The sequence below is a fragment of the Solanum stenotomum genome, chromosome 12 (genome assembly GCF_019186545.1).
Source record: "Solanum stenotomum isolate F172 chromosome 12, ASM1918654v1, whole genome shotgun sequence".
Taxonomy (NCBI): domain Eukaryota; kingdom Viridiplantae; phylum Streptophyta; class Magnoliopsida; order Solanales; family Solanaceae; genus Solanum; species Solanum stenotomum.
The window spans coordinates 28,905,764-29,022,845 of record NC_064293.1 but is presented as its reverse complement, the minus strand read 5'-3'; the positions used below and the strand labels follow the sequence as shown (position 1 = coordinate 29,022,845).

Below are 117,082 nucleotides of genomic sequence, written 5' to 3'. Positions count from 1 at the left end.
AAAATTTAACTTTTGAATTTTTATTTACACCTAATGAAATGATTTACTGGCACATAAATATTTATGACTTATTTTATACCATTTTTCTTAAACTTCATGTCAACTTAAACTACATCATATAAATTGGAACGACGATTAAATTTTTACTAAATATAAAAATGTGTCATTCTTTTAGGATTTGACTAAAAAAATGAGTCATATAAATTAGATGAAGTAGTATTTTTATGGCATTTAACATATTGGAAGTAAATAGTTCTAAAAAAGGAAAATTGTATGAAATAACAAACATTTAATTAATATTAAATGTTATAGTCATAGTTTCCTTTATTTGTAATTGGATAAGGGTCTGAAAAATACCCCAACTTTGGTCGAATTTGTTGTTGCGATACTAAACTTTCATGAGAATTCAGGCCACTTGTAGTTCGATATGCTTGATTTGACGCACGATTTTGAAAGAATTCAAAAGTTATTCCGATATCGAATTATGAAAAGACCGAAACACTTGGTAATAAGATTTAAGGGAGAATGTTGGAACACAACTGAGTTTTCAACAATGATCCCGCCTACATATCCTCAACTCAGGCAATCAGGCTGCTCGTAGTTCGACTCTATCGATTGAAAAGGAAATCTATTACGCAAGATATTCTCTGGTTCTGGGGGAGTGACAAGTAAGTCGAGTATGAAAAAGAGGCTTGCAACCTCTTAGCCATGAATGTGGTGCACTTCACACCCATAATTAAAAACTTATACGAACATAATTCCTAAAGCTTTTGGTGCATTGTCACTCGGATTGGAAAGCCGCTTCCGGTAGAGACCAAAAATTTCCGTAAGCGAAACTGAAACCGACAACCCTAAGAAAAACTCAGATGCCTTCTGATAGGGGTGTGGTTTGATTGTGGTGGAAGTCGCTCCTTTGCTCGCGTCATAAGAGTTTGACACTCCTCTTTGGACTATGTCCCAGTTCACTGCTAAGAAAAAATTTCACGTTGTGCTGCATCCTTTTTGATGTCGTCCGCACATGTGGTTTGTTTTGGAGAATTCACCCTTTCGGATGCTCTCGACAAGGACTGAGATAAAACTCATTAGCATGAAAATGTAATTCAAATGGGAGACAATGTCTTTTACCGTGTGACACTTAATTGTTCTTCTTGAACATTTGACGTCAACTCTATCGGGTTTTGACGTGAAGCAAATAAAGCTTGTGTCTCATATTTGCAATATAATCATCAATGTACTCTTCCTTTTATGTCAAAGCAATAAGATAAGCTGATGTAATATGTTGACAGTTCTCTTGATCTCGTTATTTTTTTGCAAAGAAAATGATGCAGTTGATGTCAATTTTCTTTTGATAGGCGAATCTTAGTGAATCTTTTTCCCGCGATGTATGAATCTCTTTTCGCGATGCATGAATATTCTCTTGCAATGCATGAATCTTCTCTTGCTATGCATGGCTTCTCCGCGTTGCATGACTTTTCCGCGATGCATGACTTTTTTCTCTTGCTATGCGTGACTTCCCCGAGATGCATGACTTTTTTCTCTTGCAATGTATAATTTCTTTCTCTTGTAATATATGAATCTTTTTTCTTCTCTTGTAATACATGAATTTCTTTCCCGCGATGCATGACTTCTTTTTCTTGCAATGCATGAATCTCTTTTCTCGCGATGCATGAATCTCTTTTCTCGCGATGCATGAATCTTTTTCCTATTGCAATGCATGAATATTTGTCCTCTTGCAATGCATGAATATTTTTCTCGTGATACGTGAATATTTTTCCGCGATGCATGAATCTTTTTTCCTCTTGCAATGCATGAATCTTTTTCCTCTTGCAATGCATGAATCTTTTTCCTCTTACAATGCATGAATTTCTTTTCTCGCAATGTATGAATCTTTTTCCTTGATGCCTCCCTGGTACCGAATGAAGATAATGCTCCACCGAGCAATATAGGTGATCGTCTGGGTATCTTCTGGGACGACAATATCATCTCAATCGACAATATAAATAAAAATGACCCTCGGATTGGTAGTATCATCTTATTTAACAATATGAAATAAATGACTCTCCGGATAGTGATATCGTCTCAATTGACAATATAAATAAAAATGACCCTCGGAGTAGTAGTATCATCTCATTTAACAATATGAAATAAATGACTCTCCGGGTAGTGATATCGTCTCAATTGACAATATAAATAAAAATGACCCTCGAAGCAGCGGTATCATCTCATTTGATAATACGATATAAATGACTTTTCGAGTAGTGGTATCGTCTCCATCGACAATATAAATAAAAATGACCCTCGGAGTAGTAGTATCATCTCATTTGACAATACGATATAAATGACTCTCCGGGTAATGGTAGCATCATGTCTGATAATGTGATGCAGAAAAATTATTCCAAGTATCTTTAGTTACTGGAAAATAAAAATATGGCTCTCTTTGTGGTTTTCGTTTGTTCCATCTCTGAACATAATTACATGTTCATTGTGAACCTTGCCTTGCTGAGAATTTGAATAAAGTAATTCTACTCATATTCCCAATTCGTGGTATAAGAAGCATAAAATATTTTCCTGCATCCACAGAAAAGTTGTCAATTTGGGGAGCTTTTCGCCCCGTTGACTTCTCTGTATTCATTGAATAGAAGAATATGCCGATCTTGAGGAAAACCTATAGACCTGCATCCACAGAAAAATTGTTAATTTTTTACAAAATGAACTGATCTGTGTCGATCTCTTCGGTTGTCTACTCATTGTCTTGCTATCTCCGGTTGATTTCTCCGATCTCCCGCTTCTTGGTAGATAAGACAAAGTATTTTTTATGCAAAAATAATTAAAACACGAAGGAAGAGATTATAAGGAAAATAGATTTTCAAAAGTAATGTTTTGAAAAAGTCACTGCCAAGTGTCATGTCACGTCAAGTTTAATGAACGTCATTCGGAGTTGGTGTTTTGAGATCTGTCTGATTACTTGTTGGGAAGTATTCAAAGTTATTCTAAACTTCCGATGAACCTTGTTGAAATTTTGAGGCCATCCTCAAAATTTCTGTCCCAGTTAACTATCTGGGCTTATCTTTAACCATCGGTGAGCAAATCATGGAATTTTTGAGATCTTCTCAAAAATTCTATCCTAGTTGCAAATCTCAAAGTAACTTCAGTCTCAACTTTGTTGGAGAGTTTTGCTCTTGAGAATTTTTGAGTCCCACTCAAAAATTCTGTCCCAATTTCTATTGTAAAGAGAAATAGAAATCCTATGGGAAATATGACTGAGCCCTTATGGCGCCTACGTATCCCGTTGAGGCAGAAATCATGTCAAATGTAGTTCCCCTCTTGAGGATTAACAAAAATAAGAATTTTACAAAGAAAGCGACCAAGGCCGACATAGGCCGCCTACGTATCTCATTCTTGAGAATTCAGGTCGAACGTAGTTCAAATACAAAGAAATATTAAAAAGGGATAAAGGAGTGACCGAGGCCGACATAGGCCGCCTATGTATCTCATTCTTGAGAATTCAGGTCAGACGTAGTTCATTACAAGAGGGATAAAATTCTAAACATAGGCGATTACAAGCAAATATAACGATTACAAGGAAATGACAGAAATACAAACTGAAACTTCACACGTAGTATATCTTGACAGCATCTGAGTTGATCGATTTCGGCCATTCGGTGCCATCCATCTCCGACAGGACCAAGGCACCTCCAGATAATACTTTGCGAACCATGTAGGGTCCCTGCCAATTCGGTGCAAATTTCCCTTTGTACTCATCCTGATGAGGGAAAATGTGTTTGAGAACTAACTGACCAACTTCAAACATCTTGGATCTTACTTTCTTGTGGAAAGCACGAATCATTCTTTGTTGATACAACTGACCATGACAAACGGCAACCATTCTTTTCTCATCAATTAATGTTAACTGATCGATTCGCTTGCGGACCCACTCAGCGTCACTCAATTCAGCTTCTTGAATGATTCTCAATGAAAGTATCTCAACTTCGGCAGGTATAACTGCTTATGTTCCATATACAAGCAAATATGGAGGAGCTCCAATTGATGTTCTGACAGTCGTTCGGTAACCCAACAAAGCATATGGCAACATCTCGTGCCAACCTCTGCGATTATCAATCATTTTCCTCAAAATATTCTTTATGTTCTTGTTGGTAGCTTTTACGGCTCCATTCATTTGGGGACGATAAGCGGTTGAGTTCCGGTGAGTAATCTTGAATTGTTCACATATCTCTCTCATCAAGTGACTGTTGAGATTAGCTCCATTATCAGTAATGATGGATTCAGGCACTCCAAACCTACATATCAGGTTGTTGCGAACAAAATCAGGTACGACTTTCTTGGTCACCGACTTATACGAAGCTGCTTCCACCCACTTGGTGAAGTAGTCGATGGCAACCAAGATGAATCTGTGTCCATTAGAGGCGACTGGCTCTATTGGGCCAATGACTTCCATGCCCCAAGCTACAAATGGCCAAGGTGAACTCATAGCATTGAGTTCATGAGGCGGGACACGAATCAAATCACCATGCACCTGACATTTATGACACTTCTGCACAAACTTGCAACAGTCATGCTCCAAAGTCATCCAAAAATAGCCGGCTCGAAGGACTTTCCTCAACAAAGCAGCTTCATTAGCATCAACGCATCTGAGAAGACCTAAATCTGGAGTCCTCCTATAAAGGATTTCCCCACTTGCAAAGAAATTAAGGGTCATACGGCGTATCGACTTTTTCTGGTTAAACGTTGCATTCTCAGGATAAGTCCCGTCCTTTAAATACTTCTTGATGTCAAAATACCAAGGCAAACCATTTGGTTCTGCTTCGACGTGTGAACAATGAATAAGCTGTTCTTTTACCTCTATATCCACTGGATCGATATAGCTTGTATCCGGATGCTTAATCATTGACGCGATGGTGGCAAGAGCATCGGCCAACTCATTTTGTGTCCTGGGAGTGTGTTTGAACTCAATCTTGCGAAATCTCTTGCACAACTTATGTATATACCACACATATGCTTTGGGTTTTTCACGGCCCATTCTCCTTGAACCTGATGAATCAGCAAATCTGAATCTCTAATAACCAGCAACTCGTGAACATTCATATCAATTGCCATCTTCAGGCTGAGGATGCAAGCTTCATACTCAGTCATGTTGTTCGTGCATTCAAATCGAAGTTTAGCCGCCATAGGATAGTGCTGACCAGATTTTGACACTAAGACCGCTCCGATACCTTTTCCTTGATGATTCGCCGCTCTATCGAAGAATACTCTCCATCCGGGGTACACTTCAGAAATATCTTTACCCACGAATGAAACTTCCTCGTCAGGAAACTAAGTCTTGAGCGGTTTATACTCCTCATCAACTGGATTCTCTGCAAGATGATCGGCTAAGGCTTGTGCCTTTATCGCCTTTTGTGTTACGTACACAATGTCAAACTCACTCAAAAGCATTTGCCATTTAGCCAACTTCCCGGTCGGCATTGCTTTCTAGTAAAAATATACTTCAACGGGTCCATCCTAGACATAAGGTATGTGGTATAAAAAGACAAATAATGTCTCAACTTTTGAGCGATCCAAGTCAAAGCACAACATGTTTTCTCCAAAAGAGTGTAACGAGCCTCATATGGAGTGAACTTTTTGCTCAAGTAATAAATGGCTCGCTCTTTCTTCCCAATTTCGTTATGTTGACAAAGCACGCATCCCAATGCGTTATCCGAGACCGACAGATATAGTAATAACGGACTCCCTTCTCGCGGAGGGACCAACACCGGCGGATTAGACAAATAGTTCTTGATGGCATCAAAAGCAGTTTGACATTCTCCGATCCACTTGGTCGAGGCATCTTTTTTCAATAACTTAAAGATGGGCTCACACACCACGGTGGAATGAGCTATGAACCGGCTAATGTAGTTCATCCTTCCTAAAAAACTCATCACCTCTTTCTTGGTTTTCGGAGTAGGTAATTCCTTGATCGCCTTGATCTTGGAAGGGTCAAGCTCAATGCCCCTCCTGCTGACTATAAATCCCAACAACTTGCCAGCTGGCACCCCAAAAGCACATTTGGCGGGATTTAACTTCAAATTGTATCGGCGTAGACGGTCAAAGAATTTTCTCAAGTGAGTCAAGTGGTCCGAACTCTCGCGGGACTTGATTATGACATCATCTACATATACCTCGATCTCTTTATGAATCATATCATGAAAGATGGTTGTCATGGCCCTCATATAACTAGCACCGGCATTTTTGAGACCAAAACGCATCACCCGATAATGATATCCACCCCAAGGCGTAATGAAAGCTGTCTTTTCTGCATCTTCTTCATCCATCAGGATCTGGTAATAACCCGCATAACAATCCACAAACGACTGCATCTCATGTTTAGCACAATTATCAATGAGAATGTGAATGTTTGGCAATGGAAAATTATCTTTCGGACTAGCTTTGTTGAGATCTCTATAGTCAACACAAATTCTAATCTTTCCATCTTTCTTGCCAACAGGAACAACGTTGGCTAACCAACTCGGATACTGCGTCACTTCCACTACTTGGGACTCAATCTACTTTGTAATCTCCTCTTTGATTTTCAAACTCAACTCAGGCTTGAACTTTCGAGTCTTTTGTTTTACTGGACTAAAATCTGGATTGATCGGCAACTTGTAGGACACCATACTCGTGCTCAGCCCTGGCATATCTTTATAAGACCAGGCAAATACATCAATGTACTCCCCAAGCAAACGAATCAGGTCTCTTCTTTGAGCTTTCGTCAGATGGACACTGATTCTTACTTCTTTAACACATTCCTCAACTTCGAGATTCACAGTTTCGGTTTCTTCCAAATTTGGCTTATGTTGATTTTTGAATTGTCGAAACTCTTCAGCAACATGTTCGGGAACCTCATTTTCTTCTTCATATTCCTCACACTCGTCATCACCTGCCTCATTTTGTTCACTCGGTTCATGGCACGACATGACATTGGCAAGTTTTAAATTAGTATTACTGAAATCATAAACAAACAAAGTTAGGAAAATAAAATATAAACAGATAAGTAACAAATTTTTTATAAAAAAGGCATTCATTTAAATTGAAAAAACAAGCACAAACATTAGCCATGGCCGAGGGCCATTGCTTTTTTAAACATCACCAGGGAATTTAAAAACTTCAAACAAATAAAACTGCAAAAATGGTGAGTCTTGGGCCTCTTCCGAACTACCACCGATTTTAAAATAAACAAAGACACATGTCTTTCTACCCAGATGAGTGGGAAATTATGAGTGGTGTAGAGGTCCAGTTCTACAATTGCTCCTCAGGTTTTGCATCACGGATGCCTGATGTCCCAGCTTTTTCTCCGATAACCGCATCAATCTCCTCAAAAAGGCCCCAGATTCCTTCCCCGAGACCATCATCATTGACATATCCTCGCACCGAGAATGACTGGTACAGGTGAGGAATTGGCCTGGCCAATGCTTGATCAACATTCTTGTTCTTCATCCATGCTTCGTCGTCTGTTGGGACATGTCACAAACCAAACTTTGCTCCTTTGACGGGAATTCAGTTAGGCTCACGATTCCTTGGAAATGCTTCCCCAATCCAAAACCTGGTTCGAAACCATTCTAGAGCATAACAGTAGCAATCATCTTGTACACGACAGGCATATGAGGCTGTGGAGCCCAAGTCATCACCGGTGGCATTTACCAGCTCCACCGTGTAGAAATCACAACCTCGATTGACATCATCAACGATCGGTGCATACCCATTGGAATGACTCCCTTCACCATAAAAGACCAATTCCTTCTCTTTCCAAACAAACTTCATTAGTTGGTGAAGGGTAGAAGACACAGCCCCGGCCATGTGAATAAACGGTCTTCCCAGAAGCAAGTTGTAGTTGGTGTTGATATCCAACACCTGGAACTCCACATTAAAATTCGCAGGACCCACCTGAATATCCAAGTTTACTGCACCCAATGTGTCTCTTTGTACTCCATCAAAGGCCCTCACATTAACTTGGTTTTGGTGAAGCTTTCCCAAGTCAAATTTCAACTGCCTCAGAGTCGAAAGTGGGCAAATATTAAGACCGAATCCGTCATCGACCAAGACGTGATTAATTATCTTGTCTCAACACATACAGGTGACATGCAGAGCTTTGTTGTGCATCCTCCCCTCAAAGGGTAGCTCTTCGTCACAAAAATTGATTCGGTGTCCTCGGATGACCTGGTTTGTCATGGCTGCTAAATTACCACTGTTAGTACCCACAGGCACATAAGTATCATCCAAAGCCCTCATCAGAGCCTGCCTATGTAACTGCGAACTTATCAACAAAGCCGATACAGAAATCTGAGCTGGCATCTTCTCCAAGTGCTTCACAATCGAATAATCTTTCGACTGCATTTTTCTCTAGAACTCCTCGGCCTCGGCTTCACTGATCGGCCTTTTTGCTTGGTCCTTCTTCTGCCCCCTTGAGCCAATTCTTCCACTGTGTAGCACCTGCCAGATCTGGTCATGCCTTGAGTAACAGCCATTTCAATAACAAATTTTGGTTGGGTAAGAGTTTCTCGTGGCACCAAGGCAACAGCCTTCTCGGGTGTCAGAATCATAAACTCTTTCTTTTCTCTAATGCTCAACGAAGCTACAACCTTTTCTAGTTCATCAGGAGCAATTGGAACTATTAACTTTGTCACGCACCAGTCATCATCTGTCTCTATCATATTGATAGCGGCGCCTCCATGATTTGGTAAAGGATTACTGTTGACATTGGGCGCAACTGTCTGAAGAGAGACCACATTCTGGTCAATCAGGTCTTGAATCTTATGCTTCAGGTTCATACAGTCTTCAGTATCATGTCCAACACTGTTTGAGTGATACGCACACCTCTGATCAGGTCTGTAAAACTTTGAGCTAGTGTCAACCGGCTTGGGACCCACTGGATGAATATATCTTGCCGCAGTTAATCGCTCGAACAACTTTGTTCGGCTTTCAATAAGCGGAGTAATAATTCTAGCAGGCTTCTTCTCAAATCTAGGACGGGGGGGATCGTAATTGCCTTGTTGAGGAAGAGGCATTTAATGATAATTTGGAGCGTTTGGACGGGGGGCTTGATATCTGGGATATGAGTTGGTTTGGTAGTTTGGTTGTGGAGATTGGTAGTTCGATGGGGTATTTTGGTAAAGTGGAGTTGGGGTTTGGTACATTGGGGGAGGCGTTTGGTAATTTGTTTGAACGTTGGCACAGTTGGGGGCGGCATTTCGATAGTGATGAGATGGAGTCTGGTAAACTTGAGGGGGAGTTTGGTAGATGGTAGGGGGAGTTTGGTAGTTATGAGGGAGAGTATTTTGATAGCTGGGAAGAGGGGTGTTTTGGTAACTGGTGGGAGGGGTACTTTGGTAATCAACCTATTCATAACATGCCGGGTACAAACTCTGTGAAGGTCGAGAACGACCCTGGTATGATGATGATTTCCTTGGGGTCTTCTTCCCCTCATAAAAGATAGAGGACACATCCTCTCTTTTCTCCTTCAACAAGCCCAAGGATCCGGCCGAGGCAGCAACACGGGCAATATTCCCGGTTCTCAATCCATCTTCGATAGTCTCACCTACTTTGACTATCTCAGCAAATTTTGTTCCAACGAGCAACATAATTTAGTCATAATATTCAGGCTCCTGTACCCGCACAAACACTTCAACAATTTTTTTTTCTGACATAGGAGGTCTAACTCTAGCTGCCTCATTTCGCCATCTATATGCAAATTCTCTGTAACTCTCGGTCGGCTTCTGCTTCTGCTTCATTTTCTCCAAGGAGTAACGATCAGGAACGATCTCTACATTGTAGGCGAATCGTTCGATGAAGTCCTTAGCCAGAGCATTCCAGCTAGACCACTGTTTCGTTTCATGAGATGTAAACTATTCTAGAGCCTCTCCGCTCAAACTTCGGCTAAAGAGCCGCATTAACAAAGCTTCGTCTCTCCCAACTCCGACGAGTTGGTCACAGTAGGCCCTCAGGTGCGCTAAGGGGTTCCCTGTTCCTCCAAAGATGTCGAATTTTGGCACCTTGAACCCTTCCGGGAGGACCAAATTCGAATGAATGCATAGGTCTTCGTAACTCAACCCGGCAACCTCAAGAATGCAGTTCAACTCCTTCATGGCTTTCCTAATTTTCTCCTTCATATCTATCTTGGCGGTCTCTTCCTTTGACCTCCATTCTCTCTCCCTCTCATTATAGTGGTCGAGCTCCGAACCATGGGCATCATGCTAGTTTGGAACTGGTATTTGGAAAACGGGTTTTTGCGGTAGTGGTGGAGCGATAGAGGGACTCTGGCCATTTAAAGAAGCGTGATAGTTTTGGGGATAAGTCTGGGGGTTGGTGTACAGGTTTTGGTGAGGGAGAGAAGTGCGTGGGTTATTGGCGTTTTGGCCGTGGGAGGGCAGACTAGTTTGGTGGTTTGCATTAGGGGGAAGGAGTGGTGCTTGGAGGTTGGTATTTTGAGGAGGGGGTGGTGTTTGATAAGAAGTTGAGGCGTAATGGGGGTTTTGAGTGGTAAGGTCGATGACAGAGGGATTATGAGCAGGGCTTGAAGACGAGTTTTGAGCCTGTTCCACGTTAGGAGGGAGAATTTGAGCTGGAGGTCTTCCGTCTGGTTGACTGTTGACAGCAAAAATAGGAGAAGGCAAATCTTGTCTTTTCTGCATCTCGACCCTCATCTCAGCAATTTGTTGCATCAACTGCAGGATCAGTTCATTCTGATCAGCAAGGGCGGGCTGAGCCACCACGACATCAGTAAGGCTAGGTTCTTCGTTGTTATCACTCATTGTTGTTTTTCCGTTTTGTGAACTTTGACTAAGAAAAGGAATCTGTAGGCCCTTTTGATTGGGTAAAATAGGGGTGTTCAGCCAATGTATCAACACAGATCAGTTCTAACAACCTGTAGAGAAAAACAACTCAAAGGCAAATCTGTCAGTATTAGTTCTGGATGAATAATGCAAGATATCACATAAAAGCAGGTAAACACATAAAAGTTGCTTCGTTTGAGGACACGTTAACCCACGAGTAACGGGGACTGATCTTTTGAACAAGCAAGAATTTGCCCGTTTTACTTTGTGTTGAGGCTGGTGACCCAGAAAGGTTAAATTGCGTTGAGCTAAGGTCTTCTTGCTGCATCTTCTGACATTTGTTGATCTGAACTCAACGTTTCCTTGTAGAATGAAAGGGAAAAGAAAATTTAAAAAAGATAGGGGCCGGGCCTCGAAAGGCTGCCTACGTATCTCCCAAGGAGAATTCAGGCCCTACGTAGTTCGAATACAAAGGAAATTTCATTTTCATTCATTCATTCATTTATGGTGATTACAAGGAAAGTTAAAAAACAGATAATAAAGCGTCCTAAAAGATAGATGGTGCATTCACCGAAGCTTCTTTCTCTGACTGCCATATTAGCCACGGGGGACAAACTCAACTTGAATCTTTCCGATGTTGACGAGGGATTCCACGTCATAGCGAAACTTGAGGCACCTCCCAATGTTATGATCGATGGCATCATGATAAGGGCAGGGCTTCCAGATCTCAATTCCAACGGGATCGATTGCTTCGTCATCCTTTCTGATAGAGGCCAAGACTCATTATTGAACTAACAGACTGTAGATGTCCAGCAAAGTTTTCTTGAAAGGCGTAAAGTAGTGACAATAAAACAAAGAGTGCTCAGTGACCGGCATATTAAGCTCCTGTTGGTCACAGGTAAGGACGGTGTTTCTACCCCACATATATGGGATCTCCCCAATGTTGATCAGGTTGCGAATCGCTGCCTTAAGCTCCACACATTCCTCTATAGTGTGTCCTCTTTGGTTCGGGTGGTAGGCACATGTCTTTTGAGAGCTTTCATGCCCAAACCCAAAAGTGGTTCCTTCGAGAGGCTTCAGCATACCTGACGTCTTAAGGTGCTCGAAAATGAGAGCACACGACATGACTTTTGCCCCGACGCTATGTGTCCGCTCATAAGCTGGGAGAGTGATCTTTTGGTCTCCTCCTTTCAGACGTCCCAGGAAGGGATGCATATAGATGATTTCCTCATTGGCATCTTCTTCAGTAGCTCCAGGGTGAGTGTCTTCGGGACCACTATTTGCTTCTTGATTGAAGAAAGAGTGTTTCTCGCGTATCTTCTGAAGTCTCATAGTTATGTCTTTCTTGAAGAAGTCATGTTCCTTCCGTACAGCAATTGTCATTTCACTTATAACATCGCATTTTGTCCTCTTTGCTGCCAATTCCGCGTCTAGTGCCGCATTTGCTGCTTGGGCGACTGCGGTGGCAAACTCCACTTCTATTCTCCTTTCTCTGGTTTCTTGGATCTCTCGCCTGAGCCGCTGCAATTCCATCCTCAAATCCTCCTCAGTTAGCTCTATATCGATACCCTTGCCTTTTTCCATCTTAGCAGCAATTTCACCTTATCTGAGATGATAGAGTAATATTTTAGGATTTGGTAGTAGGATTTTATTTCTTGCTGAGAAACTTAAGACTCATGGAAATTTGGTCAGACATTTGGTAGTGACTTGTATTTGGTATTGTAGAGATTTTCAAAAAATTTTAAAAGGAGTAGGCTAAAATGTCTTCATTCAAAGCAACAATATCACGTAAACAGTTAAACACATAAGCATATATCGCTCGTCCTAAACAAGTATGGGGCCTTTTTATGCCAAGGGTAGGCCTAGCGTATTTGAAAGATGTATGTGTAGAATTGAACCATTTTGTTACCCCAAAGCAAATTTCGCATATAAAATGATGTTCAAAAAAGCGAAAATAAGCGGGGGGAAGTAGGAAACACAAAAGAAAAGGCCCACGCAGGGGTCATTTGAAAAGAGTACCAAAATACAAAAAAGGCAAGCCCACGCAGGGGCAAACAACAATAAGTACATATAGAAAAACCCACGCAGGGGCGAAATCTGCTAAGATGTTCCCGTCGGCCCCGCCTCTGATCTGCTCCTCCTGTTTTGTGCCATGAGATGCTGAAGCCTGTATTTAATCATTAGCAAGTATCTTTCGCTCCGGCGACCTTTCTCTTCCTAGTCTTCGAGACACATTCCGTTTTTCTTATCTCCAATCCATAAGTTAAGCTCTCCCAAATCGCTTCTTAAGTTTTCTAATTCTTGAGTTACGCTTTCGAGGGCGTACTTATCCTCCTCTTGCTTTTGAAGATATTCCTTGTACATTTCCTGGGCTTCTCTTCTTACATCTCTTAGTTCTATCAAAGTTTTTGACTCTTTGTCCTCTACACTGCAGTAAATGTTCAGAACTGAGAAGGAGATACCCTGTATATTGCGCTTTAACCAAGCTTTGTAAGTTTCATCGTACCCCGCATTAAAATCGGTCCCCGGCAATGGTGTCGTCTTTCATTCGCACTGCTCTTTTCCATTCTCTCAGCATCTCTGAAGCCTCAGGAACTCTATCATCCCCCATGTCGAACACATAGATACGGTAGTATGCTTCTGGAGGTGTAGTTTGTCTTCTTCCGAACTGCCTGAGGACCCGGATGGTGCATATGGGCGAATACCTCGAATACCTGGTAGAGGAAGCACAAGTTGTCTGTCGCCCCGTACTATGACACCTTTCGAGATGAAAGGGTCGAATATCCACTGGATATTTTCTTCTCTCAAATCAGAAAAAATTTGAGCCCATCTTTCTCTAGTTCTTCTTTTTTCTAAGTCTGCCCAGAACAACATGTCATTCAAACTCTTAAGAGCGTTATGCTCATCGAGGGTATGGAGTTCTTGAGTTCCGTGTCTCTTCACCAAGTGACTCATTATCCACCATTGAAGAAGAAGGTTGCAACCCTGAAAGTAACGATGCCCTTCCTTGCATTTCCCCAAAGCACGGTACATGTCGGAAAGGATGACAGGTGCGATAGAATAATACTTACTTGCCCTTGGTTCAGATGCCCGTAGAACAGAGTGTGCGCAAGCATTATCACTCGGGTGTTGATACTGAGGCTCGGGCCATGTGGGAAAACCATGGTGCCTAATAGTGCGATGGTAAATGCCAAATGTCTGATCTCATTCCATTCTCTGAAAGTGACCCTGAACTCTTGGTTGTAATTCATATAAAAGCTCGCATCCCCGAATCTAACGTAGAGATCCATGAAAGAAACGCTCAAACCTTCGGCCCAGTAAGCACAATCATTTCTTAATCCGAGCCAGTTTACAATATCCTCGTGGGTAGGCTTGTTAGGGATTAATATGTTTTCCCGTTTTCTCACTCTTCCTTCAAGCCCTGTACCGACCGTGTCTATTCCATCCCGAATTTCCTCAATTGTCGAGGTTATTTCCGTGGTTCCAAATCGAAACATCATTTTCTCGTTGTCCCAATAACCTGTTAGGACTTTAATCAGTTCGGGCCACCCAACCATATTGATGATTTCTATTAGGGCTCCTATATATTTGTTGAGGGCCCTTTTGTGAACCACAGTGAGGTCGTTGTACCACATCTTGAGTAGAACTGGGGCTTCTACTACCATGTCAAATTTGGGGAATCGATCCATACCTACAAAACAAAGCACAATTAAGATTCCCTCCCCTAAATAGGCAACAATCAGGTTTCCACACATATATCTTTCAAATGTCAAACAATATGATATGTCGTTAGGTCGTGGACCTTGGACATGATTTTGGCGATTTCACTAATGGACTTAATACGCCTTGGATATTAAACCGTCTTAGGCTAATGCTTAGATTTGGATTTGGTTTCGCTATACTCTAGGTTGACTAGAATTGGGTTAGAAGAGACGGTTACCCAAGTCGGACAAACAACGGGGTGAAGTCTAATAAACGACGTTGGATGACCACAAGCCAACTATTCGTTTATCACTTCCAAATGATTTAACTTGTGTTTTTTCTGAAGGACAGTCGTGGTAAGCCACGTAACTGCCTTTTTCCTAATGCAATCTATTTGTCGTTTGGCGAAATCGGATGCCATGAATGCCACATTTCAATATAAGCGATAAAAAAAACAAGTAGACAGTTAAAACACATAGCCAAATAAATTAATCTTGAGGTTAGAATTATTCAAATCCCCAGCAGAGTCGTCATTCTGTTTTATTTGGAAATATATTTAGACTAGTTTAGAGTCGCCACTTAATTTTTAGGGAAAATTAAGAAAACTATTCATTTTTCAAATAGATCAAAACAGTATATCTATTGAAATATTTAAAGGGTTCGAGGTTCATATTAGCATTTTGGGAAGGGTTTGAAAGCACCCGAAATGCCCGCTAACACGCGGTTATCCGGTAATTAACTATTTGGCTAATTGATTTTAAAATAAAGCATGCATACTTAAATTAATTAAGAGGTAAATAGTTTAATACTTAAAAAGATCTTAAAGGAGAAAGTGGATATTAAAAATATTATTTAAGTACAACATTTTGCAAATTTTCTTGAAAAAGTCTAGTAGAAAAATGTTTGCTTAATTTTAAATAGTTAATTCAAAATGGTTATCTTTTGGCGAGTTTAATTTTTAGAATCTTAAGATTAATTTAGCAAATAAAACATATAATAGCAATTGAATAGATAAGGAAAGAAAGTTTGGGCCCGAATCTGGATCTGTCCGCCTGGGCCAGTACCTGGGCCCATTTTCATTTTTGGGCCTTTGGCCCGTTTGAGTCACCTGCACTTGTCATAGTCTAACATATAATAGCTAACTTTCTTTTGCCCCAATTCCTCCACCTATCCTAAAAACTAACAAGTAATAGCAAATAAGTGGGCTTAGGCCCGAAATAACAAAATACAAATTTTTTGAATTAAGAATGGGCATTTGGCCCAAATTTTTCAATTTTCTCGATTTATTGCTCCTTTCGACTTCTGGACCTGTTCATCGACTTTTATGGGGGCCCACTCGATAAACACATAAATTCAAGTCTTTATGGCTCTCTCAAAAATGCAAGGGAAAGGAACGAGTTCGTGGCGAACTCCGACGAATTTCACATGCACAAGAAAAGTAAAGACAAGGGATTAGCTCATTCACGACGAAAAGGGAGAGCCTTTATCTATACTACTGAGCAAACAAATTATTCTAAATATTGATCATGTCTATTGTTAACTCAAACTCGCCAAGTTATAACAAAATGGAGATTCAAGCATAATGTTATGAAATAAATTCATAGGGAGAGGGAATAATATGATATGGCTTAAGCTAAGGCAAACATAACCACATTCTTGCATATTTAGAGCTAAAAGAGAACATGCAATATTCAAATTAAGGAGAAAAAAAAAAAGACATTTGCAACAAAATGGGTTGAAAATGAACGTCATGTGTCAAAGAAAATTATTACATGCTTGTTCTCTAACAATGAACAGACAAATGGCTAGTGAGATTAAAACAAATGCAAAAATTCTCAACAATATTTAAGGAATCAAACTAAACTATACCGACTTGTACCCATGTGCAATCGTTCTTTATGTATACCCAATAACTAAATTAACACCATTATTAAATCTAAAATCTAAATAGCATCATGAATCTATTAATAATAAGCCAACACATTCCAACCAACAACTAAGCATTTCAACTTGGTAAAATGGATAAGTGATCATAGATTTGCAAGGACTGAAATAACTACAATCAATGGACTACAATTTATTACACATATTTTAACAAGCCAAGCACGTGAATACCAACACTCGGAAAATATCGGCATCCTCACCCACAAAAGTGCCAGTATATAGCAAACATATTTCATATCATAGAGTATCTTGCCTCAAGTCATATAAGAGTCATGCTTTTTGATGCAAAATAAAAGAAATGACTAAGAGATGGAGTTAACATTTATTTATTTTTTCCATAAACATAATAGTAATGATACAGACGTCAAAATGAACAACAGAGACTATTTCAAAATCAAGAATAGGAGAAAATAATTAAGCCTATATTTACACATACTAAAATCCCAACAAGGAAAAATTTCAAAACTAAATAAGGATCGCAAAACAGACCCAAATATATACGCGAACTCTAAAACGGAATAAGGAGGAGTGAGGGGTGTTACCTTTTTCCGGGCAGCGATTGGGACGAAACGAGCTGACTTCCACCACCGTAATGCAGGTTCCGACAATTTTCGGCAGCCCCGACGAACAAAACAGAGAGAGGACACGAATGAGGATTAAACAAGTGTCTAGATCCTAGTTCCGCAACCCTCCCTTAGCTATCCTAAACGCTTGTATCTAGTCGTAAGATTAGAAATATCTAAAATATATGTTCGTCCCAAAATTCTTCTCAACCCTCCTCTCTTCTCTCCAAATATATATATATATATATATATATATATACCCCAAATTCCAGTGACTTCCTCTTAATATTTCCTCACTTTTCTCTAATGATTCTCTAACACAAAAATATTTTTTTTACTCAAAAAAAAAAATGATCCCCCCTCATACTGAAACTGTAAAGCATTATATATCAGGGAGCTAGGGTTCGATTTCGAGGGGAAAGGGTTGACATAAAATCGGGTTCAAGGCCCATTCCATATTCAAAAATCAAAAAATTGAAAATCTTTCACAAATTTAGGGAAACACCTTTTTTTTGAAGCTTCGTCCCTATTTCGAAAGAGGAAACGGGGACAGACGCGTGCTGTTTTTCTCTGCTCAAAATGTACGACGGAGAGGGATATGAAGAAGAAGACAAGGAATCGTATTGTACGCGTTCCTCACTGTTGCTCTCTGTGTAAACTCCGTGTATTGCTCCGTCAANCACAGCAAAAGTTTCATGTTTTTTGCCATCTAGCGGGACCCACTCAGAAGATATATTTGTATATACGAATTCCCTTTATACAATTATGTGTTGTATAAAAATTAATTGTATATGTATGTATATAATTTGTTGTTTGTATATGTGTTATAGGTATACATAACAAGACATGTCTGTATAATCTCTTTATGTATATATGTAGTAATTTTGTTTATATACAATCACTAAGTTTTAGTTTGTTTATACAGATTCTATAAATTTTGCACGAACGACACGTTATATACAAGTAGCAGTAGATATTAGCATTTGTTTGTATATAATTTGTTGTTTGTATATTTTCCATAGTTTTACACAGAGTTTTAAAAGGCGGAGGCGTGAGGCGGGGAGTTTTACTTAGTATAGGGCGAGACGTAAGCCTCGAGACGTGGGGCGTAATCCCTATGGATCTTTAATTTTTTAATTTACAATATAGTATAATAATCTAATAACACAAAATTATAAAAATACATCAATAGTTTGAAATAATTACAAACATGATTAAGGAAACTCATAGAAAATAAAACTTCAAACATGACTATACAAGTATAAATAATCTAATATCTTAACTTCCTAGTAATAAAAGAATCATTGTTTCTACAATTTTTTTTATCATACTATACAATTTACTCCCCTAAAAGAAAATAATCAATGAACTCACTAGTATTATAGTAAAAACATCACTCCTTCATGAATAAAAATAAAATTACTTTCAAATAGCTAAATAAAATATGATAATTTTGAGACATATGACAAAACCATGAATATCAATGATAAGTGAAAAAGTAAAATGTCGCTACGTATTTTTAAAAGAATTGTTACGTAATATATAATTACTTTTACAGTGTTACCAAATAGTAAAGATGTGATACTACACTTGTTGTTTGAGTTGCTCTCAATCTTCTTATCTTATAGATTAAAAATTATTACGTATCATTTATTTATTCAAGAATTATGAGGGTCAACAATGTTAATTAAAAATTTTAATGCATAATTTGTGTAAGATCTGTTAGGCGAGTCCCGAGCGTTGGGCGTTGGTCGTGCTTAGGGCGTACAGTCGGGCACTTAGGGCGTAAGTCTTGCAGAGCTAAGTCTCACACTTGAGTCTCGGGGCGTTTTGTTAGAGCCCCGCCCCAGGGTGATCCCCGAGGCGAGTCCCAGAAGAGTTTTTTAAAACACTACTTTTACATAACAAGACATGTCAGTATAGTCTCTTTATCTATACATATGTAGTAATTTTGTTTATACAGATTCTATAAATTTTGCACAAAAGACATTTTATATACAAGTAGTAGTAGATATTAGCATTTATTTGTATATAATTTGTTGTTTGTATAAATTTCATAGTTATACATAACAATACATGTCTGTATAATCTCTTTATGTATATATGTAGTAATTTTGTTTATATGCAATTACTATGTTTTAGTTTGTTTATACATATAATGGAGTCCCAATTGATGAACAAGTCGTAGAAGGAAAGAAATCCTATTAAAATATAATGTGCATGAATTTAGCAACGATTTTTTTGTAACAGAAATTAGCTCCTTTTTATTTAATTTTTAAAACAATCAAATTGTATATAAATTGGCAGGATTACCGAAATATACAGATCAGTAGCTTCATAGCAAACATAAAATTTGCTATGGAGCGCAATTATGCAAACTATAGTTATAACATACAAATATGATTTTTATCTTTGCTATACTTAAAATTACTCTTTTTTAAATACAAAGAAATCGAAAGAGTAACTAAAAAAGTTTTTTATTTTCGAAAAGAAAAATAAAATTGAATTGAGGTGAATTTGCCCGCAAAACTGAACCATTTGTCATTCTTAGAGGGACGCGATAGTAATTAGTATGAGTAATGTGTCCTCTTTGGCTTTTAGAAAAAAATATGTTCTATCTGCAATCGATATGCTATAAGACCAAACTGGTAAATTACTTGAAGAGACGAAACCTGAGCCAAGTTGCATAATGCTTAATGCTTGGACAGTTGAGTTAATAATAATTAAGTTAAGATAATATTATTAAAATAAAATAAAATAAAATAAGAGAGGTAAATATAATATTATAACCTACTACAAGGAAAGTAAGTATTAAGAAACTAACTTTAAAGGGTGATTTGTGCAATTATCACTTTTATCATTTGGTTATAATAATTTTATAGAACAATTAGTTTAACTTGAGTGACTTTATAAAAGAAAATCCATAAATTGAGTGACTTTATTGAAACAAAACTAAGTTGAGTGACTTTCTTAAATAATGATCTTTTGAGATATTTTGTTTCCAGAGTAAAACTGAATATGAACCTCTCAATAAGCAAATTGAAACATAGTTTGTTTCAAGAGTAACAATGAGTATGAACCTCTCAATAAGCAAACTGAAACATAGTTCATTTCCAGAAGCAAACTGAAACATAGTTCATTTTCAGAGTAACACCAGTAACACCGACTATTAACCTTTCACTACGCAAACTGTCATCAAATACTATAGGAAAACATAACTTTTTCCTTAAACAACATTACTAGAATAATTCTGTTCCATCAAAGAGGAAAACATATTTTTGAATATAATACTAAATTGGTAATCTATAACTTTAGCATTACTAGAAAAATTATTTTTCCATCAAAGAGGAAAACATATTTTTTGAACGTAATACTAAATTGGTAATCTATAACTTTGCAGAGTAAGTCATGTAATGACTTGACATTATCACCAAAGACTATGGGCTTCTCGGCCTTCAAACCTTCTGAAGTATCATTCTGAACTATGAATCACTCAGTCCTCACCAAAACCTTGAATAAATCTTCTGAACAAATTACTTTGTTGGAGATAAAGACCGAGCAAACTTTCATTGTTGTGAGATAAGAGCATAGAGGCCACTAGTTGTTGGGTTCTGAAAGTGATTAGGGCATATGCGGAAGCTTACAATTGCAAATAATATGATTGATAAATTAGATGACAAAAACNCTTGACAATATCACCAGAGACTATGGGCTTCTCGGCCCTCAAACCTTCTGAAGTATCATTCTGAACTATGAATCACTCAGTCCTCACCAAAACCTTGAATAAACCTTCTGAATAGATTACTTTGTTGGAGATAAAGACGGAGCAAACTTTCATTGTTGTGAGATAAGAGCATAGAGGCCACTAGTAACATGAATTGACGAATCACTCAGTGCTCACCAGAACCTTGAATAAACTTTTTGAATAGATTACTTTGTTGGAGATAAAAGATCGAGCAAACTTTTATTGTTGTGAGATAAGAGCATAGAGGCCACTAGTAACATGAATTGACGAGATGTTTGGATTACATCAAATGTCTTACTTACATTGTTACACATGGTTATAAAAATATTTTTTTATGTTGTTGATTATTTTTACAATTACAAAATAATAGATACTATTACATATTTTTTTCTCTTTCAATCAGTTGAAGACCACTTTCAATTCCCTTATAATTATATTTCCATTGCCACATTTAATTTGAAATTCACGAAAAATTATTACATGACCACATTTAATGATCGTATAATTTTAAATTATTTTAATTTGATTAAGGCTAACTTATAAGGTTTGATATAATCATTTTAATTAAGAAAAACGGTCATCAAACACACGTTCAATAATAATGTCAGTTTTCTATTTGATCTAACTTTATCAGTATCATGTGTTAACATCAAGCCAATAAATATAGGATAAGTGTTGAAATATATATATACACACGACTTAAACTACAATTGCATAATATATATTTTACTCCATCAAATCATTTAATTAAAATAAGTTACATTCCTTGAGTGTATACACCCGATACCAAGAAATATTTACCTTGTATTTTACACCATCTAATTCTAACATGAATGTGGTCCCCAAATTCGTGTTTCTTTCCTATGATTGTTCTCTATATTGAGATTTGAGAGTATCACAAATACTTTACTATCAACTTATTCTATTCATTATGCAAAATTGACAAATCTATTATTCTCCTAAAGTTACCTGTACACCAGTCAAATTGATAAGTACCAGGGGAAATCTCTCTTAAAGCATATTTGCACATAAATTTGGTGCAATCTTTCTCAAGAAAAGGCGAAAGAGTATATATATAGTACTGATTGGGAAGGTATTCATTCATATTCCTATGATAGACCTGATACTAATGATATTGTGTATAAAAAAAGTCAATATATTGTAAATGCTAACAGATCACAATTAATTTTTTTTGATAAATATGTATATATAATTAAAAGACAGTAAAAACACTAAGATATATTATTTCTAATGAGATTATTTTTAAAACGAAAATTTAGTCAAAAAGAATATAATAGTATACGAAAAGATGACATTGCTTGCTAAAAATTTCATATATAAGAAAGAGATGTAATAAATTGATTAACTGCAACAAACAAAACACACTAAGTAGAGCAAGCAAAAAATTAATAAGATAGATTATTAAACTCGATAACTATGATTAAAACTGCTCGACACGAATCATCTTCCGTCTCTCCCAAGATAGCTCCGCTCTCTCTTCTTCTTGTCTTTCTCCTCAAGTTCCTCCCCTAATTCATTCTTCTTTCCCTCCAATTTTCCATTATTTTCGTTATTTTGAGAGAATACTTTTTCATTTCCAAAATATCATCAAGCCGCCTTGTTGTTGGTGCCATGATTATGTACATGAGCTATGTAGTGGACAAAGAAGAGGTAAGAGACTTAGATTGAAAATATGTAATAAGGCATCTCCTATTTATAATATACTAACAAACCCAAATTAAATTACAACTAACAAATCCTAATTAAACACAATTAACTAAATAACAAATCCAAAACTAATTAGAGATTCTATAATTAAATTACCATAACTAATAAATCCTAAACTATTAAGGAATCATATTCTTGGGTAATTTCCTAGAAGAAGAAATGTAATTCGGTAATTTCTATTTGGGATTCAGAAATATTATTCCTTTTTTTTATTATTCGCACCATATTTTGTACAAGAAACCTAATCCTAAAAAGAGAAGAATTATAATTCATTAATTTCTGGGTATCCGAAAATATATCTCTCTCTTTTCTTTTTTTTTAATTCGCACCATATTATTTTCCTTTTTATTGATTTTTCTATTATATTATTAACTACAAAACAACTAAAAGCAAAACAGGAATATTGCAAATAAGCGTAATCTCATGTGTTACATGCCTTTATTAATTATTTCCTCGTTCATTTTTACTTGTTCAATATATTAAAAATAAATAAATATAAGTAAAATAATATATTATTTTGTGTCAATTTTACTTTTGCTATTAAATACGGTGCATTTTGAATATTTAGATGACTTATAATTAATATGAGTGATATAATAAAATAACCGCTCTATTTCTTGTCTCTTAAGAGGTGTGCTAAGTTAAAGATGGACGAAGTGAGTATAATAGTTTAGAGTATAAGTAGCATTATTTATACAATTTTTTTAAATCTAAATGAAATATTTGGAATATGTCAAATGTCTTATTTAATTCAGTGTCTTCTTTATAAGAGCAATATTGTCTGGATGAGATGTTTGGATTACATCAAATGTCTTACTTACAGATGGTTATAAAAATATATTTTTATGTCGTTGATTATTTTTTTTAATTATAAAACAGTAAATAATATTACACATTTTTTCCTCTTTCAATGAGTTGAAGACCACTTTCAATTCCCTAATTGTGTTTTCATTTCCACATTGAATTTGAAATTCATAAAAAATGAATACATGATCACATATTTTCAAATTATTTTAATTTGATTAAGGCTAACTCATAAGGTTTGATATAATCATCTTAGACAAGAAAAACATTCATCAAACACACATCCAATAATAATGTCAGGCTTCTATTTGATCTAACTTTATCGATATCATGTGTCAGTTGACAGGGGCCTTGTTGATCGAAGACTTAGTTTTAAGCCGAGATATACTTGTTTGTTTTCTTGATTGTGTGTGGCTGTCATGCGCTAGTAGCAAATGGTTCAGCAGGGTCGACTTGAGCCTGAGTTTTGACATTAGGGGCCAGTTGCGCCCCTCAAGTTTGGGGCGTGACAAAAACCTTACACGGCGTTGAATATACAAAAATAGTGATGAATCTGATGGTTCAGTCGTCTGAGGAAACAAGTTGGTATGGTCTTTCTATCGTTGTAGAACTCTTTTTTGGAAATTATTTGAATGTTTAGCTTGAATCACTGTTACCGTATTTAGCGCTCATGTTTCCATTCATTTTTTTTAAAAAAAATTATTGTATAAATTTAAAACAAAAAAAACATTTTATACAAAATTAAAGCCTCATAACAAACTAAACTATATCCATGAAATGTAATTATGTAAACTATACCTATAGAGCATAATTTCATTAAATTTGTTTGCCATATATGACATTTTTCCTTCTAAAAAGTCATGTTCGGAGAGATAATCAAGACTTCTCATAATTTGGGTATGCATTTAATAAAATATGTCAATTTTAAGAGCGCTTTTAAGTGCTATAATTAAAAAAAGAGAGAGCAAATTTTAGGTATAGCAAACATAAAAATCATAGTAGCGCTTTATAACTACATTTTTGCTATTTGCGCTCAATAGCATCTGATTTGTATAAACCGCAGGCATCTGATTCGCAGGCATCTTGTTTGTATAAAATCGCAGCAATTGTATATGTATATCAGTTAGATAATTGTATATATGTAACTACTATGTATATGTATCAATGATTGTGTTTGTATATCTACATAAAATTTGAATTTGTATACAATTGAATCAAATTAAAATATTTGTATATCAAATCTCTCTCTCTCTCGCACGCGTTATTCAAACACAAATTATACATTGTAATTTGTATATTTGTGTTTGTATAAAGCGAAAAAGACAAAAGAGAACTGAACAGAGGAAGATCTGTATTTGTGTAATTATAAGTGTATAAGACGAAAAAATATGTATTTGTATTTGTATATATAGTTCTCTCTTGCTTTACACAATTTATACATTTGTGTTTGTATAAAGTGAGAGAGGCGAGCGAGATTCAGGGGAGAGAGACGAATGACAGTATATTTGCTACGAATTAGAATTAAATAAAACTGTAACTATAATATTTATTTTGAATTAATAATTTGCTATAATGGACAATTTATTTTTTTTAATTTTAAAAATGTAGTGTGGCCAAGTTGTGTCAGGAAAACTGAAGAAAGCAACACATCCAGCCAATAATAATGGGAATGGGAAAGCCCAACCTTTCCATGACTACAAGTCTACAACCTTCCACAAAACTGACATGAATAATAGCACATAATGGCCAATTTGCAGTGCTAGTCAAGGCCATTTATTGACTGGAAGGTACCTTTGACCAGTCCTTTTGTCATGCCCTACACATGTAGCTTACAATTTCTTTACTCAGTCTTGCCCATTACTCTTTTATTTTCTTGAAACTGAAATATGTAGTAGAAAACAACACAGCATGTGTGCAGAATCAGTAAACACAATAGTTCATCTTGACTGCTGCTTTGTCATGTTTTGCCTTCAATCAGCCAATTATTTTTCTGATTCAGTATGAATATGATATTTGTTACCTCCCACCAACATATATACGAAGATACTATATGCACTAATAAGACTTATGATGAGAAGATATCTTTATCTCTGTTGCAATTTGAACTATAATCTTTTTATGATTTTCATACCACTTGTGTATGTACAAAACTCAATAAACACAGTGGCTTTTGGGACAGTTCATCTTCACTGCCTTTGTAAATATTAGCTATCTCACTGACTCCTGTAATTTTCGTACCACTTTATTGATAGCTAAGTCACATTCTTGCGGGCTTAGATCAGAGAGCTAAATTTAAACGATACATTTCAAACAAAAAAAGTACATTGTGTTGTGAAAAGTTGGATCAATGTGAGAATTCCAAAGGAAAGAGAGTAGAAAGGAAATGACTTAAATTGCATTCATCAATGAATCAATAATGTTACAATCAGCTCATCAACTTAGTATTATATAAGAAGATATAGTATGAAACAACAACATAATCATACTATTCAAGATTGACAAAGACACATGATGAGTAGCTAGCTATTTAGGATCAGTTGATTGGGTCTTGTTACCAGCCAAAGCAAGGATGGAATTAGCAAGTTTATTGATAGAATCAACAAGTCCATTAATGCCTTCTTTATTGATCTCAGCCTTTGACTCCTCAATTTGTAGCCTTCTCTGATGCAAGCTTAAGAGTTCTTTGTGCCTTCTATCTCCTCTTTCTTCACAAGACTGAATTGCTTCTGCTATAATAGCAGCACTCTTGGAGATAGCAGAGCCAACTTCTTGTGATGAATTGTTAATGTTACATTTTGATGTGCCACTAGTTCCTTCACCTCCTCCTCTCATTCTTCTTTTCTTTGCCGGTGAATCTGAATGCTCACTGCTATGATCAGGATCTGAGCTATCACACATCTCCAAAACATAAACAGATGGAGTATATCATAAAGGAATTTTCATTAATACTAAATGCTCATAAAATATCACTAGCTGTAACGAAATTGAGTGAATGAAACAGTTTAAACTGTCCAATGTCAATGTCTTTCTAGATTGATGTGTTAGATTGAAATAAATGCAAATAAGCTTCATTTTGAACCATATAATAATCTCGGGATAAAATCTAGGATTAACTTTGTCTCATGTTTGATTTGAGTTATAAGCTAATCCCACAATTTGTACAAAAATGGTGAGATTATTATCCCATAGAATGTGGGATAGAATTATCTCATAGGATATCTCAACGACTCATGGTATATCCTTGCTTATCTAAACCCGCATACACACCCCTATTTATCCTCCCCCATTCGTAGCTACCAAAAGGAAAACATAAAAAGGAGTCATTCACTTTTTTCTGGATTTTTTTCTACTTTATTTGAAAATCAGTGTTTGACATGAAATTCCGGTTTCAAAATCAACCCAAATCTGATTCACTTTCAAACAATCAAATATTTTATGCAAAAACTATAATCAAACACAACTCATCTTCAACTCCAACTTCAAAAATTCCAAATAAAGTGAAAAAATATTTGATTTCTATGGCCAAATGCCTACTACACACTTAAAGTTGATCACTTGATTAATAAGTATTTCTTTCAGATGAATAAGTATATTATTTCAAGAAACAGAATTAAAAGCTTGCCTTTGAAAAATATTAAGAGTGCAGCATGAAAATATATGTTACCAAATTAGAAAGAAATAATAGAAAGATTCAAACAATCATGGGAAAACCTAGAAATTTATCAAGCAAATTAAATCAAGAATATTCAATATGCAACACATAAACAAAACAGGACAAAATAACTCTCTCAACCAATTATGTCATGCATTAAGCTTTTCCAAAGTAGACTTTATATCCAAGTGGAGGTTCTCACTAAAAGCAAATGAGAGTGGACTTTAAAATAGTACTAGCTACTAGTTAAATAGTGATCATTCACAATGTTAAATTTTTTTAAAAAGTAGGAGATAAGAGTACCTACTGTGGTAAAAGGAACATTAGTAGTATAATCTGTTTGTGTTACTGTTGTTGTAATTGGTGGAAGTGGCAAAGGAGTAGATTGTTGTTGCAATGTGGGAGGTAAAGAAGGCAACAACATTCTTTGGCTTTTTTTGTCCATAACTTCAACTAATGCCTCATAAATCTCAGGCAACATATTAGTAGGCAAATTCTTTTCTTTCCTTTCATTCTTCTCAATCTTCCAATAAGATCTTATAATTTCTTCTCCACTTGCTTCAACAACTTTTCTTTCATATTCCCTTACTTTCTTGAAATCCCTCATGAGATTATCCCATTTGTCATTACATTGATTTTGGCTCCTCAAACAACCATTTCTCCAACAATAATCCTCTACCCATTTCCATCTTAACTCTGTTGGTTTTCCCTCTTGCCTTCTCATTCTCCTTTCATCATCCATTTTTTTTGCTTCTAATAGAACCATTGTTTCTTTTACAGTCCAATTCCCTTTTCTATAGTCCCTAAACATGTTACTACTACTCCCTCCTTGATCACTCACCAACCTATCCATGCAAAAACAAGAAAAAGGGTGTTCTTTTCTTGGCTTGTTTTGCAAAGGCAAGGCAAAAATAGCAAGAAAAAAAAACACCTATAGTATGGACTTTTGGGGTTTATTTGTGGTTTTGAACTTCGAAAATGGAAATTATGAGAAACATGAAGTCTTTCCCTCAAAATCTTAAAAAACAAATCTTGAAAAGCTTAAAGTTGAAATCAAAGACTATTCATCCACTATATATCCAAAAAGTTGGACAAAACTGGAGAGGGGTTTAAGTTAAGGCCAGAGGAAGAAATAGAGAGGAGTAGAACAGACTACTACTAAGCAATGAAGAAATTAATAGTTCCACTATAAGAAAAGGCCAAATAGAAATTCATTCAAACTGACATATCCCCTGCACCAAAAAAAAAAAAAAAAAAACACGCAGCGAGAGAGTGGTGTACTGTAGACTGTAGAGTGGGGTATTAAGGGGTTTGGTGTGGTTTGCTTGGAGGGGCAGAGGGAAAGAGGATTAGATGGGGGTCGTTTTACGGAGTATATTAGTAAAAATAATGTATTACACTATTTCTATAAGATTGATTCGAATCATCTGCATCTTCAAACCATCGAGCATACTTTGCACCTTCTTGATCATTTGTACAATTGTACTGGGTGTACTACTTATTTTATTCCATTTTATACAACACCACACTAAATAGAACGAACCAAAAATTACAGATATTTTTATTTTGAGAAAATACATAAACTTCTGATTATCCTTTTACCCAAACAAGTAGTTTTGTTTTTTCTTTTAGAGTAAATACTTCTTTTGGATCAACCAACTGGGTCATGGCAGAGGTGGCGGCCCAAAAGGTCCTGGAGGCCCATATATATCCATTGGGCCCCTAAAACAGTCTTGTAATAGCCAACAACAGCAGAAGAAGCTCAGGCTGAACAATAACAATAAGTTAAGAAGTTTAAGCATCAACATTAGAAAATCAATAATATTTTGACTAGATATGAAAATGATAATATATCTCTAATAATCCAACAAAAAAAATGTTGAAAAATAACTTACGTACCAAGAACATATAACATCACATAAACTATCAAAAAAACCGCCAGGTCTAGGCATCGGAGGTCCTCCAGGACCTGGAGGAAGACCACATCCCAACCACGGTCCTCGTGATCTCATATAGATTCAGTTAAGGTAAAATTAACCAACCACCAGAATTTTTGAATAGATAACTTTTATTTACTTTCAATTTTGAGTTGGAGCTATATATAGAAATTGAGTTACTACTAAATAAATACTACCTACTACTTATTACACTGCTCTAATCTACCATTCTTCATTCTACTAGTCAAAAAATAAATCCTAACCTAATCTTCATTCTTCTAATTACTATATACGCTTATTCAGTGCAAGCAAATATCTGAACTTTAATGAGATTTTTTAATTTGTTTTTATAGATTATGTAAATAAAACGAAACAAGCAAGTACAATTGACATATATACATATACTAACAATTGAGCTAAAATAAAAATATTTAGAGATTATTTTGTATGCGAGATATCTCATTATATAGGCGTGAGATAAAATTTAGGGATAATACATGTATTGGACCTTAAATTTGGCTTCAAATTTTAACTTTGACCTCCAACTTTTATAGTGCACAAACAGACACTTTAACTATCAAACCTTTTAATAAATAAACATGCGTGTCTTACATGGCAAAACGCGTGATGTGCACGTATTTTGCACGAGTAGGAGTAATTTTTGAGGCCTACAACAGTAAAAAAAATGCTGAAATGACAACTCTACCCTTAATTAATTTTATTTTATTTTTAGTTCTAAAATGGACGTGTAAAATATTTAATTAGTTGGCAGCCATTGAGTGGCTCACTAATACATGTGGCAGCGTTTACATTTCACGCTCTTGGCTCCACAAATCTCATGTTTATTTATTAAAAGGTTGGATAGTTAAAGTGCTTGTTTGTGCACTATAAAAATTGGAGGTCAAAGTTAAAATTTAAAGTCAAATTTAAGGTCCAATATATGTATTATGCCTAAAATTTATATGCCCATTCAAATAGTTATATCGTCTAAATAAGTTATCCGACGCAATGTTTGACAAAATCTGGAATTAGAAACCCAGTTAAGTCTTCGTCAACTTAGGTCCGAAGCTTGCTCTCCAATGGTGTCCTTGTAAGCAATCAACCCTATTACGTCTCAGTTTATCGTCTTCACTCAATGAATTTTAATGGTTAGATCATCATCTTCTTCTTCTTTTTTAAAGGTACAACACTGGACTGGAATTGGCAAATTTATTGTTAGGATCAGATCTATTGAATCAGTCATGGGAAGCAATTTCAAAGCTTCAAAAACAGAATCTCACTCTTTTGGAAGACCCATCACTTCCTTTCTCTGTTAAATACCAAATTTATGAAAACCCATCAAAGGGTTCTGTTATCGCTTTTGTATCTTCACCCAATTGTGCTGTCAATCATTTGCAACAAGAGTTTAGAGAGCTGGTTTCTTCAGATCAAATTACGTCCTTCGACTTTCTTCGCACCAGAAGTAATTCTAGCTCCATCTCCATTCATAAAGCTGCTTTTACCCTTTTTGCTTCTCTTGAGAATGAGCTCTCTCTTCTCAAACAACAGGTACAGTGCCTTCAATTGTTGAATTTTGCCCCTTTTTTGATATGGACATTGAGCGTTAGCATATTTGTGTTGTTGTAATTTCATAAATGTATTACTTATGTGTTCCCGAAATGACAAAATTGTTAATTAATTGGTGTCAAAGATCCTTAATTTTGAGATGTAATCTTGAGTTGATCATTCAAAATGTATGATTTTGTTTGAGGAAGTTAGGAGGAGATAGTTTCATGAGATCAGAAGTGGATGATTAAGTCGGTTTGGTATCCCGATGATTGGGATGTCCCACCATATATATGAGATAACTTATCCCATCACAATGGTTATAAATGGTGGGATACATAATCTTGGGACTAACTTATACCTCTAACCAACCGCAAAATAAAATAATCCTGCATTTTATCTCAGGATTACCTTATCCTTCGTACCAAATGATTCCCGAGTATTGTGAATTAGATAGGAAATGACAAAACGTTAGCTCAGTGTTTACTATAGTTAGGATCACTTTTTGAGTCAAGAATTATGCCCATATTCTTTAATTTGTTGGAATACAATATGAGTAATGACAACTCAACAGAAAAGAAATGACAGTTGGGGATGACCAGGGCAGGATGCAAGGAGACTGGACAAGGTCGCAATAATCTATAAGCATGGGGCCTCTGCTTGCAGAGGGATTGCTAATATCTACATTAGACAACTAAACTAAAGTTTAATTGTCCCTTCTTTATTAGGGAGGATGATTAATAGTAGTAACCAAACACCAGATTAATGGAAGAAAGATACTAATGATTGCTCTCCAGTTTATAATGTGCAAATGAAGTGTAAACTGTCGGCTGGATTATCTCTTATATGTGTAACTGATTTTGGCATTGTGGCTTTGTCTGCTCGATGCAGTTCACCAGCAGCCAACCTCTAATTGTAACTGGACATTCTCTGGGAGGATCAGTTGCATCTCTCTTCACCTTGTGGCTGCTTGAGAGCCTTCCCAGGTATGGTGCGCAGCAAATCCTCTGCATTACTTTTGGGTCACCACTTCTTGGTAACAATGGCTTTCAAAAAGCCATGTCAGGGCATCCGGCGTGGAGCTCTTGCTTCTTGCATGTGGTCTCGGATAAAGATCCAGTTCCAGGATTTCTGATCTCAGACCATAATGCCTCTGCTGCTACCTTGACTACTCCGACCTGGTACATGCCATTCGGTACCTATCTCTTCGGCTCAGAATCAGGTTTCTCTTGCTTCGAGGAACCACAGTCGATTCTGGAGTTGATGATAATGAGCTCAAGATGTGCTGAAAGTGAAAATCTTCATAACCGCTCTCAGGTTATTGATTACGGACATATCTTGGAACAGTTGAAGAACAAAGCCATTTGCAGGGGAATCTCAGAGCTGCCTGACTCAATACGTGATCCATTTCAAGCAGGTACCTATCTACTGCTAGAAGCAACTGGAGTTGGAAAGTTACAGGTAAATACACTTCCTTGCTACTTGATCAAATTGTGATGTTCCCACTTTGATGGCTCATCTACTGAAACACAAGGTAATTTTGATGAAAGATAAAACTTGAGTCATTCAGGTGCATATACAAGTTGTAAAGTAAGAATTTTATGTTGAAGCATTGAAGAACGCACAAGGCTATGTTTGCTGGTGGGGTAGGAAGGCGTAGAACATGAAATTAACTTGAGGCAAAAAATTCTTGGTTAAATGGACTATAACACACAAATACAGCAGAATACTTCTTTCTTTTTCTCTTAATGTTTATTTTTGTCAGCAAATTTCAGATATTTGTTTCTTAACTGCAACAGGAAAATGTTAACTTGAGCTATCTTGCAATGAATATTGCAAAAAGGGCAGAGGTTCAGGCCAAACACAAGCAGAACGTTTTTGATCCCTTCAAAATAAGTGTAACTAAAAAGTCCTTGACTTACCTTGAATGGTACATCAAAAACTCTTTGGAAGAGGCAGGGTATTATGACAAATATAAAACCAGACGTTCCAGAAGCAGAGACGAGATTGAAAGCACAGAAAACCTAATCAAGCATCACAGAACTTTGAAGTTCTTCTGGAAAAGAACAGTAACTGAAGTGGAAAATTTGCCCTGGAAGGAGGGGAAAATTCGCCGAAAGCGTTTGCTTTATGCTGCAACAAACTACCGAAGGATGGTTGAACCACTCGACATAGCTGAGTATTATGGTAGGGGAAAGAAAGATTATGTACTTCACGGAAGATCTGAACATTATAAACTACTGGAGAAATGGTTAGCTGGTGAAAATACTCAAACATACCAGAGAAGCCAAGCCTCTAGTCTAACAGTTGATTCTTGCTTCTGGGCTTATGTTGAGGAAGCTGTGATCTCTTGTCAAGGGTTGAAAGGTAGCCCACAAGACCAAGAATCAGCTAGAGAAATCCTGATCAAATTTGAGCAGTATGTAATGGACATGATTAGTAACTTCTTGGTGTCTCGTGAGATTTTCTTGCCTCAAAGCAGCTTCATGCTGTGGTGGAATGAATATTCCAAAGTTGTAGGAAATTCATATACCTCACCCTTGACTAATTTTATGAACGGTGGATTTCGTAGTTATGCTTAGCAAATTATATCTGTATAAGGGAATGTAATTTATAACTTATATGCCCGACTTAAAACTACTTTACCATTAGTTCTCTGTAATGTAACCTGTAACTTAATAATTTGAGTTGCCAAGCATGATTAACTGCGCAATACAGTAAAATTATAGGGGGATTTGGTTTTCTTCCTTCTGTTTATTGACAAAGCTTTCTTATAGCTATTGATTGATTTGAGCTAACAAATCCGAATTAGACAAATCTCTTTATACAGATCAAAATTAGCAGTTTTTACCTTTAATGCTACGTTTCTTACATGATTTACCTATTCGTTTTTTTTTTTTCAGTACTTCACAAGCATTTTGGGGGCTCATCTATGAATTCCTATTTCACTGAGGAACAAAGAAATAAGCTTGAAATTAAAGTCTACGTACTTAATGGTTAATATTAACACGTCTTAAAGAAATTCTCATTCAAATACACAGCTGCCAGCATAAGTAATTGGAGTGGTGGTAAGTACTCTATTCTTATCAGGAGGTTTCAAGTTCAAGCTCAGAATTGATTCGCATTTTACTTCCAAGTTGGACTTTCCAAAGTGAATCAAGATTTAGTTAAACCACAAAGTAGGTAAGGTACTAGACACCGGATGGGAAACCCAGAAAGAAAAAAAGGGCAGCAGAATGTTCAAAATTTTTACAAAGAGATGAAATGAAGCCCAAAATTGAGACGTAATTCCATAAATGGTCGATGTCTCTAAGATGGTACTGCATTTTAACTTATGCCTACATATTTCATAGTAAATAATTTTACAGAAGCGCAATTACACTCGCTTTTAAGTTTGGAAATTTTACAGGATTTGGCTTTTGAATGGAACATCACGATCCCTGTATTTGCCGCAGCCTAGAAATTGTTAGATCTGCACCACCAAATCCATCCATTATTGCTTTAGCTCCGGGAAACTCAGCTCTGGCCGTTGAACTTTCACACACAAAAAAAATATATTATTATTCAGAAAAGATGTCCAGCAATGTTTAACTAATAAGTAAAGAAAATTATCAGAAAGTAAAACTAGCTAACACTAATTTAGTAGGATGGATGTGGTACTAGTCTTATTGTGGAATGAAGTGACTCATATTCTCACCCACATATAACATAGGATTTATATAGCCCATTCAACTAATTTAGGATAGAGTATAGCTAATTGATTGATATATGCCTATTGTTAAAGACAAAAAGTATTTATATTGCATTCAAGAATTTGGTATTTAAGCTTGGCTTTGAAAAACCAACCTGCTCCGGACCACAACGCAAGGCATGCCAATTCGCTCTGCTCCAGCAACACCAGATAGACTTCCGGAAACAAGCACACAATTGTGCACAGGTACATCGGCATATTCTGCCCCAGCCCTCAGAGCAGCCACAACATTCTGCAATCTATATTAGAAGAAAATAAAGTATTAGACCACATTTAGATAGTTGAGCAGCAGACCTACGGTGTGCCAAATTGCACTATGCACTCAATACATTTATGCATGAATTTCAGATAGCCCCAAATGCTTCTGAATATTTTGTCTTCAACTACAAATCAAAGCTCCAAAAGTGAGCAATATGATCCAGTATGTAGCATGGACTCTTACTGCTCCTTTGACATACAGCTGTCCAGCATGTACGATATTGGTATATGACTATTTCACAACATACTCTTCAGTATACACTGAACGTTCAAAGTCACTGTATGAATCCACAATAATATCTAGTATTTGCATCCAATTCCGTGAGCACCAATGACATTGATTCAGCAGTTTTTCCTAAGATTCAAAGATCTCTGTAACAAATAGAAAAATCACCTACTAGTTTGATCAATATGAATTCAAGTAACAAGGAATTCATTCAAACATGGCCATGCCAAATAAGTGTAATGACTGAAGGATTTTGCATGGATCCTTCAAAATACACGGAAAAAACTTGCATAAAATTGATCTTACTTCTACCAGATAAAAACCTTCAGCCAATATTTTATATACCTTTGTGCATGTAACATGGTCTGAAATAGCACAAATGAGATCAATAAGTAATCTGTTTGCTATGATCCACCAGAAATGGGAAGCAGTTTATTTTTGGACCAGAGTTCCTCTACTCCCCCCCCCCCTTTTTCTTTGACAAGTCTCATTGGACGACAATTAATTCACAGCAAATAATTTTTCTTTTTTCCTTGGGCATATCTCAAAGTACTACTAGATGCATGAAATCTCCAGCTTCAAAGCATGTGGGAAACAACATGTTATTGTGGACCATTTGACGAATACTGCAAGCATCAAGGCATTAGACACCAGAAGACTCCTCCGAAAACTCCTCAGCTAAATGGTTTGGCTGAGAGGATGAACATGACCTTAATGGAAAGAGTTAGATGTTCGCTTTCTGAAGCAAAATTGCCGAGCTCATTTTGGGGTGAGGCTTTATTGACCGCTGCACATGTTATTAATCTATCTCCTGCTGTTGCTTTGCAAAGTGATGTACCAAATAGTGTTTGGTATGGAAAGGATGTTCCCTATGACCATTTGAGAGTATTTGGTTGCAAAGCTTTTGTACATGTGCCGAAAGATGAGAGGTCAAAGTTAGATGCCAAGACAAGGCAGCGCATCTTTTTTGGATATGGTCTTGATGAATTTGGTTACAGGCTATATGATCCAATTGAGAAGAAACTTGTGAGAAGCCGTGATATTATTTTTATGGAGAATCAAACAATTAAAGATATTGACAAAGTGGAGAAGCTAGAATCTTCAAGTTTTGATGCTATAATTCATCTAGAAGAAGTTCCTCACACAAGTATGCATGATGTTGTTGGGTTTGATGATCACGGTGACGCCCATAATCATGTATCGAATCAACATGCTGATGTTGATAATAACAATGATATTGTTATTGATGATCCTCCTGCTCATGAAGTTGTGGACGAATCAAATATTCCACTCAAGAGGTCCACAAGGCAGCGGGTTCCTTCCTCTCGTTATTCACCCAATGAGTATGTATTACTCACTGATGGGGGAAAACCTGAATGTTATGAGGAGGCCATAGAAGATGAGCACAAGGATCAATGGATTGAAGCCATGCAAGATGAGATGAAGTCTCTGCATGAGAACCACACTTATGAGTTAGTAAAATTGCCCAAGGGCATGAGAGCTTTGAAGAATAAGTGGATGTTCAAAGTTAAAGTTGAAGAACACAACTTCAAGCCAAGGTACAAAGCTAGATTGGGTGTTAAGGGATTTGGTCAAAGGAAGAGTATTGACTTTGACAAAATATTTTCTCCTGTTGTGAAAATGTCCTCGATTCGTACAGTTTTGGGTTTGGCTGCTAGTCTTAATTTAGAGATTGAGCAGATGGATGTGAAGACGGCTTTCCTTCGCGGTGACCTAGAAGAAGAAATTTATATGGAACAACCTGAGGGCTTCAAAGTAGAAGGTAAAGAAAATTTTGTGTGCAAACTCAGAAAGAGTCTTTATGGCCTAAAGCAAGCTCCTAGACAGTGGTACAAGAAATTTGAATCTGTTATGGTGGAGCAAGGCTATAAGAAGACTTCTTCAGATCATTGTGTATTTGTACAAAAATTTTCAGACAATGATTTTATCATCTTCTTGTTGTATGTGGATGATATGTTAATTGTGGGCAAGAATACTTCCAAGATTGACGAGTTGAAGAAAGAGTTGCGTAAGTCTTTTGCTATGAAAGACTTGGGTCATGCCAAGCAAATTTTGGGCATGAGAATTACTCGTCTCAGAGATGAAAGGAGGATTTATTTGTCACAAAAGAAGTACATTGAACGTGTACTAGAGCGCTTCAATATGAAGAATGCTAAGCCTGTTAGTACACCTCTTGCTGGTCATATGAAGTTGAGCAAGAAGATGTGTCCTACAGTTAGGGAGGAAAAAGAGAGAATGGCCAAAGTTCCATATTCCTCTGTTGTCGGAAGTCTAATGTATGCAGTGGTATGCACTAGACCTGATATTGCTCACGCAGTTGGTGTTGTCAGCAGATTCCTCGACAATTCGAGAAAAGAGCATTGGGAAGCTGTGAAGTGGATACTCAGGTATCTTAGAGGAAGCTCAGATGAATGCTTGTGTTTTGGAGCAGCAGATCCAATCTTGAAGGGCTATACAGATGCTGATATGGCAGGTGACCTTGACAACAGAAAATCCACTATTGGATATTTGTTTACTTTTTCAGGGGGAGCTATATCATGGCAGTCAAAGTTACAGAAGTGTGTTGCACTATCTACAACTGAAGCTGAGTATATTGCGGCTACTGAAGCCGGCAAGGAGATGATATGGCTAAAGCGATTTCTTCAAGAACTTGAATTGCAACAGATGGAGTATGTTGTCTATTGTGACAGTCAGAGAGAAATAGACTTGAGCAAGAACTCCATGTACCATGCAAGAACAAAACACATCGACGTCAGATATCATTGGATTCGTGAGGAAGTGGAGAGTGAATCATTTCACGTCAAAAAGATCCATACAAGTGAAAATCCTGTAGATATGCTGACCAAGACGATACTGAAAGACAAGTTCGAGTTATGCAAAGAACTTGTGGGTATGTGCTCCCTCTAAAGAATATGAAGATACCTCCTTCCAGTGAATGGGACTGGAGGGGGAGATTTGTGGGGTCCAGTCCCACTATTCTATTTTTGACTTCAACAATTGTTGCATGCAATTGTCAATTGTTGGCAAATTGCAATAGCAGCAAATGTTGAAAAACACAGCAAATGTTGAAAAATTATAAACTTTCGGTGGCACAACTTTGACATATAGTGTATGGTGTTCAAATTTGCTGCTGCAAATTTCTTCTATAAAAGGAGCTTATTGGCTCATTTGACACACCAATTCATAGAGAAAGATAAATATAGATAGCTGTGAGGTTTCCATAGACTATACAAGAAAAATAGTCTGTGAAGAAAAATAGAGTGTGAGCGATATTTAAGTAAGGTGGAAATCAAAAGAGTGTTATTCCTTTTGAGTGTGTAGTAGTCACTTTGAGTATTGTATTCGTGGCTACACGATGTAAAATTCTTTACTATAGTGATATCAGTTGCTCCTCTTAGCCCGTGGTTTTTCCCTTATTTAGAAAGGTTTCCACGTAAAATTCTTGGTGTCATTATTTTCCCATTTTATTTCCATTATTTTGACCATATATATTTTTGTGTTTATCCGTGTTTTCCTAACAAACATCTCATTTTGCAAGGCTTCAATCCATTGATCCTTGTGCACATCTTCTATGGCCTCCTCATAACATTCAGGTTCTCCCCCATCAGTGAGTAATACATACTCATTGGGTGAATAACGAGAGGAAGGAACCCGTTGCCTTGTGGACCTCTTGAGTGGAATATTTGATTCGTCCACAACTTCATGAGCAGGAGGATCATCAATAACAATATCATTGTTATTATCAACATCAACATGTTGATTCGATACATGATTATGGGCGTCACCGTGATCATCAAACCCAACAACATCATGCATACTTGTGTGAGGAACTTCTTTTAGATGAATTATAGCATCAAAACTTGAAGATTCTAGCTTCTCCGCTTTGTCAATATCTTTAATTGTTTGATTCTCCATAAAAATATTATCACAGCTTCTCACAAGTTTCTTCTCAATTGGATCATATAGCCTGTAACCAAATTCATCAAGACCATATCCAACAAAGATGCACTGCCTTGTCTTGGCATCTAACTTTGACCTCTCATCTTTCGGCACATGTACAAAAGCTTTGCAACCAAATACTCTCAAATGGTCATAGGAAACATCCTTTCCATACCAAACACTATTTGGTACATCACTTTGCAAAGTAACAACAGGAGATAGATTAATAACATGTGCAGCGGTCAATAAAGCCTCACCCCAAAATGAGCTCGGCAATTTTGCTTCAGAAAGCAAACATCTAACTCTTTCCATTAAGGTCCTGTTCATCCTCTCAGCCAAACCATTTAGCTGATGAGTCTTCTGGTGTCTAATGCCTTGATGCTTGCAGTATTCATCAAATGGTCCACAATATTCACCACCATTATCAGTACAAATACATTTTAATTTCTTTCTAGTTTCTCTTTTAACTGAAGCCTGAAACTGCTTGAAGACACCTAACACTTGGTCTTTAGTCTTCAAGACATGGACCCAAAGTTTTCTCGAGCATTCGTCAATAAAAGTGACAAAGTAGAGTGCACCACCCAATGTCCTTGTCTTCATTGGACCACATAAATCAGAGTGCACCAATTCAAGCAACTCTGTCTTTCTTGAAGGAGGGTAAGACTTAAAGGAAACTCTATTTTGTTTACCAGCCAAGCAGTGCTCACACTTTTCTAATTTAGCACTTTTGAAATTTGACAATTATTTCTTCTTGGCAAGAACATTAAGTCCTTTCTCGCTGATGTGGCTAACCCTTTTGTGCCATAACGTTGAAGAGCTATCGCTTTCAACCACATTTACCATATCAACACAAGCAGAGGCCGTAGTCCAGTATAAACCACGACGTTTGTTACCACGAGCCACAACCAAGGAACCCTTAATGAGTGTCCATTTTCCATCACCGTTGGTACTAACATATCCTTCATCATCCAAAACACCAACAGAAATCAGGTGCAAACGAACATCAGGAGCATGTTTCACATTGTTCAAAACTAGTTTAGTTCCAACACTAGTTTTCAGACAAATTGTACCAATACCAACCACCTTAGAAATAGTCTCATTACCCATACTTAAGGTTCCAAAATCACCAGGAGTATAGGAAGAGAAAAAATTCTTCCTTGATGTCACGTGAGATGCGGCACCAGTGTCCACAACCCAGCTTGACTCATCACAAGCAATATTTATCATATCCGCATCAAGGACAGTAATAAGATCTTCGGTGGTGATGGTGGCTAGGCAATTTTCATTGCCATCTTCTTTAGTTTCCTCTCTGTTTTTGTTCTCCCTCTTCAACTTCCTGCAGAACTTTTTTGTTTGCCCTTTCATGCCACAATGATAGCACTCAATATCCTTAAGTCTGCCTCTGGATTTGCTCCTATTTTGAGAACCACGAGTTTTGTTTCTCCCCCTGGAGCCAGTTATCAGGACATCCGACGAAGAAGAACCTTGAGATTTTTTTCTCATCTCTTCGTTCAAGACACTACTCTTGGCAGAATCCATTGAGATCACACCATCCGGAGCAGAATTTGACAATGAAGTTCTAAATGTTTCCCAAGAGTCTGGTAGGGAACCAAGTAGAAGCAAGCCTTGAATTTCTTCATCAAATTTAATGCCCATAGCAGATAACTCGTTCATGATCCCCTGAAAATTATTCAGATGGTCTGTCATCGGAGAACCATCATGATACTTTAAACTCAACATCTGCTTTATTAAGAACATTTTATTGTTGCCAGTTTTCCGAGCATACAAACTTTCAAGATGCTCCCATAGGGTTCGAGCATGTGTCTCCCCAGAAATATGGTTCAACACATTATCATCAACCCATTGCCTAATGAATCCACAAACCTGTCTATGCAACAAATTTCACTCTTCATCTGTTTTATTATCAGGCTTTACAGTGGTAAAGACTGGTTGATAAAAATTCTTGACATAAAGCAGATCTTCCATTTTTCCCTTCCAAATGACATAATTAACACCATTTAAAGTAACCATTCTACTTGTGTTGGCTTCCATTGTTTATCCCCAAAAAATATAGATATTGCAAACCAAAGTAAATCTTTTCTGATGTGGAAGTTCAGACTGTGCTGCAACCACAGAGCATACTCAGATAAAACCTTGACTCTGATACCAGTTTGTTAGGAAAACACGGATAAACACAAAAATATATATGGTCAAAATAATGGAAATAAATTGGGAAAATAATGACACCGAGAATTTTACGTGAAAACCTTTCTAAATAAGGAAAAAACCACGGGCTAAGAGGAGCAACTGATATCACTATAGTAAGGAATTTTACACCGTGTAGCCACGAATACAATACTCAAAGTGACTACTACACACTCAAAAGGAATAACACTCTTTTGATTTCCACCTTACTAAAATATCGCTTACACTCTATTTTTCTTCACAGACTATTTTTCTTGTATAGTCTATGGAAACCTCACAGCTATCTATATTTATCTTTCTCTGTGAATTGGTGTGTCAAATGAGCTAATAAGCTCCTTTTATAGAAGAAATTTGCAGCAGCAAATTTCAACACCATACACTATATGTCAAAGTTGTGCCACCGAAAGTTTATAATTTCTCAACATTTGCTGCTATTGCAATTTGCCAACAATTGACAATTGCATGCAACAATTGTTGAAGTCAAAAATGGAATAGTGGGACTGGACCCCACACATGTTAGCACCGTCCATCAAGCATCTCAATTCTAGTTAATTGTTGATAAGATCCCCAACCATGTCGGGATTGAAGTGCAGTTGATTATTGATTTTGACAAGTTTAATCAAGCATCTTCATACAGGTAATATAATGTCATGGTGTAAAACTGAAAGTAAACCATTAAAACAACAAACAAAATAATTAAAAATACAACAACGAAGAGAATGATAGAACTAACCCTTCACTTGAAGTAGTATCAATGTCGACAGTCAACTTTAGTATGGAAGCAACCTCCTTAGCAATTCTTTGCTCCTCAGCGGAAACTGGGTCAAAATAATATAGAGGAGGTGTGCAGTTTCTTATGTTGAAATATGGTACAAAGAGAGGCAACCAGCTTATGCCATGATATTTTAGCAGATTGTGCAATGAAATTGAACCAGATTGTCCGAGGAAATTTACCTGCTTTTCTTGCTTCTTTAGCCAGTTGCTCACCTAGGTCAGATGCCACCCCTTCGCCTAATACAAGTTGGCCATAGGAACTTCGTTTTACCTCCTCAATTCCAATTATTTTTATCTTTGCCATTTTATCCTTTCCAAGCTTCTCAATGATAGATCTGTAGTGAATCAAAGAACTGGTTACTTTTCCAATGATTGGCAGAGAGTATGCAGACTCTTTCACATCAAGACAACCCAATTTCTTATGGGTGGAAACCAAAACGAGTTTTTTGACAGGGCAAGTGTAGAAGTATCATTAATGTTGGATAAAACGGGAATTACTGCACATGCCAACTAACAGTCCTTTCGATAACTATACTCTTAAGAGATTTTAATTATTTCCTGATATGAATCAACCTGCAGAATCATTTAGTTTATATGATGACGTTCTAGCAACAAAGACCATAAAAAAGCCGCTAAGCATATAATCTAGATCCAAGAAACGGATTGTCTTTTTAATAATAATGGTGTTTGGGCCATTTTACGCACTCCTTGACTATTCTACTGGCTGCCTACTACCCTCTCAGAATAGGTACAAGGTAGCTTTGTCCATCAAGGCATAGGCAGATGGAAAAATCACCTAGTGTGTTTGTCTCTCATCATTTTCACTCACTTCATTAACCACTATGACACACCCTTGGGTGCTTTAAAAAACGGCAATTTAACACTGGCAGATTCCCAAATTCAGCAGTTTCAAGTGTTTGGCATCAGCAATTTAGACTAACGTATTCAGTTTCATTCAACCCTACCTCACCCTAAAGCTATATAAAGAATGTTTGAGAAAAAAAACTTATAAATTCATATTTGAAATGCAAAGAGTTGAAATTAGCAGTGAACCTGACTTGTTTCTCCCCACTTTTACAGTAGGCTGTCAGCATCACTACTGGTACACCTTCTTCACATGCTTCATCAATAAATCTGCAAATTTCATAGTAGAATTTATTACGAGAAATATGACAAAACTAAGGAAGATCAACCAACTAAATTAATAAATACAAAGACCACGGAATCAAACCAACTGTACACCGGTAATCGAGATGCTAAAGAGTTAGCCTGACATGCTAAATATTCTAACCTGTAACCTCTTTCTTAGGAAAATTATCGTTGAAAAGTGAACGTTAAGGCATTTGAAATTGTTGGAACTAAATCTATGGATCAGCGATGTGATAAATTGCTCAACACGTCAAAACTTAGATGCTTAAACCAATGAACTTAGCAATGTTGCCGCTAAAATCCAAAACATCCACAAGGTGAGTGTTGTAGAGATGCGAATGCTAGATGGATATGTGGTCATACAAGACTAAATAAGATTAGAAATGATTGCAGAGACAGGCTGAATCGTGGGAGGTAAGCTGGGCTTGGAAGATGTTGTGGAAGACTAAAGCTCCTCCAAAGTTGGCTTGTTTTGGCTGAGTAGCAGCTAGAATGCCTGCCTCACTCAAGATATGCTTCAGAGAAGGGGATTCGCCCTATGTAGTAGGTGCTTCTTTTGTGAGAACAATCAGGAATCTGCAACTCATTTATTCCTCCATTGTAAACAAGCTGGAAAATTTTTGGGTCTCTTTTAAACATATGTTAAGTGCAATGAGCCATGCCTTACAGTATAAGAGCTCTAGTAGAAAGCTGGCAAAGTCAGAAGTCGGCAAAAGAAAGAAGAAAATCTGGAAAACCCTTCTTTGCATCATGAACACCATTTGGTTGGAAAAAAATAGCAGATGCTTTTGAGAATCATGATGTCTCAAGTTCAAATCCTAACGGAGACAAAAAAATTACTAGGTGATTCTTCTCATATGTCCTAGCCTTGGTGGACAGAGTTACCTAGTACTTGTTGTTGATGATAGGTAACATGTATCCCGTGGAATGAGCCGAGGTGCGTAAAGTTGGCCCAGACAGGCAAACACCATGGTCATCAAACAAAGAAATAGCAGATGCTTTAGAGGCAAAAGTTCTCATATTTCTGTTGTGAAGAATAGATGTCTGCAGAATTTACGTTTTTGGTGTAACAGCTATCCCATATGTCTTAGCTTGTACTTTTCTGTACCACTGTTATGAATGGGCCAAAACCAGTTATAGCAAAGCAGCCCTATACCACATTAATCTGCTCAATCAATTTCCTAACACAGTTGGCTTCAATTTCCAATGTTGATAGTTTTAACTTCTCTCTCTCTCCAACGGCTTTCTCTCCGGCGACGCCGGCGAAACTGACAGACACCAGCGCTGCTCCGACCAGGCGGCAGCTCCGACGGGATTGCTCCGCTCCCCTCTTTCTCTTTCTTCTTCTCCTTCTCTCTCTCTCTTCTTCTCCGTCTCCACCAGCAATCACCGGACAGCAGCAACAGCCGGCGACAACCCACGACGGCAACAGATCCGGTCGACAGAAACCAGCGAGAGCCAGCTCTGACTCCGGTGAGCTACCGGCCAAACAACAGTGCACCAGCAGTGCTACTGTTTGTCGCCGGAGACCAACCAGATCTGGCCGGAAAAGTCACCGACCAGGTTCTATCTATCCTGTCTCTCTTTCTTTCTTGATCTGAATCTATTTTCTCAGCCCTCTCTTGCAGATTTTGTGTACTGTCTTCTGTTTGGAAACCTTCTGATTACCTGTTTTATTCCTGATTGGCTTTGTAGTTCAGATTAGGGCTCCATCTTCTTTATTTTGGATCAGTGCTTCCTTGTTTTATATTATAGTCTGGATCAGTGTTGCATCCGTTAGTCTAGTTGTTGCTATCTTGTCATTTAGATTATACACTTGTTGCAGTATTATTGAGTATATTCCTGTGTAGATTTTACATTAGTTTCAGTTTCTTCTTCGTGGATTTGGTATCTGATGGTGGTAGTGAGTCATGTCTTCGGTTGAGGCCAAGGGCGAGGGAAAATAGTGGTAAGAGGGTTACGGGTTCCCATAATTTGAGGGTAGGATCATGGAACATAGGTTCGTTGACGGGGAAGTCCATAGAGCTAGTGAAAATCCTCAAGAAGAGAAAGATAAATATAGCTTGTGTCCAAGAGACTAGATGGGTAGGTTCCAAGGCTCAGGTTTTCAACAGGTTTAAGTTGTGGTACTCAGGAGGCTCAAGGGATAGAAATGGAGTGGGTATTTTAGTAGACGGGGATTTGAGGGAGCAAGTGGTGGAGGTTAGGAGGATCAATGATAGGTTGATGATGATTAAGCTAGTCATTGGAGGATGTACTTTGAGTGTTATTAGTGCTTATGCACCTCAAGTGGGCTTGGACGAGGAGGCCAAAAAGCTCTGTTATGAGGATTTGGATGAGGTAGTTAGAGGTATACCAAACAATGAGAGAATTGTCATTGGTGGAGATTTTAATGGTCATATTGGGGCAACTTCTAGTGGCTTTGATGATGTTCATGGAGGCTTTGGTTTTGGGGAGAGAAATGGAGGTGGAACTTCGCTTCTGGATTTCGCTAAAGCCTTTGAGTTGGTGATTGCTAACTCATGCTTCCCGAAAAAGGAGAACCACTTGGTTACCTTTCGTAGCTCGATAGCTAAGACTCAGATAGATTACTTACTCCTTAGGAAGGGTGATAGAGGTCGTTGTAAGGATTGCAAGGTTATCCCAAGTGAAAATCTTACTACCCAACACAAGCTTTTAGTGATGGACTTGGAAATTAAGAGGGATAGGAGGAAGAAGAGGGTTTTCGATCGACCGAGGATTAAATGGGGTGGCTTGACCCCTGCCCTTTCTCGGGAGATGGGCAAGAAGTTGACTGGGATGGGAGCTTGGAGTGGTAGTGAGGATGCGGACACCATGTGGAATAAAGCAGCTAGTTGCATTAGGGAAGTTGCTTCTAAGGTGTTGGGGGTTTCAAGGGGTAATTTTGGAGGCCATAAAGGAGATTGGTGGTGGAATGGGGAAGTCCAAGGCAAAGTGGAAGCAAAGAAGGCGGCTTACACAAAGTTGGTGGAGTGCGAAGACGAGGAAGAGAAGCGGACGCTTAAGAAGGTTTATAAGACGACAAAGACTGAAGCTAAGTTAGCAGTTACGAAGGCTAAGACGGCAGCTTTCGAACGCTTGTATGTCGAGCTGGGGGACAAAGGTGGGGATAAGAAATTGTATAGGCTTGCAAAAGCAAGAGAGAGGAAGGCTCGTGACTTGGACCAAGTGAAGTGTATCAAGGATGAGGAAGGCAAAGTATTGGTGGAAGAGACCTCCATCAAGCAAAGATGGCAAAGATACTTTCATAAACTTTTAAATGAAGAAGGGGACAGAGACATTGTGTTAGGTGAGTTGGCGCACTCTGAGAGACTTCGGAACTTTGGGTACTGTAGGTGTTTTAGGATCGAGGAGGTTATGAGTGCAATTAGTAGGATGAGCAGGGGTAGAGCGACCGGACCCGATGAGATTCCGGTGGAATTTTGGAAGAGCACGGACAAGGCAGGTATAGAGTGGTTAACTAGGCTGTTTAATGTTATTTTTAAGACAGCAAAGATGCCTGATGAATGGAGGTGGAGTACAATGGTTCCGTTGTATAAAAACAAGGGTGATATCCAAAACTGTAACAACTACAGGGGTATCAAACTGCTAAGCCATTCTATGAAGATTTGGGAAAGAGTGGTGGAGATGAGGGTGAGAAGAGGGGTGTCCATCTCTGAAAATCAGTTTGGATTCATGCCGGGACGATCGACTACCGAAGCCATTCATCTTATGCGAAGACTGGTAGAAAAATATAGAGAAAGGAAGAGAGACCTACACATGGTATTCATTGACCTCGAAAAGGCCTATGACAAAGTACCGAGGAAGGTCCTCTGGAGGTGCTTGGAGGCTAAAGGTGTCCCGATGATTTATATTAGGGCGATAAAGGACATGTATAGTGGAGCCAAGACTCGGGTTAGGACGGTTGGAGGAGACTCGGAACACTTTCCAGTTGAGATGGGGTTGCATCAGGGATCAGTCCTTAGCCCTTTTCTATTTGATGTGGTGATGGATGAGTTGACGCGGTCTATTCAGGAGAAGGTACCATGGTGTATGTTATTTGCGGATGACATAGTACTGATTGATGAGACGCGGGACAGAGTTAATGCGAGGCTGGAGGTGTGGAGACAAACGCTGGAGTCCAAAGGGTTCAGGTTGAGTAGGACCAAAACTGAATATTTGGGATGCAAATTCAGTGATGCGGTGGATGAGGCAGATGGGGAAGTGAGACTGGACACACAGATTATTCCCAAGAAAGAAAGTTTTAAGTATCTTGGGGCTGTAATCCAAAGAAGTGGTGACATAGACGGTGATGTCACACATCGCATTGGGGCGGCTTGGTTGAAATGGAGGCTTGCCTCTGGAGTCTTGTGTGATAAGAAAGTTCCACCGAAACTTAAAGGTAAGTTCTACAGAGTGGTAGTTAGACCGGCCTTGTTGTATGGAGCGGAGTGTTGGCCAGTCAGGAACTCACATGTTCAAAAACTGCATGTTGCGGAGATGAGGATGTTGAGATGGATGTGTGGGCACACTAGGAGCGATAAGATTAGGAATGAGGTTATCCGAGAGAAGGTGGGAGTGGCCTCTGTGGTGGACAAGCTGAGGGAAGCGAGACTGAGATGGTTTGGGCATGTGAAGAGACGGTGCACAGACGCCCCAGTGAGGAGGTGCGAGGGGCTGGTTGTAGAGGGTACGCGTAGGGGTAGAGGTAGGCCTAAGAAGTATTGGGGAGAGGTGATTAGACAGGACTTGGCTCAGCTTCACATTACCGAGGACATGACTCTAGATAGGAAGGAGTGGAGGTCGCGTATTAAGGTTGAAGGTTAGTAGGGCTAGCGTGTTGTCTTCCCGTGCGAGGGTTTCGGTGGGTAGCGTTTGTAGTAGTCCTAGCCTTGCTCTTGTAGTTCTTGTCTGTGATCCTATAGCCACTTGTCGTTTACTGCGTTCCACCTCTCACAGTATTCTTGATGTTATTGTTTCCTTTGTTGATTATGCACTTTTCTCTTATTGGATACTATGTAGTATATAATGTTTCCTCTTCTTTTACTTGGGTTGTCGTACTTGAGCTGAGGGTCCTCCAGAAACAGCCTCTCTACCTCCATGAGGTAGTGGTAAGGTCTGCGTACACTCTACCCTCCCCAGACCCCACCTAGTGGGATTTCACTGGGTAAGTTGTTGTTGTTGTTGTTGTAGCCCTATACCACATTAAGTGGTTATGTGTGGGATCCTGGTTGATAAATAGCACATTCCAGGAAAAGTAGTCTTATGTAAATTGTTGAGTGAAGAATCTAAATCCTCTCATCTCCACTCTTAGTCTGAGCTTCGTATCTCCTTTCTTCCGCTATCAATCCCTAGTCTTACTTTCAATAATCAATATTTTTGTATGTTCGTTTGGGGATTTTACCATTTGAGTTGCTGCATTTACTATCTGGAAGTGTAATTGAAGACTTATTAATATAGTTGAGAAGTTGGTTACTGTTACATTAGATTTGAGTTCATTACATTCTTGGTACCTTTTCAATCAATTTTAACCCATCTTATAAAAAAAAAGGACTGCATCTGCAAGAAGGTTCATGTAGCAAATATCGAGGATAAAATAAGAGGCCGTCTCTTGAGATGATATGGTCATGTCCGGTGTCGACCGGCAGATGCACAAGTCTGCAGATGTTAGAACATGGTGGGTGAAGGTGTTAAGGAAACGAGGTAGACCTAAAATCAGTTATAAGAAGGTTTTCTCGAAGGATCTACAATATCTTGGAATCCCTGCAGACTTGGCAAAATATAGGCACAGATCACAATGAAAGAAAATTATCTATATATCCGATACTTATTAGTTGAGAATATGTTTCCCCATGTTAGCACTTCTACTCTACATCCTATGCTTTTCTAGGAGTTGAATTTATATGCCACTAGAAAATATAAGGAACTGCAGGTAATTTTTATTTTTATTTTGCTTAATATTATCATGACATGAATTTAAGTGGAGTAACAAAGTCAGTGAGTATTCATATAGCTAGTCCCAACTTGTTTGGGATTGAGGTAGTTGTTGTTGTAAACCATTAGCTTTGCACACAAACTAAACACTCAAAAGTGTCAAGGATCCGAAGATTGTTACATGGCGAAAGTCGCAATATCTGAACTACAAGTGGGTCTCAAAACTGCTGGGTGTGGAAAAATATAGCTCAATGAAACCGACAAGGAACCATTACTTCTAGCTATAAAGCACAAAAGTTGTAGATTTCCTACTGTTGAGTTTGTCCCCGAATTTCTATAGGAAGGGGCAAGAGAGGTCATAACTCATGTGGTAAAGCAAACAGGAATTAATCCCAGAGGAACCTATTATTGGCTCAGCTATTTCACGAACCTATTGCATATTTAACTCCACTCTGATACAGCAATCACCAAACAATGAGGACTATGACTTGGATCTCAGGATGAGTCTGACACCAACTCAAATTAGAAAACATTGAATAACCCTAGGCTTTTGAATGCGTTCCCTCTAAAATTTGCTAAAAATAATAGGAGAAAAACCTGAATAGCCTCAATTTTTAATAAGAATACACCTAAAACCTGACAGCAGCATATAATGCTAAAAAGTAAAATCAACACGTAAATCTTTAAGCAAATAAAGGAAACATGATTCAGAGCTTCGACCCTGTGAAAGGAGATCTTTCTCCTCTTCTTACACTTAGCACAGCATTACCCAAATAAAAGAATGGAATAACCATAAGAGACCTCACTCTGATGCAAGGTTAAGGAGAAATCTTCCGCATGGCTCAAAAATCACTGAAGTTCGGACAAGGATATTACTTCATCATGAAATAAATGATCATTTGTGGAGAAAACTAAATGTATGTAACACATGAACAAATGACTTGAAGCAAGAAAAACTACTTACTCTTCAACACCAGGTCTTAAAGGTAAGGTTTTTGACATGACAAGTTCATCCAATGCAATTCTCTACAAGCAATGAACCCATTATTCAGATTAGTACTTCAACAGAGATCATGTAAGCAATATTATCTGTAGTTAGAAAAAGAGTATGAAACCATTCCAAAACAAGTCCAAATAAAGTACTCTCTTCGTCCCAAAAAGTTATCTTGATTCAGAATACAAGAGTCTAACTTATGTTCGGTGTGAATTTGGACATAAAATCATCAATGTTTTTGAAACAAAATTGACATATTTAGAAGGCCAAACACATATACAGCACCTCTAACTTGTCCACATTTTTCATTTTGGCACTTTATCTTTGCCTTGTTCCATTTTAACCCTTGAACTCCATTTTTTATGTTCCATTTTAACACGAAATACTATTTTTATGATTTATTTATTTTTATATATATTCTTCAATTGCAACTTCTTATTTTAAATCGACATGTGTCATTTAATTTTAGTTAAAAAATTAAAAATTAACAAAAATAATTCTTTTTAAAAAATAATAATTTCTTTTTAAGAGTGTTATGTATTTTTGTGTGAAAAATAACCGCCGAAATTGTGTTGGTTTTCTTTCTTTAAAATCACCGACAACCTAACAAAGTCAGTCGAGTTTTAACATTGTTTAGTAGTGTTATTAACAATGAACAAGAGTCTTTTTTTAGTAGTGTTATTAACAAAGTCAGTCGAGTCTTTTTGAAGATGAGTTTTTTTATTCGTATTGATTTATATTAAAAATTAAAAGTGAGTATTTGCGTTAAATTTAGATAGCCTAGATGATAAGAAAAAATAAATAAGTAGTGTTATTTAATTTAATTGAATGTTTAAGAAAGAAAATCAAAGAACTTTCGTCAATTTATTTTCATGCAAAAATACAGAGAAATATCAAAAAATAATATTATTGTTTTTTTTATGTTCGTTCGCGAATGTTTAATTTTTTTAATTAACAGGCACACGTCTATTTTTTTAAAACAAGAAATTGCAATTGAAGAACATAAATAAAAACAAATCATAAAAATTAGTACAAGTGTTTAAATGGTACTGAAAAAATGGAGTTTAAGAGTTAAAATGGAACAAGGCTAAGTTGGAGTGCCAAAATGAAAAATGAGGGCAAGTTTGAGGGGCTGTATATGTGTTTGGCCTATTTAGAAACTAAATAAAAAAACTATTAAATCAGATAATATTTTGCGACTGTCCAGATAGTAACTAAGACAATCTTTTGCGACTGTCCAGATAGTTTTTATCAATGCTAAGGTTCAGAGAACAGTTAATACAACATACAGGGAAACAGAGGAGGGTCTATCATATTCCGATACTGTCAGAAGTAATAAATGGACTACAAGAGACTTTAATGATGCCAAGATACAACAAAAAGGCAACTTGCTGGTTATTACAGATGCCATACCAAAAACCCAATATGACATACTAGCAAAGAGTGTGGTGGGAACTCTGCCGGAAGAGATCCCAGATATCACATTGTCGGAGATTCGTAGATGGGTTGGGAGTACCTGGAGACATCATCATGGCATCAATATATATGACTTGGGGAATAATGATTTTTATTTGAATTCCCCAATAAGACTGTTGCAGAACACATCGTAAGAGGACAATGGTTCTGGAAAATGCACAAGTTCAATCTTCAATGGTGGTCGCCGACTTCGAACTCCATCCATGAAAGCCGGATCAGATTTGGATCAAGGTAGTGGGTTTACCCCTCCAACTTTGGTCCCAGAAAGTCTTCCGAGAGATCGGGAATTTCTGTGGAGGTTGGATTCGTACTGAAGAAGAGACAGAGCTTCGTAATCACTTGAAATGGATGAGGTTAAAGGTGAGAAGTGATGGTGATTCTGTCCCTAATTCAGTACAGCTGGTTCATGAGGGTTTGACTTTCAAAGTTCAGATTTGGGTGGAGACGCCTGCGAGGGTGGTTTCCGATGAGAGAACTCCGGCTGTCCCAAACAATCAGAGGTCCAAAGATTTGATTGGGTATAGAGGGGATGAGAGCCTTTTAGGCTTTACAGAGGTTTCTGGACACGTGGGTTCCTCGTACGATCCAGCAATTTTGAAACAACTTGCTGTACCAGCATGTGAACCTTTGCAACTTTCAACAACTCCTAAGAAATCCAAACATGTAAGAAAGGGGGGAAAAATGGGCCCGGATCTGCTGGCACAATTCATTTCAAGTGGGCCTCTCATTGAAAACCCCTTCACTCAGTTAAATGATCCAATCACTGCGGAACTTGAAGCCATTTCTATTTCTCCATCAGCTTCAAGGTGCATAAAAATAAAAGGGACAGAACTGGAAGAAAATGTGATGGAGAAGCAAGCTGATACAGAAGATAATGTTGATAGAGAAACAGTGGAAGTGTCAGACAAGTGCCCAGACCTCCCTGATTCTCATTTACCTTAGGAAAACTATTGCTTTCAAGAACTTAACTCACAGAGAGGTGAAGAGAACAACTCTTTGACAACAATTGAAGATGTAGTTCCTTTAAACCAACGTAGTCCAGAGGAAGAAGATGATTCAGATTTTGCCGATTTGGATCCATCAGAACATCATAAAATTAGCCCAGGATTTCGGAGTAAACATTAAGGGATGCAAAGAGGAAGCTACGAGGCTGTTCATGAAGATCGATAGTATGAGACAAAATAACACTGACAGGGGGGGAAGAACTTGAATTCAACTTCAGTAGTTAAAGGCTCAAAAGAACTTAAGAGTCTTGAATGTGGGAGCAACTTCAGAAGTAATGGTACCAGAAGCAGGGGGGGTTACACATTAGCTAGTGATAAATGACGGTCAAGATAATTTCATGGAATGTGAGGGACCTGAATCAGGCAAATAAGAGGTGTGTAATCAAGAATCTAATCCAAGGGTGGAAGGCTGATGTTTATTGCTTCCAAGAGACCAAGATCCAAGGGGATGTGAGAAACATTATTAAAGATTTATGGGCAAACAGAGGAGTTGAATTTTGTCAACTTCTAGTGGTACTAGAGGGGGCATCCTAATTCTTTGGGACGGGAAAGTTTGGACGGGGGAGGTTAGCAGTGTGGGAGCATACTCTATATCCTGCAAGTCCACAGGTAAAAGTCTTGCCTTCACCTGCGTACTTACTGGCATCTATGCTCCAAATAGTAGAGAAGAAAGAAAAGAAGTTTGGTGGGAAGTTGGGTCAGCTAGAGGTCTGTTCAATGGCTCTTGGGCAGTTTGTGGGGATTTCAACACAGTTAGATTCCCCTCTGAGAAGAAAAATTGTTCAAGAATCACAAAATCGATGACTGACCTCTCTGATTTCATTGAAGATATGAGCTTGTTGGACCTTCAATTAGCAGGAGGAAGGTACACATGGAGGAAAGGGGACAAACATGACATTGCTGCTAGGCTAGATAGGTTTCTAGTGTCTGATGAGTGGAATGGAGGCTTCAAAAATATCAAGCAATCAATCCTGCAAAAGGTCACTTCTGATCACTCTCCAATTCTATTACAATGTGGGAATTGGGAGCCTGTGAGGTCCCATTTTAAATTTGAAAATTGGTGGCTGCTGAGTGAGGGTTTCTTGGATAGAGTCAAGGAATGGTGGAGGTCTTTTGACTGTGAAGGAAGGCCATATTTCATCTTAGCCTTTAAGCTGAAGGCACTTAAAGTTAAGTTGAGAGAGTGGAGCAAATCAGCACAAGGAAATTTGGCTTTACAGAAACAGAACATAGTCAATCAACTTGCTGAATTTGAGAAAGTCCAGGATCAAAGAGCTCTGGGGAAGAGGAGATCCACTTAAAAGCTGAACTTCTGCTAGAGTTTGAAAATATAGCTAAATATGAGGAGATTGCATGGAGACAGAGATCAAGGGTCAATTGGCTGAAACAGGGCGACAACAACACCAATTTCTTCCACAGAACTGCCAACTCACACAGAAGATACAATAATATTGATGAGTTAAATGTGGGGGGTGAAGTAGTCAGGAATCCAGAAGACATAAAGAAGGAAATTATAGCTTTCTATCAGAACTTATATTCTGAGACAGAAACTTGGAGACCTTCAGGTGGGTGCAGGATGAATCACAAAATTAATGCTGAAGATAACTTCATGCTTCAGAAGGAATTTGAGGATCAAGAGATATGGGATAGTGTCAAACTTTGTGCTAGTGACAAAGCTCCTGGTCCTGATGGTTTTACCATGGCCTTCTATACCCATTGTTGGGAGGTTATTGGAAAAGATGTGATTGCTACAATCAAGAACTTTCATGAGAGGTGCGTCTTTGAGAAAAGCTTCAACTCTACTTATGTGGCTTTAATTCCAAAAAAAATGGGTGCTAAGGAGCTCACTGACTTCAGACCCATTAGCCTAATTGGTAGCGTGTACAAGATCATCTCCAAAATACTCACCGAGAGAATCAAAATGGTTATGCACAAACTGGTGGACCCCCAACAGTTGGCCTTTATAAAAGGGAGACAAATAATGGATGCCATTCTTATGGCAAATGAGTGTGTTGATGCTAGAACTAGAAGCAGGGACCCAGGCATCCTATGTAAGCTGGACATTCAAAAAGCTTATGACCACCTCAATTGGAAGTACCTGTTGGAGACTCTTTCTAAAAGGGGTTTTGGAGGTAGATGGTTAAGATGGATGAAGTTTTGCATCAGCACTGTGAAATTCTCAGTTTTAATAAATGGCACTCCTACAGGTTTTTTCTCTTCACAGAGAGGTTTAAGACAAGGAGATCCATTATCTCCCTTTCTTTTTATTATCGCTATGGAGGGGATAAATGATATGTTGAAAATCGCTCAAGAAAAGTCGTGGCTGAGAGGTTTTAGGGTATCCAGTAGAGTGGGGGCTGATCTGGAGATTGCTCACTTACAATATGCAGATGATACTCTTGTCTTCTGTGATGCTAACAAGAACCAACTCAAGATTTTAAGGGTAATCTTCATTCTTTTTGAAGCTATCTCTGGTCTTCACATCAATTGGAACAAAAGTTTCTTGTATCCAGTAAATGAAGTCCATGATTTACCCTCTCTGGCTAGGATTTTGGGCGGAAGGATAGGAGATCTACCAACTACATACTTGGGGATGCCCTTGGGAGCCAAAAGCAAATCTATAGGCATTTGGAATGGGGTGATTGAAAAATGTGAAAAAAGGTTGGTGAATTGGAAGAGCCAATACCTTTCTTTAGGAGGAAGATTAACACTCATCAATAGTGTTTTGGACTCTATGCCTACATATATGATGTCACTTTTCCCTATTCCTGATGGTGTTATTGACAAACTTGATGCTTTGAGGTGGAATTTCCTGTGGGAAGGAAATAGTGAAACTAAGAAATTCCACTTGGTAAAGTGGGATACTCTGATTGAGAGTAAACAGGCAGCGGGGATGGGGATACGGAATTTAAAAATTCAAAACCAGTGCCTTATGATGAAGTGGCTATGGAGATTTGCTTCCAGTGAGCAAGCCCTGTGGAAAGATGCAATACAGACCAAATATGAAATGGAGGATCCTTGGATAACCAAAACGGTCACTAGCACTTACGGATCAAGCCATTGGAGAGCCATCAGAAACCATTGGCCAAAGCTCAGAGAAAACTGCAGTATTAAATTGGGGAATGGTAGGAAAACCTCTTTTTGGGAAGATAGATGGATAGAACAAGGATCTTTAAAAACCTTGTTCCCGGATATTTTCACCCTAAACCAACAGCAACGGGCCACTGTAGCAGATATGGTCAAACCAAGGGTGGAATCTGAGCTTTAGAAGACCTCTAAATGACTGGGAGATCCAAAGGTTGGTGGAGTTTTAACAAGGTCTTGGGGCAGTTCAAAGGAACTATTGATGCACAAGATAGTTTGGGATGGCAGGATCACAGTCGGGACAATTTCAGTGTTAGAAGAGCGTACAAAAAACTTAATCCTTGTAACAGTCAGAGGAATGGGTGGCCATGGAAGTTGATATGGAAAACTAAAATCCCCTACAAAGTGTCTTGTTTTACTTGGCTCCTTGCTAAGCAGGCAGTTTTGACCCAGGAAAATCTTATGAAAAGAAATATTCAACCGAGTCCTAGGTGCCTTCTATGTGGTGAAGAAGAAGTAGAGACTGTCAACCATATCTTCCTTCACTGTAGAATAATCAACATTTTGTGAAATGTCTTTATCAATCAAAAGGGCATGAAATGGGTTATGCCTAGGAAAGTTACGCAGACTCTGAAGTTATGGAGCAGTTATGCAAGCATTACCGGGCATAAAGGAAGATGGAAAATCATTCCGGCTTGCATCTGGTGGTCAGTATGGAAAGAAAGAAATCTCAGATGCTTCCAAAACAAGAGCAATTCCATCCAGAAGATTAAGATGAACTGCTTAGGTTTGTTTCTTTTTTGGTGTAAACAGGAGTACATGGTAGATCTAGAATCAGTTAAAGATGTTTTAGGTTCCTTGTAAATTTTGCTATAGGATTAAAGATCTTCGTGGTACTCTCCACAATTGTAATTAGGAACCTGTAATTTGTTGTGGCAGGTTCTGCTTTTTGTTTTGGAATAGAATACAAGTTGTTACCTTCTCAAAAAAAAAAAAAAAATTTAGGAAGTACATGAAAAAATTATGGTCAAAGAAAATATTTTGCGACTGTCCAGATAGTAACTAAGACAATCTTTTTGGGACAGAGGGAGTATAAAAGTGGAACAGGAAAACAACAATTATCACACTGGATATAACAGTGAGTACAAGTACGAGAAAACACAATAGCAAATTGATTTTAGTAGGAGCTCAAATATTAAACCAGTGCAAATGAAAACAAAAGAAAGGCGCAGGAAACAAGAACTATGAGATTGAATATAACAGCTCAAACATGTACTTGAAGACAGAATTGCAATTTGATTTTAGTCAATGGAGCAGAGCTAAGCATGTCAACAGCTCTATGAGATTACCTTATCAGGAATATTATTTTGAGTTCTTACATCAATTTGAAGCACTATGATAGCCATTAACCACTAGAGACGTGAGGGCAGGACAATATTCCACAGATAGCCTATTGGCAGCTATAGAAGGTTTTACTACTGATATCTAAAATATACCAAACAAAGTGCAAGAAATTTTATCATCATATGTTCAACCTATTAAGTTTTACTTCTGAAACATACCTTCTCTCGCAGAACAGTTTTCATAAATGTCTCCTTCTCACTCGTGGGCAGTGATGTGGGCCAACCAATCTGAATAAAGAACAAGCTTATTCAAATTGGAAGAGTACTTGAATTTTTTTTAGAATGAATACAAGACACATATTAATGGACTTATCCATGTGAGCTTACTCTATTAAAAAACAAGACCAACATCCTTTCTTCATCACCCATGCTCTTCCTGGAGAAAGCAAGAATTATATGTTCATGTAATTAGTCAGAAAGACTACTTAAGATGCTGTAGACTAGAGGTCAAAAATGAAACCAGGAAGGTTATGAAATCAGGAAAAGATAGAATGTATTAAAGAGAAATAAAATCAACTATGTAATACACTCTGATTCAGATAATATATGCATGCCTCAACTAAATCACAAAACCTCATGAACATCGTACTTTACAAGATCCTGATAAACTGGTTGGCTCCAATTTGCACAGTCCAATCCAAGCTTCCGGAAAGCTGACATTAGTAGAAGAAAAAAAACATTTAGATTATCCCAGGTAGGCTTGTTTTCTTTTGTTTGTTTTTGTTATGCATTAGCTTGTGCACCATATTGGTGCATTCAGTCGTTAAGAATGACTTTCGTGATCATCACGAAAAAAAGGTCATTTCATAAAGAAAAAAAATCCCATAAAGCATAGAATTTACTTGATTAAAGTAAAAAAGGAATCCTCACCTGCATTGAAGGCTTGGCGGTTGCCCAATCGGTCCACATCCATTAATACCCTAAACATATAAAAGTTGTCAAGAAAACCAAAAAAAAAAGTAACTACCAGTGGAAAATGTAAAGCAGATAATGTTGCTGAAATTATAACACAAAGATAATAAGCGCATAAAAACCTTAAACATAAAATTAGATACATATATTAACCCTCCAGGTTAACATAATCTCAATATAAAATTTGTTTGATTCTTTTTATTTCCCCTTGGAGAAGGAGGAGAGTGAAAGGCTATGGGTTCAAGCATATGTTCAATTTCAGCTAATTTATCTAATTCAAATACTCAATTATGCTGGAAAAACTCAACTACCTAGTTCACCTTTTCCATACACTTACTCAACCCCAAAACTTCTCTTTCTCGTATTTGACTCTTCCAAATGTAATGTTTTCACGATTGAATTTCACAAACAAAATGACATTAATTACGAGAAAATGTGTTCAATTTGATATTTGAGTAGTTAATACAAACAGGGCATTACATAGCACGAATATGACTACAATGCAGTCGGTAAAAAAGTGGAAAAAACCAAATAGAACAATAAAAGCTCATGATTATCAGTGTGCGCACACAAAAGGACGAAAAGTTATTGTACCCTTCAACTTCGAGAAGAAGAGCGAGTTGCTGAGACGGAGTTTCCTGGGTACTGTTGGAGAATGAACTTGACGAATTGACAAATAATCCATGAGTGTACAACTTGCCACTACTAGAACTGAAGTTTCTGGGGAAGAAAGAGGGGAATCGAAGGTGTTTTTTTCGGAAGTTGTACAGTTTGGAAGAATTGTTGGTGCAGAAACGCAAAGTGTTGAGAACGGGACATGAAGCTCTTTCTATAGCCATTGTTGTTTTCTAATAAAATTAACTCAATAGTTCAAGTAGATTTTTTTCCTCCTTTTTCTTTTCGGAAATTAGCATTTTTAGTCCCTCAAATAGCAATAAACTATATTTTTAATCCTTTATAATTTCGAGATTCCTTAGCTAATTTTGAAATTGTTGTATCTCACTGTAAAAGTAAGATAAAATAATCTCATGAGATTTTTTTTTTAGTCTCATCTCGTATACCAAATGACCCCTTAAAAATTTAGTTATGCATATTTAACCTTCAATGAATTGATATGTGTAATCTCTCACATTAAATTTTTACTCTATCAATTTTAATTTATGTGTCTAGCTTTCCTTTTTAATCTGTTTAAAAAAGAATGTTAATTTTTATTTTAATTAACTTTTAAATTTAATACCTTACATGATATATTTAAAACTATAAGGTTTGGAGTCATTTTAGTATATTATACCCCTCTTTAGTGTAAGACTATAAATATAAAAGTCTTTTTTATTTCTTGAATCTTGTATCCATCCAAACTAAACACATAAATTGAAATGGAAAAGGTAATAAATTGTTAAGATTGAACCATGTATCAAGAAATTGTACTAATAACTAAAATTTGCCTAAATCTAGTTTGAGTTTATTTGTTCGTGTAACTATAATGTGTTTGAAAACAACCTCTTTATTTTTATGAGATAGTGATAAAATCTGCATATATGTCACTCGTAGAGTTTTATTGAATATATTGTTAGTGTGGTTGTTAATTATATTGTGTTTGCTTAGGCATCAANAAAAAAAAAAAGGAGGAAGAAAAATAGTGTCAGAGAAAGAGACGAAGAAGCAGAAGAGTAAAAAGAAGAAGAGGAAAAAGGGTTGAGAAAGAGGCGAAGACTGTACAATTTTCTTAATTCCAAAAAAATGTTATATTTAGTTAGAAAAATTATGTTGTCATAGATGGTAAATATTTTTATAACATAGCATATTTATGTGATTTACCCTATAAATTATAGGAACCACATATTATAAGTACTAAATAACATCCTATCCCTTCTAGTTTTCTATTTACCAAAAATCCCTTAAAAATGATGTTTGCGGGATACATAGCGTTGTGCACGGAATATATTAGGTTTGATACATTCTACATAGCGGGATACATAGCGTTGTGCACGGGATATATTAGGTTTGATACATTTCACATAGCGGGATACATAGCGTTGTGCAAGGGATACACAACGTTTGATACATTCCACATAGCGGGATACATAGGGTTATGCACAAGATACATGCGGGATACATAGGTAAAATAAGGGATTTTTGAAAATTTTGAAATAAGTAGGGATAAATTGATATTAAGGTAAGTAAATGAGTGTAGTTAAGTAATTTGTCCTACAAACAACAGAAGTCCTACGATTTTTGTAAGCCCAATCAAGATGGATTTCGATCAATATTCAAGCTTTGAGAATAAAATTATCTTTAGTAAACATGGTTTTACTCTCAAGTGAGACTTTTCGCTCGTACTAATTCTAGAATAGTCAAGCCCCATAGTGAGTGTCAAACTTCGAATAAAAAATATATTTTTTAAAAAGAAAAGGAATTGTATGTTCTGTTAACTTAGTTTGTTTAAAAAAACTCTAAAGAATGGTCAATTGAATATCCTTCGTCGGAAAAATATATCATCTATATAGAAAATAATATTATGTATTTAAGTTAAAATATACCTTTTATAGGTATATACTTAAATTTTATACACTCTTGGTGAAATTCATGACTTTGTTGATACTCCACACAATCTCTCCCTAACCCTATTGCTTGCTTGTGAATGATAAGAGTCGAGATGAAGGAGAGTGTTCGGTTAAAATTATTATCTTTAATTCAAACTTTGTATCTGTCTTGAAAATTTATTGAGTATGCATAAACTATTAATTCAGAACAAATCAATCATAAGAATTAATAGCTGTTTTTTTTCTCTCAATAAACTTGGGAGTATACATGTTTACATATATTAGAGTTCACTGAATTAAATGTTTTCTTGACTTGTCAAACCAAGAAGTATTAATCTTTTTTAATTAAAGGGTTCATCCACTTCTCAAATCCATATGCATTGACATTTGACACTTTGACAGTTGAGATTAAAAGGCTAATCATTTGTTTAATTTGTAGATCCGTGAATTCTGGAATGACACAAGTGACTGTTTGAATTTGGATATCCAAATAATTAATTTGCATATACAATTTTATTCCATATTTTTATCATTTGAGCAGTTCCTTCTTATCATCGTCTAACTTCTCTAGTATTATCTAGTTCATTTTTTCCTCTTCTTCACTTCTTGAATATGCCGAAATCTCTCTTAATAAACTATCATTTGAAGTTAATACTTTATCGATCCAAATTGAATATTTTAATTTGTGTGACCATTTCATCTTAAAACTCTAAGTCATAATTAGGAAGAGAATGTATTTATTTGATCTGCAGCAAAATGTCTTGTTCCATTTACTTGTTACTTCCTTCATTTCAAAATAAATAAATTTTTGAAGGTGTGACACATCATATAAAAAAGTTAGTTGAACACAATTATCAAAGACTAATTTGTCAATATTATTCTTTTGTTTCTTTCCAAACCTTTAAAACTAAACATAGTTGAAAAATCTATTAAAAAGAAGGGTAATTTGGAAAACAATACATATATGAACTTGTGAAAAAATCAATTCATTTAGGAATATAGACAAAGTGCCATAAATTCATTTATTTTGGTAAAATCGTGGAAGTACTTTTTATATTTTATATTACTTGACTCTTATTAATTTGATATAATTCATTAAAAAATTGTAATTGAAAGTGCATTTTACTAAATTAAGTGTTAAAACTCTAAATGTGAGTACTACTACTATTTTATATAGTTATTTAATATTAAGTGTAGTATGAATTATTATTTTTAATCTTGATTTACTAAAATGGACCATTAAAATGAAGCATCAAAATATTACTCTCTCTGTCCAACAATAGTTGTGCACTATTGACTTAACACCCTCCTTAAGAAATACTTAATAAATAATAAGGGTAATATTATTATATTATCATTTGACTTTATTAAATTCAATGTTTTGAAAAATATGTTAGATGATAAATAGTATATTTAATATCAAAGATAAAATAGACACAAAAGATAAATTGCCTCCTGATTTTCTAAATTAGACATGTATTGTTGGACAATTATTTTTAGTATGAGTAATGCTAAATAGCCAGAAAATTTGGCTAGAATTTTTAAAAAATTATAATATCTTTTTTATTTTAAAATAAATTGATCTTTTTTTCATTTTTTAATTAAAATGTATTAAAGTTAAAACGAAAAAGGCTCAAAAATACCCCTAAACTATCCGAAATAGCTCACATTTACACTTAAATTATATTTCAGCTCAAAATTACCCTTCCCATCATACTATTGGATCATACCTACCCTTCTAATTAACAAAAGTATGTTAAGTGACTTTAGAAACATGACTTAGCTCTTGTTTAGTTACTTCAACTGTCAACGGAACAACTCCTACTGACCGGCGAAGATGGTGAGTGAAGCTACATAAAGGCTCAATGTTGCTCTGCTGAATGGAGGGAACATGCTCGTTGAAGGTTAGAGTCAGTTTTACTTCGTTGGAGGTGGGTGAAATCGTTTCAACCAGAGGCGGATCTAGCCTTATGGGTGGGGGTGCCACGGCACCCAGTGACCTTGGTTAAAACTTTGTATGTATATGTATATAAGTCTAACAAATTGAATATATATTACATCTGCCACCCAGTGAATAATATGTTCAATGGTGCAACTGGCAAAGGATATAACTTTCAATGTAAGCATTGAGGGTTCGAATCTCACTTACAACACTATTTTTTTTTATTCTTTGTTTGTGTCGGCTCTTCCACTTTTTTTCCTTTTTTTTTTTTTGTCTTTGCTTTAGTTTCTCGCCAATTTTTTTGTCTTTGCTTTAGTTTCTCGCCCCCCTGAATCAGTTCCTTTATGCTACTCATTGCTTATTTATATATCTTTAATTGACACAAGTGTTGCGTGATTTTCTATATTAATTCCAGATTAATGAACGTCACATAGAATATTAACAAAAATATATTTAAATAGAATATTTTTTTTTGAATTTTTTTTAAAAATGATGGATATTATTATGTTAAAGATTTTGAATTTAAAGGTTCTTTCAATCTTTAACGTCACACTAAGTGCAGATAACTAGATTGAAGCTATAATTTATTGTTTCTCAACTATATGGTATTAGATGATGAATACAAATTTGAATTTTTAAGGTGAAAAATCTTTTCTCAAAGTTATAGAGGATAAGTATCTTATTCCTAAAAAAAAATATCAAAAAAAATACTATTTAGGTGTATATCTTTAATATTAGAATATTTAAAAGAAAAAAAAATTACTAAATAGTATATTTGATCAATGCATTATAGAAATCGAAAAAACTAAATAACCCGAATCATAACATAAAATGAAGGAACCGACCCGTTTACCATTTAGATGATATGGCACCCCCCGCCTCTGAATCCTGGATCCGCCTCTGGTTTCAACCATATCAATGGAGAAATGAGGGGAAAATTAGATATTAGGGATCTTAATAGTTTACGTGGAAGTGGGACATGTTTAACGCTTATTTGGCGTCCATGTGGCACTTAACATACTTCTGTTAATTAGATGAGTAGGTATGACCCAATAGTATGACGGGAAGAGTAATTTTGAGCTGAAATATAGTTTAAGTGTAAATGTGAGCTATTTCGGATAATATATGGGTATTTTTGAGCCTAGGGTAAAAATGTTTTAAAAGATAAAATATCATTCTAACCAAATTTTCTAGCCAAAAGGATTTTTCTTTTTAGTATAATGGACAATTATTATTGAACGAAAGGGAATATATCAACAGAATTTAATCCTCAATTGGGAATCTGCATTCCTTGTAAGATTAGCATTAAAACAGAACACATAGTAATAATATACAAAGAAGAAAATTTGCTTAGGAAATATCAACCAGAGTCCAAAGCAGCATATACAGTGGAAATTGTAGTTTATTTAAAAGGCCTGCTTCTGCTTGATCCCAAGTATATTATTTACACCATCAAAAAATGTGGTACAGTAAATGAAGTTGTTTCTTTCTTAATCAGAGATTTTAATTTCAAGCCTTGGGTATAAAAAAGTCTTTGATAAAGAGCGACTCATCCCGAATAGGGCTCAACGCACAAATTCAGAATAATCTGGCTCTAATATAATTACCGGAAACAGGTTGGGAAAAAAAGAGTATAGTATAAAGAGGTAGTAATATAATTTTTGGTGAATATTTGGCATTTGCAAATTGTCTTTTCCTAAGTGAGAAGCCGGTTAATGCTGAAGCAACAACGTGGTCTTTTGTATAATACCTTAAGCAACAGACAAGTTAAAAGAAACTTCCTTTCTTGAGATTGCCGTCTACAAAATAAAAACAATCTAAATAAAGATAGATAATAAAACTTAATAATAAATAATATTTTTTTTGTTTCATGTCCTGCACTTTGTAGTAATCGTCAAATATAGTCCTTGGAGCATCGTGCCAAAACGGATTATACCTTAATTTTAAAACAACCTTTTTGTTAATTGATAATTTTTACAATATTAGATTACGTCAAGATAAACACAATCTATCCAACTAAGATTGATTACTTGAAAAATAAGGACATAATACATAAAAGTGCTCTTAACTTGGTCTTATATGACATTATGTCATTCAATTTGTATAGAGTTGAACAAGTTAACACGCGTGTCCAAGTTTTGTACACCAAAAGTTGAAGGACTTAGATGTCAGCTGAGGCAAGTTTAGAAAAAGCTGGTGAAAATTAGTTGCATTAGAACATCAAATGGTTAACTGTAATTTTTTTTTTATGGAGGACTAAAGTTGTAATTAAGGGTATATGTCAAGGATCAAGAAGGCAATTTTCTTATAATTTTTTTAGTTCAAGTTTATGTGTTGTTATTAGTTGAATATCAAGCATTGGAGTAGACATACATTTTTTTTTTCTCCATTTCCCTGAAATGGAAGCAGGAAGAAAGAAACAGAAACTAAAATGGAGCAAACTGTATACATTCTCATGTTTGAATCCTCAAACTAATGAAGGTGATCCTACTTCATTTTCTTTTGTTGCTGGTGCACCATCACCTCAAAGTTTCATTGGTCAGCCAGGTTATTCAAGGGTAGTTTTTTGCAATGAGTCACATTTTCACAAGCACAAACATTACAAGTATCCTAACAACTATGTATCCACAACAAAATACAACATTGTCACCTTCTTTCCTATAGCACTTTTCGAGCAGTTTCGTCGTGTTGCCAATCTATATTTCTTGTTAGCTGCTGTGCTATCTGTCACTTCCTTAGCTCCATTTACTCCTGTTAGTGTTATTTCACCACTTGTTTTCGTCGTTGGGATTAGTATGCTCAAGGAGGCTATGGAGGATTGGAATAGATTCTTGCAGGTACTTAAAATTTTTTGATTGAAAATATCATAGTGTCATACAGAGTGTTCTGTTTTTACCTTAACATTTTTGTTTTTGTTTTGGTATTGTAGGACTTGAAGGTGAATGCAAGGAAAGTTAAGGTTCATATAGGAAATGGTGAATTTGTAGAGAAAGCTTGGAAAGATGTATATGTGGGAGATTTGATTAAAGTTAACAAGAATGAGTACTTTCCAAGTGATCTTTTGTTGCTTTCATCAAGCTATGAAGATGGTCTTTGCTATGTTGAGACTATGAATCTAGATGGTGAGACTAATCTGAAAGTTAAGAGAAGTTTGGAGGTCACACTTGGTCTAGATGGGGATGAACAGTTCAGAAACTTTTCAGCCACGGTTCGTTGTGAGGATCCAAATCCAAACCTTTATACATTTGTAGGAAATTTGGAGTTAGAAAATGAATCTCATCCTTTGTGTCCAACTCAAATTCTTCTAAGGGATTCAAAGCTCCGAAACACTGATTATATCTATGGGGTTGTGGTGTTTAGTGGACCGGATACAAAGGCAGTGAGGAACTCCACAAGGTCACCATCTAAGCGTAGTCGAGTAGAAAGGAAGATGGATCATGTAATTTATGTCCTTTTTGTCATGCTCATTTTGATATCGCTGGTATCTTCTATCGGTTCAGCTGTACTCACGAGATCTTATGCTGTTAAGTGGTATTACCTTGAGGTGAAAAATGGTACTGATTCATCTTTTAATCCATCAAAGCCGGTTTTATCATGGTTGTTGCAATTCATAAGGGCTTTAGTGTTGTATGGCTACTTGATACCAATTTCCTTATATGTTTCGATTGAAGTTGTTAAAGTTTTACAAGCTATGCTCATCAATAAGGACCAGAAGATGTATGATGATGTAACAGATAAATCAGTTGAGGCAAGGACTTCGAATTTAAATGAGGAGCTTGGACAGGTTGAAATGATTCTGACTGACAAAACAGGCACATTGACTTGTAACCAAATGGAATTTAGGAAATGTTCAATTGAAGGGATTTCATATGGAGGTGAGATCACAGAAATTGATCTTGCAGCATCGAGGAGAATGAATGTTGAGGTGGAGAGATATCGGTTCAGTCTAGGTGGATATGATCCCACTGGTCGAAGCCTAGAGATGTTTGAGTTCTCAATGGCTGATACAACAACAGAGAAGATGGCCCTTGGTTTAGATAAAGGAATGGAGACACCAAATACAACAACTCCAAGAAATTCTATTACAAGAAGAGACATGGCTATTAAGGGATTTAACTTTAGGGATGATAGACTAATGGACAAAATGTGGATTAATCGATCTGATGTATCAGATATGATGATGTTCTTTCGCGTAATGGCTCTATGTCACACCGGTATTCCTATTGAAGATGAGAAAAGTGATAGAATGAAATATGAGGCAGAGTCACCGGAGGAAGTATCCTTTCTGATAGCTGCACAAGAGTTTGGTTTCAAGTTCTGTCATAGAACTCAGTCTGTGATGGTTGTTGAAGAACTTGACCCTTCTTCCGGAATGGATGTTAAAAGGTGACTTTCAACTAATTTAATTCATTTTCATCTTCTTTTCTTTCAATTCTCCATTTCTTCTCATTACTTAAGGTCATTTTGCTATTGCTTATAGGGAGTACAAGCTTCTGAATCTTTTAGAATTCAACAGCTCTAGAAAGAGGATGTCTGTGATAGTGAGAAATGAAAATGGAGACATCTTTCTCCTTTGCAAAGGGGCGGACAAGTAAGATGAAATTACTTGCATTACTTCAACTGTTTAGTGATTTAGATTTTCTAGTATGTTTCTAAGTCTCTCTGTTGTTCTGCAGTGTTATTCTTGATAGACTTGCAGAAAATGGTAGGACATACCAGCAAGCGACAACTGTGCATCTCTCAAACTATGCAGAAGATGGATTGAGAACCATGCTTTTTGCATACAAGAAAATAAAGCCAGATGAGTATGAGAAGTGGAACTCACAATTTACACAAGCCAAAGCTACTATAGGTCCAGAAAGAGAGGACCTACTAGAAAATGTCTCTGAAATGATTGAGAAAGATTTGATCCTGCTAGGTGCAGTAGCAATAGAAGATAAGCTACAAAGAGGGGTAAGTTTTCTGTTCTTTTATTAATCTTCCACAGCAACTTATTGAGCTAGTTTCGCATCTTGGTGTTTTCTTGATAAGCAACACCAATGTGCACTTTGTCCTTTCGCCCGCCAGAGTCCAGAATTTTGGACAAATAGGTTAATATAGCATCATATGATGTCTAGAGGAAAAACTCGAAAAGCTCTATTTTTCACCAACATCTTTCTCCAGCCTCCTATCAAAGCTATATTGGCAAACGGGAAGATGAGAAAGCTAGTGTGACACGGAGGGGGGCGAGGAGGAGGTGTTGGCCAAATTATAACTCTAATATGCTGCATTAAAAAGAAAAAAGACACTTATTTTAAAGGATGGAAACGATTCTGCTAGACTTCTTTCAGGTACCCGAGTGCATAGATAAACTAGCACAAGCTGGATTGAAGATCTGGCTGCTAACTGGAGATAAGACAGAAACAGCAGTTAACATTGGGTGAGAACTTACTTTCTTCTTGAGATAGCAAAAGTATGCAGCTTTTGAAATATTATCTATTATTCAAAGAATCTAAATGAAGCACAAAGAAAGGTCATTCTATAGCTAAATTTACTTCCTCTCAAATCTTGCAGATATGCTTGCAGTTTACTTCGGCAGGACATGAAGCAAGTTCATTTGACTCTAAGCAAAGAAGCTGAGTCAAAAAATCTCATGAAGGTGAAAACAAATATCATTTGCTTCGAATGGATAAAAGAATGATGTGGAGTAAAATAGACTTGGAATTAAGGTAGTCAACTTTTTGTCTAGTTTTTCAGGTAATGAGAGAAGATATATTGGGTCAGATTGAAAGATACAATCAAATGGTCATTAAAGAAGACACAAAGGACCGACCTTTCGCGTTGATAGTGGATGGAAGAGCTCTTGAAATTGCCTTGAGCAATGACATAAAGGACCAGCTTCTAAGACTAGCCGTTAGATGTGATTCTGTCATATGCTGTAGAGTTTCTCCCAAACAAAAAGCTCTGGTATGTCATCATTTTTTATGCTTAGGATGGTCTAATGTTGTTTCACATTTAAAGAAAATCCTTTTTCATCTGCTTAAAATCAGATAAACAAAATGATCTTTCAAATTCCTAAGAACTTAATCTTTGTCAAAAAAAATTCTAGATACAATTTCATATTCATATTTCACTATACAAGTTTATATGAGTAAATTTCTGGCTGGAATTTCTAGATCACAAGATTAGTTAAGCAACATACTGGCAAGACAACTTTAGCTATAGGCGATGGCGCAAATGATGTAGGTATGATTCAAGAAGCAGATATTGGTGTTGGAATCAGTGGCATGGAAGGAATGCAGGTAAATGCTTTCTATCCTTAAATTTGTGATTGGCTTCTCGTTTTGGTAAATTCTACAGCTATTGAAGCCCAATCTTCAAAATAACTTCTCATGTTAATTACTGAGATTTACAGGCAGTTATGGCAAGTGACTTTTCAATGCCTCAATTTCGTTTCCTGGAGCGCCTACTTATAGTCCACGGTCACTGGTGTTATAAGAGGATCTCCAAGCTTGTGAGTGAAAAATCCTTCTTTTACTCCCAAGACTGAAAATTTTCTCCGTCCTTAAATCTCAGTGCACTAATAACAATTTTGTTCTTCATTTTGATGCTGCAGATTCTATATTTTGTCTACAAGAACGTCGCTTTTGGCCTCACGTTGTTCTTCTATGACATCCTCACCACTTCCTCAGGGCAAGTTCTATTTGATGATTGGTACATTGTCATTTTCAACGTCTTTTTGACATCCTTGCCTGTAATCTCCTTGGGTGTGCTAGAACAGGATGTTTCATATGAAGTCTGTCTTAAGGTAAAAATTAAGAACTTACACTAATCCACCCCTAGACCCCTCCTAATTGTTTACCATTGTGCATCGTTAGGCTTCATATGTAACATGATGTGTTTGTTTTTGTACTACTTAGGCTGCATATAATGTAGGGACTATAATTCCTTACAATGGCTTTTCATCAAAAATCTAATCACTTTTTTGATGTTTTTCATTGGAGAAGTTTCCAACCCTTTATCAGCAAGGACCAAAGAATATCTGCTTCAGCTGGAAACGAATCATCGGATGGATACTAAACGCGTCATTTACATCACTAGTAATCTTTACAATCAGCATAAGTGCACTTTCCCCAGCTGCTTTCACACAAGGGGGAGAAGTGGCAGACATTGGACACATTGGTGCAATTACTTACACTTGCATAATCTGGACAGTGAACTGCCAAATCGCGCTAATAATAAACCATTTCACTTGGATAAGCCATTTACTCATATGGGGTAGCATTATTTGCTGGTACATATTCTTGTTCTTGTATGGAATGATCCCACCAGACTACTCAAAAACAGGATTTCACCTCTTAACAGAAGCCATAGGACCTGCAGCAATATTCTGGATTGTTACATTGCTAGCTGTTGTAGCTTCACTACTTCCATACTTCATTCACATTGTTATTCAAAGATCATTCTTGCCTATGGATGATCATTTGATCCAAGAAATGGAACATTTTAGAATGGATATCGTCGATGGACCGATGTGGTTGAAGGAGCAACAGAAATCCAAGGAAAAGACTAAAGTTGGATTTTCTGCTAGAGTTGATACCAAGATTAGGCAGTTGAAGGAACAGTTGAACAGAAAGAAAAAAATCAATGTTTAAGTCTGTTACAAATAGTCATAACTATAAATCAGTGTAAAAAAAAGAAATTTATCGTTGTATACTCATAAATATAGGTTCTTAGGTACTTCATATTATTTAGCTAGCTCTATTTACTAATAGAAAGGGGGTCTAGTGTTTACCAATAATTTAGAGATGTTTAATTTGCTATACATATAATTTTTGTACTCTAAATATTTTGTTGGGAAAATTACAGCCTAAAGTCTAGTACAAATAATGTATACTTTATACTAAATATACACATACTTATACACAACATATACAACTCATGAAGTGTATAGATAGTGTATACTTTAGTCATATTAATAAACTAGATAGCCGAAGGTACATTTATCTAAGTTTCCATATTTTGTTTATGGAAATGGAACATGAATGAAATGGTGGACCTAGCAGCATTCATAAATGGGCCTGGGGCTGATTCTGGGCCAGGCTAAACAAGCTAAGCCTCAAGCACCAAGATGTTAGCCCAAAATCTGTATTTTGTTCACTATTTGATTGCCAATAAATTAGGAAGTGTGTGTGGGTGCGTGGGGGTGTGGTAGTTAAGTCGGATAATTTGTAGCTAAAATAAAATGTTGTTTTATAGAGAACGTATGATTGTAGCAGAACACGAAAAATTGGTTCACGTAATGAAATGTTGTTATAAAAGATGATTATTATAGACAAGATTGTCGATATAACTATTTGAAAAGGGAAGGTAATAAAATGCATGCAAGTTACATGTTCTTTTATTATTCTTGTTTTTTAGGTTAGACCTGAAGAAATCGTTAATTAAGTAATTCAAGTGAAATTAATTATTTTCTCCATATAAAGTACTACGACAACATAGCTTTACGGAGTATGAGGGTTGCTCAATTAGTTGAGCATCCTTTGTCCCTTATTATGGTGAATAATCGAATCCCATCACCCTCCGCCCCACCCCAACCAAAACAAAAAAAAAAAAACAACTTATGGTCTCATCAGAAGTACTAAATTTTTGTGAACATGCTAAGTGACTTTGATAAAGTGTAGACTATATATATCATCACTTGTTATTGTTGTAAACAAAATGAGTACATGAGGCTTACTATGGTAATAATTTTGCATACAAAATGTAGACAACCTAAGAGACAAAAAAGCAAATAGTTGTCCCTCCCCCCTTCTCCTAATGTTTTCAAATAAATTTAGATCAAACATTATCAACACCAATTGCCTACTTTCTTAGAGTGCTGACAATAAAATCATCTTTTTGTTTGCTTTTGTTACAAAAATACTTACAAGAAAGAGTACTACGGACCCCTCATGGACTCAAAAGAATTTGGTTCCACATTTTTTGGTCCCTTTAAAATTATTTCATTCTTAATTATTTCTATAGAAAAAATATATTAATTGAAGGTGGTTAGCTTGAAATATAAGTGGATAGGCAAAAGGCTACATATAGATAGTTTATTATTAATCTAACTTGATCAATCTCAAAAATTAGTTCATGAGATACAAATTGTTCAATTGTTTATCTCATAAATGATGTGGAACAACATTATATTATATGCATGCTCAAATTCTAGCTCATGACTTGAAATTATTAATGATGTAATATTGTTAAAGAGAGCAAATTTTTATTTATTTTGTTAGGTCTTTCATGACCATGCCCCTCATGTGCGATTTGCTTCTTTTTCATGGATCAATTACGTAAAAAAAGAGAAAACTTATATAATGAATGGTGGTAATACTTAAATTTTGGAGTTTGGTCAAATATCATACATTGAAGTGTACGTGTAATCATCTCATCTAAGAATTTTAGTTATTCGACCTAGACCATACTTTTATTTCCTTAATTATTACTTATCTCTTCCATGCATCCACATCTTAAATCTTCCTCTTATTTAAAATGTCAAAGCTTACTCTGGATGACCCACGATTAGTTAGTTATTCATGTTAAACATTATAATGATACCATTTGATTGAAAAAACTAAAAAAACTGTACTATTAAGGTGTAAATATGAAGATTTGGTATGGTGGGTGAGGCCTGAGATGCATATTTAAATGGGTAGAACTTATTTTATATAAACAATTTAGTCAAAAACATACTTGCATCAGTAAAGAAGAGAGATTATATACTAAGACATAAACGCATTTTGCACAATTAATATATAGTAGTGTGTTTCATAACTTCAATTTTTTCACCAAAATTGTTCTTAGAAAATCACTTGAGCATAGTTTTTTTTTTTGAATAATTGATAGACAATAAGTAAGAATACTTTTTAAATAATTAAATTAATTAGGTCCTTCGAAAAGAAAATGCTACTCACATTATTAATTATTGTTTGCTTAAGGACAACTCAACACGAGAAAAAAGATGTGATAAAACGAAGAGAGCACTAACTAAAGAATGTTTTTCCCCAAAAGTCAAAGTCATTATGCCATTGTCAAACATAATTCCTCAATTTTTTTGACTTCCAAAATTAAAATGTGGAGATGTTAAAGAAATGATTGAAAGATCATAATTTTTCCTGTCCCCATTATAAGTTTGAAATATTTTTTATTTCATTTCCTTAATTTTTTCTTCAAGAATCCTAATAGTAACATAAAAATAATGAGATACTGTGACATTTCTCCTTTCCTTGTATTTGGAATTAATTTATAAATAATCTATTTATGTAATACTTTTTTATACCTTCTGCATAATATATTAAATTTAATTATATAGTAATCGGTATCCAATGTTAGGTAGTTAAGAGATAAATATTGGAAGACCAGTTAGAATATACTATAAATATGTATATGCCATTATAAAATTGTGCATAGGATACTAAAAAACAAACACACAAAAATAAGTTCTTTCTGCCTTTGAATTTTTTTACAAATTTTTGCTGTTATAATTTTGAAAATGGTTACACTTTTCGATTTGTTCATAAACTGCTGATCGAATAGATGCCTTCCTATCTTTGTTCAATGGTCAATAAAGCATTTCGGCTACATTGTACTATTACTATCCCATAGTCCTCAATCTAACATGTGTTTCAATCGTATATTGTCTCACGTAGTAAGCTATATTTGTCATGTCCTATCTAATCATCTCTATTGAATACCCTTTCCGTCTATCTCCACCTCTCCTTAAATCATTCATATTCAATCTCTCACGCCTCTGCAATAAGATATTCATACATGATACATCTCCTCTTCACATGCTTGAACCATTTCTCGCTTCCCACATTGACCCTCCCACCCGATAAGAATAAATCGATTTGTAATTTTGATCAACATGATAATGAAATATTTTTCAAAAGAATAGAATTGCCTTTATACTATTTGAAATGGTTGAATTTTATTCATTTGTAACTATAAAAGCGTGAAACATAAATTAAAGGAGCATGATTCTTTTTAGTACTTATTAAATAAAAAATAAACATTTGCATTGGATCTATAACCAAAGAGTCCAAATTTATTATCAAAAGTCATCCATTTACGTTCAAGAAAGATGCTCTTACTATTTCTCAAAATTCAAATTTAGGACACGTGTGGACTATATTTGTATGTGCAATAAGCACGCAAAAAAGGACGAGTAAATTAAACTAAATTATAAAGTATATAGTACGTCGTACACATTATTAGTATTATCTTTGGCAGTATTTATGACTTTAATTTGTAATTAGGTTCCTCTAAAATATATGCATGATACTTTGAGTCATTTTTCTTCCAAAGGTAACATCAATTTCATATTTGAACTCACATTTTGTCGGGAAAGAGAGGAAAATACAGTTCAACATGGTCAATGGCAAAGGCAAAATATTTTCATCACGAAGGTTCAACATCTGTTATATATATTTATTTCACTTGAAAAAGAAAAATTGAATAAACATAAAACGAATTCATAGGAAGAGCCATATGGAACATTTCACAAATGGTTCAAAAGCCGAGTCCCTTGCTCAACGGTTAATTAAATCAACACTTATATAATAACCGGTCATCAATTAATCAAGGCGAAATCTAAAACTTTCTAGTGACTTATTGTAATCTAACACCCTAAGACTTCAATTTATTCACACAACAAATTATTAATTAGAATAGTTGAGGGGAAGGGGGCAGCCAACGCACTTTATCATTTTATAGAAGATCAGAATCGACTATTTTCAAGATTTAACTTCAATTTTTTGTATAATATAATGTGATTTTTAATAAAGAGATCAAATTAAATTCTTCTACACTTTAGGTAACACCGTTTCTAATGAGAGATATCAACCATTAGAGGTTTAGAGTTTGAGATTAATAATAGAAAAATCTCTGATGATAATTGATAGGTATACTACTTCTCTAGTTTTTTTTTTCTCTTTGGTTTCCCACTCGGTGTCCGGTACCCACATTAGAGCCTGACTAAATTCGGATTCGCACCGAGAAATTCTACATTGGGGGTAAAATGCTCCCTAAGAAAGGCGACTCCGTATCCAAGGGGGCTTGAACCCGAAACCTCTTGCTTGAGGATGAAGAAGTACTTACCACTCCACCAAAACCCTTAACAGCCTTTATGTGACGTGAGTTTTGAGAATACAAATTGTTATAACAACAATATATATGAAGTGGAGTGTGAAAGGAAGTTATTTTTCTTTTCATTTAACTAAAGTAGACCCAACATTTACTTTCTTCTACATTAGTTGTTTTGCTTTTTTCACTTTAGCAAACCAAACAAGAAAAGGAAAACTTCTGAAACCTCCTTTTTTTCTTTCCTTTATATCTATATTTCTCAAATAAAGGAAACCCCACCAACAAGGGCTGTGGTGAAGTAGTAAGTACACATTCATCCTTAATTAGAGTTTTTAGTTTGAGTCTCCCTAGCTACATAGTCGTCTTTGTTAGGGGGTGTTTTACCCCCAATGTGGGACTTCCTGATGCGAATCCAAATTTAATTAGACTCCAATATGACTATCAAACAACAATGGTAGGAACCAAAAAAGAAAAACCCCACCTACCCTTAATTGACTCCTAATAATATAAAACTTAATATTTTCTTCTTTTAACATAAAGAGTAACATAGTAACACCTAGATGAGCTTCAACCCCACCAGAAATCTTAATTATTTTTGTTTCCCACCTAAATTATGAGAAAAAGTAACCACTTCATGTTATTGAAATTTAAAAATTGGGACTATGAAATGTAAAATTAATTTTTGAAAAAGAAAAAGAAGGTGCCAAAAAAGATGTCTTATCAGGAGAAATTACTTTTAATTTGTTAGACCAAAATCTGTAGAGACTTCCAGCTTTGGGACCCTCACGCATACGGAATTTTAAGTCATATTCAATCGGAAAGGATGTTATTTCGAATGCATTTCAAGTAATTATAGTAAAATTTTGACTTGTTGTCCCTTTGATCGTGATAAGTGAAACAATAACACAAAAATTAAATGAAATGAGTTATCTTTAGTGACGATGCTAGAATTTTTTTTTAAAAAAATACTCAAATAAATTAAGGGAATTTAACATAGATATAGTATATGTATCATCTTTTAAATTTATTTATACATGTGGAACTCAACACCCTGCCATATGCATGACTATGACTAGAACTGGAAAATCTGAAACATGAACAATATAAGATGAGGATCTAACATCAAGTTAAACAATGACTATCAATTGTATCAATACATATATATATAAGAAAAAAGGTATGAAATATATCCGAACTTTGACCACAAGTGCTGTAACAATACCGAACTTTGGAAATGACCTTTTACCCACTGCACTATTTAATAGTGTATTTTAAAGGTATTTATGTACCCATGTGGACATCATAAATATTGTATCATTATAAATAGTAATGTGTCCATGTGGACACATATATACCTTTAAAATACACTATTAAAAGGTCTTCTATAAAGTTTGGTATTATAACAACAATTTTAGCCAAAATTGGAGTATTTTTCAGACCCTTTTCCCCGTATATAATAAAAGCCTATAATAAAATAAAACTCTGATCCCTTTCATTAGCATAGTTCCCTTTACATGCATAAAAATCCATCACCTTCTATCCTCCCACCTGCCTCCCACTTTTCCATTCCTACTCCTTTTTTCTCTCTAGAATTATTTTCCCTTGTTAGATACTCTTTTATTGTTTCTCTTTCTCTACTATATATACACACCAACACATGACTTACTTCTTTAATTAATTTACCTTTCTACATATATACTCTCTCCTTCAATAAGTGTCAAACTAGTATACTATATACTACAATTAGCTACTACTACTCCAACATCATATAATGAAGGAGTGTGGAAAAAATAGTAGCTCACCATGTGCAGCTTGCAAGTTATTGAGAAGAAGATGTGGCCATGACTGTGTTTTTGCACCTTATTTTCCTGCTGATGAACCTCACAAGTTTGCTAATGTTCATAAGGTCTTTGGTGCTAGTAATGTCAGCAAAATGCTACAGGTTCCACCTTTTATATATCTTCTTTTTATCTTCCTAACTTAACATCTCTACTTCTAATTAGGGATATCTTCTACAATTCAACACCTTAATTATCTATAAATTCGAGCTGTGGAATCAGTCGTCATCACTGATGTTTGTGTCATGCATGATAGTAAGATTGCTTATATCACCCCCTTGAGGACCCTTGATCCTAAATGAATACAAGATATTTCGTGCACCAGATTGTTATATGAAGTATTCAACATGAGATGGATCTAGAGATAAGCTTATTTAATTAAATAAAAATATTGGACATGGAAGCTATACATGCACTTGGTCTGAACATGCTATAATAGAGAAGAGATAATGTATTTTAACATGTCACATGCAATAAAATCCAAAAGGTTGGAGTAAATACTCCCTCCGTCCCTATTTACTTGTCCATATTTCCTTTTTTGGTTGTCCCTATTTAGTTGTCCATTTTGACAAATCAAGAAAGGACAACAAATTTTTTCCTATTATACCCTTATTTACACTTCTTGAAAATTGTAAAAGTGTATGTTGTTTCCCTCCAATTTATTTCACTTTAATTCAAATAAGTGGTTGTAATTTTGAAGTGAAAAGTTGTCATAAGGGTAAAATTGTAACTTCACTGTGCTAATCATTGTTGCCTTAATCTGTGTGCCATTTCTAAAGTGGACAACTAAAAAGGGACGGAGGGAGTATAAGCATAACAGACAAGTATATAAATATGATAAATATATAATCGCTTAAATTAAGTATCATAAATTATGGAGTATTTCTTAAAAGGCACCAAATAATGTTTATGCTTGAGCCTAATACGGTATAAAAAGTTTTAACCATATTTGTCCTCTAGCTATTGATCAAAATGTGCCAAACAATCACATAATTAGGAACAATGTACTATATTATTGGGTCAAGTATTTAAATTTTCACTTTCATCTTAACTTCAGTAGTGAACCACAATACTAACTACAAATTCAACATAAATCAATAATTAATTTGATTCGAAAAGTCATATATTTATGTTAACAAATTTATTTAATACGTATAAATAATCAATTCAAAATCTCAACAATGTTAGCTTTATTATGACAAAAGTTGTAGGGTCGATAGACTAGGGGAACAAAGAGATGTTTGTTAGTTGTTGAAAAACCGTTTCATTTGTTAAATGTATAAAAAGTTTTAAGTAGTCGATTTTTGTCCCACATCAAATCCTAGAAAATATTGACAATTGAATATAATAAAATTTGAAATTTTCATGATCAAATAATGATTTTCGAGACATTTTCTCATGTTGAATGGGTCCTTAATTTGGTGCCATAATCTCCATTCTCCATGTCCAATTGTTTCTTTATTTTCTTAAAATTTGAAAGTCAACTAATTTATTCAATATGAATACGGTCACTATCACAATATATATACTTTTTACAACTGAAATCTTAAGTGGACACGTGATGTTTTTTCCTATCGTCATTTTTCATAAAATTTCTGGGGTTGTTAAATGGTCTCCTATTTTAAAATTTTAAAGGACAAAAGAATCAACTTTACTTCAAGAAAATGAACACATTTATTCTTTTGACCACATATATATACATATTTTGATAGTAACATATCACCTCTTAGCCATAATTAAAGACTTCTCTGATTTGACCTAAAAAAAAAAGGTAATTTCTCTCTCTTTTTCCCTTTTCTCCTTTCATTTTTTCAACTAAACACTCCTTTTTAGTTATTTTCATTTTTATGACACAAAAATGATGTCAATATGACATATTCTTTGAAGATACCTTCTTGGGGTCCTCAAGGTGCAAATCAAGCCCATTAATTAGCCTATCAAACTTATTAGGGTAACTTACAAGATATTGGTGTGTCTAGATACATGTATCTCGGGATACATAAGGTCAAAATTAAGTGTAATTTGTTCTAAATACATTGTATTTAAGTGGATTCACATGTATCTGGGATATATAGATAAATATCGTTCGACTCCCTCATATCTCGCTCTCCAGTCTCCTATCTCGCTCGTGTATGGTAACTCAGATACATGTATCACACTAGATACATGTATCTGGTGTGATTCACATGTATCTAAAGTATATGGAGAAGTCTAGCTCGTCTCCCTCCTGTTTTTGCTCACCTCTCTGCCTATTTCAGTGTGTCTGGTAGCAAAAAAAAACATGTATCTAGGTAATTCTGATATGAAAATATTAATTAGTAAGACAATAGGTAATTATTTCAAACTATATGGAGAAGTAGTAAATATGGTAAAAAGCCCATAAGGATTTTGTCTCCAAAGTTACTAATTAATGACATAGCACATTATGGCTATGATAAAAGTTGTACATGCTAACCACTTTTCGGATCGATTTTTGAATAATAATTAGTTCTTGAAAATTCATAAAAGTAGCTATTTTATATGCAAAAACACAATGACAGTGTCATGGATTTCGATCTTAACGTAAAATGGCGTAAAATTGCAGGAATTGCCAGAGCACAAAAGAGGAGATGCAGTGAGTAGCATGGTGTATGAAGCTAATGCTAGAGTTAGAGATCCAGTTTATGGATGTGTTGGAGCCATTTCATCTCTTCAACAACAAATTGATATGCTAAGAACCCAACTAGCCATGGCCCAAGCTGAGGTTGTCCAATTGAAGCTAAGACAATCAACAAACATTACTAATAGCCCACCAAATAGTGGGTCACCCATTATGGGCTCACTGCCCAAAGGATATTACCATATGGATTTGGATGTAGACCAGTCCAACACCTTCAATGAGCCTATGTGGCCATATTAGATGAATTTTGTTGTCTATTTTAAACTTCAAAAATTATCTTGTGTCCTTTTGCCTCTATATATCTTTTTCTTATAAGAGCAAAGGTGATGATTAGGTTGTTGTTTGTGAGCTATGTTGCTCAGACTCTTCCAAAATGTCGACATGTGTGTGTCTGATCCACACGGATGTGACATCATTTTTAAAAAGTCTGAACAACTTAGTTTGTGAGTGTTAGAATGAAACCAAACCCTTCATGGGGTGTTCGGCCTTTTGGCAAAAAAAGATTATACTATCATCTTTGTTCTTGTGTGTATATATATATATATGTAATAGGAAATTTTTCTTAAAAGGACATTGTGCTTTTTTTCCCAATCTCGATTGAAGACATTAAAGTCCCTTAATATACTTAACAACTAATGGTCCACAAAACTCTTATTTAACCGTTTGATATCTAAAATTCATGTCGCGCATAACACATTTAAAGGAGAAGAATTCCCTCGAGACCTCTATTTAAGGATAGAGCCACGACAATATCTATTGATACTTACAATCTTAACATCATAACATATAGAACTAATTAACAATCATCCACCACAAGATCTACACATAGTATATATGAAATTCTCAATGTTTTTTCACAATATAAACAAGTGAAAGCGCGATTACATGAGAATATCAAATTAGACATTAGGATCAATGAGATCTCCATTCAAGTACTCTCTGTAAGCAGCAACAGGCCAGATGAAGCCTCTCCAAACGAGCCTATTAGCCAACGGAACGTCGATTATAATTTCTTTCATTGTTGGTTTCTTATCATCTCTTACTGCAATCAAGTAGCTCCTTCCTACCCATCCAATCCATCCAGCAATGTACAAGAAGAGGATCCCTGGTGTGATGAACTCACCCCAGTGCCTTTGGTCACCACTCACAATCAAGTGTGGCAGTCCATCTGATCCACACAACAATCCTTGTTTACCATAGTTGTCAAACCTGTAATGACAATAGTTGAGTGATTTTGTAAGTGAAATAATTGAGTGGATTTCTGAGATAATTACCTGCGTTTAGTTTTTTCAATAGTGGCATTAATAGCAAGTGCAGGGGCGCTATCAGGTGCATAAAGCTTCAAAGAACTCTCAAGTTTCTTGATCTGTTGCTTCTCCCTCTTAGCAAACTGTTTTGAATCCTTGCAAGGTGTGAGCCCAGAGATGTCAGCAGAAGCTGGAAGAACTGGTGCTGACAACAGAATAGAAGACAAAGCAAGTGCTGCAGAGAATGCCTTTAATGAAGAAGAACTTTCCTCTGTTGAATTAGAAACAGGGGTTTGGTTTGAAGAACACACAATGCTTGAAGTTCTTTGTTTTGTGGTAAATTGAGACCCAAACTTAGATGTTGAAATGGGTTTTGAAAGGTTTGAAGGAATAGTAAGAGACATGGTGTTTTTTTTCCTCTCTTTTTTTTTTCAAGAAAACAGAGAGGAAAGAAGGAGAAGATTGGAGTGTGGAGAGTGAAAGGGTGGTTTTTTAGGATTTGCGGAAGAAAGGATTGGTGATCAAGAGAGAGGATAAGGAGTTGAAAGGGAGCTTAGGTGGAGGGATTTGATTGGCTAATAGAGTTGGATTTTATGAGTTTTGGGGATTTTTTGATCCATCTGTGGAAGAGCAAGAACCAGGGATTTAACAGATACAGATATTATGCTTTGGATCATGTACACTTTTGCCACACTAATTTGGGATAGTCTTTAATTTTTGTCCGTCACGGTAAATAATTCTTTGCAAGGTATAAGTTTATAATTTCGTATCATAATAAATATCTTCGTAAATGACTTCAGTTTTTGAAAAAAAGTTTGTAAGTTCTATTGCTAAAGAACAAAAACTTAGAACCTATTTATTTGAAGAGTAGAATTAATAGATCAATACAATTTTATGGTTTTGAGCTAACTAACTGGCCATGCACTTCATGGGCTGCTAGCAAAAGCATATTTCCATATGGATTTAAATGTAAACCAGTCCAACAGCTTCAATGAGCCCGTGTGTTCGAATGAAATTTTGAATTTAATCTATGTACTGAGAGAACCATCTCTATGTGCACACCTTGATCTCTATGCTGGTAAAATTTTGGTCATGAAGAAGCATACTACATTATGGATTTATGTTTCCATTATTGGGCCAAGAGTAGTTAGCTGAATTGTAGGCCACTGATTGTAATACAGCAAGTTTTGACGAAAATAAAATTCTCTGAATTTTCCAGTTCATTAGAGTGGGGTAAGCACCTTTGACGGAATGATATCTTTTCATCAATTGGTACCCTTGTCATGTAAAGCTCTCCATGTAACAAATATCATCTTCAATGATACTTATTTATGCCATACTTTTTGTATCCATAGACCATACTTGATTCTTTTTTCTTCCGTCTTGTGACCTCCCATGTTCAAGCAGGAACAAGGTAATGTGTTTTTTGTGCTACCACATGCACTTTGGACTGTGGTTGGAATCTCCACTTCTATCATATCATACCGTAAAGTACCTCGTTAAGCAGGATATTTCGGTTTTGCTCCATCAGGTAAATGACTACAGAGGACAAAGGGGCTCCATTTTTGTTCAGTTGGCATACCAGAATGATATATTTCCCTTTCCAGGCAGACATACAATATTTTCTTCAACTTAGAGGTTTATGTCACAGAGTGCTCTCCAGCCGCATGCTGGCCTGAATTATGCACACCACTACTTGTTGACCTGATTATGTTTCATGGATCATACATGTGAAATATTTTTAGGGTGGCATTGATATTTGAGCATAGAAACTTCTATCAACTGTGATACGATATTGAAATGAACGACGAGCACACTCTTAGTTAATTATATTATGTCACAACATTAAATTGGAGACACTCATTTAGATGCCTGATCAACTTATCAAACCGTGAGAACAATTTCCAAACGAATCATAAAAAGAACATTAGACAGTGAACTAGCCATCATCTAGCAACACATGGTATAGAAAATTCACAATCTTTCATGGATATAAACAAGTGAAAGTATAATTCCACGAGTCTCCAACAAGAGAAATTTAAACATGGGTAATCAAAATTAGACGTTAGGGTCAATGAGGTCTCCATTCAAGTACTCTCTGTAAGCAGCAACAGGCCAGATGAAGCCTCTCCAAACGAGTCTATTAGCCAATGGAACATCGATGATGATTTCCTTCATTGTTGGTTTCTTATCATCTCTTACTGCAATCAAGTAGCTCCTTCCTACCCATCCAATCCATCCAGCAATGTACAAGAAGAGGATCCCTGGTGTGATGAACTCACCCCAGTGCCTCTGGTCTCCACTCACTATCAAGTGTGGTAGTCCATCTGATCCACACAACAGTCCTTGTTTCCCGTAGTTGTCAAACCTGCAATGACAATAGTTGAGTGACTTTGTAAGTGAAATGACGATAGTTTAGTGGCTTTCTGATGAATTAAACATCTACTCGAGTATCAAGGGGTTTGTATCAAAGGGTATGTATATTCTATTTTTGTATCAAAGGGTATGTAATGCTCTATTGATTCCACCATAACAAGCTGCTTTTCTTTGATAAGCAAATGTTAATGTACTTGGTGCTTTCGTTCGTAAAGAATGTTTTTAGCTCTTCCTCTACTCCTATTGGGATCAAAGGGAGAAGGCGTTGAAGGTTGCCTCGTTATCCATACTTCTAGTGGGATCAATAGAGCATTAGCCTACCCATATTTTTACGAGAATTTGCAGGTTCTAGATTCTACAGTACTGTCTATCAAGTTTACATACCCCGGTGATCATTGACACCATTTCCTTTATTTATTTGTTTTAAAATGGAATGCTACATTTTTATATTTCACAACTTTTTAATTCTAAGCTTCTTAACTTCACCATATGCTATCATAACTATAAACATGTACTTATGTCTAAGATCACTAGTCCACAATCAAATACATCCGTATAAGTGCAAGAAGGGGAAAAAAGAGCAGCCCGTTACATTAAAGCTTCCGCTATGCACAAGTCCGGTATTTATTGAAGTATTAAAAAAATGATAACTAGGGGTAGAAGTAAACTTTTCAAGATTCCTGGAAATTATGAATAGGAAACAAAGGCAAACCTGCGTTTAGTTTTTTCAATAGTGGCATTAATAGCAAGTGCAGGGGCGCTATCAGGTGCATAAAGTTTCAAAGAACTCTCAAGTTTCTTGATCTGTTGCTTCTCCCTTTTAGCAAACTGTTTTGAATCCTTGCAAGGTGTAAGCCCAGAGATATCAGCAGAAGCTGGAAGAACTGGTGCTGACAACAGAATAGAAGACAAAGCAAGTGCTGCAGAGAATGCCTTTAATGAAGAAGAACTTTCCTCGGTTGAATTAGAAACAGGGGTTTGGTTTGAAGAACAAACAATGGCTGAAGTTCTTGGTTTTGTGGTAAATTGAGACCCAAACTTAGATGTTGAAATGGGTTTTGAAAGGTTTGTTGGAATAGTAAGAGACATGGTGTTTTCTTTCTTATTTTTAATGTACTACTATTATTTTTCAAGAAAAAATGGTAGAAGGAGATTGAAGTGTGGAGAATGAAAGTATGGTTTTTTAGGATTTGTGGAAGAAAGAGAGAGGATAAGGAGTTGAAAGGGAGCTTAGGTGGAGTGATTTGATTGGATAATTGAGTTAGATTTTATGAGTTTTGGAGATTTTCTGAAATTTTATCTATCTGTGGAAGAACAACAACCATGGATTACAGATACGCATACTTTCGTGTGGCCACCACATAGGTGAAGAGAACTCTTGAATGAGCAATTATTAATAATATATATTGGATGAGCATTTACTATTTTACACGATAATTAAAAAATTATTAGTAATAGATTGATCGACTTTGTTATTTTGCCGCATGTCATATCAATGAACATAAAAATAAGTTATAAAAAATATTATAGGTTTTGGGTTGTGGGTTGCCCAAGTGGATCGATCCGATTTGATTTTATCCAATTCGATTTAATTAATTAATTGATAATTATGTTTTAAAGGATAAGAGAGAACAATTACAAATTGCTCAACCTCTCCTTTAAAGACTTATAATGGGCATAATTTTCTAAGCTTGATAAAAAAAAGAGTAGAGAACGTGAGAAATCAGAATTATAAAAGAAACCGAAAGAAAAAACTATCCTAGATTTTTCACAATTCAATCAACACACTAAGGAGATTCTTAGTTTGTGAATTGTACTACGTTTTCATTGAGAGACGAAGTCGATTTTGTGATTATTTTGAATTTGGAGCGAATCTACAACAAAAGGATTGTCAACAATTTCGGATGCAAGTATTAAGGTACACATCATGTTGTTGTTTTGCCATTAAAATTCTTAGATTGGTTTCAGAGTGTGGTTGATTGATCCGATTATTCGATGCTTCCATGTGAATTCACTGAGTTGTTTAAAACGATTTTGTGATTGTTTTTTTAAAAAAAATCGGTGAATGGAATAATTTGGGAGAAGTTAGGGTTTTTTTTAGCCTTTTGGATATGGATTAATTACATTGTAGTCATGACCTACTCGTTCGTAACTTTTCGTGCATATATTATAAGAGTAAAACGAATTTAAAACGAGTGAGATATGATTTTTTGAAAGTTGGCTGATTTAGGACTTTTTTCCCGGAAAAACTGGTTCTGTTTGTTGCATTTTCGAAGTTGTTAAGTTTAAAATTATGGATTGAAACTTGATTTTTCAAGATCTACTTGTTTATAGCTTTTCGTGGATATATTATATGAGTAAAACAAATTAAAAACGAATGAGATATGATTTTTTGAAGTTGGGCTGAAAAGTTGAAAAAAAACGTTGTTATTCCTTTTTTTTTAAGGATTATTCTTTTTGAGAAAGTTTTTGTGTCCTTTTAGGATTATTCTTTTGGAAAAGGATTTGGTGTCCTTTTTAGAATGGTTTTTGATAATATATGTATTTATATATTATGTTTTTCAAAAATTGGTCTTGATAATTCGTTTAGTCCTTAAGTTTCTTAAACAATTTTTACAAATAATGGTGATTAGTGACATATGTTGTCACATTGAGTGGTACAACCATTTTTATTGTTTCATTCTTCCTTTTTAAGACATGCCTGAATAGGAACAAACTCGAATGACTCTAAGTGGGAGTTTTCAAGGTCGAGCAAAGGGACAAAGTAGAAGAGCACGTCATCGTAGGACATGTTTTCGAAGGCTTGAAATTGTATTGATTGGTATTCCAAGGACGACACAAAATCTGTTAAGGAATCAAATTAAAGGGTTATTCAAAACAAATGAGAAAAAGATTTTAAAGAGTTAAAGTTTTTGAAGATGGGTCATCTTGACTCTTTAGTAGACTTCCTCAAATCTTTTAACATGAAATTAGATGAGACTGATGAAAATTTCATTCATGCTGAGGAGAAGGTTACATTCGACGTTTTGTATCATTTCTTACTAGGGTACTGGAAGATTGAACTAATTAAAACTTATTATTACATTGCACATAATGAACCATTATAGAGGTATATGGTGGATATAGTAGTTAAGTGGATAAAACTTTCCATAGAAGGATAATTTAGTATTAAATATCTAGTTTATTCTTAACAAATTATGTGTTGAACATCTTTGATTATGCTTTAATACGAATAAAAAACTTAAGAGATGTAAGTGCGTCTCCACTTTAATATGAATATTAAAGCATAATCAAAGATGTTCCCTACATAGTTTATAAAGAAATAAACTAATTATTCTAGACTAACTATGCTTCTATGAAAAATTTTACCCATTTAACTCCTATATCCACCATATACCTCCATAATAGTTCATTATGCCCAATATCGTAATAAGTTTTAATCAATTCAATCTTTCAGTACTCTGATAAGGAATGATACAAAATGTCGAATGCAATCCACTTCTCAACATGAATGGAATTTTCATCAATTTCATCCATGTTAAAAAAATTGAGGAAGTCTAGTAAAGAGTCAAAATAATTCATCTTCAAAGACTTAAACTCTTTAAAATCTTTCTCCTTTCATTCGAATAGTTTTTTGATTTCTTAACAAATTGTGTGTTGCCCTTGGAACACCAATCTGTGCAATTTCATGTCCTCAGAAATATGTCCTATGGTGCGTGCTCTTCTACTTTGTCTTTTTGCTCGACCTCGAAAATTCTCACTTGAAGAAATTTAAATTTGTGCTTGTTTAGTCATGTTTGAAATAGGAATAAGGAAACAATAAAAATGATTGTACCACTCAATGTGACACTATTATTTGTAGAAGACAAATTGTTTAAAGAACTTAAGGACTAAACGAATTATCAAGGCCAAGTTTTGAAAAAAACATAAATATATAAACACATATACTAATAAAAATTATCCTAAAAGGACACAAATTTCTTTTCCAAAAGAATAGTACTAAAAGGACACATAAACTTTCTCCCAAAAATAATCCTTAAAGAGGACAAAAAAAATGTTTTTTTCAACTTTTCAGCCCAACTTCAAAAAATTATATCTCATTCGTTTTTAATTTATTTTACTCATATAATATATCCACGAAAAGCTATAAACAAGTAGATCTTGAAAAATCAAGTTTCAATCCAATAATTTTAAATTTAACAACTCCAAATACGCAACAAACAAAAGCATTTTTTTAAAAAAAAAAACAATCGAAAAATGAGCCAACTTTCAAAATAACATATCTGGCTTGTTTTAAATCCATTTTACTCTTATAATATATTCACGAAAATCTATGAATGAGTAGTTCATGAGAATTAAAGTTTCATGCCAAATTTTGAACATGCAAAAAACACAGAAAAACGATAGGAGGTTCTCTTAAACAAATAAACCACATAATCACTTTCATTGTAGGACAAGAAATCCTATCCTACAATATGAGTCAGTATCATTATAGGACAAGGAATCTTATCTAAAATGTAATTAATTCGCATTAAAAGGCTTTAAAACAATCCTAACTTCTTCCAAATTTTTCTTTTCACCAATTTTTAAGAAAAATCAGTCACAATTAATTTCTTAATAACAAGGGATAAAGGGTTTGAAAAATATCTCAACTTTGGTCGGATTTGCTGTTGCGCTACTAAACTTTCATGAGAACCTATTACCTCCCTAGACTATTTAATACCTTTAGTAAATAGTCTATGGAGGTAATAGGTCCTCATGAAAGTTTGGTATCGCAACAACAAATTCGACCAAAGTTAGGACATTTTTAAGACTCTTATCCCTAATAACAACATAGTGAAATCACATGGAAGCATCAAAAAACGGGATCAATCAATCATGCTCTGATACCAATGAAAGATTTTAATGTTTTTTTTTTTTTGCCATTAAAATTCTTTCAAATATATATAGAAGCTATATTAATTGTGGGGGGGGGGGGGGGGGGGGNGGGGGTTGAGAAAAAAAATTAATTAAATTTATCCTAATTTAGTAAGTGATCAAGTAATATGGGACAATTATTTTTAGTAAGACGCCCATCTAATATACAACAGAGGGAGTATCTTTTACCGAGTTTTCAAATATATAAATTTTATTTTGAGATTCTATTAACAAGTTTAAATCTTGAAAAGTAAAAAAGTATCACATAAATTGAAACGGAGAGTAGTACTTTCTACCTTTGGTAATTTTTATATGTAAATATCTTACACGACATATTTAAAACTACTAACATTCATATATACTCTTATGTCCCAATTTATATGGCTTATTTTTATTTTTACTCAGTTTCAGAAAAAATGACATATTTCTACCTTTAGTAATAATTTGTTTTTAAAATGCTCATTTTATTTTTAAAGAAATAATTTATAACCACACAAATATATATAACTTATTTTAGATCACAAGTTTCAAAAGTCTTTTTTTCTTTCTTAAATTTCGTGTCACATCAAATTAATTCATATAAATTGAGATGGAAGGTGCAGGCGATATTTGGAGAGAGAGGCGAGAGGACATATAAGTAATTGGAAAACAAAATTCAATCTAAAAAAAGACTGCCAGACATTTGCATTATATTGTTTTAAGATTTGAATAATTAGCAACAATGTTAGGGCAGGAATCATAAGCAATAACAAAGCCAAAGCACAAGTCCAGAACTACTTCAGTTAAAGAATAATCAAAGAAAAAGTAGTTTAGGTTAAGTAATAAAGGCACGCTGTTCAAAAAAAGGAGGTCAGCAGACAAGCAATTATCTCTAACATATTATTACAATATGTAGAGTTGTTGGTCTCTAAAAGAATCTGATATGCAAATGATCCTTGAAGAACTAAAAGAAACAAATAAATGGAACCAAAAAACAAAAGTATAGCAGAGCCAAATGCCACAGAATTTGATCACTAAAAGAGTGCTGTGTTCAATTGCCTATCACATTGAGAACGAATGAGGTCAGAAATGTTTGCTAGGATGGTGGAGGGGGTAAGTTGCATGACTTGTTGGGGCGCGGAACTTGTTCAGCGCGATTAACAAGACTTAGGTTCTGTGACTTTGAGATCATGCTGACCATAGATGGAGTTTCATACATAGTGGCGCCACTATTGCTTGAGCTACCACCTTGCAGTAATATTTGTGATGTCGTGTCTCCTCTAGTTGTCGCTCTTTGCCAAGAATGTGAGCTCAAACCTGAGAGGACGTAAGCTCGTCCAGTTTGTTCATAGCGCTCCCTGCTTACCATCCTCTCTCTGACTTCAGTCAATTCCATGTCAAGCCAGCTACAGAGAGCATCGCCTGCTTGAGCAGATACAGAAGATAGAAGAGTGGCTCTTCGGTTAGTTAGTGCGGCTTGAGCAGCCTCAAGATTTCCCATTTCTGCCAATTGTTGTGCCTCTGCAATGGTTTCTGCTACTGCCAGCCTGTTTATCTGCCTATCAACCTCACGACTTATTACCACATCTGTAGGAGACAGCACTGGTGGCCGACGTATCTCAACTGTCTCACCCTCCACACTGACCATTTCTTCCGATGTGGTATTCTTGTAACTACATGTAATTTGCAACAGAGATGTCTTTGTTGCGCCTTGCTCAATTTCAGCTGAGGGAACAGACAAGTAGACAAGGAATTCTTTTTCCTCATCTGCATACAGGTTTCCAATGTTTATTAACCCTTGCTTTCCCTGTTCAGAAATTTCACTTACATATCTTCCTGAAGGAATGGATCCAATTTCTACTCCACGTGATGCTGACCGAACAGTAAGCTTGAGTTCCTGTACTACAACACTGAGGAGACCACCAATACACATTGCAAAGGCATCTTGAACAGTACCAACAGTCTCAATGAACGAAAATGTACCACCTGATGCATCTGAGATAGCATGCATAGCAGAGGAATCATGGTCTAAACCAAATCCAAACGCATGTACATGGAAAGTTGGCAGCTGTCCTGCTGCTAGTCCTTCTCTATTGCGAGGACAAATGGAAGAAGGCAATAGATTCAGAAAGTCGGGACCTGAGGTTGCATTAGAGGATCTGCAGTTCCGAGGACTCCGCCGTTGGTTGGCATTATCACCGTTATAGGTGTCTCTCCCATCTGACAAGAGAACAATGCTTGCAACTGGGTTCCTTTCACGTCTTTCTTCAAGAACCCGAACCCCCTTCTTGAGTCCTTCCACGATATTTGTCCCACCATTTGCTGAAATGGCATTGACAGCCAGTGCAGCCTCTCTACGCCCCTGTTCTGTCATCCTTCGCAAGGGGAAGTTTCTTTGAGCTCCTGATGAAAAGGTAACAATAGATAGACGGTCAGAAGGCCCCAAGTTATCTATGACAAAACAAACTGCTTGTTTCAAGAGAGTCAATTTTGATCCAGCCATGCTGCCACTAATATCTAGAACTGTGACCAGGTCAATAGGTGCACGCTCTTGGTGCCGAACATCATCAGCAAGTGGGGGTGCCCTTACTCCAACAAGAACAGCAAATCTTGACATACTTCCAGAAGCAGCAACTGCAGAATATTCAGGAAAAGCTTTCAAGACAGCAGTCTCTGGATGAACTGTGGAAGGGGAGGGGGTCTGATCCACAGTGATGCTGGGAAGATGTTCATCATCAGAGAAGTGAAGGGGCTCAGGAAGGGGCAGAGACACGGGTGGTGGAACACGAGGAATGTTGTCAAGGTAATTATCTTCAAGTGGAGAGACACGAGTCCGCCCAGCATTATTAGTGTTTACATCAGTACTGAAGGACGACATGAGAGGAATCTCTTTCCATTTGCATCTGCAGATGGGGCAGAGGTAGTTTCCATGCTTAACACTGTTGGCAATGCAGCTGAAGTGGAATGAGTGGGCGCATTCAGCAGTGAATATCGCCTGACCATTCCCTGCTTTCATACTCCCAAGGCAAATGGCACATGTTCGCTACAATCACAATAAAATAAAGTGGCAAGTTACAGTTAGAATATTGTAATCAGTACATAAATATGTAACATGCTCAACGAGGCAAATACATAATCACATTTGCTTAATCACTTCTCATTTAACTTGAGAAAAACTTTTGACACATACATAATCACATGTGCTTAATCACTTCTCATTTAACTTAAGAAAAACTTTGACACTTTAGGTATATCCACTCAACCAAGCAATTGCAACCTTTGCCACCAGTGTGACATTCATGGTTAAAACAGTAAAAAATACTTTCAATAGTCAAAAAGGCTCTAGAGCCCTTGGGCACATATCATTTCAAGTCACAAAAAATGAGAACATGGACTTCATTGACTAACTAGTCATTGTTAGAATAAGCTTTTAGAGAGTCATTGGTTATAAGGTATTAAAACTTTAAGAAACATTGACTGAAATAAATTGTTTAAACAGTAAGGACTTGTGGATAAAATATACTTGAGGTCATCTAGAAAAAATTTGCCAAAACGAAGTACTGATAAAAACTATTGCAATATTAATCTTATGCATTTAGCAAACATAATTTAGTAGAAAACTGTAAGCAAAAGTTTAGCTGTATGGAATTCATCACCTCTTTGTAAAAACAACCACTCATGACTTTTCTAGGGAATCATTATTCCATGGTAACATTGTGAATAAATCAAATAACTATGGTCTTGATCTCAAAATTACTTAAAGACAGGTCTTGATGATAACAATGTGCAAACAATACAATTGCATAGGGTTAGGTTGAGTTAATTGAGCAAACAACTATTAATTAATTATATCATGTTGTGCATTAAAATGTATAGACCACCCAAGTCCTTATGGAGAACACGAACACTAAGTATAGGTCCTAATAAAGACGTCTACTAATCCAGAAACAACTAAACTAGCAATAACCAGTTCAAAATTTATAAATACCAACAGAAAAGTCCAAGTGACATTTGTGACAAATGATTTGTCCAAGTATAGCTCCTAATCAAAGCCTATTAAACTAGCAAACTTACATTTCAATATAAAAAAACCAAACAACAATCCGGCCGACCCAATTTATATGACACTCTTTCCTTTTTAGTCAGCTATAGATCCTATCTATGACTTATTTATGCCTTTCATACTTAAACTTCGTGGTCAGTCAAACGTCTTCACATAAATTGGGACAGAGGCAGTACATAAGAAGCAAACACGTAATGTATAGGAAAATAATCTTCTTATAGGTAGCAAAAGTCAATTATTGATACGTTTAACCTATCACCATTTATAATACTAGATTTCAGAATGGTCCAACGACATGGACATACACATAGCTGGTGGCGTAGGAAAATGTCAAAAAGATCTTAACCAACAATAAAAAAGATCTCCAATTTGTCAAAAGCTGAAATCATCATAATTCCCAGCTAACCCACAAATAATCAACCTATTATATTAAATTATTAAAAATAAAATTATTAGCAAGTGTTAAACATTCATTAGTACCTTAATTAATAGTGGTTGTACACTAGGTGCCATTTTTTAATGAGTAGTAGAAAAAGGTATTTTTCACAAAGTCAGAACTTTAGAAAAAAGGCCTGCACGGAAAGCCAAGAAAGGTAATCTTTTCCTGCTTGTGGAATGACCTTTTTGACCTCTAGAAGAAGGCGTTGATACCAAAAGTAGAGGACAGTATAGTAATTTACACATACATTTCGTCATCTAAAACCTTGTAAAGCTGAATTTCCAATAGTTTATTCACTGATTAAGATCAAGCCAAACAAACGTGATAAATTAAAAATTGAATTTCCAATAGTACCCCCGTTACAGATCCCCAAATAACGTGAGAAACCGTAAATTTAGCAAAAACAGGTAGGTATTTTCGTCCAGAAAAGTTCTCCTTCTATTCCATTTTTGGCAAAGCACAATTTTCTGCTCACCGTTCGCGATGGTAAGACAACAGTTGTCACATCGGTGTTGAAAATTGAACACGCAACCAACTTCCGGTCCGGTCGAATCAAATCAAACACGCCGGCGAAACCAAAAACAAGAAAATACAACCGAAAATACACAAAAATAAGGAAAAAAGGATGAAAAAAAAATTCGAAAAGAAAACGAACCTTAGAGGATCGGGAGGTACTACTGAAACTTCTGGTGAAACGGGAGAAAGTGGATGAAGATGCGGCGGAGGACGGCCGAGTGGACGGTGGCGATTTGGCATCAGAGGATGCATTTTCTGGAGGAGATTTAGGTTGCCTAAACGAAAGCGCTTTTTGGAGTTTGCTCCATGAACCTGACATTCTTTCTTTCAGCTCCTTCAACAGAAAGAGAGAGAGAGAGAGGGGAATTGATGTTAGGGTTTGGGTTTGTAAAATGGAAGAAAAGTAACGAACGTGAATTTGGAGAAGAAGAGATGGAAGAGGAGAGGAAAAAACAAGAAAAATTTAGGATTTTGAAAATGATTAATATAATTTTATATCTTTTTTTAAAATATAAATGAAAAGGGCAAGTATGATTACGGCTGATTTCATTTAATTATTCCTTCCGTTTTATTTTACTCGATATTATACTGATAATAAAATAAATATTTTGTTTTACTTGTTAGCACATTATAAAAAGTATATTACTTTTTTTCATACTACCATGAGGCCCCATTTGAATATGACAAATGAAATCATTATTTGAAATTAAGATTTTGTTTTGATATGAGTATAATTTAAATTGTAATTTTTCTTCAAAATATAAAATTTTATAATCTGTGAAAACTATTAAAATAGTTAATTTTTATATAATTTAGCAAAGGAGCTAATCATAATTTACAAACAAAATATTGAGATATTTTAAAATGTCTTATTGATAAATCATATATATATATGTGTTCATTTTATAAATAAATAATTAAAACCTTCTGTATACAATAAATTTTATGAAGACAAATTACTCAATATTTTTTAATATAACTCTTTCACGTTGTATGAACAATCTTAATATTGAGTATGGGCCCTTTCTTTTTACTAAATTTAAAATGATGGATTTTTATTTTTACAAAATAAAAACTTATGAGTCAAATTTTATATTTAACTAAATTTGAAATCATGATATAGAATCTCAAATCATGTTATTTTTTTAGTTGGAGTATTTAGATTTCAAATTGCACATTCAAATGTTTATTTGAAGTCATGACTCTATATGGCATGTATATATTCAAACACAATCTTAATAATAAATAACTACACAAAATAATTATGATAATCAAATTTAAAATTTTAAAATATTAATTAATAGGGTTAATTTAAAAATAACCTCTAATTAAAATATTTTTAAAATATATCGTGAATTCAAGAAGCTAAATAATATAAAACGAACATAGTAATTTTTATTCTTGATTTGGTACCATAAACGGAAGGTCTTTTCGTCTTAGCATATATATAATTAAATATAGAAGATTTATAAAGATTAAAACTGCGCGTTATTAAGTGTGTACCATTTTGAGTAATAAATAAAGTAAAAGAGGTGAATAAGGAAGTAATATTGGGACTTTAATTTCATTTATAGTAGTAATATCTTCATCTTTAAAATATCTAGATCTTCATTGTTGACTTTTGGCCATTTTATAAATTGTGGTCACCCACTTATTAAAAAAAATAATTAAAAATCTAACCATAGTGTTAAAGTTAAGATCTCTACTAATAAATTCAACATATTTATTTTAGTTTAAATACGTAATCAAAGTACTACTACTAATAATAAATACTTATAAAAAACAAGAGTATTCACATATACTTTATGAAGTTAAAATAGTACAAACTCGCTTATTTCAACATTACATTTTTAGTGTATTTGAATTGACTTATTTTTAGGTGTTTTTTATTTTAAAGTAGATTTTTTTTTATTGGAGCTGTTTAGATAGGTTATAAGGTGTTTTTAAGCACCCACTTTTAGGCCAAAAAAGTTTTTAAATAAATTAAAAGTAGGATAGCATCTACTTATAACTTTTAAATTTTGATTTATAAGTTACTTCTTATAAGCTCATCCAAACAGGTCTTTAATCTATGTTCTGTTTTGCGATTTACATCATATTCTATTTTTTCTATATGTGTGATTTGCATCCTAAATTTTATTATTTGTCAAAATCAAGCTATCAATTACCTAACTTTGTTAAACATTAAGCTAAGAACATTTGCTTAGCCACATAGAAAAGATCGAAAGCTCCTTTCCTCATCCATAGTTGCTCAAAATGGATCGACAAGTTTACAAAAATAGTAGCTTTATATTGTTTTACAAAAAATTGAAGATCTGGGATACAAATCATAAAAATAAAATTAAAAAGGTAGGATAAAGTGAAAATCACAAATTAAAAAACACACATTAAGGGTGTGCAAAACGTCATACTCTCAAGTCTCAAGCATTATTTAGAGAACAATGAAGATTTCGTTTCTTGTATATTTATGATATGAATAGAATTAAGTTCTAAAATAATTTTCTTACTCATCTTCTCTATAAGTTTCTTTGCTTTATTCATGAGTCGTGACTCAAACTAACAATCTTAAAATTGAAGGTGAAATATGTTTAGCACTTGAGCAACTCTGTCGTGTCAATTCGAGAAAATTGATGTGTCTATTATTTTTTTCAAACTCGAAAACGGCAACTCTTGGAGGTATGAACAAGTTGAAGATGTAGGGCACAACACAAAACGCCAATCCCTTCAATTCCTCTCACACGAGACTCTCGTGACAAAAGGATGTTAAACATCATTGAATTCATAATAGTTACTATGCTTATATATTATATAGTAATTATTATAATTATAATAATAACTCACTTTTCAAACTCCTATATTACTTGAGATCTCCTAAGTTACTTAGTTGATTAATTGAATGTTAATATCAACAAAGTCAACCTAAACCTAGGGAAGTAGTTACTTTTAGCACTTTGAAGGCCTCTTAAGAATAAATAACAACTACTTCATCCTTAATCAAAAGGTCTTGGGTTTGAGTCTTTTTTGTACGGAGTCGCTTTTGTTAGGAAGCGTTGTACCCCGTGTGGGGCTTTCCAGTGCGAATACAAATTTAGTCGGGTTCTAATATGGATATCAAACACTGAGTGGAATACAAAAAAAAAAATTAGTAAGAACTCGTTTGGTCATGAGTATTTTTCATTTTTTTCATAGTATTTTCTTACTTTATATTTCAAAATTAGTGTTTGATTATAAAAAAATTTAGATCCAGCTTTAGAGTTGAATTTCAAATTTGAAAAATTGTTTATATCTTGTTTTCCAACTCCATCTTCAATTTCAAGTCCGAAAAGTGTTCTCTTCTCTTATTTTGCAAAAAAATATCACCGAACATAACTTCATCATCAACTCTAACCTCATAAATTTAAGAAAAAAGTAAAAAAAATAAAAAAATATTTAAAACTTATGATCAAAGCCTGCTAAGAATAAGTGCTTTTGAATAACACAAAGTATAGACTATAGAGTATATAAACAATCAAAGAATAATATCTTTTTACACATGGAGAATAAATTGACTTAATGATTATATATAGTTGTGATCACTATTTTGAAAAAAAATTCATATATCCAAAGGATGCTGATAAAGAATATGAAGTGTTGTCCAGTTTGTTCTTTGAAGTAATGCATTAGAAGAATACTCCATATTTTAATGAGTATATATATATTATATTATATACATCGTGTAAGTAATTTTTACACCAACAAATCACATTACAAATACCACATGTTAATGAGGCTTATCTATACATACATATATTCTTTAATTTTATATAGGTTCATAATTTTTATGTTGACGATGTATATACATTAAATCAAAAATAGAAACAAAAATCACAAGCTACTTCAAGTAAAAGGACAATTAAGAGACACCAAGAAGTTACCAAAGGTCAAATCATATTTCATTTCTTTTGACATTGTAACTATTAATTAAAAGGGTTTATTGATTCACTTAGAAACCAAAATACACTACTCCTATTTCCTAGATTTTAATGTGTCCGATACTCAAATTGGAACCAGACTAAATCCGATTCACCCTCTCTCAATTCTTACTTATCTATCAACCTCTAAATTGGTATAAGAATAATCAAGTACATTCAGAAGGAGTTTGTGGTCCAAAAAATTTCATATTTGCATTTGAACAAGTTGCAGTAGTGGTCTGTTGGCCATTCAAAGTTAATTCCAAACCCCTTAGCTCAATCCCTTGACATGGTACACTTTTGCTACAATCAAGCACTACTCCCTCTTTTGAAGCTGAAATTCCTTTTATATTTATGAATTTTACATCTGAAATCTGCACTTGTGAATCACCCTGTACATAAATATATAATTAATATACAAGCTAAAAAAATGCATTTTACAAACAATAAATGTTAAAATTCATATATTTTCAAATCTTTCTATAACAAAGTCGTTTGTACACATCATTTGATTGTTATAACAAGGCCGTTTGTACATAGATGGGTGAACTATCTTAAAATATTTGTATTTTATTTTGAAGTAGGACAAACAGAGAATTAACATTATTTGGGACAGTTCGTTCACTTGTTGGCAAAGTGTCCATTTCTGTCTGTGTTTTTAGAGAGGGTCCTTTTTGGTATGTGATGCTCAAAAAGTGTTCATTTTGAGATCTAACTAGACAGAATATATAATATAACAACATGAAAAATTGTTTTTTTTTAAAAAAAAACATCATTGTTATTGAAAGTTATTTATTGATCTCTGAATTAAGAAAGATCAAAATTGTACTCCCTTCGTCTAATTTATGTAGGCAATATTTGACTACATGATACAAGAGAGAGAGAAACTATTTTTAAAATTTGTAATGTAAATATGTATGTGGCAATAAATCTTCTCAATAAGAATAAAATAATGATTTCAATAAAATTGAAAAAGAAAAACCTGTCACATAAATTACGTACCTGATTTTTACAAGATGAGTGAGGACAATAATGTTGATCAATGATGATAGGATTTTCAACATAATTCATTTTAATATTATCAAAAGTGACATTGAAAACTTTGCTAGGAGGTGAAGGTGCCCAACTCTTTATCCTTAGTCCATTTTGAGTTTTCCCAATATTACAATTTGTCACAATAACTCCATTCACATCACCTTCATTTTGGTATTTTCCTAAACTTCCAATGCTAATGCCATGTCCAGGCCCACAATTAACCTCAGAAATGTGAACATTAGAAGTACCAGGCCCAATAGAAACACAATCATCTCCTGTTGAAATATTTACTTTGTTAATAATTATATCGTTGGAGTCGCCTATATGAATCCCGTCAGTATTTGGGCTTTCGTCCGGTGCTGTTATGCTCAGGTTCTGAAAATGAACTCCTTTACTTTTATTAATTTGGAAGTGGAAGAACTTGCTGTTGATTGATGTTATGCCTTGTATTAAAGCATTGCTCATGCCGTTGAATTTTATAGACTGTTAAAAACAAAATGTTGTTAGTCCATAATAAAAAAATTCAATACGTAAGTGAAAATCTGTTTACCACTATATGTTTTCTCCGTGAGTTGGTTCGATGGAAATGGAGTGAAAAAATCATATTTTATTGCACAAAATTTAAATTGATTTGCAATGAAAATTGCCTATGTTTCTAATTTATAAAATATGTATATAATAAAAAGGTAGTATATACTTTATATACATAATATACATACATTGTGTATATACTATATAGTATATATGTATATACAAATATACAACCAGAGTATATATATAGCGTATACTTCAGTCATTTTGATAACCTAGATAGCTGAAGGGTACATTTACACATAAGGCTATCTTTTTCTTCCATTTTAAATTTTTTTTAGTTATGATTTCCTTGTGTATTTACTAAGATAATAAACAATTAAAAGGGAAGAAAATATTTGATATGCAATAAAATATTTTTTTACCGAAGGAGGATTTGGGCCGTTGGCGTTATATAAGGACCATGCAGATGGGCCTTGACCATCTAAAGAACCTTCTCCATTAATAGTCAGCCCATCAATATGTTGAAATAATATCCAATAGTCATCTTTGCATTTACCCAAAGGAGCTTTCAAAAGTCCATTAATGTTAAAAAAGATTGGGCCTTTGCATGGCCCATTAAATGTTAATGTATTCAACAAAAAAGTTCCTGTTGGAATAAGGATTGTGCCTCCTCCATTGTTTTGACATGTTTGGTTCCATGTCTTCAAAAATGCCTTCAAAGAAACAAAAAGACTTTGAGAATCATGATTACGATAATCGGCAGATGTATAATATATGTATAACATGTGTATAATGAGTGTATATTCTATGTATATTAACCAGAAAGGGTAAAAAGTGAAGAGACATATACATTGAAAGAAGTTATTTATCTACGCACTGTAATTATCCACCAAAAATGCATCGATAACTATTTTGGACAAGGGTAACTCTATCACTGTATACATTATTAGTGTATTGTAACATGTTATAGCATTCTGTCTATCGTATTTTCTAGATTACTAATTTCGACTATTGTGATTTTACCTGACTACTATCAGTCTTCCCATCAGGACTAGCACCAAAATCTTGAACATTAAACACTGAACCAATAGCATGAACTTGAGAAACCTTATTTATTATTATCAATAAAGAAAGGGAATGAAAGAAAAAATGGGAAGAAGTCATTTCTTGTATTGTTTGATTTTGTGTTTTCCTTCAATACTTGTGGAAAATGATAATTTTAAGTTGGGCAATTAAAAGTGATTTATTGGAGTATTTATTTAGTCAAATTTTTATAGTCGAAAATGGAAATGAAACAAATCAAATCCCAATTTTAACGTGAAGATCAATCAAATTTTAACGAGGCATCTCACTTTCCACTTTATAAATATGTTATTAAGTTATATGGATCAACTTAACGATTTTTACATTATACTTACTTAGTATATAACCTTACCTATAATTAGTATAACAAATATTCATATTCAGTATTATTATTCGTATACACCATGTCAACCGCCCTTAATAAGATAAACGTATCCTTTGAGATTTACTATGTTGAGTTGCTTTTCTTATAATTCTTAATCACTGAATTAGGCAAAATAATCTATGGGTATAAAGATAGTTCTTATATTATTACAATCCTAAATCATTTATTTAATCACAAATATACTACTTGTAAATACCATGTTGATATTTTTACACTAGATAATAGATTTTTATCATCACAATTGCTTAACATATATTCCATTATTTATAGGAGATATGGAGTATATAATTTCCAATAAACCAAAAATATGGTATACTGTTGAAGTATATGATAGAGATTGCTTTTGCCTTTTTTCTTCTTTTAAATTTTTTTAATAAGAATCCTATAATTGATTAAATCAGTTTTTTTTTTATAAAAAATAATAATAATAAATAGACAAAATATTAATTTGCAAAACATTACGCCAAGATTCAAGGTTAATTGATTTTATTTTATTTTTACCATTTTGGTATTTTGTTTGAAGAGATGAATGAAATAAGTAGAAGATACGACTTTTTGTAACATTATTAGCGTTTGGAGGGTTAAATGAAAAAAAAATTCAAATGAGATTGAGGAAATATATATAAATACATAAATAATAAAAAAAATTAAAAATTGAAGATTCTCTATTCAAATTCACTCAATTTGACATTTGGTATTCCAAATTATGTCAGATAAAGTAATACAAGAAGGAGGCAAATTTACCTACAGATAAACAAGCGAATTAGTTCGCACTCAATTGATACAATTTCATTACCAATATGATCAAAACATACTTTAATCACCAATTAGTACTACAACTTCAACAACAATAATAATAACAACAACATATTCAGTATAATTTCACTGACTCTCACAAATGAAATTTGGGATAGTATAGAATATACATGAACCTTACTTTTACCTTATGAGGTAACAATACTGAAATAAAAAATATGATTCACACTTTTCATCTCTCCACAAGTAGAATGTGTTGAACTTTTACACATTTGAAGTATTGTCTTGTTGTTTGAAATTATGAGTTGAAGAAAAAGGAGGAGCAGTAACATAAGTACCAGGTGGTGGGGTGGGTACCCCAAAGACTTGGGGATTGGTTTTTAAATCTTGTCTACCTTTAGCTCTTCCAAAGAAAAAACATCCAAATCCAATAAGAATTGTGAAGAGTATAAATGGAAGAGAAATAACAACAACCATACCCATCTCTCTCTCTTTTTATTCTAATGTTCTAATTTCTTAGCTTTTAATGGAGTATATAGAGAATATGTGTAGATGCTCAATTTTTATAGGTAGGGGATTTAATTGGATTGTAACGTTAGGCATAACGTTCTACTTTTCTAACGGTTACTTTTTTTTTGTTTAATTCTGAAAAGAACATGGAATATATGCTTGATTGGTTGGTTAAGGGTAGGGATGTAAATGGGGTGGGAGGGATGTTGGGTTTGGTTGAAGTGGGTTTTTTAATAGGGTGGGCGGGTTGTGGGGTGTGGATATATGGGATTATATGTGAGTTCAAACTTAATTTTAATTTTTTACATGTTATAATGTGATAGAACATTATTTATTAAAATATTTTTAAAAAAACTACTAAAATATTAAGATAGTAAATGAAAATGGTTCAATAAAAAATAATTCAATTTTTTACATGTTTCCTAATTGACCTCTAAAAATAAATTTCTAAGTCATTATCTATTAAATTAATATAACTTAATGAATAATGAATTTTTTTTTTATGAATTTTTTTTTTAGTATCAAACTTAACTAGAAAAAAAATATTAAAAAAACTATGGGGGTGGGTTGAAAATGAAAAAAATGGTTATGCGAGGTGGGGCGGATTAAAAAATTTGCGGCTTAAGCTTAACCCTCCCCCGCCCCGCATCGCCTCATTGTCATCCCTAGTTAAGAGTCTTATTTGGTGGTCATTTGATAGTGTGTATAAGAATAATATTAAATAGAATGTATTAGTAGTATCTGTATTAATATGCAGAAAATATTTGTTATGCATTTTTTGATTTTGTGTATTAAAATAGAATGCATTACATAAATTTCAAAAAAATATATTTATTTATAAAGATACCCTCCACAAATATAGCGAAAAAGATATAAAAAATATTTTAAAAGGCAATTGAGTTTTTAATCATGCTAAGGCATTAAATCCTATTGTATTACTAATACCATTAATTTTCATATATTAGCAATACACAAGTTAATATACAATAAAGTGTGTATAACTAATGCAAACATAGGCTAAAAAAATTGTACCAGTACACAAAACTAATATATACCTTATTTCTTATAAATCATTATTTATCCATGTTATGTTGTCGTCTTTGGTTGAGTTAGGTCCATTTGACTATGAATATAAATTACTTTTTTTCGAAATTAAATTGTTTAGCCATAAAATTTTGAAAAATACCATAATTTGAATTTATGATTGAGCACAACTTAAAAAAAAAAAAATGCATTTTAATTTTTTTTTTCAAATTTCATCTTGATGGTCAGGCAGAAATGTCTGGAAAAAAGGAAATGAAACTTGAGAGTTTTGAACTGCACTAACGATGGAGTATTATTTATTTGAATTTGGAACAGACAAGCAGAGCTTACTAGTAATAGTTCTTCAATGTAGCTGGTTATTTAAAATGAAAATTCAAACTAGAAACAACTAAACAGATGGATGATCATAATAAAAAGTCTGAGAAATCAATTTGCAGGTTCATCAGCTTCAGGAGTCTCTTGTTCAGCTTTCTCTTGCTCAGCTTCCTGCACTTCCTTCTCTGTCTTCCTTCCTTTCTTCGATTTATAGTACACACTCATGAACGTTCCGATAGCTTTGTACTTCCTTCTGCATTGCTCGTACAGACTGTTATCAAACATCCTCCAGAAATTCTTCTCTGTCAGCTCAGTCACCGCGTATTGAGCCTGAAATCCATGGTTTTCTATCAACCAAAGCTCAAGTTGGCGGCATTTCTCTGAACCATCAAATGGCTCACCCCTCAGCACTGCTCCCGGAACATAGTACACACCAACATCAGTGTACATTTGTGCATATTCGGTGTCACCCTGCCTTTTGTGTTTCTCAAATCCTGGTTCAGGGTAGATCATAGGTCTCACAGGCAGCTTGTAAATTCTGTGTGGGCAGAGCCAAATGGGATATACCTAAACAAATTCAATTCAAATTATATCTTGAACATAAATCAAATACTTCCTCCGTTAAAAGTTGTCAAAAACCAAAAAAGGAAGTAAGATAAACAAATTTTGAATGGAGGGGTATAAGAGTTTTACCTCCATCTCGCGGTGAACCCACTCGAGACAATCGCCGACCTTGTAAAGAGGAACAAGCAGATCCTGAATGACATGATGGTCATGGTAATAGTTTCTAATAGCCTCACTTTGGGTGGCTTTGAGCAGAGCAATCTTTGGTGGCATGAGCCATCCTAAGAGGAACCTAAACCAGAACTGATCACCAAATGGAAGAATTAGTTTCCCTTCCCAATACAACGACCTCGTGTGCCTGTGGTAGTAGTCCCTAGTTGGAATGTACTCCACAAACTCCCCTNTGAGCAGAGCAATCTTTGGTGGCATGAGCCATCCTAAGAGGAACCTAAACCAGAACTGATCACCAAATGGAAGAATTAGTTTCCCTTCCCAATACAATGATCTCGTGTGCCTGTGGTAGTAGTCCCTAGTTGGGATGTACTCCACAAATTCCCCTCTTTTCAGTGCGGTTTGAGCGTGTTGGTAAAACCATGGTTTGAACCACCAACCATAATTGTTGATTACATTACCCCTTCGTTTGGCTTCTTTCTTCGAAGCATACATACCGGTCATCATAACACCTTCCGTTGGACCATAAATCATGCCTTCTACCATCTCTGGAACTTTAGAAGGATTGTCCTGATCTCCATCTTTAGGTGCAAAAGAATCCGCATAAGCCTGTGCAAGCTCTTTAAGATTACCCCTTACAGGTTTGTAGGTAAGTTTTACGTATTGATCAACTGGTATAAGCTTGATTTCAGCTGAAACAAGAAGCCCCAATGTCCCTTGAGACCACGGAATAGCATAGAAAAGATCAGAATATTCGTTGTCCTTTGTAGCTCTAACAACCTTTCCATCAGCTAGAACAACCTCAAGTGCTACAACAGTGTCAGAGAACAATCCAAAGATGTGAGAACTTCCTTCGACCCCGAACCCATTGATCAAACCACCAACGGTAAGATCATCAAGCTCAGCAAGAACTGCAAGGGAAAGATTCATTGGAATAGTGACCCTTGACATTTGGCCCATATTGACAAGAGGCTCAACTTTGGCAACCATACGTTCCGTGTCAATATCAAGTATATTTCTAAACTTAGAAAGATCAACTTCAAAATGACGAGCACGTTTATAGTCTACGTTTCTCATTCCAACAACAACCCAAGGAGGCCTGGCCGTGCAGACAAGACCATCCTTTTCTGCATTCCTCTGTCCAAGGCGCTTCACAACCTCTTTAACATTCTCATCGTGTTCCATCTGGCGTTGCTTGTAAGATTTCTTCTCAGACTTCAAATCCCCTAGATATATAGAGAAGTAATACAAGAACGAGAATGGAAGGACAAAAAAGATAACAATGATCCATCGGAACGAAAGAAGAAAGTCCACCAACTGGATCTTCCTCCTAGGGTGAACGGTGGCCGCGGGGGCCTTAGCATCCGACATCTTGGAAACTCGAGGACGTATAACTGTTACAACGACGAATCCAAGTTATGAACCACAGCCAAGAAATGTACTACTTGTCATCAATCACATATAGCAATTGAGCACTACTTTTCATATAAGAAACTCAATGCTATTGAAATAAACAACACAGAAGCTCTTCCAAAAACATAATGCTATTCAAAGTCAGATTAGCAACATGATGTAACAAGCATTTGGAGAAAAACGCCAACTTCAGTATAATCTTGAAACAAAAAGTTGGAAATTATGCACAATATATAACCATTGACTGTCCATTTTCTTGCTACTAATTTATCATTGTAAAATCAACTGATGTAAAGGTAAAATTAACTAAATATTGAATCGAATATCTGAATGGTCACTCAACTTATACTAATTCACCGTTAAACGTCACTAATCTAAGTTGTCTTCCAAAAATCATCTAACTTTTTGACTAGTTGACCTCCATGGTCATTTTAATTAGAAATATAATTTCAACTCTTCTTTTTTATATCCTCAGCCTTACAATCCTCTTTCAAAAATATATCATCCATTCACAACCAAAAAACAAAAAACAAAAAACAAAAAAATGAAGAAAAAAAGAAATAATCCATTCGGCTTTCTCAATAATTTATTCAAGTTTAGGGAAGAACAGTAGCAAACGAAAACAGAGTAACTAATGACAATTTTTGTTGACATGCAAAACTAACAAAATTACTAATATATGCTTCTAATTGCAGCATTACCAAAATAAGATTATGCTTCTTCACTTCAAAATTAGTAACTCATTCCACAACAATTCTTAACACTAAATATGTCATGCATTGTACAAAAAACCAAATTCTTAACACTAATTATGATTTTTCATGAATAAATAGCTATAAAATTAGCTTGAATTTAACAAAATAATAATCATACTGAGAAATAATTGAGAAGAGATGAAAAATGAGTACCTGATAATTTGATTGCAGAGTGTACTCCCCAAAATGAGAGATGGTTTAGTAATGGATGAAAGTGTGCTTTATAGAGAACTTACAAGTTACAACAATAGGGGTATTTACGGAAAAACATGTCATTTAGTTGGTAGGGGAGGACATTGACAAAAAATGATACCAAATACACTCGTAAATTAGGCGTAAATTATTAGTTTAATTCCTAAATTATTGATCGTCTTAAAATAATATATCTTTGATCTGGCAACATAAATACTTTCTCTAAATTCTCGATAAATTTAGAGATGTTTTCAATATTTCTCTCTTCCCATATAGACCATATCTATATTTAAATGATGAAACAAATCAATCATGAATATAAAAAAACCAAAATCATTTTATAAGTGAGATTAATATCTTTAGCCCACCATTTTAGCCTACCAATCAAATGACCCCACACTACTTTAACTATAATTGTCAGAAAATGTACAAAAGTATCACTACAATTTTACATTTTTTATTCCACGTTTGAAGAGTCGTTAATAGTTCTTTATATACCGTTAAATGTCATTATAGAGATAATATCATTTGAAAATTACATAATTATTATAGTGAGGTACTATTTAGATGTTATTTTTGAAGAAAAGTATGAAAAATAATTAGTTTAATGATTTTGAATATAAAAAAGAAGCAATATATTTGTTAATTAAATTAAACGATAATGGGCATTCATCGTGAAGTGATAATCATAAATCATTATTTATGGACATTATTCAAATATCATGGATTTTAGATATTCATATTTAAAAACACTTATTATATATTTAACTTATATATTATATATTTTCCACAAAATATTATTACACTGTAGTTTAATATGTCTAGTAGAAAGAGATAATTTTACGGATGATTTACTATTATATAATGAATATCATTATTCTTATAAGTAAATAATATTACAGAAACAATTAAAATAAACATGAAAAATTGGTTTTGCACTAATTAGGATCAAATACTGTTATAGCGAATAATTATTGATACATTAACTGAGGTTTAGTTTTAATAGATTTAAAATAATTATAGATACTACTTAATATTGAAAAATATTTTTTTTCTTGATAAGTTAAATTAGATAACTAAATATAAAATTAATTTTTAATATATTGGGGGAAAAATAGGGAATAAAAATTAGAAGGAAAAAAGACAAAGTAACTTATCGCCCGCTGACAACCACGTGACCTTTGGCCCGCTTTCCAAGTGCATTGTTTCGGTGAAACAATAAATGATTTGTCTGCCACGTAAATACGTAAAATTATACTACCTCCGTTTACTTTTAATTGTCACGTGTTTTTCAAAAATCAATTTAATTAATTTTTAAAGTTAAATTAGGTTACAAGTACCATGAATTGCAATATTAATCATGTTAATATGATGAAAAATACATCATAAAATATTTATCAAAATTATTATAGTTTAACTTTAAAAAAGAAATCATGTCAATTAAAAATTAACGGAGGGAATATATGAAACGTAGAATTTATTGAGTGCAAATGATGAGCTGAGAAAAAATGAGAGATCTTATGTGATTATTTTGTCATTGTTTTATTGTATGAAATAACCTATTATATAAATTATAAAATAAATTAATTTTGAACTTAAACTGATTGCTTATCACACTTCACAGGAGAAAAGAAAAAGTAATTTTATAAATTATTTAAAATTATTACTCTTATCCTATCAACAGACTTATCAAACGTACAAGTTAGATTTTGTAAATTTTTTTTATTTTTCCCTTTAACATTGGTTGAGCAGTATTCTTGAATTGTTTTTTTTTTAAAGAAAATCCTATTAGAATATATATATATATATATATATATATATATATATATATATATATATATATATATATGAAAAGATGTTTTATGATATTTCAAACCATTATAAATAAAATTAATTTTCATAAAATTCACTTTTAATTTAAAGAAATTATAAACCTTTTACACGTGTTCATTATTTATTCAAGATTCGTTTTGTTAATCAATCAATCTTAATGGCTGTTTCTCTGACCGTCACCTTGTTTGTTGCTACTAAATTTATCAACAAAAGATGAAATATAATACTAAAAAACTTGGGCAAATAAAAAAACTTGAAAATTCATAGTTAAATGGGGTCTGCAACGTGTACATAGATTAAGTAGATATCAGAAAATATAACTATATACAATGAGAGAGTGACCATTTGTTAAAATTAGAGTTTTTAATTAATTATGAATACATAGATTAAAGAGATGTCGTTTTTTTATCTTTCTAAATTTTGAATTTTTCCTTATAATATTATTGTGACAGCCCATGTTAAAACTATTGTTGATTCGAAGATAGTCGTAATTGGATATGTGAAATTCATAATCAAACTATATTCTTTTGAAACCCCAAGTGACAGAATTGCTAACTACAGTTAATAATCCCAAAGTTTTACTTTTACTTTTTTCGGCTATTTCAAAAATATATTATTTTTTATTTTTAATATATTAAGAAAATACTATTTCTAATATATAAAATTATCATTCTTCCTTTCTCATATTATGTGGTACGATATTTAAGAATGTTTTTTATAAAAAATTGTAGTTTGAAACAATCTTTTGATACTTGTATGATGATAAATAATTACATAGAGTAAAATACTCATATCAAGTACTTCCTCCTCCCAATTTAGAAAAAAATTTGAAACTTCTAATCTAAAATAAATCATAGATATTTGTATGTTTATAAATAATTTTATCAAGGGTAAAATTGACGTTTTAAAGTTAAATTATTACTAAATATATAAATGTGTCATTCTTTTTTTGACTGATTAAAAAGGAAAGTAAGTCATATAAAATGGAATAGGGGATATATTACTTTCCTCTTATCCCATATTAATTGAATGATATAAAACATAAACGTGTATTTTAACTTGGCCTCAACTGATATTTATGTTTTTCAATTTCGAGTGTGCACACGTAGACATTTTACCTTGTGTGAGGACTCAGGCAGACTCTCTACCCGTGCGCGTGTCTATTTCGCTTTAGGAGGTATCAGAGCGGAGTTTTGGGTAAAAAACCGTCCGATTTCTACTAATTCTCTTCTTGTTGTACCATGTACATGATGATAGCAATGGAATGCAATTTTATATAAGTTTAACTGTCTATTTTACATACTCAAAATTGAATGGCATAGATACAAGCTGAAACCTACTTAATAACACATTTATATATTATGCCTAATTGAATTTTCAAAATTTATTCTCTTTATTTGAAATTAAACTATATCTTCAGACGCTGATTTATCTCATAATTTTAAATCACGAAACAAAATTATATATCCAAATACTTATTTAATATGAACTACAAGAAATATTTTTAAGAAAACGTTTGAAATTAATAGTGGTTAAATAAAAATAAACTTAAAATTTCACAAAATAAATCTGAACCATTAAATAATTGCAGTGACACGTGTATATTGTCACTGGGCCACATAGTGAGTGTCGAGGAGCCAAGTCCGGAGTTGAGGGAGAACTATTCCTTTTCTTCTGCCATTTTTGGTTACAATTCCAATTTCCATTTGAGAATCACGTGCTCTATTAGAATATTTGTACTTGGCACGCCGTTTAAAGAAAAAATAGAAATTTATGATTTAAAATAATTTATGTGGCTAAAAATAATTTTTTTTTATGTAATATTCTTAACTAAATAAAAAAGAGAAGATTTTAGAAATAGCAAAAATAATATTAGAAAATTCTATAGTTATAATTTTGATAATTGTGCTCCATAAATATAGTCTTGTTTGCTATATAGATTGTGGTTTGTATGTCTCGCTTGCAAATAAACAAATAGGATAAGTATATACAAAATTTGTATTTATACATTTAGGAATTTTTCAGAACTCCATTTATATACTTAGCTTGTCAATATACAAATAGCGTAATTCATTAATAGTTTTTTATAAATCATATACAAATAAAGGGTAAACATAAATACAAAATCTGAATTTATACTGTCAAAAATAGAATTATACAAATTAAGAATTTATAAATTAAGAAATCAAATAGCAAAATTTTACAAAATTATATACGTTAGCAAAACATAATTAAAATTATAATCATATTACATAATAAGTGTACTTAAGATATTTGTTATTTCCCGTAATTTTTCCAAAAAATTAAGAAAATCTGAAAATGTCAGCGGGAAGTGACATACATCTAACTAATGCTTCCCAAGCATCAATGCACAACCTGTCATGTTTAAAATGTTTTCTTCTAAAAAAAAAACAAACGGATTATTAATATAAATTTCGTGTTAGAGTTTAGTTATTAAGTCATAAATGGGTGTTTAACCATATTTTATTATAAAAAAATATTTTTAAAGTTTAAAATGATAGTTGAAAATTGATTGTATTTGGTTATTAAAACAAATTAGAGTTTTTCTCCCTTTTTCTGAGTAATTTGGAGTGAAAAAGGTGAAAAGTTTTTTTATTATTTTTCAAATTTTTAAAAATTCAGAAATTCAACTTTAAGTTAAATAACAAAGTTTTAAAATGCATTTTTTGGAGTTCAACTTAAAAACAAGTGAAATTTTTTTTCATAGTCAAACGTATTCATTTTTTACTTGTCTAGTATTTTAAAAAAAATAAATAAATAAAATAAAATATATATATATATATATATATTCTTTTTTACTTGTCGTTTTAAATATACTAAGAAAGAATTAAAAAAGCTATTTTATTTTAAACATTAATTACTTATTTTCAAATTATTAATAAAATCTAATTCTAAATATTAATTAATATGGTACTCCCTCTAATTTATATTAAGTGAATTATTGAGACTTTTTTTTTTATAGTTCAAAATAAATAAATTAATTAAAATTCAAGAAAATGATTAAAACTTTTTTCTATATGTACCATCATTTAATGAGATTCTTACTACTTTATATTTTCTAATAGAATAATTTAAAAATAAGTATCAAAGGGTGTGTGTGTCAATTCCTAACTATTCACTTAATATAAATTAGAGTCAATACTATTATAAACAATACATATCATTTATTGTCTTTTTAAGGGTATGCAAAGTCCAAAGTCAATAATTCAAAAATCACTCACCATGTTAAAAACTATTGTCTTAAAAATATTTAAACATTTTCTAGCAAAATATTATTGGGATCAGAAAAGTGATAGAAGACAACAAATTTAAGGGTCATGGTAGATGGATAAAATGCAGGTATTAGTAATGTTGGTTTTAGTAATATAGGTATTAGTTATACATATATTAGTTATGCAAGATTTTATTATACATGTATTAGTTATATAGGTATTAGTTATGCAGAGTTTAATTATGCACGGTTTAGTTATACATGTATTAATTATGCAGAATTTGGTTAGGTAGAGTTTATAAACAAATTAGTGAGATAATTTTATTTCTTAATTTCAAAAAAAAATTAGTGAGCTAATATTTATCATCAACCATGAAAATAACCAACTATATAAACAACACGTTAAAATTAAATAAATATCAATAGCTAAAAACAATAAAATAAATAACAAATAACTAAAAATAACTAAGTAATTGTATTCAATATGATTAAGCAATAGATAATTTAATTTAAAATAAATAACAAATAACTAAAAAAAAAATGTATTGACGGTGCGTTGTAGAGAAACTAAACAAAGAAATTAATAAAAATTGATAGTCACTACCTTTTACCGCAAAAGAAAACAATTAACAAAAATTTAAGTAAAAGAAACTAACAGTAATTAAGCAATTAACTAAATAAAAAGCTAGAAGAAAAAGACGATTAATTACTTATTTCACATATATTAATTATTTGATTTGTTGTAAATTAATGTACATTTAAAAGTAAATTAATAGGGATAAATTTGTAATTACTATTTTAATACATGTATAACTAATATCCACAAAACTTATTCCAACTTCCATCCCGCATAAATTATACGATTGCCTCATAAGTTATGTAAATATTAGTCATGTATGATTACAAAAAATACTACCAAACACCATATAAAAATAATACATGAATAACTTTTATACAACATTTGAAAACCTACCAACCAAATATTATTTGAAATAAATATATAAATAATTTTTATTCTATTAGCAAATCAAATATGGTATAAAATTAATACATAAATAACTACGTTATTCATATATTAATTTTGAATTTATCCAACTGCCAAGTTATTCTATTACAGAGTCATTTTCCTTCTCATTTTTGTTGAATTTTTTTTTAGAAGAAATTTTTTTTAAAATATTTGAACCAATGAAAAAAATAATTATACCCAATTAACCTTAGCCCTTAGGTCCACTCAAATACTTCATCTAATAGAGTTTTTACTTCTATTAGATAATAATAATATGAGTGGACAAGAATAAAAGGACATGAATTATCAGTAACAGGCAAGGACGGTGCCTGGAAAATGATGGGATTTTTAACTTGATATACTAACTAAATTATTCCGCAACTATAATTTCACAAAATAAGATAAAATAATTTCAAATAAAATATATATTTTATTTGAAATTATTTTATCTTATTTCACCTAAAGATTGAATAAACTATATCACTACTAGATGATATGGTATCGCAGATGAAGTTACTCATTTCTTAACCAAATGTTTATAAGGTATTTTATTTGAAATTATTTTATCTTATTTCACCTAAAGATTGAATAAACTACATCACTACTAGATGATATGGTATCGCAAATGAAGTTACTCATTTCTTAACCAAATGTTTATAAGGCTCTACAATACGTAATGCAAATCTGAAATAATGAGGTTATATCAATTTTTTTATAAACGTGGCAGGTGGTGTGCTAAGCCATTTTATTTTATTGCATTTGAATGGTTGCAATTATTTGCATATTTTTCATGAGTGATAGAGAGCACAAGTATGGAATTGACAGGCTTTTAATTGTTGAGATCTAGACGTGAAAAATTGGACCTATTATATATTATGCAATCTTTATAGGCACGTTGTAAAAAGATAGGTGTGCTAAAGATTTTCGTTCTTTGAAAAATTATATCATATAATTTCATGGATAAAGAAAAACTATTTTGCTTATGGATATTCTTATTCGAATCAAATTTATTAAGTTTCCACATTGGGTGAAATGCTAAAGTCTACTTCTCTTTAAATGATTTCGGGCAATCAAACATCACCTTATAAGTTAGATGTTCGAATTTAATAATGTCTAAGATTTGTTTTTCCTTCATCATTGTTTAAGAGTTTGAGTTTATTTCAATCTTTATTTTTATTTTTTTTATATTTCCGAATTCTATATATTCGATCCAGCATGTGGAATTGTTGAGTGCTCATATCGATTGGGATGTTAAAACTTTGATCTTTTTATATAATTATTAACAATTTTCACCTCATAATTACATTTTGAGGTCGAATTAGATGCAAGATTCATTTCGTAGCACCATTTTTATGTGGAAAAATATAAATTTTTGCAAATATCATTCTTTCTCAATTTCAACGACTAAAGTACTAAATTACCCTCACCTCAACAACTACTTTTTACAGTCTCCCCACAAAAAAATTGAGGGCATTATAGTCAATCCCCCTTCTCCCTTCTCTCACTATAGTTTTTAAGTGAAATCTCAAAACTGTCCCTACCATCAGTGGCAAGTCAATTCGAAGTACCCTCAACTCATAGCCCTAATTTGGGGATTTCATTCCATTAAATCATTATCTGCTCAATGCCAGAGTGTCAGACATACTATTTTATATTTATATTTTCTACTATTTAATAAAAGAGAGTTTATACCCAAAACATACCATTTATATTATTGGCCCCGTGCATAGCACGGGCAACATTATCTAATATTTATATGTTTTGGCAAATTGTGGTGAATAGTCATTTTCTAGACCATGAGTTTTTGTCGTTTCTATAATCTTGATTTTTTTTCCAGTGTAATTAGTGTCTAAATTGTAGTATTATGCTCTAATTGAGTAATAGGGTGATTTTAACTTTATTTTGGTTTTCTAGAAAAGTTTAATACTCTATCCGTTCCAATTTATATAATGAAATTTGACTTGATATTGAATTTAAGAGAGACAAAAATATATCCTTTAACTTAATTTTAAATGATATTAAAATCCTCTAACTTTTAAGTGCACAAGTAGACATTTAAATTATCATAATATTGAGCCAGTAAGATGCACACAAACAACATGGCAAATCTAACGCGATTTGTCATGTAAGACGCGTGCATCTCAGACAAGTTTTCATGTTAGACTTGTGTCTATCTATTCAACTTTAAATGTCTATTTATGCACACTTAAAGTTGGATTACACAAATGTCAATTTAGATCAAGTTAAAAGATACACTTGTGTATGAGAAAACTTTGCAGTATTCTAAAATTACCTTTAAAATAAATTAAGTAGATAAGTACACCTACGTAGACTTTTTTTGCCAAATATATATATATGTTTTTAAATAATTTATCATGTATGGCAGACCAGGAATTGGAAGTTGTATAGGGGAGCAAAGGTGACTATAGATACAACAATTACACAGATAAAACAATGCTTCTTAGACATAGTTAAAAAGACAAGGAAATGCCAAAGATGTGATTATTTGACTCGACAAATTTATCATGTAATTAGATATTATTCGAGGCTTAACTTACATAGCCCCTTTTTATATAAGGTTGTTGCTGAGTAGTTAGGTGCTTTTTAGGTGTATTGATTGGATTGTTAATGGTAATATTTACATTTGTTACCAAAATAAATTGTCTAAAAAAATGTGTCATATAAATTAAGATAAAGAGAGTTGTCTCTTCGTAGAATTACGATTTATAATTGTGTGAAGTGTTTAATACAACCAAATTAGCAGTCAATACCTTTTTTAAAATATATTTTAATAAATAGGTGTAACTTAGCAATTATACTATATATTATTATTTTATTATCAAGTGTGAAAAAAGTGAAAATGATGGTTAAAATTATGTAAAGGTGTATCATCTATTCAGAAGGTAAGAACTACTCTATATTTCGAATCTTTGTTGTTCACTTGTATTATGATTTTATGGATACTAGAATTTTTTGATATATTTTTTTATTTCTCATTAAATGAACGACATCTTCTTCTGAAAATCCTACCGACTTAAGTTTTTTATTTCTTTTTGGTCAAAGATCTTATTAGGCTGTTGAGGATTATTTTTAAAAAAATTTGACTTTGAAAATTAACCCTTTACGTTTAACGAGTCCTTTTCTTCTCTAACATGTTTTAACCTTTTTATTTTTTTAGGTAATTCAAATCTATAATCTCAATACGTTAAACTTGAAAATATAATTTGTTTAACATCCGAACAATTCCTTGAATTTGTTGAGTAATTTGTGAAAAAATAAAAGATGTTTTTAAAAAAAAATTAAATTGTAGATCTGTTTTTGGTTTAAGTGAGGTGAATATAATGTTAGTTGGACAAATAAAAGGACAAAATGACATATACCCTGCTGGCAACCACGTGAGACTTGGGTCCGCTATACTTGGCATTATTTTTATGAAACAATAAATGACTTTGTCCATCATTAAATAAAATCAGTAGAATATCTCTATAGTTTATTAATTGTATTGGACCTAATTAATTGTACAAGATACATTTTGGAGATTGTGTTTTTTTTTTTTTCACTCGGTGTTCGGAGCTTACATTGGAACTTCGACTAAATTCGAATCGCGCATTGCAGGGCCCATTCGGAAGTGACGCTCCCAACAAGATTTTCTCAATACCCAGGACTCAAACTCGAGACCTCTGATTAAGGGTGAAGCCTCACAGCAGTGCACCACACCTCATGTTGGTGAGATTCTATTTGAAATCTTGTTTGAGTCACAAGAATAAATAATATGGTGGGTACTCCTTCTGTTCACCTGTACGCTTGTACATTATACTTCTTTCGTTTAACGGTAGTTGTCTATTATCGATTTTGTATATTTAAAAAAAATTATAAATAAAAGGCTATTTTTACTATATTACTCTTTATATATAATAAATATAATGTCTTAAAAAAGGTATTAGGGAAATAACTATAATTAACGATAAAGATAATTTAGAAATTATCCATTGATTTCATAAAGTGGACAAATATTGTTGGACATCCCAAAATAGTATCGGAAACAACTATTGTTGGACGGATGAAGTATTAAAAATAAGGCTTTGTTTAATAATGCTCCATGCATTCTTATTTACATGTGGTATTTACTATAAATACATGTTTGCTAATATTTGTCATTTCACAAAATTAATATATAAATAATATTGTTTTTCCTATTTTATCCTAGAGAAATTTTAGCCTTGGAAGTATGAATTTAACCTACATAAGAAAACTAAATGAATAATTTATGTTAATTGATCAATTTAATTAATCAAAATAAACTATTTATGTTCATTTATTGAAACTTGACTTTAAGATAAATACTAAATAAGAGTACAATGGTAAACTTATTTAATTTATAAAGGTTCATAAAATCTAAATTTGTGATATATAAATAAGAATGGAGGGAACTTGTCTAGTTTAGAAAATTAAAAGATAATTTACTCTTTTGTGTCTATTTCACCCTTATTATTAATATTATAAAATATCTAATATATTTTCCTAAATATTAAATTTAATATATCCAAAGGGTAATGTGATAATATTATCCGCATTATACATTGTGTTTTTGCTGTATATGCCAAATCAATGATGACTAACTATTGTTGAATAGAGTGAATCTTATTTTAAAAGATACATTGACATAAACAGATTTCTTTCTTCTTTAATAGCCACTGAATTTTGAATTCAATATATCAATCTTGAACTTTTAGATTTCAAATTTTGGTACGTATTATATTAGTTCGTATGGTTTGAAATTGTTGGATCTAATTTTGATATTTAGCAATATGATGATTTGATAATCATAATTTTGTTTGACTTCAACTTACATGTATACATATTATAAAGAATTATAACTTTAATCTTTTCAAAAATGTCTCAATCATATTTGAGTAACAGCATAATTTTACACCAAAAATTTTATTCACTGACAACTAAAATCTAACTTGATTTACATAGCTCGTTAATGATTGAAATACTATTGAAATAATATTATTCAAATAACGAGTACTATTGCTGTGTGTACTTGTGCACACGTATACTAACGATACTTTTGACCAAATTAACAGTTCATTTAAGTCTCTTTATTGTCTTCATTCTTCATTCATTTTCAGCATTAATAGCCTATTATTCATTGGACTTTTATTGAGCTAGGATATTACTTATAGATCTTTCATCTTTATATAAAAAAATGTCAAGTCCTTTTCCTTTGGGAAATAGTTCAATACAAAATCTTTTAGCTATATAGTATTGTGTTGAGTTTTATTTCTTAATGATTTTTTCGGTTAATTTTGTGCTTTTAATTTATTATTAGAACAACTTGTTAAAATTTTAAAAATATATTTATACCGAATGAGATATCTTTAAGAACGATGTCATAGACACATCACAATTTTTGTAATTTCCAAAAATAATGTTTTTACACTATATGGCTATAAGGGTAAAATTATTTTCAGAACTAGCCTATATTTCAATTGTTACCTGCGTTAGTCATCAACTACTTTATATATATATATATACTATAAAACTGGCAATCATTTCTTCTTTATTTTGTGTAAAAAATTTAAGGATATGTGTAAAACTCTATTGTTGGAGTTCTAAAAAGGTTGAATTTGTTGAAAATTTAAACAAATTGATGATTGTGGTTTGTTAGCGATCATTTCAAAATTGTATTTAATTTTTGATATTTGTATTCAAAAGATAACCATTTCGAATGAAGTTTCGTAGTCTAAGTTGGTAGGAAAACAACACATTTTTATGTATAAGTTTGTATTACAACCTAAGCGTGTATAAGCATCTCTTATATACAATAATAATATGCTTTTATACAAACTTTATACCTTGTATATACTAAGTATATAACATTGTATATTGTGATTCGTGTGTATAAGTACTATTGCAAAAAAAATTCCCTCGTGAGCTAGATAATTTTTAAAATTAAGTTAGACTTTAAATTCATTTCTTAACCAAAATATAATTTTTTATGTGAAAAACTATAGAAATTTTTATAAATTAGTTCAAATTTAATTCATAATTTTAACAATACAACAAATTCAACGCTAAGATTTTTAAGATTTGATAGG

At 34.2% G+C, this 117,082-nt stretch overlaps 11 protein-coding genes across 12 annotated transcripts; 3 read left to right on the top strand and 8 right to left on the bottom strand.

Moving 5' to 3' along the window:
• Positions 1 to 25,682: 25,682 nt before the first annotated feature.
• LOC125848046 (trihelix transcription factor ASR3-like) lies at positions 25,683 to 27,861 on the bottom strand. 2 transcript variants are annotated; one of them, XM_049527832.1, is made up of 2 exons: positions 27,266 to 27,861; positions 25,683 to 26,204 (listed from the first exon to the last, which is right to left on the bottom strand). In XM_049527832.1, the coding sequence occupies exons 1-2, from the start codon at positions 27,809 to 27,811 to the stop codon at positions 25,830 to 25,832; spliced, it is 921 nt and encodes a 306-aa protein (XP_049383789.1). In that variant the 5' UTR covers positions 27,812 to 27,861; the 3' UTR covers positions 25,683 to 25,829. The 2 variants fall into 2 exon arrangements, with proteins under 2 accessions (XP_049383789.1, XP_049383788.1); XM_049527831.1 differs by having other exon boundaries at positions 25,683 to 26,188; positions 27,262 to 27,822.
• A 1,990-nt stretch (positions 27,862 to 29,851) lies between these two features.
• On the top strand, positions 29,852 to 33,098 carry LOC125848716 (senescence-associated carboxylesterase 101-like). The gene is made up of 4 exons (XM_049528642.1): positions 29,852 to 29,985; positions 30,077 to 30,443; positions 31,332 to 31,901; positions 32,240 to 33,098. Exons 1-4 carry the CDS (start codon positions 29,975 to 29,977, stop codon positions 33,020 to 33,022), a joined length of 1,731 nt encoding a protein of 576 aa, XP_049384599.1. The 5' UTR covers positions 29,852 to 29,974; the 3' UTR covers positions 33,023 to 33,098.
• Positions 33,099 to 33,705: 607 nt separating this feature from the next.
• LOC125848596 (CBBY-like protein) lies at positions 33,706 to 58,431 on the bottom strand. Its single transcript, XM_049528482.1, has 11 exons — positions 58,165 to 58,431; positions 57,529 to 57,578; positions 57,248 to 57,311; positions 56,986 to 57,034; positions 56,818 to 56,886; positions 49,662 to 49,723; positions 42,668 to 42,748; positions 41,795 to 41,949; positions 41,574 to 41,658; positions 34,287 to 34,430; positions 33,706 to 33,974 (listed from the first exon to the last, which is right to left on the bottom strand). Exons 1-11 carry the CDS (start codon positions 58,407 to 58,409, stop codon positions 33,872 to 33,874), a joined length of 1,107 nt encoding a protein of 368 aa, XP_049384439.1. The 5' UTR covers positions 58,410 to 58,431; the 3' UTR covers positions 33,706 to 33,871.
• Positions 58,432 to 64,435: 6,004 nt separating this feature from the next.
• LOC125849443 (probable phospholipid-transporting ATPase 4) lies at positions 64,436 to 69,750 on the top strand. Its single transcript, XM_049529527.1, has 11 exons — positions 64,436 to 64,892; positions 64,985 to 66,441; positions 66,536 to 66,646; positions 66,732 to 67,008; positions 67,386 to 67,474; positions 67,609 to 67,693; positions 67,792 to 68,001; positions 68,211 to 68,336; positions 68,450 to 68,548; positions 68,651 to 68,842; positions 69,042 to 69,750. Exons 1-11 carry the CDS (start codon positions 64,455 to 64,457, stop codon positions 69,687 to 69,689), a joined length of 3,732 nt encoding a protein of 1,243 aa, XP_049385484.1. The 5' UTR covers positions 64,436 to 64,454; the 3' UTR covers positions 69,690 to 69,750.
• Positions 69,751 to 75,877: 6,127 nt separating this feature from the next.
• LOC125846246 (LOB domain-containing protein 4-like) lies at positions 75,878 to 79,159 on the top strand. The gene is made up of 2 exons (XM_049525620.1): positions 75,878 to 76,108; positions 78,589 to 79,159. The coding sequence occupies exons 1-2, from the start codon at positions 75,938 to 75,940 to the stop codon at positions 78,901 to 78,903; spliced, it is 486 nt and encodes a 161-aa protein (XP_049381577.1). The 5' UTR covers positions 75,878 to 75,937; the 3' UTR covers positions 78,904 to 79,159.
• Positions 79,160 to 79,418: 259 nt separating this feature from the next.
• LOC125846245 (photosystem I reaction center subunit III, chloroplastic-like) lies at positions 79,419 to 80,497 on the bottom strand. The gene is made up of 2 exons (XM_049525619.1): positions 79,938 to 80,497; positions 79,419 to 79,872 (listed from the first exon to the last, which is right to left on the bottom strand). The coding sequence occupies exons 1-2, from the start codon at positions 80,312 to 80,314 to the stop codon at positions 79,563 to 79,565; spliced, it is 687 nt and encodes a 228-aa protein (XP_049381576.1). The 5' UTR covers positions 80,315 to 80,497; the 3' UTR covers positions 79,419 to 79,562.
• A 1,381-nt stretch (positions 80,498 to 81,878) lies between these two features.
• LOC125846243 (photosystem I reaction center subunit III, chloroplastic-like) lies at positions 81,879 to 83,375 on the bottom strand. The gene is made up of 2 exons (XM_049525618.1): positions 82,999 to 83,375; positions 81,879 to 82,278 (listed from the first exon to the last, which is right to left on the bottom strand). The coding sequence occupies exons 1-2, from the start codon at positions 83,373 to 83,375 to the stop codon at positions 81,969 to 81,971; spliced, it is 687 nt and encodes a 228-aa protein (XP_049381575.1). The 3' UTR covers positions 81,879 to 81,968.
• Positions 83,376 to 88,038: 4,663 nt separating this feature from the next.
• LOC125847722 (E3 ubiquitin-protein ligase WAV3-like) lies at positions 88,039 to 92,740 on the bottom strand. Its single transcript, XM_049527394.1, has 2 exons — positions 92,340 to 92,740; positions 88,039 to 90,225 (listed from the first exon to the last, which is right to left on the bottom strand). The coding sequence occupies exons 1-2, from the start codon at positions 92,517 to 92,519 to the stop codon at positions 88,279 to 88,281; spliced, it is 2,127 nt and encodes a 708-aa protein (XP_049383351.1). The 5' UTR covers positions 92,520 to 92,740; the 3' UTR covers positions 88,039 to 88,278.
• Positions 92,741 to 96,317: 3,577 nt separating this feature from the next.
• Positions 96,318 to 98,883, bottom strand: LOC125847292 (exopolygalacturonase-like). The gene is made up of 4 exons (XM_049526943.1): positions 98,743 to 98,883; positions 98,142 to 98,432; positions 97,153 to 97,668; positions 96,318 to 96,542 (listed from the first exon to the last, which is right to left on the bottom strand). The coding sequence occupies exons 1-4, from the start codon at positions 98,881 to 98,883 to the stop codon at positions 96,318 to 96,320; spliced, it is 1,173 nt and encodes a 390-aa protein (XP_049382900.1).
• Positions 98,884 to 99,876: 993 nt separating this feature from the next.
• Positions 99,877 to 100,463, bottom strand: LOC125848648 (uncharacterized). Its single transcript, XM_049528559.1, has one exon. It carries the CDS (start codon positions 100,424 to 100,426, stop codon positions 100,208 to 100,210), a length of 219 nt encoding a protein of 72 aa, XP_049384516.1. The 5' UTR covers positions 100,427 to 100,463; the 3' UTR covers positions 99,877 to 100,207.
• Positions 100,464 to 101,756: 1,293 nt separating this feature from the next.
• On the bottom strand, positions 101,757 to 104,984 carry LOC125846322 (delta(24)-sterol reductase-like). Its single transcript, XM_049525719.1, has 4 exons — positions 104,869 to 104,984; positions 102,825 to 103,941; positions 102,506 to 102,668; positions 101,757 to 102,379 (listed from the first exon to the last, which is right to left on the bottom strand). The coding sequence occupies exons 2-4, from the start codon at positions 103,916 to 103,918 to the stop codon at positions 101,924 to 101,926; spliced, it is 1,713 nt and encodes a 570-aa protein (XP_049381676.1). The 5' UTR covers positions 103,919 to 103,941; positions 104,869 to 104,984; the 3' UTR covers positions 101,757 to 101,923.
• Positions 104,985 to 117,082: the final 12,098 nt, after the last annotated feature.

What these genes read in the sequence shown, in the direction of transcription:
- LOC125846245 (XM_049525619.1), bottom strand. Translation starts at nt 80,314, where the DNA reads ATGTCTCTTACTATTCCTTCAAACCTTTCAAAACCCATTTCAACATCT. An exon ending in ATTGAAAAAACTAAACGCAG is followed by an intron (nt 79,873 to 79,937) that starts GTAATTATCTCA and finishes TTGTCATTACAG; the next exon opens with GTTTGACAACTATGGTAAAC.
- LOC125847722 (XM_049527394.1), bottom strand. Translation starts at nt 92,519, where the DNA reads ATGTCAGGTTCATGGAGCAAACTCCAAAAAGCGCTTTCGTTTAGGCAA. An exon ending in GTACCTCCCGATCCTCTAAG is followed by an intron (nt 90,226 to 92,339) that starts GTTCGTTTTCTT and finishes TTGTGATTGTAG; the next exon opens with CGAACATGTGCCATTTGCCT.
- LOC125848596 (XM_049528482.1), bottom strand. Translation starts at nt 58,409, where the DNA reads ATGGCTATAGAAAGAGCTTCATGTCCCGTTCTCAACACTTTGCGTTTC. An exon ending in AAACTGTTCTGCGAGAGAAG is followed by an intron (nt 49,724 to 56,817) that starts GTATGTTTCAGA and finishes CATTGCTTGTAG; the next exon opens with AGAATTGCATTGGATGAACT. An exon ending in TTAAGACCTGGTGTTGAAGA is followed by an intron (nt 42,749 to 49,661) that starts GTAAGTAGTTTT and finishes TGAAATTTGCAG; the next exon opens with ATTTATTGATGAAGCATGTG.
- LOC125848648 (XM_049528559.1), bottom strand. Translation starts at nt 100,426, where the DNA reads ATGGGTATGGTTGTTGTTATTTCTCTTCCATTTATACTCTTCACAATT.
- LOC125846246 (XM_049525620.1), top strand. Translation starts at nt 75,938, where the DNA reads ATGAAGGAGTGTGGAAAAAATAGTAGCTCACCATGTGCAGCTTGCAAG. An exon ending in ATGTCAGCAAAATGCTACAG is followed by an intron (nt 76,109 to 78,588) that starts GTTCCACCTTTT and finishes GTAAAATTGCAG; the next exon opens with GAATTGCCAGAGCACAAAAG.
- LOC125847292 (XM_049526943.1), bottom strand. Translation starts at nt 98,883, where the DNA reads ATGACTTCTTCCCATTTTTTCTTTCATTCCCTTTCTTTATTGATAATA. An exon ending in GGAAGACTGATAGTAGTCAG is followed by an intron (nt 98,433 to 98,742) that starts GTAAAATCACAA and finishes GTTTCTTTGAAG; the next exon opens with GCATTTTTGAAGACATGGAA. An exon ending in ACGGCCCAAATCCTCCTTCG is followed by an intron (nt 97,669 to 98,141) that starts GTAAAAAAATAT and finishes TGTTTTTAACAG; the next exon opens with TCTATAAAATTCAACGGCAT.
- LOC125848046 (XM_049527832.1), bottom strand. Translation starts at nt 27,811, where the DNA reads ATGGATAGGTTGGTGAGTGATCAAGGAGGGAGTAGTAGTAACATGTTT. An exon ending in CTAATGTTCCTTTTACCACA is followed by an intron (nt 26,205 to 27,265) that starts GTAGGTACTCTT and finishes TATGTTTTGGAG; the next exon opens with ATGTGTGATAGCTCAGATCC.
- LOC125849443 (XM_049529527.1), top strand. Translation starts at nt 64,455, where the DNA reads ATGGAAGCAGGAAGAAAGAAACAGAAACTAAAATGGAGCAAACTGTAT. An exon ending in CTCCCAAACAAAAAGCTCTG is followed by an intron (nt 68,002 to 68,210) that starts GTATGTCATCAT and finishes TGGAATTTCTAG; the next exon opens with ATCACAAGATTAGTTAAGCA. An exon ending in ATAAGAGGATCTCCAAGCTT is followed by an intron (nt 68,549 to 68,650) that starts GTGAGTGAAAAA and finishes TTGATGCTGCAG; the next exon opens with ATTCTATATTTTGTCTACAA.
- LOC125846243 (XM_049525618.1), bottom strand. Translation starts at nt 83,375, where the DNA reads ATGTCTCTTACTATTCCAACAAACCTTTCAAAACCCATTTCAACATCT. An exon ending in ATTGAAAAAACTAAACGCAG is followed by an intron (nt 82,279 to 82,998) that starts GTTTGCCTTTGT and finishes TTGTCATTGCAG; the next exon opens with GTTTGACAACTACGGGAAAC.
- LOC125846322 (XM_049525719.1), bottom strand. Translation starts at nt 103,918, where the DNA reads ATGTCGGATGCTAAGGCCCCCGCGGCCACCGTTCACCCTAGGAGGAAG. An exon ending in GGTGATCAGTTCTGGTTTAG is followed by an intron (nt 102,669 to 102,824) that starts GTTCCTCTTAGG and finishes GTTCTGGTTTAG; the next exon opens with GTTCCTCTTAGGATGGCTCA. An exon ending in GGGTTCACCGCGAGATGGAG is followed by an intron (nt 102,380 to 102,505) that starts GTAAAACTCTTA and finishes GAATTTGTTTAG; the next exon opens with GTATATCCCATTTGGCTCTG.
- LOC125848716 (XM_049528642.1), top strand. An exon ending in TCTCTCTTCTCAAACAACAG is followed by an intron (nt 30,444 to 31,331) that starts GTACAGTGCCTT and finishes TGCTCGATGCAG; the next exon opens with TTCACCAGCAGCCAACCTCT. An exon ending in CTGGAGTTGGAAAGTTACAG is followed by an intron (nt 31,902 to 32,239) that starts GTAAATACACTT and finishes TAACTGCAACAG; the next exon opens with GAAAATGTTAACTTGAGCTA.